The sequence below is a fragment of the Homo sapiens genome, chromosome X (assembly GCF_000001405.40).
Source record: "Homo sapiens chromosome X, GRCh38.p14 Primary Assembly".
NCBI lineage: Eukaryota > Metazoa > Chordata > Mammalia > Primates > Hominidae > Homo > Homo sapiens.
This window is the reverse complement of record NC_000023.11, coordinates 48,742,960-48,879,096: the sequence shown is the minus strand read 5'-3', so window position 1 is coordinate 48,879,096 and position 136,137 is coordinate 48,742,960. Positions and strand designations below refer to the sequence as shown.

The following is a 136,137-nucleotide window of genomic DNA, read 5'->3' as shown; positions in this document are numbered from 1 at the left end:
AACTCCTGACCTCAAGTGATCTGCCCGCCTCGGCCTCCCAAAGTGCTGGGATTACAGATGTGAGCCACCACACCCAGCCTCTTCATCTTTTTATTTGAGATGGAATCTTGCTCTGTCACCCAGGCTGGAGTGCAGTGACGCAATCTTGGCTCACTGCAACCTCTGCCTCCCGGGTTCGAGCAATTCTCCTGCCTCAGCCTCTTGAGTAGCTGGGATTACAGGAGTGTGCCACCACGCCTAGCTAATTTTTCTATTTTTAGTCGAGATGGGGTTTCACCATGTTGGCCAGGCTGGTCTCTAACTCCTGACCTCGTGATCTCCCCACCTCAGTCTCCCAAAGTGCTGGGATTACAGGTGTAAGCCACAGCGCCTGGCCCTCATTGTGGTTTAAATTAGTATATTTTACTATTGTTTTCTGTTTGTTCCCTCTGATTCTCATTCCTTTGTTTCTCTCCCTTTGCCTTCCTTGGGGTGGGTACATGACCATTGTTTTTAGAATTCCATTTTGACTTATTTATATAATTTTTGAGCATATCACCGTTATGATTTGAATGTTTTTGTCCCTTCCAAAAATTCATGTCTAAACTTGATCCCCAATGCAGCAGTGTTGGGAGGTGGGGTCTTTTGGGATGTGTTTAGGTCAAGAGGACTCTGCCCTTATGAACAGATTAATGCTGTTAGAATAGGGCTTGAAGGAGGGAATGCCTCCCTTTTTGCCCTTTCACCTTTTTTGCCACGTGAGGACACAGTGTTCCCCCGCTCCAGAGGATGCAGCATTCAAGGCACTGTCTTAGAAGCAGAGAGCAGCCCTTCCCAGATGCCAAACCTGTTGGTGACTTGATCTTGGACTTCCCAGCCTCCAGAACTGTGTGAAATAAATGTGTTTTATAAATTATCCAGTCTCAGGTATTCTGTTACAGCAGCACAGAATGTACTACGACAATCACTTTGTATGGTCTTCTTAGTGATTGCTCTAGGTATTACAACCTGCACGTGTAACTTATCACAGTCCACCAATGTCAATGTTTTACTACTGTAATTGACGTGGAGGAATTTACTTCCCTTTAGATCCCTTTACCTATCCTATTTTCAAAATGTAATTGTCCTAAGTGTTCTCTCTATATACATTGAAAACCGTATCAAATGTTGTTACAATGTTTTGCTTCAACCATCAAATATGGTTTAAAAACCTCATGAGAAAATGAAAAAGCTCATGAGGAGAAGAGTATTTACTCCTATTTTAACCCATTTTGTTGTTCTCTTTTCCTTTCTGAAGTTCCACACCTTCGTCTGTTATTTCACTTCTGTTTGAAGAGCTTCCTTTCACCTTTCTTTAACAGCAGATGTCCTGGAAACAAATTTGCTATGGACTGAATTTTGTCTCCCCCAAAATTCATGTGTTGAAGCCTTCACCCCCCATGTGACAGTATTTGGATGTGGGATTTTGGGGAAGTAATTGGGTTTAGATGAGGTCATCAGGGGCCCTTGTGATGGGACAAGTGCCCTTATAAGAGACACCAGAGAGCTTGTTTCCCCTACCCTTCTCTCTCCTCCCACCATGGAAGGACACAGCCAGGAGGCAGCCCTCTGCAAGCTGCTAAGAGAGCCCTTTCCGGAAACCAGATCAGCCAGCATCTTGACTGAGGACTTCCCAGCCTCCCGAACTGTGAGAAATGAATTCATGTTGTTCAAGCCACCCAGTCTATGGTATTTCATCATGGTAGCCTGAACTGATTAACACAGACTTGTTTTAGTTTTCCTTCGCCTGAGAATGTCTTTATTTCCCTCTCATTCCTGAAAGAGACTTTCCCCAATGTAGGACTCTCAGTTGACAGTTCTTTCAGTACTTGAAGAATATCATGCCACTTCCTTTTAGTTTCCCTAGTTTCAGATGAAAACACCACTGTCATTCTAATCAGTGTCCCCTATGCCTCATGTGTCATTTCTCTCTAGCTGCTTTCAAGGGTTTTCCTTTGTTTTTAGTGTTTAGAGGTTAAATGATGACATATGGGCGTGGGTTTCGTTTGGTTTATCCTACTGGGGTTTGCACAACTTCAATCCGTAGGTTTATGTCCTTTGCCCAATTTGGGAAGCTTTCAGCCATTATTTCTTTAAATATGTTTTCTTCACTACTATTTCTCCTCTTCTTGCAGAAGTCCAGTGACATAAATCTTAGATCTTTGTTGTTGCCCTATAGGTCTCTGAGACTCTGTCCATCTTTTTTTCAGTGTATTTTCTCTCTGTTGTTGAGATTGGACACTTTCTACTGTTCTGTCTGCCAGATCACTTCTCTGTCATATTCATTCTGCCATTGAACCTTTTGCATTAGCTTTAATTTTCTGTTTTCTTTTTCTTTTTTTCTTTTTTTTGGATGGAGTTTTGCTCTTTTGCCCAGGCTGGAGTGAAGTGCAGTGGCTCACTGCAGCCTCCGCCTCCTTGGTTCAAGCCATTCTCCTGCCTCAGCCTCCCCAGTAGATGGGATTACAGGTGCCCGCCACCACGCCCGGCTAATTTTTGTATATTTAGTAGAGACAGGGTTTCACCATGTTGGCCAGGCTGGTCTCAAACCCCTGACCTCAGGTGATCCACCCACCTTGGCCTCCCAAAGTGCTGGGATTACAGGCATGAGCCACCGCGCCAGGCCAGTTTTAATTTTCATTTATAATTTTTAGTTCTATCATTTCTATTTGGTTCTTTTTCTATATCATCTATATGTTGATAATTTTTTTTTGAGATGGGGTCTCACTCTGTTGCCCAGGCTGGAGTGCAGTGGTGCAATCACAGCTCACTGCAGCCTCAACCTCCTAGGCTGAATCGATCCTCCTAAGCTCAGCCTCCCAAGTAGCTGGAACCACAAGTGCACACCACCATAACTGGCTACTTTTTGTATTTTCTGTAGAGGTGGGGCTTCACCATATTGCCCAGGCTGGTCTTGAGCTCCTGGACTCAAACGTCCTAACCGCCTTGGCCTCCCAAAGTACTGGGATTACAGTTGTGAGCCATCGCACCTGGCCAAAGAATTTCTATTTCTTCTTTTGTTTCCAGTTTATTTGTAATTCCTTATTGACTCATTTTTATGGTGACTACTCTAAAATCCTTGTCAGATAATTCCAGCATGTGATTCATCTTGCTATTGGCTTCTGTTTTTTGTTTTGTTTTGTTTTGTTTTGAGACAGACTCTTACTCTGTCACCCAGGCTGGAGTACAGTGGCATGATCATGGCTCACTGCAGCCTCAACTTACCCTGGCTCAGGTGATTCTCCCAGCTCAGCCTCCCGAGTAGTAGCTGGGACTACAGGCACGTGCCACCACGCCTGGCTAATTTTTCCATTTTTTTGTAGAGATGAGGTTTCGCCATGTTGCTCAGGCTGGTCTTAAACTCCTGGACTCAAGCGGTTGGCCTGCCTTGGCCTCCCAAAGTTCTGGGATTACAGGCATGAGCCGCCACACCTGGCCCATTCTTAAGCTGAGTTATCTATTTGTAAACTGCTGATTTATTTGGGGGCATTGTCCCCATAAACTTTTCAGAAAGCATCAATGATTTTTCACCATTCTTCCACCCAACCATCACCATAAATTTGATTTTGTTCTTGCTTCAGTATTAGCAGAATTCATGTGGCTCTGGTAGAGGCTCTTTTCAAATTGATGTCTTATCCTTCTTAACCCCTCAAACCAGATCCTGTTCAGACATGTTATAACAAGTTAGTACAGATTTATTTTGGTGTAAAAAAAAATTGAAATTCAAAAAAGAAAAAACAAAAATAAATAAATAAAAGCAAAACAAAAATAGGAAGGAAAAAAGCAAAACAGAAAAACAACAAAAAACTATAAAACATTTGAAATCCATGCATATAGTTTTTTTCACCAAATGCATTTTCCGTGTACTTTTAGATGACCCCTCATATAAAAAGAACTCCTAAAAAATTTTAAGGGAAAGACAAGACGCCCAATCAAAAAGTATGCAAAGGTTATGAACAAACATTTTGCATAAGAGGAAACCCAAATGGCCAATAAATATATAGAAATATGCTCACACTAAATCAGAGAGCTGTATATTAAAGGAACAAAATGTTATTTCCTGTCTATCAGATAGGCAAAAAGATTTTTTTTTTTGAGATGGAGTCTTGCTCTGTTGCCCAGGCTGGAGTGCAGTGGCACTATCTCGGCTCACTGCAATCTCTGCCTCCGGGGTTCAAGCAATTCTCCTGCCTCAGCCTCCTGAGTACCTGGGACTACAGGCATGTGCCACCATGTCCGGCTAATTTTTGTACTTTTTAAGTAGAGACGAGGTTTCACTATGTTGGCCAGGCTGGTCTCGAACTCCTGACCTCAGGTGATCTGCCTGCCTTCGCCTCCCTAAGTGCTGGGATTATAGGTGTGAGCCACCGCTACCCAGCCCCAGATAGAGAAAAAATTTAAAATCTGATAATACCAACTGTTGGTAAGCATTTCCAGAGACAGAATGTCTCATTCACAGCTGATGGGAGCATAATGGATACAACAATTATTTTGGAAAACCGTTTTATAGTTCCTTTTTTCTTTCTTTCTTTTTTTTTTTTTTGAGACAGAGTTTCACTCTTGTCACCCAGGCTGGAGTGCAGTGGCAAGATCTTGGCTCACTGAAACCTCTGTCTCCTGGGTTCAAGTGATTCTCCTGCCTCAGGCTCCCAAGTAGCTGGAATTACAGGCGCTCGCCACAACGCCCAGCTAATGTTTGTATTTTTAGTACAGATGGGATTTTACCATGTTGGCCAGGCTGGTCTCGAACTCCTGACCTCAGGTGATCCACCCGCCTTCGCCTCCCAAAGTGCTGGGATTACAGGCATAAGTCTCCATGCCCAGCCGGCAGTTTCTACTAGAGCTGTATATGTGCACACCCATCACTCAGTGATGCCACTTCTGGGTATATACTAAACAGAATGTGTATAAATGTTTTTTTGTTTTGTTTTGTTTTATCCTTTTTTTTATTATTATACTTTAAGTTTTAGGGTACATGTGCACAACGTGCAGGTTAGTTACATATGTATACATGTGCCATGTTGGTGTGCTGCACCCAGTAACTCGTCATTTAACATTAGGTATATCTCCAAAGGCTATTCCTCCCCCGCCCCCCATCCCACAACAGTCCCTGGTGTGTGATGTTCCCCTTCCTGTGTCCATGTGTTCTCACTGTTCAATTCCCACCTATGAGTGAGAACATGTGGTGTTTGGTTTTTTGTCCTTGCAATAGTTTGCTGAGAATGATGGTTTCCAGCTTCATCCATGTCCCTACAAAGGACATGAACTCATCATTTTTTATGGCTGCATAGTATTCTATGGTGTATATGTGCCACATTTTCTTAATCCAGTCTATCATTTTTGGACATTTGGGTTGGTTCCAATTCTTTGCTATTGTGAATAGTGTCACAATAAACATACATGTGCATGTGTCTTTATAGCAACATGATTTATAATCCTTTGGGTATATACCCAGTAATGGGATGGCTGGGTCAAATGGTATTTCTAGTTCTAGATCCCTGAGGAAGCGCCACACTGACTTCCACAAGGGTTGAACTAGTTTACAGTCCCACCAACAGTGTAAAAGTGTTCCTATTTCTCCACATCCTCTCCAGCACCTGTTGTTTCCTGACTTTTTAATGATCACCATTCTGACTGGTGTGAGATGGTATTTCATTGTGGTTTTGATTTGCATTTCTCTGATGGCCAGTGATGATGAGCATTTTTTCATGTGTCTTTTGGCTACATAAATGTCTTCTTTTGAGAAGTGTCTGTTCATATCCTTTGCCCACTTTTTGTGATGGGGTTTTTTGTTTTTTTCTTGTAAATTTGTTAGAGTTCATTGTAGATTCTGGGTATTAGCCCTTTGTCAGATGAGTAGATTGCAAAAATTTTCTCCCATTCTGTAGGTTGCCTGTTCACTCTGATGGTAGTTTCTTTTGCTGTGCAGAAGCTCTTTAGTTTAATTAGATCCCATTTGTCAATTTTGGCTTTTGTTGCCATTACTTTTGGTGTTTTAGACATGAAGTCCTTGCCCATGCCTATGTCCTGAATGGTATTGCCTAGGTTTTCTTCTAGGGTTTTTATGGTTTTAGGTCTAACATTTAAGTCTTTAATCCATCTTGAATTAATTTTTGTATAAGGTATAAGGAAGGGATCCAGTTTCAGCTTTCTACATATGGCTAGTCAGTTTTCCCAGCACCATTTATTAAATAGGGAATCATTTCCCCATTGCTTGTTTTTCTCAGGTTTGTGAAAGATCAGATGGTTGTAGATATGCGGCATTATTTCTGAGGGCTCTGTTCTGTTCCATTGGTCTGTATCTCTGTTTTGGTACCAGTACCATGCTGTTTTGGTTACTGTAGCCTTATGGTATAGTTTGAAGTCAGGTAGCGTGATGCCTCCAGCTTTGTTCTTTTGTCTTAGGATTGACTTGGCCATGCGGGCTCTTTTTTGGTTCCATATGAACTTTAAAGAAGTTTTTTCCAATTCTGTGAAGAAAGTCATTGGTAGCTTGATGGGGATGGCATTGAATCTATAAATTACCTTGAGCAGTATGGCCATTTTCATGATATTGATTCTTCCTACCCATGAGCATGGAATGTTCTTCCATTTGTTTGTATCCTCTTTTGTTTCATTGAGCAGTGGTTTGTAGTTCTCCTTGAAGAGGTCCTTCACGTCCCTTGTAAATTGGATTCCTAGGTATTTTATTCTCTTTGAAGCAATTGTGAATGGGAGTTCACTCATGATTTGGCTGTTTGTCTGTTATTGGTGTTTAAGAATGCTTGGATTTTTGCACATTGATTTTGTATCCTGAGACTTTGCTGAAGTTGCCTATCAGCTTAAGGAGATTTTGGGCTGAGATGATGGGGTTTTCTAGATATATAAATCATGTCATCTGCAAACAGGGACAATTCGACTTCCTCTTTTCTTAATTGAATACCCTTTATTTCCTTCTCCTGCCTGATTGCCCTGGCCAGAACTTCCAACACTATGTTGAATAGGAGTGGTGAGAGAGGGCATCCCTGTCTTGTGCCGGTTTTCAAAGGGAATGCTTCCAGTTTTTGTCCATTCAGTATGATATTGGCTGTGGGTTTGTCATAGATAGCTCTTATTATTTTGAGATACGTCCCATCAATACCTAATTTATTGAGAGTTTTAGTTGTTGAATTTTGTCAAAGGCCTTTTCTGCGTCTATTGAGATAATCATATGGTTTTTGTCGTTGGTTCTGTTTATGTGCTGGATTATGTTTATTGATTTGTGTATGTTGAACCAGCCTTGCATCCCAGGGATGAAGCCCTCTTGATCATGGTGGATAAGCTTTTTGATGTGCTACTGGATTCGGTTTGCCAGTATTTTATTGAGGATTTTTGCATCGATGTTCATCAGGGATATTGGTCTAAAATTCTCTTTTTTTGTTGTGTCTCTGCCAGGCTTTGGTATCAGGATGATGCTGGCCTGATAAAATGAGTTAGGGAGGATTCCCTCTTTTTCTATTGATTGGAATAGTTTCAGAAGGAATGGTACCAGCTCTTCCTTGTACCTCTGGTAGAATTTGGCTGTGAATCCATCTGGTCCTGGACTTTTTTTGGTTGGTAAGCTATTAATTATTGCCTCAATTTCAGAGCCTATTATTGGTCTATTCAGAGATTCAACTTCTTCCTGGTTTAGTCTTGGGAGGGTATATGTGTCGAGGAATTTATCCATTTCCTCTAGATTTTCTAGTTTATTTGCGTAGAGGTGTTTATAGTATTCTCTGATGGTAGTTTGTATTTCTGTGGGATCGGTGGTGATATCCCCTTTATCATTTTTTATTGCTTCTATTTGATCCTTCTCTCTTTTCTTCTTTATTAGTCTTGCTAGCGGTCTATCAATTTTGTTGATCTTTTCAAAAAACAAGCTCCTGGATTCATTGATGTTTTGAAGGGTTTTTTGTGTCTCTATCTCCTTCAGTTCTGCTCTGATCTTAGTTATTTCTTGCCTTCTGCTAGCTTTTGAATGTGTTTGCTCTTGCTTCTCTAGTTCTTTTAATTGTGATGTTAGGGTGTCAATTTTAGATCTTTCCTGCTTTCTCTTGTGGGCATTTAGTGCTGTAAATTTCCCTCTACACACTGCTTTGAATGTGTCCCAGAGATTCTGGTATGTTGTGTCTTTGTTCTCGTTGGTTTCAAAGAATATCTTTATTTCTGCCTTCATTTCGTTATGTACCCAGTAGTCATTCAGGAGCAGGTTGTTCAGTTTCCATGTAGTTGAGCAGTTTTGAGTGAGTTTCTTAATCCTGAGTTCTAGTTTGATTGCACTGTGGTCTGAGAGACAGTTTGTCATAATTTCCATTCTTTTACATTTGCTGAGAAGTGCTTTACTTCCAACTATGTGGTCAGTTTCGGAATAAGTGCGGTGTGGTGCTGAGAAGAACATATATTCTGTTGATTTGGGGTGGAGAGTTCTGTAAATGTCTATTAGATCCACTTAGTGCAGAGCTGAGTTCAGTTCCTGGATATCCTTGTTAACTTTCTGTCTCGTTGATCTATCTAATGTTGACGGTGGGGTGTTAAAGTCTCCCATTATTATTGTGTGGGAGTCTAAGTCTCTTTGTAGGTCACTAAGGACTTGCTTTATGAATCTGGGTGCTCCTGTATTGGGTGCATATATGTTTAGGATAGTTAGCTCTTCTTGTTGAATTGATCCCTTTACCATTATGTAATGGCCTTCTTTGTCTCTTTTGATCTTTGTTGGTTTAAAGTCTGTTTTATGAGAGACTAGGATTGCAACCCCTGCCTTTTTTTGTTTTCCATTTGCTTGGTAGATCTTCCTCCATCCCTTTATTTTGAGCCTATGTGTGTCTCTGCACGTGAGATGGGTCTCCTGAATATAGCACACTGATGGGTCTTGACTCTTTATCCAATTTGCCAGTCTGTGTCTTTTAATTGGAGCATTTAGTCCATTTACATTTAAGGTTAATAGTTATGTGTGAATTTGATCCTGTGATTATGATGTTAGCTGGTTATTTTGCTCGTTAGTTGATGCAGTTTCTTCCTAGCTTCAATGGTCTTTAAAATTTGGCATGTTTTTGCAGTGGCTGGTACCGGTTGTTCCTTTCCATGTTTAGTGCTTCCTTCAGGAGCTCTTTTAGGGCAGGCCTGGTGATGACAAAATCTCTCAGCATTTGCTTGTCTGTAAAGTATTTTATTTCTCCTTCACTTATGAAGCTTAGTTTGGCTGGATATGAAATTCTGGGTTGAAAATTCTTTTCTTTTTCTTTTCTTTTTTTTTTTTGAGACAGAGTTTCGCTCTTATTGCCCAGGCTGGAGTGCAGTGGTGTGATCTGGGCTCACTGCAACCTCCGCCTTCTGGTTTCAAGCGATTCTCCTGCCTCAGCCTCCTGAGTAGCTGGGATTACAGGTGTCTGCCACTACGCCCGGGTAATTTTTTTTTTTGTATTTTTAGTAGAGACAGGGTTTCAACATGTTGGCCAAGCTGGTCTCAAACTCCAGACCTCATGATTCTCCCGCCTTGGCCTCCCAAAGTGCTGGGATTACAGGTGTGAGCCACCGCACCCGGCAGAAAATTCTTTTCTTTAAGAATGTTGAATATTGGCCCCCCCACTCTTCTGGCTTGTAGGGTTTCCGCCGAGAGATCAGCTGTTAGTCTGATGGGCTTCCCTTTGTGGGTAACTCGACCTTTCTCTCTGGCTGCCCTTAACATTTTTTCCTTCATTTCAACTTTGGTGAATCTGACAATTATGTGTCTTGGAGTTGCTCTTCTCGAGGAGTATCTTTGTGGTGTTCTCTGTATTTCCTGAATTTGAATGTTGGCCTGCCTTGCTAGATTGAGGAAGTTCTCCTGTATAATATCCTGCAGAGTGTTTTCCAACTCGGTTCCATTCTCCCCGTCACTTTCAGGTACACCAATCAGACGTAGATTTGGTCTTTTCACATAGTCCCATATTTCTTGGAGGCTTTGTTCGTTTCTTTTTATTCTTTTTTCTCAGACTGACACCTCACACGGGCCGTTACTCCTCTGAGACAAAACTTCCAGAGGAACGATCAGGCAGCGACATTTGCTGTTCACCAATATCCGCTGTTCTGCACCCTCCGCTGCTGATACCCAGGCAAACAGGGTCTGGAGTGGACCTCCAGCAAACTCCAACAGACCTGCAGCTGAGGGTCCTGACTGTTAGAAGGAAAACTAACAAACAGAAAGGCCATCCACACCAAAAACCCATCTGTACGTCACCATCATCAAAGACCAAAGGTAGATAAAACCACAAAGATGGGGAAAAAACAGAGTAGAAAAACTGGAAACTCTAAAAATCAGAGTGCCTCTCCTCCTCCAGAGGAACACAGCTCCTCACCAGCAATGGAACAAAGCTGGACGGAGAATGACTTTGATGAGTTGAGAGAAGAAGGCTTCAGACGATCAAACTACTCCGAGCTAAAGGAGGAAGTTCGAACCCATGGCAAAGAAGTTAAAAACCTTGAAAAAAAATTAGACGAATGGCTAGCTAGAATAACCAATGCAGAGAAGTCCTTAAAGGACCTGGTGGAGCTGAAAACCAAGGCACGAGAACTATGTGACGAATGCACAAGCCTCAGTAGCCGATTCAATCAACTGGAAGAAATGGTATCAGTGATGGAAGATCAAACGAATGAAATGAAGCGAGAACAGAATGTGTATAAATGTTAACCAAAGACATAAAATAATGTTTATAGCAACTTTTTTCATAATAGCCCCAAACTAAAAACTACCCAAATGCACATCAGCCAAAGAATGGATACAAAAATGATGGTATATTCACGCAAGGAAATACTATATAGCAATGTGTTGGGAGGCAGATCTGCACAGATCACTCATGTTCCTGCATGGGCTAGGCCTTCTGAACAATGTTTGAACAGCAGCCTTGGATATTGAGATAGTGCATCCCTCTGGAGAGATTTAGAGACAGTTCAGCGTAAGAAACATAGAAATGCCCCACCCCTCCCCACAACCAGGAGATTGCTGACATTCCAGGGTAATGAATAATCTCTGGCTATGGAGGGGAGGACAGGCAGGTGTGTCAGCAAGTTCACAACAGCTTAGTCTCCTAATTTTAGTTTCTTCCCGCATGATGCAACCCACTGAACGCACAGGAAATATCTGGCTTCGTGTGAGCTGGGGCATGAGGAATTGATGCAAGGTATAGCTCTGGCTGCTGATTTTGTGGTAATCAATGATCCATTTTTCTGATTCATGATCGTGTGTGTGTGTGTGTGTGTGTGTGTGTGTGTGTGTGTGTGTGTTTTGAGACAAAATTTCACTCTGTCACCCAGGCTGGAGTGCAGTGTCGTGTTCATAGCTGACTGCAGCCTCGACCTCCAGGACTCAAGCAATCCTCCCACCTCAGCCTCCCAAGTAGCTGAGACTACAAGCATGTGCCATCAAGCCCCTAATTTTTTTTAATTTGTTTGTAGCAACAGAGTCTAGCTATGTTGCCCAGGCTGGGGTCTTGTGTTTTATATATCTGTGTGTATGCACATGTGCATGTATGTGTGTCTGTGCAAAATTTGGCAGGCTAACTTTTTAGCTTGCAAGTAGGGTAAACTCAAACCCTTCACAGTTCTGACTTACAATGAAAATGAAGAAAGGATAATTCCATGTGCATAACAGGGATGGACCTCACAAACAATGTTGGGCAAAAGAAGCTGCAGGACACAGAAGGATAATACTATATGATTCCCTTTATACAAAGTTCAAAAACCTGGCTTCATGGCCAGGCATGGTGGCTCATACCTGTAATCCCAGCACTTTGGGAGGCCGAGGTGGGTGGATCACTTGAGATCAGAAGTTCAAGACCAGCCTGACCAACATGGTGAAACCCCATCTCTACTAAAAAAAAGTACAAAATTAGCCGGGTATGATGGTGCACATCTGCAATCCCAGCTACCTGGGAGGCTGAGGCAGGAGAATCTCTTGAATCCTGGAGGTGGAGGTCACAGTGAGCCGAGATCACACCATTGCACTCCAGCCTGGGCAACAAGAGCAAAAGTCTGCCTCAAGAAAAAAAAAAGCCAAAAAACAAAAAACCTGGCAACATGAAATCATGCTGTTCAAGTCACAGGGAGGTGCCTGAGGTACTACGGGACATGGCTTTTTTGTTTCTTTCTTTCTTTTATTTTTATTTATTTATTTTGAGATAGACTCTCACTGTCACCCAGGCTGGAGTGCAGTGGTGCCATCTTAGCTCACTGAAACCTCGACCTCCTGGGCTCAAGCAATCCCCCTGCCTTAGCCTCCCAGGTAGCTGAGACTACAGGCGCACTCGGCCTCCAGTGTTGATTCTTTTTGCCTGAAATACGGATATACCTTTCCATTTATTCTGGTCATTTTTTTCTTCTGTCAAAATGTATAGAGCTCATATTTTCTTTTCTTTTTTTTTTTGAAACGGAGTCTCGCTGTGTCACCAGGCTGGAGTGCAGTGGCGCGATCTCGGCTCACTGCAATCTCCGCCTCCCAGGTTCAAGCGATTCCCCTGCTGCAGCCTCCCAAGTAGCTGGGACTACAGGCGTGCACCACCACACCCAGCTAATTTTTTGTATTTTAGTATGAACGAGGTTTCACCATGTTGGCCAGGATGGTCTCGATCTCCTGACCTCATAATCTGCCCACCTCAGCCTCCCAAAGTGCTGGGATTACAGGCATGAGCCACCATGCCTGGCCGAGCTCACACTTTTCTTGCTTACAAGAGGTTGATAAATTTTGTTACTGTGATCAACGGTACCCTGCCCTCTTACATTTTCTGATTTCAGGTGTCTGTCAAGGAAGGCTATACCCATCTTTGTTTTTTTTTTTTCTTGTTTTTTTTTTTTTTTTTGAGACGGAGTCTCGCTCTGTCGCCCAGGCTGAAGTGCAGTGGTGCTATCTCGGCTCACTGCAAGCTCCGCCTCCCGGGTTCACACCATTCTCCTGCCTCAGCCTCCCGAGTAGCTGGGACTACAGGCGCCGACCACCACGCCCGGCTAATTTTTTGTACTTTTTTAGTAGAGACGGGGTTTCACCATGTTAGCCAGGATGTTCTCAATCTCCTGACCTCGTGATCCACCCGCCTCGGCCTCCCAAAGTGCTGGGATTACAGGCATTAGCCACCGCGCCCGGCCCCATCTTTGTATTTTGTATTCATTTTTGGTTTTGGTCACCTTGCTGACTTCTCTTATTAAGTCTAAGAGTTTTTTTTTTTTTTTTTTTATGATTCTCTTGGATTTTCTAAGTGAATAACACCAATGCCCTCCAGCCAAAGACCACCAGGAGCATAGTGGTAGTTTACCAAAATTAGATTTTTTTTTTTTTTTTTTTGAGACGGAGTCTCGCTCTGTCGCCCAGGCTGGAGTGCAGTGCTGCGATCTTGGCTCACTGCAACCTCCACCTCCCAGGTTTAAGCGATTCTCCTGCCTCAGCCTCCTGAGTAGCTGGGACTACAGGCATGGGCCACCATGCCCGGCTAATTTTTTTTTTGTTTTGTTTTGAGGTGGAGTATCGCTCTTGTTGCCTAGGCTGGAGTGCAGCTGTGCAATCTTGGCTCACTGTGACCGCCACCTCCCAGGTTCAAGCAATTCTCCTGCCTCAGCCTCCCAAGTAGCTGGGATTACAAGCATGCACCACCACACCTGGCTAATTTTTTGTATTTTTAGTAGAGACGGGGGTTTTGCCATGTTGGCCAGTCTGGTCTCGAACTCCTGACCTCAGGTGATCCACCCACCTTGGCCTCCCCAAGTGCTGGGATTACAGGCGTGAGCCACTGTGCCTGGCCCGGAAGTTGGATTTATTAACTCATTGCAATGATGAAGCATCCACATCGTGGGAAACCATGGAGCATCTCATTAAAAGGGTGTTAGAAAAGGGAGCCGGACACGGTGGCTCACACCTGTAATCACAGCGTTTTGGAAGGCTGAGGTGGGAGATTCACTTGAGCCCAGGAGTTCGAGACCAACCTGGGCAACCTAGTGAGACCCTCATCTCTAAAAAAAATTTGAAAAGTAGATAGGCATGGTGGCATGCACCTGTAGACTCAGCTATTCAGGAGACTGAGGAGGGAGGGTCGCTTGACCCCAAGAGTTCGAGGCTGCAGTGAGCTGTGATCGTCTCAAAAAAAACAACAAAAAAAAAAAAAAAAAAAGAAAAAGAAAAAAAGAGGCTGGGCACAGTGGCTATGCCTGTAATCCTAGCACTTTGGGAGGCCAGTGCAGGCGGATCACGAGGTCAGGAGTTTGAGACCAGCCTGGCCAACATGGTGAAACCCTGTCTCTACTAAAAATACAAAAAAATTAGCCAGGCATGGTGGGGTGCACCTGTAATCCCAGCTACTCAGGAGGCTGAGGCAGGAGAATTGTTTGAACCTGGGAGGCGGAGGTTGCAGTGAGCTGAGATCACACCATTGCACTCCAGTTCTAGGCAACAGAGCAAGACTCCGTCTCGGGAAAAAAAAAAAGAAGAAGAAGAAAAGACAAGACAAGAAAAGAAAAGGTATTACTGGGTTGGAGTTTGTGTTAGGTGATTTCAGAGAGGGTTAAAGAAGCAGGACTTTGCTCTGGATTGCCTCCTGTCAGAAAGTAGGAGTAATTCTAGGATGTAATATCTTGATTTATATCTACAAGGCAAAAGGAATGAAGTGGATGAAAGCTATAACTGATAAGGAAGCAGGAACCACTCACATCAGCCAGGATGGACGGATGTTTGGCCATTTTGTGGTTTGGACAACGTCCATGTTTTTTTCTGTGTCTCAGACTTGATTCCAGACTGGTCTTGTTTTTGTCTTGATCTACCATGACCGCAGAGCAGCTTCATCTGATGTTAATATTTTGTGGAATTGTTCATGATCAACAGGAGACACCGATGGGAGTGTCAGGTCAGCTGCTCACAACACCAAGGCTTAGGTGATGAACCAGGCCAGTTCTTGGATGTCAGGGACTGCATTTCTTTTTGTCAGTACCCCTTTTGTCAAGGTCATTACTGTATCACCCTGCAGAGGTGAGGTGGATCCATGAATACACACACACAGCAAATTTGGTTCAAATGTCAAGCCTGCTGATGCCACGCATACACCAAGAAGGTATGAAAAATTTATTACTCACACAATGAGGCTTTTGAGAGAGAGTAGGGCTGGCTCCCAAGCTGGTCTGAAAATGATGTTTGTTTTGTTTTGTTTTGAGACGGAGTGTCGCTCTGTCACCCACTGGAGTGCAGTTGTTTAATCACAGCTCAGCAACCTTGACTTCCTGGGATTGAGTGATCCTCCCGCCTCACCCTTCCAAGTAGCTGGGACTACAGGCATGCACCACCACACCTGGCTAATTTTTGTATGTGTTTGTAGAGACGGGGTTTCACCATGTTGCCCAGGCTGGTCTCGAACTCCTAGCCTCATGCAATCTTCCTGCCTTGGCCTCTCAAAGTGATAGGATTACAGATGTGAGCCACCGCACCCTGCCCCTGGTGGCATTTGTATGTCTTCTTTGGAGAAGTCTTTTGTCCACTTTTTAATCAAATTATTATTTTTTTGGTCAGGCACGGTGGTTCACACCTGTAATCCCAGCACTTTGGGAGGCCGAGGCGGGCAGATCACTTGAGGTCAGGAGTTTGAGACCAGCTTGGCCAACATGTCGAAACTCCATCTCTACTAAAAATACAAAAAATTAGCCAGGTATGGTGGCAGGTGCCTGTAATCCCAGTTACTTGCGGGGCTGAGGAAGGAGAATCGCTTGAACCCAGGAGGCAGAGGTTGCAGTGAGCCGAGATTGTGCCACTTCACTCCAGCCTGGGAAACAGAGCAAGACTCTGTTTCAAAAAAAAAAAAATTGTTGTTCTTTTTGTTATTTGCTATTGAGCTGTTGGAGTTTCTTCTGTACTTTGGATATCAACCCCTTAAGCGAGAAATGGTTTGCAAATCTTTTGTTCCATTCTGTATGATCCCTTTTCACTCTGTGTTGTTTCCTTTGCTGTGCAGAATATTTCGGATTGATGTAGTCCCACTTGTCTATTTTAGCTTTTGTTGCCTGTGCTTTTTGTGTCATATCCAATAAATCACTGCCAACACCAATGTCAAGAAGATTTCCTCCTGTGTTTTCTTCTAGGAGTTTTACAGTTTCCGGTATTACATTTAAGTCTTTAATCCATTTTGAGTTGATTTTTTTGAGACGGAGTCTTTCTCTGTTCCCCAGGCTGGAGTGCAGTGGCACGATCTCAGCTCACTGCAACCTTTGCCTCCCAGGTTCAAGCAATCCTCCTGCCTCAGCCTCCCGAGTACCTGGGACTACAGGCGTGCACCACCATGCCTGGCTAATTTTTGAATTTTTAGTAGAGATGGAGTTTCAGCATGTTGGCCAAACTGTCTCTAACTCTTGACCTGAGGCAATCTGCCCGCCTCAGCCTCCCAAAGTGCTGGGATTACAGGCGTGAGTCACCACGCCCAGCTAATTTGAGTTGATTTTTGTGTATGGTGTAAGATAGGGGTCCAATTTCATTCTTCTGCATGTGGATATCTGGTTTTTCCAACAATGTTTGTTGAAGATACTATCATTTTTCCATTGTATATTCTTGACACTCTACTCAAAGATCAGTCAATCTACTGATTGACAATCTACTCAAAGATCAGACTAAGACCATATGTCTTAGTCTGTTTTGTGCTGCTGTAACAGAATACTACAGACTGGGTAATTTTTTTTTTTTTTTTTTGAGACAGAGTCTTGCTCTGTTGCATGGGCTGGAGTACAGTGGCGCAATCTTGGCTCACTGCAACCTCTGCCTTCTGGGTTCAAGCAATTCTCTTGCCTCAGCCTCCAGAGTAGCTGGGATTACAGGCACATGCCACCATGCCTGGCTAATTTTTGTATTTTTAGTAGAGACGAGGTTTTGCCATGTTGACCAGGCTGGTCTTGAACTCCTGACCTCGTGACCCGCCTGCCTTGGCTTCCCAAAGTTCTGGGATTACAGGCGTGAACCACCACACCTGGCCAGACTGGGTAGTTTATAATGAACAGAATTTCATTGGCTCAAGGTTCTGGAGGCTGGAAAGTCCAAGATCAAGGGACCAGCAACTAGGCAAAGCTTGCTGCATCATTCCATGGCAGAAGGGCAAAGCAAGGGTGACAGAGAGAGAGAGAGAATGGGGGTGATATGATTTGGCCATGTCCCCACTCAAATCTCATCTTGAATTCCCACATGTTTTGGGAGGGACCTGGTGGGAGGTAATTGAATCATGAGGGCAGGTGTTTCCAGTGCTGTTCTCATGATAGTGAATAAGTCCCATGAGATCTAATGGTTTTATAAAGGGACTTGGAGCAGGACAAGCCACAGACAAAATCCCTCAGGCACCGAGTTAAAGAAGGAAGGGCTTTATTCAGCCGGGAGCTTCGGCAAGACTCATGTCTCCAAAGACCGAGCTCCCTGAGTGAGCAATTCCTGTCCCTTTTAGGGGCTTACAACTCTAAGGGGGTCCACATGAGAGGGTCATGATCAATTGAGCAAGCAGGGGTAGGTGACTGGGGGCTGCATGCACCAGTAATCAGAATGGAACAGAACAGGACAGGGATTTTCACAGTGCTTTTCCATACAATGTCTGGAATTTATAGATAACATAACCCGTTAGGTTGGGGTCGATCTTTAACCAGGCCCAGGGTGCAGCGCTGGGTTGTCTGCCTGTGGATTTCATTTCTGCCTTTTAGTTTTTACTTCTTCTTTCTTTGGAGGCAGAAATTGGGAATAAGACAAAATGAGGGGTAGTCTCCTCCCTTATTTCCCCGCTTTGAGAATCTCACTCAATAGTGGGAGTTCTCACTTTCATTCTCACTACCCATGCCTTCTTGCAAGATAGATCGATAGTGATTCATATAGCATACCTGTGCTGAAGCATTTTGGTGAACTAAGGTAGCGATGAAGCTCCTTATCGTTTGAAGAAGTACAGATAGTAAACAAGGGAGCAGTAAGCAGGTTTCTATTACTATTATAACTCCCATTATAAGAGTTTTAAATCTTTCCAGTGCTGGGAACCATTTTCCAAACATGGCCCCAGGATCAAATCCATGCCACATTTGCACGGGCACATGTGCCAATTTTGTCATATTTCTAACTATGTCTTCAACTACTCGCCCTTGATCATCTATGTGTAGACAGCAATTAGTAAGGTTAAATTTCCCACAGACCCCTCCTTCAGCTGCTAGCAAGTAGTCGAGAACCAATCTATTTTGATAAATAGCATTTCTCATTTGGGTTTCTTGCCGGGCCAGAATAGTCAAGGCTCTGCTGGTCTTATTAGTGATTATTTCTAAGACAGCTTGTAACCATATGATTCGGTTGAGCATGTAAATGGGGATCTGGTATCCCCACAAGCCGTCTTGTGCCCAAGTAGCAGGCTCATAATATTGTATGATTCTCTCAGGGGGCCATTCATTATCTTTCCAATTTCCAATAGCTATGCTTCTCTTTGCGTGGGAAGCATAGACAGGGAAGCCCAGGAGTTCGCCTGTCTTTATGGGCAGTAGGAAGAAAGATGGTTTAATAGTGCCAATAATACAACTACCTGCCCACTGGTTGGGTAATTTGACATAAGGTCTATGCCCACATATCCGGTATAATCTAGTGGGGGCTGTCCAGTCCCGGTGGGACTCTGGGTGGGTCCACACGTTTTGCAACTTTGGGAATTTACTAAATGGATTTTTCTTAGTGTGGTTTGAACTCCACTAGGTGGCTGTTTTTGTAGTACTATTATACAGTTTTTGCCCAAGGCAGCTGAGTCTTCCCACAGGAAGGGTGAAGTCCTTCCCCACTCTTGCTATATAGTATTATCTAATGATTGAGGCTTTTAGGACCCAGAAATTATCAGGGTAATTTTTTTGAGCCAGGAATTCATCAGGAACTGGGTCTGTAGGTACTAATTTTTGGGCTTCCCATGGCCATTGGTCTCCCATTACCGTTCCTCCACATACATAACATGAAGTGACATTGAGAGACTGGGCTACATGCTCGGCTAATTGAAAAAACAAATTTCTTGTTTTTCCTGGAATTTCTGGTACTGGCACATTCAGTTCATCATAGAAGGTTTGAAATACTGGCTCAGGAGAGTGTTTATAAACTTCTACTCAAACCACAATATTTACTCGAGGATCCAGTCCAGCCCCATCAGTTCCTAAGGTTACATGCTCCCCTTTTTTCCAGCAAGGATCAAGGGATTTGGTTATTACCAGTTCTAAGGGGTTACACTGACCACTGGTACAGGAAGGGCCACTTTTCCCTTTCTGAAGATGGACAGGATTTTTTTTATTTTTTATCCAAGTAGCCTAAATGACACAAGACCACTATCCACATTTATTTCCACACAGTCTTAATTCATGACAAGTGTACTTACGTTCTGCCATATAGCCTCTTTCTTAATTAAGGGAACCACATCATATTCCTAACTTATTACTATTAATGACAGCACAGGCATCAGATTTCAAGGTGACTTGTTTGGGCACCCCTTTTTCTTCTGTTTTGGCTAACACTTTACTCGTATTGTTTATGAGCCCCCATCAGTCCTCAGTTCTTAATCTTATTTCAAAAACTGTGGTCATGGGAGGCTCAGATGGGTCATAACACACATTAGGTTGGTCATTTCCTGGGCTATGTACCTTGTATAGAATAACATTATACAAGCAAGTTCTTTTTAGAGTTCTAGTACACTTATAATAACCATAAAATAATAGGACCGTAGCAACCTTTTGTCCTACCTCAGTGACTTGATGTATACACTAGGAACAGTCCTCAGTCCAAGGAAGGTCAGTTGAAGTCCTTACTGTACAAGTCCAAATGTTAAGGAAAATGAGTCCCGCGATGAGTTTTCTCATGCTTCAGCCGTGCGTGGACCAGTCAGCTTCCGGGTGTGACTGGAGCAGGGCTTGTCGACTTCTTCAGAGTTACTTTGCAGGGGTTGGCGAAGCTGCTCCCGTCCACATACCGCTCACAGTCTACTGATGTTCAAGGATGGTCTCAAAGGTTGGGCCCACTAGAATAAACTGAGTCCAATACCTCTACACAGTTGTGTTCAACTGGGCTCTCTGATACTGGGAGCAAGGTAGCTGGGTTTAGGGTGTTGCAAACTTCAGTGGTTATGTGGGGATTTTCACATAGCAAGCTTTGGTACTTGGTTAATCTAGCATTTGTTATCCAGTGATGTCCTTTGGTATTCATCAAAGTTACCACAGCATGGGGGGCCTTTATATTCAGGTTTTGCCCAAGGGTTAGTTTATCTGCTTCTTGTGCTAACAGGGCCATTGCTGCCAGGGCCCTTAGACATGGGGGCCAGCCTTTGGAAACCCCGTCTAGTTGTTTTGAGAGAGGGCCCCACAGTCTGGGTTAAAACTCCAAAACTGCCATTTTTTCTCTTTCTGACACATAGAGTGTAAAGGGTTTTGTCAGGTCAGGTAGCCCCAGGGCTGGGGCCGACATGAGTTTTTCTTTTAACTCATGAAAAGCTCATTGCTGTTGGTTGTAATAGATGTAGTTTATCCAATCTAAATTTTTATTAACTGTCACCGACCAAAATATTGACTCAAATCCTGCAGCTATTTGATTTCAAGCTTTAAATTGATCTGGTATTCCCCATGGGACTCCAATTGCGTCTAAATAGACATGAGAGTCGAAAGACCTATAAGGGGCTTCTCTCGCTTTACAATGTCTTATTTTTCCTCCCTCTGGTTGATGAAATGCCAGGGTGAAAGGGATAGCCAATTGGACTAAAGTACAAGTGCCACTCCAGTTATTCGGCAGAGTGCCCAATAAAGGTCCACCCCAATACCACCACACATCCACTCAGGGATGAACAAGCGCTGACTGATTGATAAGCTCTTGAAAATTATTAAGCTCACTGCATCCCTTCAGGTCTCCAAGGAATGCTAAGTTTCCTCCCTGTCGTGAGAGACAAGAAGTGAAGTTAGTGTTGGGAGACGGAAGCTGGATGGCCCTTGGGGGCTGACCCACAGGGTGCCGTACTTTGGGATATAGCAGAGAGAGCTTGGCACGACTTATCACTCCAGGCTGTAGAATCCTGGAAAAGAGCTACCATGCAGCGCATGCCTGGTCCACTGGAGGACCACCTTAGTGGAAAGGGGACAATCTGGGACTCTGGCCTGCCATATGCACAAGCATAAGAATTGCTTTTGTTTAAGGTGCAGACGGAATATTTGATCCATTCCAACCAGGCATTTGCATCTTGGTATCCTGTCTTAATTGCCAAAGTTTGTTTTAAGTCTTTAACTTCTATGATCCTCTAGTAAAATGAATGTATGATTTTAGGAAATTACAAAAACCAGTTGGGGCAGTCCATCCTTGCACTTTAGTGGTCCACAGAATGTTGGACCAAGTACAGCATAAAAGCTCTACATTGGGGAGCAAGACTCCTGGTTGACACTGGAGTCTTTATTGAAATTTCCCCTGATTAAATGGTCCTAATTTACCAATGCCCAGTCTGAGGAGAGTCAGGAGGGACAGATGTATTTTTCTCAAGTACAGAACTGTCTTTGACTTGGCAGGTCCCCACAGGGTATAACAAGACAAGCATTAAATGCAATAGTCTGAGGTAAAATTGACTTGGTTATGTTAATAACTAGATGGTCAGCAATAGAGCGAGGAAAGAAGAAAGAGTAATAGAATAGATGAAAGAGTTAAATTTTTCTTAGCTTTAGTTTGGTAGGGTTTTCCCCTGGGACTATGGCCCATGATTCTGGAGGGGGTGGCGCTTTCTTGACTCAGGTGTGATGAGTCCATCCTTTTTTCGCTGTACGAACAGCAGTCTCGGTGGTTAGCAGCACAAGATAGGGTCCTTCCTAGGCTGGCTCGAGTTTCCTTTTTTTTCATCCTTTGATGAGAACGTGATCTTCAGGCTGGTGCTGGTGCTGGTTTACTGGAAATTCTAGGGGTGGTACATGTGCTAAAAGACTTTTAGTTTTGAGGGAAAGGGAAGTGGAGGATTAACCAAGTATATAATTTTTAAGAAACTGACCTTTTGTTTTAAATGTGGGGACATCAGCAGTGGACATTATAGTCCTTGGTGACTTTCTACTGAGAAATTTCCTTTAGCACCTATTTTTATTAGTTTTTGGACCAAAGAAGTCAAACACCATTTTATATTTGATAATGCTTCCTGTATGATTTTTATACCAGATAAGCTAAATTTCACCTTTATATTAGTGTGTTATTAATGTTAAACTTAGTTTTTTTTTTTTTTTTTGAGATGGAGTCTCACTCTGTCACCCAGGCTGGAGTGTGGTGGCTCCATCTCGGCTCACTGCAAGCTCTGCCTCCCTCCTGCCTCAGCCTCCCGAGTAGCTGGGACTACAGGCGCCTGCCACCACGCCCGGCTAATTTTTTGTATTTTTAGTAGAGACGGGGTTTCACCGTGTTAGCCAGGATGGTCTCGATCTCCTGACCTTGGGATCTGCCCGCCTCGGCCTCCCAAAGTGCTGGGACTACAGGCGTGAGCCACTGCGCCCGGCCAATGTTAAACTTAGTTTTAATAAAACTTTGCAGACATATTTATTCAGTTTTTAATGTCAGACCATAAGGTAAGATTTTTATAGACTCTTTTTAACCTTTTATAATCTGTGTTAAAGAGCAGGTTAGTGCTTTAAGAGAAACACGTTGTGTTTTTATTTTAATGTTCACTTCACAGAAAAACTGGATGATACCCCTTTAACTTTAGCTAATATGTTTACACGCAGAATTTTTTTTACAATTAACATTTTAAAACTTGCTTAAACCTTCAAAACAAATTTGTTTTAACCTTTTAATGTAGGTAAAAATTTACATTCTTATGCCACCTTATAATCCTTTTACCAAAGGTATATTTTACTTTCCTTATACACCTTGCACATAAACTATTTTTTCAATAGTTTTACATTCAGGAGGCTTAGTTACTTTTAAATTATACAACATTTCTTGCATAAATTCTTTTTTTATAATATATATTTTTTCTCTTTCATGACTTTCACAGACAATTCTTTGACCTGCCTCAACTTTCAGACTTATTACAAACATTTCTTTCTTTAAACAACCAGTTAATTTATTTCAGGACAAGAATTTACCATATAATATTCTTTTTACATAAACTCTGCCCCCATCTTTTCCCCCCTTTTTTTTTTCTTCTAAGATAACCATTCTTTTCCAAAGTGAACTTCCTTTATGTCTGTGGGCTAGATTGTCTAAGGCCACAAGATTAGAAGTTATTATAATACATGTTACATTGTTAACTTTTAGCAAACTTTACTTTTGTTGAAAATCTTGTAAGTTTGGGATTTCAATTATCCTTTGCTATTAATAAGACCTTGTTTAGTCCAAATTAACTTAGAATTGGTATAGATGGCTTTTTTTTCTTCAATTACCTGGGAGGAAGCATCTATCATCCTGTCCTGAAGGGAGTTCCTCCTAGGTCTGATCAGACCTTTGTATGGTAATTAAGATTTAGATCCCCTGTTAGGAAACCTGCTGGGTTAAGGGAATTTTCAGTGGTTAATGTTAAATCATCTTTTTTTTTCCCCCGCTTAGGATACTTCTGAACTAGTGAGGTGTGCTCATAATGAGATTTCCTCTAAAAGTTATTTTTCTACTTTATTCTGTTAGCAAAGCAGTTGCCACTACAGATTGAATGCATTTGGGCCATCCACAGGTTACTGGGTTAAGGATTTTTGATAGGAAGGCTACAGGTAGTCAGTGGCCTCAATGCTTTCAGGCTACGCCCTTGTTTACACTTACAACAAGGTTGTATTGGAGTGTTGTAGGGTCACGGAGAAGACCTTCAATTATCAATTATAGGTATTAAATTTACCCGGGCTTTTAAAGGAATAGATAGGGTACGCTGTTTTTTTTTTTTTTAACTACTTGTATATTTCTCTCTTTCTTTTTTTGACTTTCTGTCTCTCTTTTTGACTTTCCTTTTGCCTCTGTCTCTTCCTCTCTTTTTCTCCTCGACTCCCTCTTTGTCTCTCTGTCTCTTCCTCTCTCTCTTTGCCTCTTTCCTCTCTGTCTCTTTCCTCTCTCTCCCTCTGCTGGTCTTTCCTTGCCTCTGCCAGCCGCTTATGCTGCTGTTCTCTCAACCACTGTGTGTGTGGGGGGGTCTAAAACCACCTGTAACCAAGTGTCTAGCTACGGGAACTGGTCTGGGTTCCCTGGCTTACAGGTTACCTTGTGCCATACCTTTAAAACAAGGGACCTGTCCAAGCTTCCTTCTGATGGCCAACCCACCTCTAATGCTGGCCAGTCTATTTCACACAAAGTTCTAAGTTTTCCTGGTGTCATAGTAACACTGTAATCTCCCGTAAATCCTTTCTTGAAAATTTTCAACATAGTTCCTAGTGGGGTGGGCTTACCTTGTGCCCGACCCATGCTTCCTCAAGACAAAACACCACTCTCACACCACACACACACCACAAAACAAAGAACGGGTAAAAAGGGCACACACACACTTTTACAGTTTACACCAAACCAGAATCAAAACCAAAATCAGAGTATCCAGAAATCTAAGCCAGGTCAAAACCAAAACCAAAGTATCAAGCAACCCAAGTCAAGTCAAAAACAAAAACCAAAGTGCCGGTACAGGCACATCGTGGGTGATCAGGCCACGCTTCCATTGAAATGGAGTGGGCAAGTTCCAAAGACCAGTCTTACCAAGTTTCAGATGTCCAGACTCCAAGTGCCAGTTCCTTCCCGGTGTTCAGCCACTGAGTTGATCTTCCACAGGGGCCTGCCACATGCTGCTCTGGTGAGGCGTTCCACTGGGGTAATTGCCTACCCCGGGGCACTCTCAGGATCCGCGTCACTCAAGCTGGCTGGAGTCCCCTGCAGGGATGCTCCACAGGGCAGGCCTAAGCTGCCTAAGGGGCTGCCTCCACCATCCATTAATCACCTTTCTAACTGGTCAGGGAACCAAGTAATGTAGCAGGACAAGCCTCAGACAAAATCCCTCAGACACCGAGTTAAAGAAGGAAGGGCTTTATTCAGCTGGGAGCTTCAGCAAGACTCACATCTCCAAAAACTGAGCTCCCCGAGTGAGCAATTCCCATCCCTTTTAAGGGCTTACAACTCTAAGGGGGTCCACGTGAGAGAGTCATGATCAATTGAGCAAGCAGGGGGTACGTGACTGGGGGCTGCATGCACTGGTAATCGGAACGGGACAGAATAGGACAGGGATTTTCACAATGCTTTTCCATACAATGTCTGGAATCTATAGATAACATAACTGGTTAGGTCAGGGGTCAATCTTTAACCAGGCCCAGGGTGTGGCAGCCTATGGATTTCATTTCTGCCTTTTAGTTTTTACTTCTTCTTTCTTTGGAGGCAGAAATTGAGCATAAGACAATATGAGGGGTGGTCTCCTCCCTTAGACTAATGGTTTTATAAAGGGGCTAATACAATAAATTGGTACCAGGAGTTGGGTGCTGCTATAAGGATACCCAAAAATGTGGAAGCAACTTTGGAACTGGGTAACAGGCAGAGGTTGGAACAGTTTGGAGGGCTCTAAAGGAGACAGGAAGATGTGGGGAAGTTTGGAACTTCCTAGACATTTGTTGAATGGCTTTGACCAAAATGCTGGTAGTGATATGAAAAATAAATTCCAGGCTGATATGGCCTCAGATGGAGATGAGGAACCTGTTGGGAACTGGAGCAAAGGTATGCTTTAGCAGAGACTGGTGGCTTTTTGCCCCTGCCTTGGAGATCTGTGGAACTTTGAACTTGAGAGAGATTATTTAGGATACCTGGCGGAAGAAATTTCTAAGCAGCTAAGTGTTCAAGAGGAAACAAACAGAGCATAAAAGTTTGAAAAATTTGCAGCCTGAATATGTGATAGAAAAGAAACCCCCATTTTCTGGGGAGAAATTCAAGCCACTTCAGAAATTTGCATAAGTAACGAGGAACCGAATGTTAATCACCAAGACAATGGGGAAAATGTCTCCAGGGCATGTCAGAGACGTTCGGGGCAGGCCCGCCCATCACAGGCCTGGATGCCTAAAAGGGAAAAATGGTTTCCTGGGCTGGGTCCAGGGCACCCCCTCCTGTGTGCAGCCTAGGGACTCCCAGCCTTTCCAGCCGTGGCTAAAAGGAGCCAAGGTACAGCTCAGGCCGTTGCTTCAAAGGGTGCAAACCCCAAGCCTTGGCAGCTTCCATGTGGTGTTGGTCCTGCAGGTGCACAGAAAACAAGAACTGAGGTTTGGGAACCTCTGCCTAGCTTTCAGAGGATGTATGGAAATGCCTGGCTGTCCAGGCAGAAGTTTGCTGCAGGGGCAAAGTCCTCATGGAGAACCTCTGCTAGGGCAGTGCAGAAGGGAAATGTGGGGTCGGAGCCCCCACACAGAGTCCCCACTGGAGCACTGCCTAGTGGAGCTGTGAGAAGAGGGCCACTATCCTCCAGACCCCAGAATAGTCGATCCACCAACAGCTTGCACCATGAGCCTGGAAAAGCCACAGACACTCAACACAAGCCCATGAAAGCTGCTGGGAAGGAGTCTGTACCCTGCAAAGCCACAGGGGTGGAACTGCCCAAGACCATGGGAGCCTACCTCTTGCATCAGTGTGACCTGGATGTGAGACATAGAGTCAAAGAAGATCATTTTGGAGCTTTAATATTTGACTGCCCCACTAGATTTCTGACTTCCATGGGGTCTGTAGCCCCCTTGTTTTGGCCAATGTCTCCCACTTGGAACAGTTGTATTTAGCCAATGCCTGTACCCCCATCATATCTAGGAAGTAACTAACTTGCTTTTGATTTTACAGGCTCATAGGCGGAAGGGACTTGCCTTGTCTCAGATCAGACTTTGGACTGTGGACTTCTGAGTTAATGCTGGAATGAGTTAAGACTTTGGGGGACTGTTGGGAAGGTATGATTGGTTTTGAAATGTGAAGACATGAAATTTTGGAGGGGCCAGGGGCAGAATGATATAGTTTGGCTGTGTCGCCACCCAAATCTTATCTTGAATTCCCACCTGTTGTGGGAGAGACCTGGTGGGAGGTAATTGAATCATGGGGGCAGGTCTTTCCCATGCTGTTCTCACGATAGTGAATAAGTCTCATGAGATCTGATGGTTTTATAAAGGGGAGTTTTCCTGCACAAGCTCTCCTCTCTTGTCTGCCGCCATGTGAGATGTGCCCTTCATCTTCCACCATGATTGTGAGGCCTCCTCAGCCACGTGTAACTGTGAGTCCATTCAACCTCTTTCTTTTGTAAATTGCCCAGTCTCGGGTATGTCCTTATCAACAGCATGAAAACAGACTAATACAGGGGGTTAAACTCCCCCTTTTATAGTGAACCCACTCTTGTGATAATAGCATTAATTCCTTCACTCTGCCCTATGGCCTAATCACCTCTCATTAGGCCTCACCTCCCAACACTGTTGCATTGGGAATTAAGTTTTTAACACATGCTTTTTGGGGACACATTCAAACCACAGCCTTCTGCCTCTGGTCCACCAAATTCATACCCTTCTCACATGTAAAATACATTCATTCCATCTCAATAGACCCATAGTCTTAATTTGTTCCAGTACCAACTCAAAAGTTCAAAGCCCAGAGTCTCGTCTAAACCAGATATGGGTGATACTGTAAGCACAGTTCATTCTAAAGCAAATTCCTCCAGCTGTGAACCTGTGAAATCAAAACAAATTATCTCGGCTGGATGCGGTGGCTCACGCCTGCAACCCCAGCACTTTGGGAGGCCAAGGTGGGTGGATCGCTTGAGGTCAGGAGTTCAAAACCAGCCTGGCCAACATGGTGAAACCCCGTCTCTACTAAAAATTCAAAAATTAGCCAGGAGTGGTGGCACGCACCTGTAGTCCCAGCTACTCAGGAGGGTGAGGCACAAGAATCGCTTGAACCCAGGAAGTGGAGGTTGCAGTGAGCCGCGATTGCACCATTGCACTCCAGCCTGAGTGACAGAGTGAGACTCCATCTCAAAAACAAACACAAGTTATCTACTTCCAAAATACAACAGTGGGACAGGCAGAAGATGAATGTTCCCATTCCTAAAGGGAGCAACAGGAAAGAAAAAAGGAATAGCAGTTCCCAGCAAATCCAAAAGCCCACAGGGCAAACAACATTGTCTTAAACCTCCACAATTATCTTTGACGGTATGCACCACCTTTGGGCACACTGGGGTAGGGATTGGGCCCCCAAGGCTTCAGGTAGCCCCGCCCCCACAAGCTTGCTGGGCTCAGCCCACACAGCAATCTCTCAGGGGTTGCAGGCACCCAAGCTGCTGTTGCTTGCTGGTAGCTCTACAGTTCTGGGTTCTTGGGGAGTGGGGGGGGCCCACCTCCAAAGCTCCACTAGACCTATTCTCTGTGGTGGCTCTGACCTCACAGCTTTGTTCTTTTTTCTCAAGATTGCTTTGGCTATTCTGGGTCTTTTGTGGCTACATATGAATTTTAGAATTGTTTTCTCTATTGCTGTAAAAAATGTCACTGGGATTTTGATGGGTCTAGGATTGAGGCTGCAGATTACTTTGTTGTTGTTGCTGTTGTTTTTGAGACAGAATGTTGCTCTGTTGCCCAGACTGGAGGGCAGTGGCACAATCTCGGCTCACTGCAGCCCTGCAACCTTCATTTCCCAGGCCCAAACAATCCTCCCACCTCAGCCTCCCGAGTAGCTGGAACTACAGGTGAGTGCCGCCACACCCGACAACTTTTTTGTATTTTTAGTAGAGACAGGGTTTCACCATGTTGCCCATGCTGGTCTTCAACTCTTGGCCTCAAGTAATCTGCCTTCCTCAGCGTCCCAAAGTGCTGGGATTACAGGTGTACACCAATATGCCTGGCTAATTTTGTATTTTTAGTTGAGATGGGGTTTCACCATGTTGCCCAGGCTGGTCTCTAACTCCTGGTTTCAAGTGATCCACACACGTCGGCCTCCCAAAGTGCTGAGATTACAAGTGTGAGCTACTGCGCCAGCCTTGTAGACTTCTTTGAATGGTATGGATATTTTAACACTATTAAGTCTTCCAATTCATGAGAACAGGATGTCTTTCCATTTATTTGTGTCTTCATTACTTTCTTTCACTAATGTTTTCTAGTTTTTGGTGTACAGATATTTCATTTACTTGGTTAAGTTTCTTCCTAAGTATTTAATTATTTGTGATGCTATTGCAAATGTGATTGTTTTCTTAATTTCCTTTTCAGATAGTTGTTAGTGTATAGAAACACAATTAATTTTTGTATGTTGATTTTACAGGAATCTCAAAGAGCTATCCACACTTCCATGTTCATCATAGCATTATTTACCATAGCCAAGGTATGGAAACAACCTGAAAGTCCATTGACACATGAAAGGATATCAAAAATGTGGTATATACATACAGTGGGATATTATTCAACCACAAAAAGAAGGAAATCTTATGGCCGGGTACAGTGGTTCACACCTGTAATCCCAGCACTTTGGGAGGCTGAGGCAGGCAGATCACTTGAGGTCAGGAGTTAGAGACCAGCCTGGCCAACATGGTGAAACCCCGTCTCCACTAAAAATACAAAAAACCAGCTGGGTGTGGTGGCTCATGCCTGTAGTCCAGCTACTGCTTGGGAGGCTGAGGTATGAAAATCACTTGAACCCGGGAGGCAGAGGTTGCAGTGAGCCGAGATTGTGCCACTGCACTCCAGCCTAGACAACAGAGTGAGACTCTGTCTCCATAAAATTAAAAAAAAGAAAAAGAAATCTTACCATTTGCAACAACATGGATGTTATGCTAAGTGAAATGAGCTAGTCACAAAAAAAGACAAATACTGCAGGATTCCACTAATATGAGGTATCTAAAGTAGTCAAACTCATAGAGGCAGAGAATAGAATGGTGGTTGCCAGGGTCTCCGGGGAGAGGAAAGGGAGACTTGTTTCTCAATGGGTATAAAGTTTCAGTTATGCATGAAGAATCAGTTCTAGAGATCTGCTGTACAACATAGTAATTATAGCTTACAATATGGCATTGTGCACTTTAAAATTTGTTAAGAGGGTAGATCTCATGTTAAGGGTTATGCCACACACAAAAAAACCAAAGCTAAAACAAACCACTACAAAGGGACACAAGGAAACGCTGGAGGTGATGGATATGATTATTATCTTGATTGTGGTGATAGTATCATGAGCATATACATAAGTCAAACTCACAGATTGTATACACTAGATATGTGTAGTTTTTGTTGTAAGTGTACAACATTAGTTATATCTCAATACAAGTATACCTCAATAAAGTTGTTTTAAGAAAAGACATTTTTTGGCCAGCCATGGTGGCTCACACCTGTAATCCCAACAGTTTGGGAGGCCGAGGCAAGTGGGTCACTTGAGCCCAGAAGTTTGAGACCAGCCTGGGCAACATAGTGAAACCCTATCCCTAATAAAAATACAAAAAATTAGCCAGGCATGGTGGTCCATGCCTGTAATCTCAGCTACTCGGGAGGCTGAGGCACGAGAATTGCTTGAACCTGGGAGGCAGAGATTGCAGTGAACTGTGATCATACCACTGCACTCCAGCCTGGGCGGTAGAGCGAGACTGTCTGTCAAAAACAAACAAACAAACAAAACAAAATAAACAAAACAACAACAACAAAAACCATATATTTATTTATTTAAAGATGAGCTCTTGGCCGGGCACAGTGGCTCACGCCTGTAATCCCAGCACTTTGGGAGGCCAAGGAGGGTGGATCACCTGAGGTCAGGAGTTCAAAACCAGCCTGACCACCATGGTGAAACCCTGTCTCTACTAAAAATACAAAAATTAGCCGGGCATGGTGGCACATGACTGTAATCCCAGCTACTTGGGAGGCTGAGGCTTCTCTTGGGAGGAGAATTGCTTGAACCCGGGAGGTGGAGTTTGCAGTGAACTGAGATCGCGCCATTGCACTCCAGCGTGGGCAACAAGAGCAAAACTCTGTCTCAAAAAAATAAAATAAAATAAAGATGGGGTCTGGCTATGTTGCCCAGGATGAAGTACAGTGGCTATTTACAGACGTAATAATAGTGCAATATAGCTTCAAACTGCTGTGCTCAAGCTATCCTCCTGCCTCAGCCTCCTGAGTAGCTGGAAATACAGGTACAGACCACCATGCCTGGCTAATTTTTATATTTTTAGTAGAGACAGGGTTTCACCATGTTGGCCAGGCTGGTCTTGAACTCCTGACCTCAGGTGATCCACCCACCTTGGCCTCCCAAAGTGCTGGGATTACAGGCATGAGCCACCATGCCCAGCCACTCCCTTCTGCATTTTTGATGCTCTGGAGAGCGTCGGCTTCATACTCACCATTATGGCTGCTGGGTTGCCTCAGTCTCCCAAGCTCCCAGCACTGCTGCAGCAACGGGGAGCTGCATGGCCCACCTGGCCACCATCCGCGATGCTTCCCGCCGCCCTGGCGGAGGTGCGGCCTCAGCCCTAAGAAAAGGTCCAGATGTTATAGGCCCAGCCGGGGCTACTGCTACCGCCTCTCTCGAGGTCGCAAGTTCTGGCTCCTCCCAGCGCTGCAGCCTACACCACATGGACTGGGGTCCCCACAATGCAGAATGTGAGGCACTCGCACAAGGCTCTCCTCTATGCCTGGCCAGGCCCCTGCAAGGCCAGGATCCACGACCCAGGAGGGACCTAGCTTCCCTACAGGACACCAAAGCCCAGCCTTGGATTGCTGGATGGCTATGACAGCCAACGGATGAACTTGGAACCCTTAGAAAGTGCTACTCCCCAGGAAGACATTTAAAAACTAACAGAAGAACTCAGCTCTAACTACAAATAAATACTATCTTAAAAACTTTTTTTTTTTTGAGACAGAGTCTCACTCTGTTGCCCAGGTTGGAGTGCAGTGGCGAGATCTTGGCTCACAACAACCCCCACCTCCTGGGCTCAAGTGATTCTCCTGCCTCAGCCTCCTGAGTAGCTGGCATTATAGATGCCCGCAACCATGCCTGGATAATTTTTTTTTTCTTTTTAGTAGAGACCGGGTTTCGCCATGTTGGTGAGGCTGGCCTCGAACTCCTGACCTTGGGTGATCCGCCTTCCTTGGCCTCCCAAAGTGCTGGGATTACAGGTGTGAGCCACTGTGCCCGGCCAAAACTTTTTCTTTTTTTGAGACAGGGTCTCTCTCTGTTGCCCAGGCTGGAGTGCAGTGATCACAGCTTACTGCAGCCTCAACCTCCCAGGCTCAAGTGATCCTTCCACCTCAGCCTCCCTAGTAGCTGGGATTACAGACGTGAACCACGACACTGGACTTTGAAAACCTTTTTAAAAAAAAGACTCTGGACAGGATACATTGGCCAAATGCAACACAGGCAATCACAGAAACAAGCTGAGGTTTAGTCTTTATAATAGACACTGAAGGCTGGGAGCTGTGGCTCACACCTGTAATCCCAGCACTTTCAGATGCTGAGGCGGGAGGATCGGTTCAGCCCAGGAGTTTGAGACCAGCCTGGGCAACATGGCAAGATCCCCGTCTCTACAAAAATACAAACAATTAGCCAGGCATGATGGCTTTCACCTGTCGTCCCAGCTAGTCAGGAGGCTGAGGTGGGAGGATTGCCTGAGCTGGGGAGGTCGAAGGTGCAGTGAACTGTGATCACACCACTGCACTCCAGCTTGGGTGACTGAGTGAGAGCCTGTCTCAAAAAAACTTCAACCAAACAAACTAGACTCCGAAGACAGGAGCCTAGACGGCCAAACCAGACCAGGGAAATATGTCCCAAAGCCTAGTTGGTCTCCTGTAGAGAACCAGGTAACTTTTTCTTTTCTTTTTTTTTTGAGACATTCTCGCTATGTTGCCCAGGCTGGTCTCAAACTTTTGAGCTCAATTGATCCTCCTGCCTCAGCCTCCCAAAGTGCTAGGATTACAGGCATGAGCCACTGCACCTGGCCAACTTTTTCTTTTAACCTCATCAGAAACTGTTCTACTTGACTTGCAGAGTTGATATAGGTGCATCAAAAAGTATTTGCTTTATGTTGAGTCTTGACAATGAGGAAAAAAAAAAAGAAGTGTTTACTAAAGCATACACTCCCCCTTGACTAGCCAAAGGAAATCAAGGGTTATGTTCATGACAATTCTGGCTAATGAATATTTTTGTGGGGGTTATCCTGCATCTCTTTTTTATTTTTTATTTTTATTTATTTATTTTTTTTTTTTTGAGACAGAGTTTTGCTCTTGTTGCCCAGGCTGGAGTGCAATGGCGCGATCCCGGCTCACCTCAACCTCCGCCTCCCGGGTTCAAGTGATTCTCCTGCCTCAGCCTCCTGAATAGTTGGGATTACAGGCATGCGCCACCACGCCCAGTTAATTTTGTATTTTTAGTAGACACAGGGTTTCTCCATGCTGGTCAGGCTGGTCTCGAACTCCCGACCTCAGGTGATTCGCCCGCATCGGCCTCCCAAAGTGCTGGGATTACAGGTGTGAGCCACAGTGCCTGGCCTTATCTCGCATCTCGTTACGTCGAGATGGCAAATGAATTTAAATTTAAACTGGTTTGTTGGGTTTCTAGAGTAGAAGTTGTGTCATCTGCTAAGGTCAGAGACAAGTTTGGGACCACCTTTTCCAATTGTGTGACTGCCACTGTGGGAACTGCAGCTCATATGAAGAGACTCAGCAGTCCCTACTGAGAGTTCTTCTGCGTAGCCCATGCTTGCCTCCCTTTGGGAGATTTTTGAATACCCGAGGGAAACAGGGTCCCCAGGAGGTGACAGTTCTCCTGCTCTGTCACCCCGGCTGGAGTGAAGTGGTGTGGTCACCACTCACCACAGCCTCGACCTCCCAGGCTCAATTGATCCTCCCGCCTCAGCCCCCAAGAGTAGCTGGGACCACAGGTCCTTGCCACCACGCCCAGCTAATTTTTTTATTGTTGAATTTTTAGTAGAGACGGGGTTTCACCATGTTGCCTAGGCTGGTCTCTCGACCTTCTGGGCTCAAGTGATCCACCCACCTCAGCTGCCCAGTGTTGGGATTACAGGCATGAGCCATCGCGCCTAGCCTACCAATGATTTTATTTAAAAATTTATTTTATTATGGTACAATACAACATGAGATCTACCCTCTTAACAAAATGTTAGGTGCACAGTACAGTATTGTTGACTCTAGATGCAATGTTGCACAACAAATCTCTAGAGCTTATTCATCTTGTTTTTTTCTTTTTCTTCTTCTTTTTTTTTGTTTTTTTGAGACAGAGTCTTGCTCTGTTGCCAGGCTGGAGTGCAGTGGCACAATCTCGGTTCACTGTAACCTCCGCCTCCTGGGTTCAAGCAGTTCTCCTGCCTTGGCCTCCCAAGTAGCTGGAACTACAGGCGCATGCCGTCACGCCCGGCTAATTTTTTTTTTTTTTTCGTATTTTAGTAGAGACAGGGTTTCATCATGTTGCCCAGGCTGGTCTTGAACTCCTGAGCTCAGGCAATCTGCCCACCTCAGCCTCCCAAAGTGCTAGGATTACAGGTGTGAGCCACCGCACCCGGCTGAGCTTATTCATCTTGCCCGAGACTAACCTTTATGCCTGTTCATTAATAACTCCCCATTTTGGCCAGGTGCAATGGCTCACTCCTGTAATCCCAGCACTTTGGGAGACCGAGGTGAGTGGATCACCTGAGGTCAGGAGTTTGAGACCAGCCTGGCTAACATGGCGAAACCCCGTCTCTACTAAAAATACAAAATTAGCTGGGTGTGGTGGCGGGCGCCTGTAATCCCGACTACTCGGGAGGTTGAGGCAGGAGAATTGCTTGAACCTGGGAGGCAGAGGTTGCAGTGAGCCAAAATTGCGCCATTGCACTCCATCCTGGGAGATAGATCAAGACTCTTGTCTTAAAAAAAAAAAATTAGCCAGGCATGGTGGCACATGCCTGTAATCCCAGCTACTTGGGAGGCTGAGGCAGAAGAATTGCTTGAACACGGGAGGCGGAGGTTGCGGTGAGCCAAGATTGTACCATTGCACTCCAGCCTGGGCAACAAGAGCGAAACTCCATCTCAAAAAAAAAAAAAAAAGCCCTCCCCATTTCCTCTTCCTCCTGGCCCCTGGCAACGACTCCATGACACTCTTTGGGTCTATGAATTTGACTATTTTAGATACCTCAGATACGTGGAATCATGTAGTGTTTGTGTTTCTGTGACTGGTTTATTTCACTTAGCATGATGTCCTCAATACCAGTTTAATTGGTGTCCCTTTTATTGGAGAATAAATTGGGATTCCCTAAGTCGGAATACAGTTTCCCCCTGTATTGCAATGGCTCTCCAGCAAAGAAAAGCTCAATTCACCCTGAAAATAACCAAGGACCAGAACTTACTCATAGCCCACTTGGAAGTGTTCAAAAGGGCCTCAGGTCTTTGGTTCCTATCCATGTTCTACCTTTATAGTCATTGCCATGACTGTGTCACTGGAGGAAGTAGGACATGGAAGAACCATCCTGGCAATACCCTTAAAGTGACCCCATCAATGTTGGTTCAGTATCAGGGCCCATTTAGCTCTCAGATCATGGCTCCTTCCTTTCTTTCTTCTTCTTCTTCTTTTTTTTTTTTTTTTTTTTTTTGAGACAGGGTCTCACACTGTTGCCTAGGCTGGAGTGCAGTGGCACAATCTTGGCTCACTGCAACCTCTGCCTCTGGGTTCAAGTGATTCTTCTGCCTCAGCCTCCCTGGTAGCTGGGACTACAGGTGCCCCCCACCACGCCCGGTTAATTTTTGTATTTTTAGTAGAGACGGGGCTTCACCATGTTGGCCAGGCTGGTCTCCAACTCCTGTCCTCAGATGATCTGCCCACCTAGGCCTCCCAAAGTGCTGGGATTACAGGCATAGCTACTGCTGCCAGCCTAATTTTTTTTTCTAAAGTAGATATGGGGTTTCACCATGTTGGCCAGGCTGGTCTCGAACTCCTGACCTCAGGTGATCTGCCCACCTGGGCCAGTGCTGGGATTACAGTTGTGAGCCACCGCACCTGGCCTTGGCTCATTTCATTAGTAGCTATCTCAGTAATAATAAGGCATACAAATTTTTCTTAATTTGTTGTCCATTCTTATAAGGGTTCCTGTAGTGCTCTGGGAATCCTTTTGTTGATAAAACATTTCAAAGTCATGGACTGACCCGAAATCATATATGTTTATATCAGTATTAATATATGCACCTCCTAGGCCGGGCGCGGTGGCTCACGCCTGTAATCCCAGCACTTTGGGAGGCCAAGGTGGGCGGATCACGAGGTCAGGAGATCGAGACCATCCTGGCTAACACAGTAAAACCCTGTCTCTACTAAAAATACAAAACATTAGCTGGGTGTGGTGGCGGGTGCCTGTAGTCCCAGCTACTCGGGAGGCTGAGGCAGGAGAATGACGTGAACCTGGGAGGCGGAGCTTGCAGTGAGCTGAGATCGCACCACTGCACTCCAGCCTGGGAGACAGAGCGAGACTCCGTCTCAAAAAAAAAAAAAAAAATGCACCTTCTATTTTCTGTCAGCTGGCAGATCTAGGCAAGGGCAATTAATTTAGCCATATGAACTAATTTATATATAACTCTCTCTCTCTCTCTCTCTCGCTCTCTTTCTATATATGTGTGTGTGTGTGTGTGTGTGTGTGTGTGTGTATGTATTTTTTTTTTTTGAGACAGAGTCTCGTTCTGTTGCCAGTCTGGAGTGCAGTGGCACGATCTCAGCTTACTGCAAGCTCTGCCTCCCGGGTTCAAGCGATTCTCCTGCCTCAGCCTTCCGAGTAGCTGGGAGTACAGGTGTGTGCCATCAGGCCTGGCTAATTTTTTTCTATGTTTAGTAGAGACGGAGTTTCACTGTGTTAGCCAGGATGGTCTCTATCTCCTGACCTCGTGATTCGCCTGCCTCGGCCTCCCAAAGTGCTAGGATTATAGGTGTGAGCCACCACACCTGGCCGTAAATATGTATTTTTTGAGACAGAGTCTCACTCGGCTTACTGCAACCTCTGTCTCCCGGGTTCAAGTGATTCTCCTGCCTCAGTCTCCCGAGTAGCTGGGATTACAGGCATGCGCCACCATGCCCAGCTATTTTTTGTATTTTTAGTGGAGATGGGGTTTCACCATGTTGGCCAGGCTGGTCTCGAACTCCTGAACTCAAGAGATCTCCCGGCCTCAGCCTCCCAAAGTGCTGGGATTACAGGCATGAGCCACCGCGCCCGGCATATTTGCATTGTTGTGTAAGTACAGTCATCATCCATCTGCAGAACTCTTCTCATTTCCACAACTGAAACTCTACACCCATTAAGTGATAAACTCCGTTCCCTCCTCCCCCGAGACCCTAGAAACCACCATTCTACTCTGTCTCTGAATTTGACTGCTCTAAGTACCTCATATAAGTTGGACCATACAGCATTTGTCTTGTGACTGGCTTATTTCACTTAGCATAATGTCCTCGAGCTTCATTCATGTTGTCAGGTGTCAGAATGTCCTTCTTTTCAAGGCTGAATAACATTTTATTGTATGTATATATCGCATTTGCTTATCCATTCATTCATCAAGGAACATGAGTTGCTTCTACATTTTGGCCATTGTGAATAATGCTGCTCTGAACATGGGTGTATAAATATCTCTTTGTGTTCCTGCTTTCAATTCTTTTTGCTGTATACTCAGAAGTGAAATTCTACCTACTCCTAGGGTATATAAAAGTAAAAAAAAAAAAAAAAAGGGCTGTGTGTGGTGGCTCACTCCTGTAATCCCAGCACTTTGGGAGGCCAAGGCAGGTGGATTGCTCGAGCTTAGGAATTCGAGACCAGTCTGGGCAACATGGTGAAACCCCATCTCTACTAAAAATACAAAAATTAGCTGGGCATGGTGGCGTGAGCCTGTGGTCCCAGCTTCTTGGGAGGCTTAGTCACAAGAATCACTTGAACCCTGGAGGCGGAGGTTGTAGTGAGCAGAGATCACTGCCACTGCACTCCAGCCTGGGTGACACAGCCAGACATTATCTCAATAATAATAATAATAATAATAAAAGTTTTTAAAAAGTGGAATTCCTTTAGTTCGTATTAGTTTTCACTTTTATTTTTTGTGGAGATGGAGTCTCACCATGTTGCCCAGGCTGGTCTTGAACTGCTGGCCTCAAGCGATCCTCTGGCTTTAGCCTCCCAAAACGCTGAGATTACAGACATGAGCCACCGAGTCCCAACTAGTGTTTCTTTTTGAGTATGAACTGCCAACAACACAATTAAATCAGGAGAGCTGAGGGGGTCTCTAGCAAGTGTGCGCAGGGTGCGGCTGGTTTCCCAGCAGAGGTAAGCAACAAGGGGCTTTCATCGCCCAGGTCATTCAGGAGGGGCAGAGTGTTGCAGCAATGGCTAGTGATGTGTGAAGGGGAAGCAATAATGTTTCATAGGCTACGCCTTGGCTCCTGGATCTAATCGAAAACTAAAGTAAATAACAGGCCTCCAAAGAGTCCCAGGTAATTGAGGCAATAGTCCTGATACTTGTTTAGACATATCATCAACAAAAAGGGAAGCGGGCATCTAGAATCCTGGAAACACATCTTTTTGTAGACAGTTCTTATACCAGGATTTGTGCTTGATTGTGTCATAATTATGGTTCTTTTAAACACAAAAAGTCTATAATCATTAAAATACACTTATGAGAACATATTTTACTTTTGCAGAATTAGCATAGAAAGATAAGTTTTCTTTTTGATTTGTCAGTTTTTTAAAAATCTGTTTAATAAGCCAAAGAGCACTTATAAGAATTTTGAATTAATTCACATGTGAAGCATTCTAGATAAACCTAATTACTTCTCTTGCCCTTCCTTTTATAAGGTGAAGGAGAAATCTTTAGATTACCTAATAACCATTTAATTTAATTTAATTTAATTTGTTTTTGAGACAGTCTTGCTCTGTCTCCCAGGCTGGGGTGCAGTGGCGTAATTATGGCTCACTGCAGCCTTGACCTCTGGGGCCCAAACAATGCTCCCACCTTAGTCTCCCAGAGTGCTGAGATTACAGGCGTGAGCCACCATGCCCAGCCCTAATAATCATTTTAATAAGCCCCAAAATAGTTTATATAGAAAAGACATCTAACCAATTTTATTCTGAATTTGGGAAAATCAGAATTACAAAGAGTTGTTAGAGGAGTCAAAATATTTCATAAATACCTAAGCACAAGAAATATTTATAATTACTGCAGAATCATAAAGCAATAAACAACGTTTATTAGAAACTTTTTTCAAAAATAAGTACTTACTGGGCGTAGTGGCCCACGCCTGTAATCTTAGCACTTTAGGAGGCTGAGGCCAGCAGATAGATGACTTGAGCCCAGGAGTTGGAGACCAGCCTGGCCAACATGACGAAACCTCATCTCTACTAAAAGTACCAAAATTAGCTGGGCGTGGTGGCACGTGCCTGTAGTCCCAGCTACTGGGGAGGCTGGGGCAGGAGACTTTCTTGAACCCAGGAGGCGTAGGTTGCATTGAGCCCAGATCGCGCCACTGCACTCCAGCCCGGGTGACGGAGTGAGACCGTCTCAAAAAAAAAAAAAGGTAAAGAAGGACTCTTTTAAAAAATGGTTTAAGTGGCCGGGCGCGGTGGCTCACGCTTATGATCCCAGCACTTTGGGAGGCTGAGGCGGGCGGATCGCTTGAGGTCAGGAGTTGGAGACCAGCCTGGCCAACATAGCAAAACCCCATCTCTACTAAAAATACAGACATTAGCTGGTCATGGTGGCACACGCCTGTAATCCCAGCTACTCGGGAGGCTGAGGCAGGAGAATCGCTTGAACCCGGGAGGCAGAGTTTGCATTGAGCCGAGATCATGCCACTGCACTCCATACTGGGCAACAGAGTGAAACTCTGTCTCAAACAACAACAACAACAACAACAAAAAAAGATTTAAGAATATGTCGAAAAGCACAGAGAGATAGATTATTTTTGATGACAAAAGAAACCTCCACTGAACTAGGAAAACAATAATTTAGTTATTTCATAGTAAAAGGACACAAATTCTAATTTTACATCTTTTGTACATTATTCATGTAATAATTTCCAGTAGAGAATTTATTAATATAAGTATATGTATGTAGTTAGTTATACATGGAAATATAAATCTACAGATACAGGCCTGGCATGGTGACTCACACCTGTAATCCCAGCATTTTGGGAGGCTGAGGCAGGCAGATCACTTGAGGTCAGGAGTTTCAGACCAGCCTGGGCAACATGGCAAAAACCCCATCTCTACAAAAAATACAAAAATTAGCCAGATGTGGTGGCGTGCACCTGTAGTCCCAGCTGCTCGGGAGGCTGAGGCATGAAAATCACTTGAACACAAGGGGAGTAGGTTGCAGTGAGCTGAGATGGCACCACAGCACTCCAGCCTTGGTGACAAAGCGAGACTCTGTCTCGAAGTCAGTCAATCTACACATAGTCAATAAATTAAAAAATTTTCCACAGTTTCAAAATACAATTAACTTAGTATGATAAATAAAATTATGTATGTATTAATTATAATATTACCATTAATAAGCTGTAATAACTTTTTATTTTTATTTCTTAATTTTTGTAGTCTTTTGTCCTCGCCCCTATAACTTTTCAATAAACAAATAAAACTCATATCCATTTTCATGTATACATATTTGTATTTATCTGTAATTCTTTTTACCTAGGATAATCAACCATGCATATCAAATGTTTTTAATCTTTAATTCCTTTTTTTGAGACAGAGTCTTGCTCTGTCGCCCGGCTGGAGTGCAGTGGCGCGATCTCGGCTAACTACAACCTCCGCCTCCCGGGCTCAAGCGATTCTCCTGCTTCAGCCTCCCGAGTAGCTGGGATTACAGGCGCCTGCTGCCATGCCAGCTAATTTTTGTATTTTTAGTAGAGACGAGGTTTCACCATGTTGGCCAGGATAGTCTGGATCTCTTGACCTCGTGATCCACCTGCCTCAGCCTCCCAAAGTGGTGGGATTACAGGCGTGAGCCACCATGCCCGGCCCCTTAATCTTTAATTTTTATAAGTACATGGTGTGTATATTTATGGGATACATGAGATTTTTTTTTTTTGAGACGGAGTCTCTCCCTGTTGCTCAGGAGTGCAGTGGTGCGATCTCTGCTCACTGCAACCCATACCTCCCAGGTTCCAGCGATTCTCCTGAGTAGCTGAGATTACAGGCATGCACCACCACGCCCTGCTAATTTTTATATTTTTAGTAGAGATGGAGTTTCGCCATGTTGGCTAGGCTGGTCTCGAACTTCTGGCCTCAAGTAATCCGCCTGCCTCGGCCTCCCAAAGTGCTGGGATTACAGCACCACACCCGGCCTCACTTCATTCCTTTTTATGGCTGAATAATATTCAATGATATGGAGAAACCTCATTTTACTTATCTGTTCATCTATTGATGAACATTTGGGTTGTTTCCACTTTTTGCTATTATAAATAATGCTGCTTTGAACATTTGTGTACAAATTTTTGCATGGACTCTTATATACATTTAAAAATATGGCCAGGTGTGGTGGCTCATGCCTGTAATCCCAGCACTTTGGGAGGCCAAGGTGGGTGGATCACTTGAACCCAGGAGTTCAAGAGCAGCCTGGGCAACATGGTGAAACCCATCTCTACAGAAAAATGCAAAAATTAGCTGGGCATGGTGGGGAACACCTGTAGTCCCAGCAAGTCGGAAGGCTGAGGTGGGAGGATTGCTTGAGCCTGGGAAGTGGAGGTTGCAGTGAGCCGTGATTTCACCACTGCATTCCAGCCTGGGTGACAGAGTGAGACCCTGTCTCAAAACACAAATAAACAAACCAAAACAAATTTTATTACACATTTTATTACAGAAGGAGTAGGATTAAAAATAAAACAAAATAAAAAGTACATTTAATTGATTTTCTTTAAAATATTCAGCTGGGGTTTAAATTGAAATTACATAGAAATTATATATTAGTTTGGATAGACTTGACATCTTTATAAAATGAAATTGCCTCATCCAGGAACATGTATTGTGTCTTCATTTATTCAGATGATCTTTTTTTGTTTTTGAGACGGAGTCTTGCTCTGTCGCCCAGGCTGGAATGCAGTGGCACCATCTCAGCTCACTGCAACCTCTGCCTCTCAGGTTCAAGCAGTTCTCCTCCTCCTCAGCCTCCTGAGTAGCTGAGATTACAGGCGCGTGTCACCATGCCTGGCTAATTTTTGTATTTTCAGTAGAGATGGGGTTTCACCATGTTGGCCAGGCTGGTCTCAAACTCCTGACCTCAGGTGATACACCCACTTCGGCCTCCCAAAGTGCTGGGATTACGAGCATGAGCCACCGCGCCTGGCCTATTGTAATTTTTTTTTTTCAGACAACAGAAAAGTATAAAGGAGAAAGTAACAAACCATTAGTTACCTCCCCAGAGATAACCATTGATGACATTTCCTCCCCAACATTTTTCCCCCTATGGATACACATACATTTTTTCAAGATCTTGTTTCCTTTGATATGTCATTTTAGTGGCTTGAACTTATTTCTGGAACAATATATGGGTAAAGTCTATGCATATATGTATCTATGTATATATCTATCTATGGAAAACAAGTAGATATAGACAGTAAAATAAAGACAGAGACAAGACAGCGGTTGGAGAGATGAAAGGAGAGAAAGTCATAGACAAGGAGAGACATATGGGGAGAGGAAGACACAGAGAGAGCTGTGGGCACATAAGGGCAGAAAGATAAACACAGAGAGCCATGGAGAGATGAAAGTATTGGGCTGGGGCCAGGCATGGTGGCTCAACGCCTGTAATCCCAGCACTTTGGGAGGCCGAGGAGGGCCGATTGCTTGAGCTCAGAAGTTGGAGACCAACCTGGCAACATGACGAAACCCCATCTCTACAAAAATACAAAAATTAGCCAGGCGTGGTGGTGGGCACCTGTAGTCCCAGCTACTTGGCAGGCTGAGGCATGAGAATTGGTTGAACCCTGGAGGTGGAGATTGCAGTGAGCTGAGATCCGGCCACTGTCCTCCAGCCTGGAGGACACAGCGAGACACTGTCAGAAAAAAAAAAACACAAAGAGACAAGGAGAGGATGGAAAGGAGCATTTATGGAGCTCCTACTGAATGTCATTCTAAACCTCCAAGGTCACTTTGAGGGAGGCTGTCAGTAGTAACCCCTTTACGCCGCTGAGAGCCTGAGCCTTAGAATGGCCAACTGAGCTGTCCATGGTCACATCACCTAGATTGAACCCATCTCCCTGGCGCGGGCCGGGCCCACTGCGGGTGATCCATTAACTATTTATCTAATGAACAAACTAAAGTCCATCTCCTCCCCCAGGAAGAGAGATGAGGACCAGACCCCCATTCCACTCCACTGAGTCAATTTTTCTTGCCTGTTTTCCTGTCTACTAAGGTAACAGTAAGGTCGGTTGCCCCAGCAACTGCCCTCCGACTGCCATGGCAACCGCCAGCTCTCCACCTTGCCCTTTGGGCATCTCCATGGCGACGGGAGGTCTGGTGGGGCTGCCAGCTCCCCAGGCTGCGCCTGCGTCGGTCGGGTGGGTGGGGTGGGGGCGGGGGGGGGGGGGCCTGGTTCCGGGCGTGCGCAGCCGCAGAGCGCCGCAGCCTCGCCAGCTCGCCCCGGCACTGCGCACTTGCCAGCCAGTCCGCCCGTCCGGAGCCCGGCTCGCTGGGGCAGCATGGCGGGGTCGCCGCTGCTCTGGGGGCCGCGGGCCGGGGGCGTCGGCCTTTTGGTGCTGCTGCTGCTCGGCCTGTTTCGGCCGCCCCCCGCGCTCTGCGCGCGGCCGGTAAAGGTGCGACCCCAGTCCGGCGAGGGGTGGGGGTTGGGGGAGGATGCCACCGGCGAGGGTTGGGGTTGGGGCTGCGCCGCCTCACCCCCGCCCGAGCCGGCTCCCGGGACGTGCGGAGAGATCGACGAGGGTGGCCCGGGCTCCGGCCGCCGGTCCGCGCCCAGGCCACGCCGGCACACCTGAGACCTGACTTGGTCTCTGCCTGTGCGGGTGGCGTTGTCCGGGGCGCCGCCGGTAACCGTGCCCTGCCCACCTCTCCGTGCCCGGTGCCTGTGACGCTGTCCACGGCACTAAGGCGCTTTAAGAAAGGGCGCGCGCGCATCAGTGTGTGTGCGTGTGATGTGAGGAGAGCGGTGTGGAGGTGTCGTGTCCTTGAAAGTGTGTGTTCTTTGGTTTGAGCGCTTCCAAGTGTCCTAGAAAGGTGCCGTGGTGCGTCTGGGTGTGTAGTGTGTGTGATACCGGGATACTTCTGTGCGCGATTCTTTTGTGCGTCCGATTGTTTTCTCAGTGACACCGTGTGGATATTTGTGAATCCTTATTATGTGTGTTGGCTTGGCCTATGGGCGTGTCTCTCTCTCTCTCTCTCTGTCTCTCTCTCTCTGTGTGTGTGTGTGTGTGTGTGTGTGTGTGTGTGTGTGTGTGATTTCGTTTGTGTTTGAGAGGGAATGGTCTTCGCATCTCCGTGTGCACATTCCATAGTGGTTCTGTTGGACCAAGTGCCTGGGATTTCGTTTGCGTGTTCCTGAGACTGTTTCTCTCCGTTTCTTTGTGGAGCTGTGTCATCCTGAGGAGAGGAGCCATGATGTCTCTCTGCTGCATTGTGTCTTTAAGGATGGTGCATGTCCTTGCACCTGGGTGGCTTGGCGATTGTAACTGCAGGAGCAGCTGCGGATGTGAACGTGTGCAGGTCCTTGCATGTGGCTGTGGCAGTGTTGGGCTGTATATGTGACATCTCCAGGCCTGTCAGTCCTCATGAGTGTGTGTGAGGCTGTGATTGCTGGTGAGTGTGATACCCCGGGGTGACTGAGGAGTGGTGGGCGCCAGCAAGGGCACTTGGAGAGGCATCCTCCTCTAGCTCTTCAATACTGTCTGCATCAAAGATGGGAATTAAAAAAAACTGTTACCTTATATCCGTGTAACAATGTGTTTAATATATATGTACAATGTAAAGAATGATGACAAAATAACTCTCTCGTGTAGCAGTCACTCAGCTTAATAAATAGAGCCTGACCAAGAGTTAGAAGCCCCTGCGTGCCCCTCGCCATGGCAGCCCCTGTCCCCACACAGTCCTTATTCTGTATTTTCTGTCCATTGATCCCTTACTTTTGTTTGTAGCTTATCACATATGTGTAGCTCTCAAAAAAAATCCATTGTTTAGTTTTTCCTGCTTTTGAACATCATTGAAACGGAATCATACTGGGTGACTGGTTCCTCGTAGTCACTAGGGGTCACTAGGAAGTCCTCAGGGTGTCTAGTAGTCTCAGGCAGTCTGCAGTGAAATTCTGGAACTTGACGTTTTTTTTTCCCTTGGCTCTATTCTGGTCACGAGATTCATCCAAGTTGATGCATGTGGCTGTAATTCATTTATTTTTATTGCTGCATAATATTACATCCTATGAGGACATCATGATTTATATATGTATTCTCAATTTGTCAGTGGACATTGGACTGTTTCCAGGCTTTTCTTTCTCCCCCGCCCTTTTATGCTATTACGAACAGTGCTGCTGTCATCTTTCACGAACTTGTGACCAGTAGCGTATGTGCCAAAGCTGCTCTGGGGAGTGACATCCCAGGAGTGGGTCATAGGATATGTGCATCTTTTTAGATATTGTCAAACCGCTCTGCAAAATTACTTTGCCAGTTTAATTCTCACCAGCATAGTATGAGAGTTCCCATTTTTCTGCATTCATATCAACACTTCATATTATCAGACTTTTTGATTTGGGTCAATCTTTTGGTTATATTATGCATAGTATCTCCCTGGCATTTTAATTTGCTTTCCCCTGATTACTAATGAGGTTTTTAATTTTATTTTATGTTTGTTAGAGACAGGGTCTTCCTCTGTCATGCACGCTGGAGTGCAGTGGTGCGATCTGGGCTCACTGCAACCTTGAGCTTCTGGACTCAGGTGATCCTCCCACCTCATCTTCCCAAGTAGCTGGGACTATGGGCTTGTGCCCCGCTCATTTTTTTTGGTTTTATTTTTTGTAGAGACAGGGTCTCGCCATTTTGACCAGGCTGGTCTCAAACTCCTGGCCTCAAGCGATCTTCCTGCCTTGGCCTCCCAAAGTGCTGGGATTACAGGCATGAACCACTACACGTGGCCCAATTTTTCATATGTTTAGTAATCATTTTTGTGAAATAGGCGATCATGTATTTTTTCTATTTCTGTATGAGTTTGTTTTTCTCTTACTACTTTTTAGGAATTCTCTGTATCTTCTGTGTACTACTCTTTCATTGACTATTTGTGTTGCAGGCATCACTCCTTTTAAACATATTTATATGTGGCCTGTATGTTTCTTTTCCAAACCTTCACAGTCATTTTTATGATCTTTTATTCCTTGCTCAGATTATTGGTACCCTCTTTTATTTCTTTAAACTTGTGGAAATTGTTTGAAAACTGCTTGAACTGAAAATTTGTCATTGGGTAATTTATTCTACAGATGAACTTGTACACATGCCAAATGATATATGAACAAGTTTATTCATATAGTTCCTATTGTCCACAATATTAAATATGGAAAAATCTATAACTGTCATATCTACCATCACTACTCTTATGAAGAAACTCGGTCTCCAGGAGTGGGGGTGGGGAGGGAGGAATTATGAGAGTCACCAAGGGATCACTGGCGCGCTGTGGGGTGGGGGTGGGGGGTGTCTGGGGATCTTTGGTGGTCTTAAGTGCGTCTGGAGATATTTGGTGGTTTCCAGTGGCCTTAGGGGTGTCCGGGTATATTTGGATGGTCACGGTGCTTTTGGTGGCATCTGGGATGTTTGAGGCCTACGAAGCTTCCCGGGCTGGGGGTCCCTGTCTCGACGGACGCTGACAAACTCTTTTCCCCCACCTCATTTTCCCGCAGGAGCCCCGCGGCCTAAGCGCAGCGTCTCCGCCCTTGGCTGAGACTGGCGCTCCTCGCCGCTTCCGGCGGTCAGTGCCCCGAGGTGAGGCGGCGGGGGCGGTGCAGGAGCTGGCGCGGGCGCTGGCGCATCTGCTGGAGGCCGAACGTCAGGAGCGGGCGCGGGCCGAGGCGCAGGAGGCTGAGGATCAGCAGGCGCGCGTCCTGGCGCAGCTGCTGCGCGTCTGGGGCGCCCCCCGCAACTCTGATCCGGCTCTGGGCCTGGACGACGACCCCGACGCGCCTGCAGCGCAGCTCGCTCGCGCTCTGCTCCGCGCCCGCCTTGACCCTGCCGCCCTAGCAGCCCAGCTTGTCCCCGCGCCCGTCCCCGCCGCGGCGCTCCGACCCCGGCCCCCGGTCTACGACGACGGCCCCGCGGGCCCGGATGCTGAGGAGGCAGGCGACGAGACACCCGACGTGGACCCCGAGCTGTTGAGGTGCCCGGCAGGGGGTGGGGAGGGGTCGGGCGCCTGCGTCCGGAGAGGACGAGGGCGAGGAACTGGGAAGCCTGCTTACCCCGTGGAGTGCGAACCCCTAAGTCCTGGGGCCTAAGAGGGAGTGAGGTCCTGGATCCAGGGAGTCCAGGCAAGGATGCCTGGCTGACTCAGTGGGGGAAGTGGACCCCAGGTCCTGGGAAGGGGAGAGGGAGGCGGGGAAGCCACAGTTTTCTGGGATGAAAGGCGATGACGGCTGTCTACTGAAAGCAGTGGGCTGAGGACGCCTTCTTGGGGAGGGAACCGTGTCCCCAGGCAGTATGTGGTTGTGGATCCTGCGTTCTGGGCCCCGAGCGTGGGGCGGGGGAACGCCCCACCGCGGACACCGCCTCACTGCTTTGCGCTCGGCCCTGCAGGTACTTGCTGGGACGGATTCTTGCGGGAAGCGCGGACTCCGAGGGGGTGGCAGCCCCGCGCCGCCTCCGCCGTGCCGCCGACCACGATGTGGGCTCTGAGCTGCCCCCTGAGGGCGTGCTGGGGGCGCTGCTGCGTGTGAAACGCCTAGAGACCCCGGCGCCCCAGGTGCCTGCACGCCGCCTCTTGCCACCCTGAGCACTGCCCGGATCCCGTGCACCCTGGGACCCAGAAGTGCCCCCGCCATCCCGCCACCAGGACTGCTCCCCGCCAGCACGTCCAGAGCAACTTACCCCGGCCAGCCAGCCCTCTCACCCGAGGATCCCTACCCCCTGGCCCCACAATAAACATGATCTGAAGCAGCTCTGTGCTTGTCTGTGTGAGTGGCAGTTTCTAGGGGCTGGTGGTTCCCCGCGGTGGTGGTTGCCCTTAGACCAGGAGAGAGGAGACTCTACCCTGGGTCCTGCACTTTAGAGCAATCACCTGCTCAGTCTATGTCTCTCCTAGGGGTGGAGGGGAAGACATCCACATGGACAATCGCGGATCTTGTGTCCCCCTTTTAGGCCTCACTTGGGTATGGGGATCCCAGGCTTTGAGGCCACTTTCAGGGCCTGCACCATCATCTTCCAAGGGACCATCCTCCTGAGGGCCAAGGGGTGGCTTTGTGGGGCACGTGAGTAGAGCTTGAGGTGCTGGCTGGGATGTCGCAGGCACACATGAACACCTCCTGATGTGGGGAAGAGAAAAGGAGAGAGCGGAGAGAAAGGGAGAGGGCACTGAGGGTCGGGAGGCCCCAGTACAGGCACACTCTTTGGCAGACAGGCACATTCTGGCAGGGAACTCTGAGAAGGCTGAGAAATTGGAGCCTGGGTATCCAGGTCACTAATAAAGTGTATTTGCCAAAGTAGGATAGGGTGTATTTCATTTACTTTGTAAAGCTTGATTCGTAATGTCTGAACGTTTACATATTTAGTTATGTAGTGTAGAGGCCTACCTGTACTCTTGCTCCAGGCCCTGGATATACTGAGGGTTGCTGTGGTGGCAGCTGATTTGTGGCCATGGTCTTTGCACTGGCTAGTCCCTCTGCCTCTGGATATCTTCAGGTTTTTGTCCAGATGTCACCTACTCTCAAGAAGGCTTTCCTGGACCTGTCACCCTATTCCTTCACCTGCCTTTAACACGTAGCCTTTATCACTATCTAGCCTGATGCCATATCTATAAGGGCAAGGATTTTTAAGTGTCTTGTTTGCCTCTACCTCCCTTATATATAAAGCGGAGCCTAGCACACAGTGGGCTCCCCCTGAATTTCTTGAATGAAAGAATTCTCACAACTCAAGTAACATTCTACCCAGTCTCACTCCCACCCACACAACACTCGGCATGGAGGCAGCTTTGAAACCCAAAACACCATTTATTTAATTTTGCACAAAATCTTTCAACTTGACATAACAAAAGCAACATTAGGCACTCCCATGTTACCAAAAAGCCCCTCACCAAGTGAAAACAAGAGAGATGTCCATCTTTCCCTAGTATACCTGATGTGTCCCTCAAAGCTAGTTGCCTCAGGGGTCTCATGTCAAATGAACAATCACCCTGGCCTGGGGAAAGGTCTACATTTCTTGGCCAAGACCTTCAGGCCACAGAGCAGCCACAGTGGCAGGTGGCCTTCTGGTGCCGGGTCTTCTCCCTACAGGACCTTGCCATGGGCTCCTTCGCCATGGCCTCCTGGACCCTCTGGATCTCATGGACCAGCAGGGAAAAGGCCTCCTCCACGCCTTGCCGTGTTTTGGCCGAGGTCTCCACGAAGTGGGCCCCCCAGCTGTGTGCGAGGGCTGCAGCAGCGGCATGAGCATCTCCAGCAGTGGTCACAAGGTCACACTTGTTGCCCACGAGGACAAGGGGCTGGGCGGGGTGAGGGCCCCAGGTGGCCCATATCTGCTGCAGCTGGATCAGAGACGAGGGGTCATCGAGAGCGAAGACGCCCAGCACACCATCACAGACAGCCAGGCACTGGTCACGCAGGGCCCTATGGATGGCCTGCCCTGCTGTGTCCAGCACATTCAGAATGCAGTCCCCACTGTCCAGGGTCAACTCCTTCCAGTAGGAATCCTGGATGGTGGGGTCGTGGTCCTCCACGAAGCACTGGTGGTTCAGCTGGATGGTCAGCGCACTCTTGCCCACGCCACTGGCGCCCACCACCACAGCCTTGTACTCAGGCAGCTGCCTGCCAACATCCCTGCGGCGTGCCTGAGCCCGGTGGGTTTCCCCCTGGAAGGAAGGGCTCCATGTGGCCAGGCCCAGGTCGAAGGTGCCAGGCTTTGTTGGCAGCTCCATGACCCCAGCAGGCAGCTCAGGGAAGAGACGTGGGCAGCAGGCTCTGCAAGTGGGAAGAGAAGAAGCAAGACAACAGGGGATACGTTAGGGGAGACCATTTGAGGGCAAGGAGACAGTGGGGTGTCATTATTTCAACATTTATTGAATGCCTATTGTGTGCTGATCACCTTCCAATTTGCATGCTATATATATATGATTTATGTTGTTTTCTCCCTGTCCCACGTCCCCCCATCTCTCCTTCCCTCCTCACGCGAATCAACAACTGTGAAGGCTGGATTTCCCAAACAGCTTTATTGAGATGTAATTTACATCCCATCAAGTTCAGCCAGCTAGTGTCCAATTTAACGGGTTTTAGCATATTCACGAAGTTGTGCAACTATCACCATAAGTAAATTTTAGAACATTTTCCTCACCCAGAAAAGAATCCCCATGCCCATTAGCAGTTCCTCCCCATGACAGAGGGAGGGCAGGATTTTGCCGGTTTTGGTCACCATTGAACCCTAGCCCAGCACAGTGCCTGCCAGACAGTAGGGACCCAACATTCCCACCCCCAGAAGGTTTATGTTCTAAAAGGCAGAGGCAGATAATATAATAAACCAAATAAATATGTAAATCACGTGGTCTGTTAGCCATTATCATTAGAATGTAGTCTTTATTAATTATTCAACATACATTTATTGGGAACCTACTGTGTGGCAAGGACATGGAGTTGGGCAATAAATAGACAACAAACTGTAGCCCTCATGAAGGTTATATTCTGGTCGGGGTGAGAGACAACAAACTAGGTTAAAAAGGGGGCGGGGCACAATGGCTCACGCCTGTAATCCCAGCACTTTGGAGGCCGAGTCGGGTGGATCACCTGAGGTCAGGAGTTCGAGACCAGCCTGCCCAACATTGCGAAACCCTGTCTCTAATAAAAACACAAAAAAATTAGCCAGGAGTGGTGGTGGACGCCTGTAATCCCAGCTACTCGGGAGGCTGAGGCAGAAGAATCGCTTGAACCCGGGAGGCGGAGGTTGCAGTGAGCTGAGATCACACCACTTGCACTCCAGCCTGGGAGATAAGAGCAAAACTCCGTCTCAAAAAAAAAAAAAAAAAAAAAGTGAACTATATGTCAGTAGCGGGTGATAAGCATGCAGAAGGTGCTCAGTTCATGCCAGGCTTTTAAATTATAATTTAATCTCCATTCATTAATTCAAGAATCTTCCTTCGTGCCAGGCATTGTGATATGGCAGTTAACAAAACAGACCCCAGTCCCTGCCCTTGTGAGGATTGGATTCTGGCAGAGAGAAAGAGACAGTAACAAGATAAGGAACAAGGAAGTTGCATGTTCGAAGAGGATGGGCACACGGCAGGTGGTCAATTAGTGTTAGTTATTAGCAGCACATCCCCATTCACTCAGTGAATGCCCCTCGGTGTCCTTGGGCTCAGGAAGTGCCCTGCTTAGTGCATCCTAATGGCTGTTGCCACGACTCCCCTCCGAAAGCCTGGCGCAGCGGCAGTTTGGGGGCGGATGGTGGCTTCGAGGTTTGGTGGAGCTGGAGATCCGGAGGTCGGAGTCGGGGCAAGGTCCCAAATGGGGATGCGGCCGCGGCGTCCTCAGCTCTGAGGGATCCCTGGGAATAGTCACTGGCGGCGTTGGCCCAGAAGGAGCGGGGGCGGGATAAAGAGAGCAGGAAGCGGAGGACGGAGCTTGGGGGTCCCCGACGGTTGGGGACAGGAAGAAGACCTGGAGGACTGCGGGGAGGGGCGAGGCGGCGGCGCACGTGGAGGGAGAGGTCGGCTTCTGGGGGTCCTGTAGGGGTGCCCGGCCATCTTTAGGGATGGGTCAGAAGGCAGAGGCGGGGTCGAGGCTGCCTCTTAAGTCGGGGTCTGAGCGGCTGGAGTCTGGGGGCGCCGACGGTGAGGAAGGAAAAGCCCGGGGCCTGGCCGAGTGGCGGAGCGCAGCTTCCACCCCAGGTGCCTGGCGGGACGGGGCCACACTCGCCCAGTCCCCGCGACGCGCAGGGAGGCCGCGGCCCTGGTCCCCAAGGCTCCGCTCCCGGGAGGAGCCCGAGGCGCAGAGGCACGTGCCGAGGGCACTGGCCCGGGGCCTCAGCCCGCGGGAGGCGCCGGAGATTGGGGGCTCGGTCCTCTCAAGTGGCGCGGAGCCCCCGGCGGGTCCCCGTGGCCGCGCGCTCAGAGCCGCTGGGACCAGGTTGGGGGGCTTCGCCCAGCTCACCAAGGCTGGCGCGCTAAGGGGCCGGGACCTGGGGTTAGGGCGGCCTCGCCAGGTCGTGCTTTCCCGGACGAGGCCGGGTGAGGTGCAAAGCTCGGAGTGCGGAAGGGTCCCCGAAACCAGGACTCCACTTCGGGCTCGGTGTGAGCAGCGTCGCCCGGGCATCCTGTCAAGACCCATCCCGACTCCGGGTGAGGCGGCCCCGCTTCCAGCCAAGCGCCGACACCCCTCCCGGCCGGCCGAGTGAGGGGCCGCTCGCCCGGGAGAAGGCTTGGCGCTTGGGGGACGATCCCCCAAAGCCGGCGCGGGGATACCCCCAGGCCTGGCAGGGCCAGGGGCACCGGCGCCTCGCTCACCTGTGTCCGTGGGGAGGCGGGCGCGCTGGGACGCTCTGACAGGCCTGGCGGGGGGCGACGCTGCTCCCCGGGGCACCCCGGCGGCGGTTGGGGGAGTGGACATGCGCAGCCGCCCTCCCTCGGCTCCTCAGGCCGCCCACCCCCCTGCGCCGCGCCCCTGCCCCTGCCACTGCCCCGCCCCTGCCCGTGCCATTGCCCCGGGGGAGCAAGGGGTCGTGCCCCCCCAGGCGGCTTGCGCACAGGCACGTGGGTGCCACAGCGGCCTCTAGGGGTGCACGGACGGCGGCCAAACCTCCCCGTGTGTCCCCTGTGGCGCCTCTCCCTTGCTTTCCTGTTGGTGGTGTGTGTGTGTGGGAGAGTTGGGTGTTAGATTTTGACCAGGATGGCCTGACTTTGGGAACGGTTTTGTGGGAAGCTCTTTCAGGCCACAGAGCCTGTGCTGCCTCAACTCGGTTTTTTGGTAGCTCTGGAGAAAAGACAGTGACAGAGGAGGGGTCATTCTGTCAGGGAAGAAAGACCCTGATTGGAGGCGGCTGCCTGTCAAACTACACATTTCCCAGGCTCCCTTGCAGCTATGGCAACCACATGCACAGTCCTGATCAATGAGAGGGCAGCAGAGGTGGGGCATCCAGAGGGCTCTTAAAACAGGGCAGCCCCTGGCCCGGGAGTGGTGGCTCACACCCATAATCCCAGCACTTTGGGAGACCAAGGCCAGCGGATCACCAGGTCAGGAGTTTGAGACCAGCCTGCCCAATATGGCAAAACCCCGTCTCTACTAAAAATACAAAAATTAGCCAGGTGTGGTGGTAGGCACCTGTAATCCCAGCTACTCAGGAGGTTGAGGAAGGAGAATCACTTGAACCTGGGAGGCAGAGGCTGCAATGAGCCGAGATCGTGCCACTGCACTCCAGCCTGGGTGACAAGAGCAAGACTCCATCTCAAAAAACAAAACAAAACAAGAACGGGGCAGCCCCGGCCCTTCCCCATCCCTCCTCTTCTTGACTCAGTAAGGCTGTGGTGGTCAGCTTGGGATCATAAGGTGGCCATGAAGAAAAGTCCTGGAAACCTCAGATCCAACTCCCTTGAGCTGCCAAAGCAATTCTCACCACGTGGGAGAAATTCAGCTCTCAGACTGTCCTCCAATTTCCCACCTGTGGTCAATGGCAGGCACCCCTTCTGCCAAGAAGCTACCATGACCACCACATTCAAGTTAAACCTGGACCTCCCACCATCCCCAGTCAGGCCAATGAGACAGTGGGGAAACAGGCCTGGTAAGGATACTTCCTGCTAGTTTTCTTGCCTTCTCAGCCTAGGGTGTGGGTGTGGCTGGGACTGGCTGTGAGGCTCCTATTTATAAGGCAAGCACCCATTTTCTCATGGATTCTACCATTTTATATCCCGTGGAGCCAGTCAAGATGGCTGCTCTATTTTCAGTTAGTTTTTTGGGGGCAATGGATGGGCAGGGGATTGACCTGACAGAGACCCACTCCCTCATTCCTTCATTACTCATCGGCTCTGCTGGCCAGGGATGTGGGGTTCTCCACCTGCTCAAAGTCAAAAAGCTTTCTCCAGGTTTTTTAACAGCTTGTACTTTATTACATATGCAACCTTGCCATGCCTGCCAGTTAACTCCCCTCCCGCCAATGTTATCCTCATGATATCAGCTCCCTCTTGGGGCCACTGAGCTGCCCCCCTTTCCTTCTGGGCTGGAGTAGTGGTGCCCCTCAAGCAGGCAATGGGCAGGGGGAGATCCACAATTAATCGTCGCAGTTCTCTTAAAAGTATTAACACTTAAATAAGCACTCTTGGGGAGTTGCAAAGGATATTCAGGATGGGATGCAGTGGGAGGCTACCCCTCATCCAAGGTACAGGCTGGAATGAGCTACAGCTGGTCTATCGTGGGCCTCAGAAGGTGAAGAGGGACCGTATTCTGGGGCTTAGTGTGGGTGGGGCATATCCTCCCCAAACTTGTTCTGGTGGGCGATGTTCTTCACATCTAGGAGAGCCTGAGGAGGAGGCAAGAATAGGGCAGGTGAGAGAGAGTGAGGACCCCTCTACCTCGGCTGCAGGGCTGCCCCCACTCCAGCCCTCAACCACTCTGTCTTCTGGACTATCCCACAGCCCCCGCCCCATGCAAAATAATCACATGAGGCAGCCATGCAGAGGGGCCTGTGGTCTCCCTTTACCCAATCACAGAAGGGGTGTGTGTGTGGGGGGTGAGTGTGCACGTGTCGAAGGGTCTACCCAGGGCCCACCTGGTGGTGGACATAGGCCTGACAGTAGTAACACCAGGCTGACAGGTCGATGTAGCTGAGGACCAGCGGGTGTCCAGAATTTCCATGGTGTTGGAGCATGTGGCCATTGATGTAACGACCACAGTAGACCTGAGGTTGGGGGTGTGAGTGTCAGGTGGGGGTCAGCATCCCCCTGCAGTTTGCTCCCGGGCCAACCTCCGCCCCATCCCCTTCCTCTGCTCCATACCTGATAGCAAGAGAGACACACCCAATTCTCTTGGATTGTTCCACAGTCCCCACAAGGTTGGGTCACGTCTAGGCCTGCTGCAGGTATGGGGCATACTGCCACCAAATGGGGACACCAGGGCAGTGGTGTCACAGCATAAAATATGGCCTGGAGTGGGTGGGTGAAACTAGGTAAGCTGAAGACCCCATCTCCCCATTATATGTTTATTCATCACATGCTCCTACCTGGAGACACAAATTGGCAAGAGAAGGAAGCCACAGTCCCAGCCTCTCCCTGAGCTCACCTGATCAGTGAGGCCCCTAGATCCCTGCATCAGCATCGAATCAGCCATGTCCTGACCTCCAGCTGCCTCTCCTAGTAGGTTCTCCTCTCCTGGGGCCTGAGATTCTGAGGCCCCCTGGACACGCAGAAGTAAGAGATGTATCAGAGAAGCCCGATTCTTGCCCCTTCTTGCCCCTACCTGGGTGTGGTGAGCCTTACCTGAGATTCGCTGCCTAGCTCCAAGGTCCTGAGACTCCCAATCAGTGTACTGGGAGATATCTGGGGTGTAGTTCCCTGCACAGGTGAGGTTGGGGGGGTCTGGTGGTCTGTGCTCGAGGCTAGAGGAGTTTGGATCAGCTCGGTGCCCCCTGGAGCCTCCTCTGACGTAGTCTGGTCCAGTGTGGCTCCCTCCATGGCTGCCTCCGAGGTGGTCTGGGCCAGTGTAGCTCCTCCTACAGCCTCCTCTGAGGTAGTCTGGCCCAGCGTGGCTCCCCCAACAGCATCCTCTGAGGTGGTCTGGTCCAGAATGGCTCCTCCCACAGTCTCCTCTGAGGTGGTCTGGTCCGGAGTGGCTCCCCCGACAGCCTCCTCTGAGGTGGTCTGGCCCAGCATGGCTCCCCCAATGGCTGCCTCAGAAATGGTCTGGGCCAGAGTGGCTCCCCCTGTGGCTGCCTCTGAGGGCTGGTCCTGAGTGAGGGCCACCACAGCTGTCTCTGAGTTAGTCTGGCCTGGAGTGGACTCTTCCCCAAATGATGCCGAGGTGACTTTCCCCATGCCTGCTTCCAGAACCTTCTTTTCTCGTGTGGTCATCCGCTCAGCTAACCTAGGTTTGGCTGGTTGGGGTGCCTTCTTGGTGACCAACTTAGAACTGGAGGGTCCTTCTCTGTCTTCTACCTCTGGAACCAGGGAGGGAGATCCTTGAGTGTGGGTACTGTCACCCTTCCTGCCTCTGATCTCTGCCCCTCAGCCCCCTCCTTCCCTGGGTTCCCCCCATCACCCCCAAATCCACTCACTCATGACCCGTAAGCTGCGCCAGTATCTGCGATGGACTTGGATGGTCTCAGTGATTGAGGCCAGGGCCCCTGATAGTGGGGGCCGTGGCAGGGTCAGCAGGGGTGGTGGGTCTCCAAGGAGGGAGCGAGTGCAGGCAGCCATGGACTCTGAGATGGATGTCAGGTTATAGCCACCCTTTGTTAAGGAAAAGGGGAGGGAAAGGTATGGTGGGGGTTCATTGGGGAATTTGGAGGACAACATGTCCTGCCTCCCCAATCCTCCCTACTGAGCCCTGCAAGTCTGGAGAGGGAGGGGGAGTACTGAGAACAAGTGAACAGAACCCACACCTTTAAGATAGGCAGCACCCACTGTGTAAGGTGGTTGTTGTGGGGAGTAAATTGTGATGTAAAGTGCAAGATAACAATACTGATAAAAGCATTAGTAACAGCTGACATTTATTGTTTGCTGTGTGCCAGACCCGATTTTAAGTACTTCATGCATATTAACTCAATCCTCACAACCACAGGCGCTCAATCTATACAGGAACTTGCCTTCATGCCATACAGAAATCCGTCTTCACACTGTCCAGGAACCCCTGGCCTCACATCATACAGTAACCACTGACCTGACCTGCACAAGACGACTGCTGTGAACCCATACAAAAGCCCCTGCCCTGACCTAGTACAGGAACAACTGGACTCTTTCTCCACATGGACTCCTGTATTGACTTTTTTTACACTCTACAGGAATCCCAGTTGCTATTCTTTTTACAGATAAAGAAACTGAGGCTCAGAGTGGTTAGATGACTTGTCCGAGGTCATAACAGCTGAAGAGGCAGCACTGGGGTTTGAACTTGGGCTCTCTGATGGAGTCATCTGTGTTCTTAACTCCCACCGTGTCCTGTCACAAGCAGTACTGGGCACATAGTAAGTGCGACTTTTTGCAAGCCAATTAATTTCTCAGTGACTTATTTTCCTCATCTGTAAAGTGGTGAAAATAACAGCACAGGCTGGGCGCGGTGGCTCACCCCTATAATCCCAGCACTTTGGGAGGCCGAGGCGGGAAGGTTACCTGAGGTCAGGAGTTTGAGGCCAGCCTGGCCAACATGGTGAAACCCCCGTCTCTACTAAAAATACAAAAATTAGCCAGGCGTGGTGGCATGCGCCTGTAGTCCCAGCTACTCGGGAGGCTGAGGCATGAGAATTGCTTGCTCGAGCCTGGGAGATAGAGGCTGCAGTGAGCCGAGATAGCGCCATTGCACTCCAGCCTGGGTGACACGGCGAGACTCTGTCTCAAAAGGAAAAAAAAAAAAAAAAAAAAAAAGAGGCAGGTATGGTAGCTCATGCCTGTAATCCCAACACTTTGGGAGGCTGAGGCAGGTGGATCACGAGGTCAGGAGTTCAACACCAGCCTGGCCAACATGGTGAAACCCCGTCTCTACTAAAAATACAAAAAAATTAGCTGGGTGTGGTGGCAGGCACCTGTAATCCTAGCTACTCAGGAGGCTGAGGCAGAGAACTGCTTGAACCCAGTGAGCCACAATCGCACCACTGCACTCTAGCCTGGGCGACAGAGCAAGACAACGTCTCAAAAAAAAAAAGAAAAAGAAAAAGAAAATAAGAGCACAGAAGGTTGCTGAGTGGGTTAATATCTGAACAACGCATAACAGTAACCAGGGGCCAGGTGCGGTGGCTCATGCCTGTAATTCCAGCACTCTGGGAGGCTAAGGTGGGTGGATTTCTTGAGGCCAGGAGCTCAAGACCAGCCTGACCAACATGGTGAAACCCCATCTCTACTAAAAATACAAAAATTAGCTGGGCGTGGTGGCGGGTGCCTGTAATCCCAGCGACTCAGGAGGCTGAGGTGGGAGGATCACTTGAAGCCGGGAGGTGGAGGCTGCAGTGAGCTGAGATCATGCCACTGCAGACTAGCCTGGGTGACAGAGCGAGACTCTTGTCTCACAAACAACAACAACAACAACAACAACAAAAAACCAGATCCAAAAGATCCAGCATTTACCATATGCCAGGCATTCCTCCATGATTAGCCTGCCTCATAAAGATGAGGAAACTGAGGCACAGGGCGTGGGGATACTGAGTCATTTACAAAGGTCAGTGAATTTCCTTTGTCCCAGGAACTTGTTAGAGGCAGTTCAGGTAGAGTAAAAAGCACAAACCCTGGAGCCAGGCTGCATGGGTTCAAGTCCTGGTTCTGCCATCAGTAAATGTGCCATCTCAGGCTAGTCATCACACCTCTTTGTGCCTCAGTTTCCCTGATCTTCAGAGAGGAAAATGAGGTAAGCTTACCCTACCTCATAAGGCTGCTTTGCCAAGTAACTGAATGAATAAGACACATGAGGTGCTCAGAAGAGTGCTCTGCACATAGTGAGCACTCAATTAAGGCTGTTAATGTTGCTGTTATTCTTATTACTACCCAGTATGTGCCAACAATCCCAGGCAGGGACACTCAAAGGAGATTTCAGGAAACTGTCCTGAGTGATGGTGCCAACATTTCCAAACTACCCTCCCACTGTGGGAAGAGGGACCAAGAGAAAGTTACCTCTAGGATAAGGATAATGCGGCCACTGGCAAGGCCCATCAGCAGGTGGGTGAGGTGGGCATAACCCTCAGGTGACACCTGGCAGCCCCCCAGCGGATCCCCCCGTGCAGCATCAAAGCCAGCTGAGACCAGCACCAGTTCTGGGTTAAACTGAGGCAGGGAGAGAAGAGATGTATAAGCATGAGGGTAGGGGCTTTTGGTAGGCAGTAAGTGATGGCGACCCAGAGACATGGAGAAAAGGACAAATGAAGACATGGAGATGCAAGTCAGAGAGATGGAGACACAGAACCTGGAGACTAGGAGACACAAAAGCAGAGACTGAAAATGAAGAAGGGAAGAAAAGAAATACAGACTCAGAGGTAGAAGAAATAGATGCAGACTTAGAGACATGGAGATGGCAGAAAGGGACAGATGGGGGCCGGGCATGGTGGCTCAGGCCTGTAATCCCAGCACTTTGGGAGGCCGAGGCGGGCAGATCATGAGGTCAGATTGAGACCATCCTGGCTAACACAGTGAAACCCTGTCTCTACTAAAAATACAAAAAATTAGCCAGACGTGGTGGCGGGAGCCTGTAGTCCCAGCTACGCAGGAGGCTGAGGCAGGAGAATGGCATGAACCCAGGAGGCGGAGCTGGCAGTGAGCCGAGATTGCACCACTGCACTCTAGCCTGGGTGACAGAGCAAGACTCCATTTCAAAAAAAAAAAAAAAGGGACAGATGGGGACATGAGACAGACTGACACGTCAAGAGAGTGACATGAAAAACAGAGAGACAGAGACATGTCCTCACACACACATACCCCAGGGTCAAACGTGGGACACACATACACAAGATACAGGGTTTTATATACATAGTGCCAAAGAGAGGTGCTTGCACACTTCCAAAACAGAAGATGGCAACGCAAGAACCACATACAGAGAAGATGGTCACACAGAGCCACACGTACTGCCACACAGACAGTACCATATAGATCAGTACTATATATCTGCACTAGTCATGTACACACACACAGTTTCTCAAAGAGGACAATAACCCACAGCCATCCTGCACAGTCACATACACATGCCATCACCACACAGCCACAATGGCGACATGCACTCTGGTATGTCCACAAGAGCTGGTTATTTGCACATACAGTTGTACACACACAGAAGGCTGTCCTGGCTACCCATGCACAGTCAGATGCACATGCAGATCCAAAGATGCACACCGGCGCCCAGGGTGACAGAGCGGTGCTCACACCCTTTCCCTCCCTCCCAGAGTCAGCCATACACAAGCCACCAGCCTCCTAGCTCACACAGAGGGAAGGCAGCTACCTCCCAGTCAGAGACATACACACAAACAGCCAGGGCAGACAGCCAGACAGTGACTGCTGTCACACACAGCCTTCCACATCCAGAAGGTCCCACACAGGCTGTCACAGAGATGGTTGCATTTAGTGACATACAGTATCACACCCATCACACAGAGAAAAGGTGAGAAATACCTGCCTGCACAGAGTCGCACACGCACATACTCAAGCACTTGTGATGGCACGCACATACAACACAGATCCAGCCAGGACACGGGCCATTGGTGCATAGTCAGAAGGCCCTCACACACACAGCCAAGACAGTCACTCACACAGTGTCACACAGAGAAGGCAGTCATGTACAGCCATCTGTGCACAAATACACAAGGTGATCACAGCCACCAACTGCCCTGGTAGCCTCATTAAACACCCATGCGCTGTCTCATATCATCAGCCACATGGTAGTCACACACACACATGCCAAGGAGGCAGGTCCAGGCTGCCACCTGCACAGGCGTGTCACATACGTCCTGCGATCTATCCTGAGCTGTACCTCGTAGGCAATGGGAAGCACCAGGCGATGCCAGGCAGCTAGGTAGTCAGCATCACCCATGCGGGGCCCGTTCCATGCCACGTTGACGGTGAAGCCTGTGCCCGCAGCCCGGCCGATCTGGCTGCTGGCACCCTCATCCCCCATGGGGAAGAAGGTGCCATGATCATAGCGGTGCAGGGACACATATAGCACACTGCCAGGGAGGGGGTGGGAAGCGGACCATGGCTGGTTAGGGGCTCCAGTACCCCTGAGGTGCTCACCCGCCTCCCTGATCACACTGCGGCCCCTGACTGCAGCCCTTACCTGGGGTCATCCTCAAACATGTGCTGAGTTCCATTACCGTGGTGGACATCCCAATCCACAATCAGGATCCTGGGGAGGAGACAGCACCTCAGTAACCGACGATACTCACGCCCTGGAAGAGGGCTGGGCTAGACCCCTGGGGTCTGCAGGGGCATTTAGTGCTGAGTGGCAGGACCCTGGGTCCTATCAGTTAAGGAGAAAAGTCTGATCCTGGTTCCCAAGGGCTGCCCGGTAGGCCTGAGCAAGTGCTCGGGGCTGGGCCCTGGGCTCTTCTGGGTCATTGCTAGGGAACTGGACCCTGGGCCTTGGGCAGCTAATGCTGGGGGCTGGTTCGTGGGTCTTCTGGAGTATGCATCAGGAGCCTAGACCTGGGTTCTGTCGAGGCAGCTGCTATAGGCCAGAAATGCTGGGGTGGGACCCTGGATCCTGTTTTGTAAGTGCCCAGGTAACATGATCTGGGGGTCCTATCTAAATAAGCACTGAGAGGCTCCATCCTCGGTCCTTCTCTGGGTAAGGACTGCACCCTTACTTCTTTCTGGGGAAGGAAGTCCTGGGAGCTGGACCATGGGGCATGAGTAAACAATGGGCTGGGGGGAGCATCCAGGTCCCCACAAGGATCAGGATTTGGGGGGTCCCCAGGGAGTCCTTACCGTAGGGCATGCCCACTGATAGTCTGGGCATGGCGAGCAGCCACAGCCACAGAGTTGAAAAAGCAAAAACCGCAAGCTGCATCCTGCTCTGCGTGGTGTCCTGGGGGACGCACCACAGCAGCACCATTCAGAACCTGGGAAGCAGCAGGGTGCTAAGATCGGACAGCCTGCCCTCACCTTCCTTTCTTCCTTTTTTTTTTTTTTTTTTGAGACGGAGTCTCGCTCTGTCGCCCAGGCTGGAATGCAGTGGCGCCATCTCGGCTCACTGCAAGCGCCGCCTGCCAGGTTCCCGCCATTCTCCTGCCTCAGCCTCCTGAGTAGCTAGGACTACAGGCGCTTGCTGCCACGCCCGGCTAATTTTTTGTATGTTTCTTAGTAGAGACGGGGTTTCACCATGTTATCCAGGATGGTCTCGATCTCCTGACCTCGTGATCTGCCCACCTCGGCCTCCCAAAGTGCTGGGATTACAGGTGTGAGCCATCACGCCCGGACCTTTTTTTTTTTTTGACACAGGGTCTCACTCTGTTGCCCAGGCTAGAGTGCAGTGGTGCAATCATGGCTTACTGCAGCCTTGACCTCCTGAGCTCACCTCAGCTTCTCAAAGCGCTAGGATTACAGACGTGAGCCACTGCACTTGGCCACCCTTCCCTTTCTCCAGTTCCTTCCATTATTCCCCCAGCCTCTAGGCCCACCCCCTCCCGTGCCCCTCCCCATGGCCCCTTTCCTCAGGCCCTGCTTGACTCTCTCAGAGCCTCCAGAAACAGCAGATGGCTCTCTTTTTCCATTCCCCCCAGGTCCTCCTCTCCCCAGCCCACAGAGGACACACCTCTCCTGAGAGCACAGCCTCCACCAGGCGGCAGGCAGCGCCAGTGGCAAGCTGTGCACAGGCGAAGGTACTGGGGCAGATATAGATGGAGTCAAAGTTGGAACTCTCACGGTGCAGCTCCCGGGTTTTCATTTTCTCTGTGGCCCGGAGATGACCCACGTACTCAGCACTGGAAGCACAGAGAGGAGCACCCGCAGGACAGTGAGGAGGGTCTGTCCCCTCCCTGGTCCCCACCCCTAAGACAGGGACTTCAGCCCCTCTCAAGTCCTGCAGCAGCTCCCCAGGAGGGGAAACCCAAGTTCCAGCCCCTGAGACCTCATCCACAGTCCTGGGAATCCACCCACCCCAGGCACCGGGGTCTGACCTGTGACAGGTGAGCAGCTCAGCCTCTGTGGCAGGGCGCGGTGTCAGGGTGAGGCAGCGCCCGGCAAGGCCCAGCTCCTCCAGACGGCACATGATCCGCAAGATGCGCTGGGGTACCTCAGGGTGGTGGCTAGCAGTGGGGAAACGAGAGGTAGAGGCTTAGTGCCTGAGGGGGAGGGACCCCCAACACCTACTCATCCAGCCCTCCAAATGCCTACCTGTCCCACAAGTTGCAGTGATTCATCATATTTTGGTCATAGACCAGCCCTGTGCGAGACTGTAGCACTGGCCATGTCAGGATTGGGAGCACAGGGGGCTCCCAGGGTCCTTCCTCCTCGCTCTCCTCTACATTGTCCTCCTCCATGTTGTCCCTCTCCACGGTCTCAGCTAAAAGGGGGAGGCCACGTTTGTCCTACCCTCTCAATCTGAATCCCCGTCATACTCTGGAACTCAGGTGACCCAAACAGAAAAAGGGGTGGGAGGCCTGAAACCAGGGCCCAGGGAGAGAGAGAGGGCCTGACCCTCTCCCACCAAGGCAGCCCAGTAAAGTCAGAGGAAGTCTGAAGACAGTCTCCCCCAGGGCTCATCCCACGTCCACCCCACACCAGGCCCACACCCCACTTCCTACTTGATCTCACAAGAACCTCCCAGAAGGGCTCAAGGGCTTCCAGAGCACAGGAAACTGAAGCCTGGGCACTGCAGGGCAGGGAGAAAATATGATGTCAAGGAATGTGGGCGGGCAGTGAGGCTCCCGCTTTCCCCTCCTCCACCGGGGCTCACCTCCGGCAGGGGGCACCAGGTGACTCCAGCATGGGGCAAGGGTCTCCCAGAAGGGTGTGGAGCGAAGCACTGACGCCTTCAGCCAGGGCGCGGAGGTTGTAGCCACCCTGGGGCAAGGAGTTGTGAAGGGGGATCAGGAAAGGACCAGACATGACCAGGGAATAATAATAATGATGATAATAAGAGAGTGCATACCACATGTCAAGCAACAAGGAACTTAGAAGGGTGCCTCACTGAATTCACTGGACAATGATATGAGGTGATTACATTATGCTCGTTTTATAGAAGGAAAGCGGAGGCACAAAGAAGTGAAGTGACTTATGCAAGGTTGTCCAGCTAGTAAGTGAATTCCTGGGCCAGGAACTCCTGTTGGACTTGAAAGCTTCGTTCTTAAGCCCTCCAGGATCCACAGGCTGAGGGACGAAGGTGAGTCACTCACCTCCAGAGACAGGATCAGCTTGCCTCCTGCCAGACCCATGAGCAGGTGGGTTAGCTGGGCGAACCCTGCCGGAGTGGCGGCCATCTCACCCTGGGGGGACATGGAGGGTCAGCCTGGCTCCATGCAACCCACCTGCCGCCCCAGGGAGCCTGCCTTACCTTGGGGTCCCCTTGCAGGGCATCAAATCCAGCAGCCACCAGGACCAGCTGAGGCTGGAACTGAAGGGGGAACAGACTCCATGAGGCTACCTACCCTCACAGCCTAACCTTCAAGGCCACTCCTCCTCCCAACACACCCCAGATCCCCAGGACCTCGAGGGCGACTGGCAGCAGGACGTGCAGGAAAGCAGCAATGTAGTCAGCATCCCGCATCCCCACCTGCAGACACAGGAGTGTGATGGGGGATGTTCAGCCACCTGTCCCGAGCCGCTGACAGAAGGGCGGGGCTGGGCCTCACTTTGGGGGCAGAGGTGGGTAGATGCTGACCTGGTTCCAAGGCACATTGATGGTATATCCTTGGCCTTGGCCGAAACCTGTGGTGGACCAGTTAGAGGCCTTCAGGTGGGGCCAGAACCTACCCTGCTCGTAGCGGTGGATGGAGAAATAGAGGACACTGGGGGCAGAAGAAAAAGAGGTAAGAGAGTTGGAGAAGTCAATCCCCATAGACACCCCCAACCCAACAGTTGCCAGTTTCCTCTACCACTCATTTCCCCATTCAACCACTCGTTCATTCTCTCATTCATTAATTTCCCCATTAATTATTTAATCCATGAATCCATTCTTCCATTAATTTACCCTTACATTCAGTCACCAATTTAATCATCTTACCATTTTTTCATTCTTATCTTTATTTATCCATTACCTCACTCGCTCATTCATTTAGTCTCTCACCAGAACCTCTCCCTCAGCAAACATCGCTGCCCCCTCAGTGCCCACCCAATTTCAGGCTCAGCTCTAGGGTCTATCTCAGATCATGGGGGCTCCTGACTCTGTGGGGTACTCTAGATCATGTCCGCCCACTACCTGCCCCTATGACAAAGGTAGTAGTAACAGCAGGTCAAACCCTGTGACACTGGAGGCCCAAATGGAGCATGGGGCTCTTAGCTGCGGGGAGCCAGCTAAGGCTGAAAAGAGCCTCAAGCCAGGCTGGGGAGCTGGGTGATTCTCTAGCAGGAAGTGGAGAGACCTGGGGGGTAGGGGTGAGACTTGCTTCTGTGGGTGGAACTAGAGCGGGGGTGCTGGCTGGGGCTGTCATGAGGCCAGTGAAAGGGCAGTTCCTCCTCCCCAATGCCTTACAGGCCACCTCTACTACTTCTTCTATTTTATAGGCGAGAGAATGAGCACTCAGAGGGGTGAGTATGACCGACACGCAAAACAGATACTGAAAAGATGCGATGCACGTGTTTTGACAGAAAGCCCAGCAAGGGGCCATGGGAGGGCTTAATTCTGACTGGGGAAAGCAAAATGAATAATCTATCATCCATCCATCCTTCTATCTGGTCATTTACCCCCTGCTTTGTTCCAGAGAGGATCTAAGGCAGCTTTTTTAGGGAAATGCAAGAAATAGTGGTATGCATTGAATCTAGACAAACTTAAGAGTCACATTTTAATGGGTTGATAATGTAGTTGTGAAATTTAATGCAAGTGATATAGAAAGATTCTTAAAATTGAGGGAAAAGAGCTTGGAATTGGGGAATAAAAACAAGCAAAAGCTCTGGTGTTGAGTAGGTGGAGGATGATTGTTTTATTTTTGACATTGATAGATAAATCTTGGTTCTAAACTTTTAGTAAGTTAATCATTAGAGGAAGAGAAACACAGTAGGACATAAAAATTATCACCAGAGGGCTGGGCGCAGTGGTTCACACCTGTAATCCCAGCACTTTGGGAGGCCAAGGTGGGCGGATCACTAGAGGCCAGAAGTTCGAGACCAGCATGGCCAACATGGCGAAACCCTGTCTCTACTAAAAATACAAAAAATTTGCTGGGCGTGGTGGCGCGTGCCTGTAATCCTAGCTACTTGGGAGGTGGAGGTAGGAGAATTGCTTGAACCCAGGAGGCGGAGGTTGCAGTGAGCCGAGATCGGGCCACTGCACTCCAGCCTGGGCGACAGAGCATGACTCTGTCTCAAAAAAAAAGAAAGGAAAAGAAAAAAATATCATTGGGGAAGACAGGAAGAAAGAAAAGATCTGAAGAAAGCTGACTCTAAAAGAGAGCCATCAAAGTCAATAAACAGCAGAACTAGCACTCAAGCTAAGTTTAAAAAGAAAACAGAAGGGAAATTCAAAATAAGTTCAACCACCTTCAAGTTAAATGGTGGATTGATAGCACAGGTTTACTTCCTCAACCTCCTACTACCCCATTCAAAATACAGTAAAGAAATTGTAAACAAACAGCAACCCAGAAAGAGAGAGTGGAAAGGATGTCAGAGAATAAGAGACTTCAATGAATTTCTAGAAAGTAGACTTTGAGATTCCAGGGGCCCCAGGGTGCTCTGTCTCATGCTGAGCAGGATAAGGGGGCACCCAAGATAAGCTGAAGTTTCCTTTCTGGAGAAATCCAGTACAGATCCAGGTCAATGCACACAAAATCCCTTCTGAAGAGCCAACTCACTGAATCACCAATACAACAAAGTTACTTGTTTCTTTTAACTACTTAGTTTTAGATCATCTGCTTTCCTTGTCTTCACAACAGTATTTTAAGGATTATCCAGTTTGTCTCCCTGCTGCTGGAGTTCAGAGACTGAGAGATGGGGAGCTGGGAGATCCAAGGGCATGGACATGTTCTTTTTGTTTGTTTGTTTACACACGTTTGTTAATAAGGAAGAATGCACTGAATATATTCACAGTGTTTCACATCTGTGTGTGTAATCAATAGTGTACCCATGAAAGAACACACAGCTATAGCCTCCTATGCATTTATTCAAACAAAAAGAATGATTAATGATATTAAAGAATTCTTTGAATGACAGACCCTTGGCAGATTAAAAAAATAATTATTGTTAATTTTCAGGTATTGATACTAAGGTAATGCTTTTCTAAAAAAGTGTACTTATGTTTTAGAGATGCATTCTGAAATATTTACAGGAGAAATTATATGGTATCTGGGATTAGCTTTGAAGGAAAACAGGAAGAGGGCAGTGGGTACAGGTATAGATGAAATGAGATCGGCCAATGAGTTGATAAATGTTGAAGCATTAAATTCCAGAAGCCAGAAATGAACAAAATAAAGAACGTCGGAGGAAAACATTAATAAAGATAAAACCAGAAAAATTAATGAAGTATTAAAAACCCACCATAATAAAACAGTAGAGATGACCAACAAAGCCCAAAGCTACACTGGAAAAGATAAGTACAACAGATACACTTTGGAAAGGCTGAGGGAAAAAAGAGATGTTACCCCAAAGAAGAGGCCTCCTTTGTTCTGACATCTGGCAGGATCCCATCTAATGCCCGGGTCCTTGCCCACACTCGCTAAAGTTGCAACCTGTCAGTGGACATTCCCTGTCCCCATTCTGGGGAAATGCCTTTCAGGAAAACAGACCTACAAACACTGCAGCAGAGTAGTCCTCTGACAGCCCCCTACAATGGGCCTTCATTCTTGGGTATAAATAGCCAAATAAGGATTGCTAGACATTTGAGGAAAACCATCAGCATAAAAGAGAAGGACCAAGAAAAAAATAATTCAACCAGCCTCAGAATAAAGAGACATAACTCAGACAACAGAAGAAACTTAAGGCACTTCCTTTTTTGAGACAGGGTCTCCCTCTATCGCCCAGGCTGGAGTGCAGTGGCATGATCTTGTCTCACTGCAACCTCCGCCTCCTGGGTTCAAGCGATTCTCCTGCCTCAGCCTCCTGAGTAGCTGGGATTACAGGTGCGCACCATCACGTCTGGGTAATTTTTGTATTTTTAGTAGAGATGGGGTTTCACCATGTTGGCCAGACTGGTCTCGAACTCCTGGCCTCAAGTGATCCACTCACCTCGGCCTCCCAAAGTGCTGGGATTACAGGCATGAGCCACCGCACCCAGCCGGCACTTCTAATCCATACTCTATAAAAACAAGATCAGGTATGAGAGGACATAGAAACAGAGAGGAAGAAAGAGCTTTTGGAGTTTAACAGGATATCTAAATACATAATTCAACAGAAGGGCTTGAAGATAAAGTTGACAAAATCTCCCAGGTCACAGCAAAAGAAAAAAGAGACAGAAAACATAAGATAAAAAATAAGAAGCCTGGGCAACATGGTGAGACCCCATCTCTACAAAAGATTAAAAAATTAGCTGGGTATGCTGGTGTGCACCTGTGGTCCCAGCTACTCAGGAGGCTGAGGCATGAGGATTGCTTGAGCCCGGGAGGTCGAGGCTGCAGTGAGTCGTATTTGTGCCACTGTACTCCAGTCTGGGCAACAGAGCAAGACCTTGTCTCAAAAAAAATAAATAAATAAATAAATAAATAAATAATAAAAAAGAGAGAGACATAGAGGATCAACCCAGGAAGTCTAACATCTGACTAACAGAAGTCCTAGAAAGAGAACAGAGAAAACAAAGAAGAAATTATCAAAGATCTAATAGAAAATAATTTCCAAGAGTTTAAGAAAAGCATGAATCTTCAGATGTAAAATGTCTACCTACTATTAAACAGAGTGAAAAGGCCAGGGTAAAAGTTTAGAACATCAAGGCTAGGTACAGTGGCTCATGCCTGTAATCTCAGTGCTTTGAGAGGCTGCAGTGGGAGGACACTTGAGGTCAGGAGTTCGAGACCAGTCTGGGCAATATAGTGAGACCCTGTCTCTACAAATAATTTAAAAAATTAGCTGGGTGTGGTGGCACATGCCTGCAGTCCTAGCTACTTGGGAGGCTGAGGCAGGAGGATTGCTTGAGCCCAGGAGTTTGAGGTTACAGTGGGCTATGATCATGCTACTATACTCCAGCCTGGGTGACAGAGTGATACCCTGTCTAATAATTTAAAAAAAAAAAAAAAAGAACACCAAGATAACCTTGCAGAGAGGAAAGTAGATTACTTGGAAAGGAATGAAAAGCAGACACCTGTCAGGAACACTGAATGCTGCAAAATAATAAAGCAATGTCTAGAGAACAACCAACCTAAATTGGATTCTTCAGATCTTGGATAAGTGGATTCTCTGTAGTCAGCTAGGAAGAAGGCTAGATAAAACTACTACAGGTTGAGCATCCCTAATCTAGAAATCTGAAATCTGAAATGCTGTAAAATCCTAAACTTTTTTTTTTTTTTTAGATGGGGTCTCAGTCTATCACCCAGGCTGGAGTGCAGTGGTGCGATCTCAGCTCACTGCAACCTCTGCCTCCTGGGTTCAAGTGATTCTCCTGCCTCAGCCTCCTGAGTAGCTGGAAATACAGGTGTGTGCCACCACGCCTGGCTAATTTTTCTGTATTTTTGTAGAGACGGGGTTTCACCATGTTGGCCAAGCTGATCTTGAACTCCTGACCTCAGGTGATCCGCCTCGGCCTCCCAAAGTACTGGGATTACAGGAGTGAGCTACTTCACCCGGCCCTAAAATCCTAAACTTTTTGAAGGCCAACATGATGCTCAAAGGAAATGCTCATTGGGGTATTTCGGATTTTGGGTTTTCAGATTAAGGATGCTCAACCACTAAGTATAATATAAATATTTCAAAATCTGAAAAAATCTGAAATGTGAAATACTTCTGGTTCCAAGCACTTCATATAAGGGATACTCGACATGTACTTAGTAATGTCTCCTACTGACAAGGACTTGCTCAATCACTTTCTGCAGGAAGGGTAAGCTGGTCCCCTCCTGGAGGGAAGTCTGGCAGTGTATACCAGACTTTAAAGTATGCTGACTCTCTGGCCCAAGCAACCCACTGTTAGAAATTCATCCTACAGATAGACTCAGAGAAGTGCAGAATTACATATTTACTAGACTATTCACAGTAGAAGTGCCTGTAATAGCAAAAACTGGCAGGCATCTTAAAAGTCCTGGGGTTAAATAACCAGAGGTACAGTCATAAAATTGAATACTACAAAGAACGAGATACTTTAAGAGGTACTAACATGGAGAAATGTCCCAGATATGCTGTTAAATGAATAAAGCAAGTTGTCGAAGAACATGTGGAGAATTATTCCATTAGGCAGTGTGTTATTAATAATTATAACAATAATAATAAAAATTCAGACATCTATAGAGAAAATCTGTAAGGATATAACCTAAACTGTCAACACTTATTTTTGAGGTAATGGAAATTAGAGGAGACTCACTGCTTCAGACACTTCTGTATTATTTAATTTCTTTAAACAAATAGTTTGTTATTTATTTATTTATATTTGTTTTTTACTATCTACTGAAAGGATAAACAAACACTTTGAAGCATTATCCTAATCAGAAAAAATAAAGCAGTAATTTGAGGTTCACTCTAACCCAACGGTTAATCAGTGAATAAGATCTTCAAATATTTGTGGGTCAAATCCCGTCTCTCCCAGTTCTTCTCTGTGTGACCTCTTAACGTATAAGCCTCAGTCCCCCTATCTGTAAAATAGGGAACCCAACAGTCCCTGCCTCAGAGTGAAATTAGGAGAGATGGCAGACACACAAAAGTAGCACAGATCCTGATCCCAGGATAGGCCCCATGAATGTGAATGCCTTTTCCTCCTTCTGGACCCCTTCTGGCTGGGCCTGTAAGGGTGGGAGGTGGCTGGGAGTCTAGCACCTAGGTGGGAGTCGGGGTATACCTGGGGTCCTGGTCGAAGGTGAACTGTGTTCCTTGACCGTGGTGCACATCCCAATCTACGATAAGGACCCTAGGAGCAGCAGAGAGAGGGGACTCTGTGCAAGGAGATCAAGGTGAATCTGGGGGAAGAGCCCAGACCAGGACACCCCACCCCATGCCACCCCCATCACATCTGCCCTCTGTTGCTGACCTCCGGATGCGGTGTTTCTGTTGAGCATAGCGGGCTGCCACAGCCACGTGGTTGAACATGCAATAGCCATCCATAAGACTGTGCTGGGCGTGATGTCCAGGAGGCCTGGGCAAGACAAGGAAATAACAGCTTGGAGTATGTGAGGGGTCCTCCTCTGCAGAGACAGACTGTCCCCTGCTCTCTAATCCTGGACCACCAATTCCTTTAATGCTGATGCCTAAAAATCTGCCGGGAACTGAGTAATGGAGGCCCTCAAACTCTCACCCCCTGCCAATCTACCCCTCTGTCTCCAAAGGAGATTTGAAAATGTTCACTAAAATGATAAAGGCCGGGTGCGGTGGCTCAGGCCTGTAATCCCAGCACTTTGGGAGGCCGAGGTGGGTGGACCACGAGGTCAAGAGATCAAGACCATCCTGGCCAACACGGTGAAACCCCGTCTCTACTAAAAATACAAAAAATTAGCTGGGTGTGGTGGCGGGCGACTGTAGTCCCAGCTACTTGGGAGGCTGAGGCAGGAGAATCACTTGAACCTGGGAGGCAGAGGTTGCAGTGAGCCAAGATTGCATCACTGCACTCCAGCCTGGTGACAGAGCGAGACTCCGTCTCAAAATAAATAAATAAATAAAAATAAAAATAAAATGATCAACGCATTCATTCTCATACCCAGTCATTCTGCTGCAGGAACTTAGCCCACAACCTGTGTTTTAAAAAGGGTGAAGTAACATTTTTATTTTATGTTAGTGTAAAATAAAATTTTATTTTTATAAAGGTACTAGCATATTTGCTGTAGCATTTTTTTAAAACAGCAAATGACTGGGGAGAACCAAAATGCCCATTAGTCGGGGACTGATTAACATAGAGTGCATTTACACAATGGTGTTCTACCGGGCTCCAAGATACATACTGTTAGAGAAAGGTTTCCAAGATGTGTAAGTGAAAAGATGGTACGAAGGGAGTATGTCATGTTACTACCATTTGTGGTTAAAAACAGGGGAGGGAGGAGAAAGCTTTTGCATTTCATCAGTTCTGGGATGCCAATGATGATAAGATGTACCATGATTTTACATGCCAAAAACGAAGCAGAAAATACTGCCAATGGAATTCTGAGATGTCACTGTTTGTAAGATGCATCTGGATTTCAAGATGTTACAAATATGAAAAAATGTACACCTTAGAATCAATGAAATATGGTATTTATTTCTTGAATAAGACTTTGTGGGAGGACACATGAGTCAGTGGTTCCAATGACTACCTCCCATGAGAGGAGGCAGGTGTCTGGGTGACAAGGATGGGAGACAGATTTTTAATTATATTCTCTTTTTTACCTTTGGATTCTTGAATCACATGAATATATTACCCATATCAATACATTTTACACTTGAAGGAAGGACTTTAAAACAATGTAAAAAGTCAAATGCTGTAGAGTCCTACCTAATGATGGCCATGCCATTCCGGATCTCAGCCCCCAGGACCGCATCCACCAGCCTGAGGACAGAGCCTGAGGCCAGGCAGGCACAGGAGTATGAGTTCTGGAGAGACAGTGGGGAGCCAGAAAGGGAGTAAGGGAGAGAACAGCCCTATCCACTCAGCTGCTTCCCCCAGGGTGGGGTGGGCATAGGGATGGGGACCCCAAGATTGCCACCATTCCCTGCCCGCAGAGTTCTCATCCATACCGGATGCAGATAAACTGAGTCGTAGGTGTCTGCTAGGACACGGAGTTCTCCCTCATTCATGTACTGGGTTGTTTCCATCAGATCAATATATTCTAGGCTAGACACAGATGGGAGATGAGATTCAGGGCCCTGTCTCTTCCCCAACTGAGCTGTCCATACACCAACCCCCTGGTCAAATTAGGGCTTGGCTCCCCCAACTGTCAACCTGAAGGAATAGCCAGGATATAAGACACATTCTGTTTCTTCCCTAGCCCGCCTCAGTTCAGGTAATGTTCTCTGCTCCCCTGCAGTAGCCACACCAAATCCTACTTTCAGGCCTTTGGCCACACTGGTTCAGCTGTCTGTTCTTCCCTTCCCTCAGTCACCCTCTTCATCTGACTCACTCTTTTTCTCCTCTTAAAGTTCAGCTCAGATACCTGCTCTGGAAGCTAGCTTTCCTCAAGCCACATAGCACTAGGCCTCTAAATCTGGAAGCCCCTGGGGGAACCCCGATCACTCTGTCCACACATCCACCATCTATTCACACAATCAGATCATGATAACAGTAATAGCTCATCATGGGCTGATTATATATCAGGCCCTGTTCTAAGCACCTGACACACATCAAACTCTCCTGAGGAACTTATGTTTACTGGTCCCCTTGTTACAGGCGATGACACAGATTCAGAAAGGCTCAGCGACTTGCCCAAGGCTGGCTGCAGAGACCATGACATTGCTTCCCAAAGCGTTTAGCTTGCCCTGGTTTGTCCAGGGCAGGCTCCTCCCCATCCCTACAAGGCTCCCAAGCCTTCACCTGTGAACCAACATCAGCTCTTCCTTTTCAGCAAACCGGGCCTGGGGAGAGATGAGGAATAAAGTGGGGTAAAGGGTTAAGGCATGGGCTGCACCCAGGTCAGGTCAGCTCCCTGCCCTTCACCCAGAGTGTTGGCTTGGGGGCCTTACCTGAAAGGACACGCAGCGATCTAGGAGGCCCTCCTGGATCAGTTGCTCCTTGATGGCATGGAGCCGCTCAGGGCCTTCCGGGAAGCTGGGGAGATGGAGTCACAGTCACAGATGCATGAGGACACTGGGGAGCTCCACATCTGTTCTCTCCACATCTCCCCATCCACCCTTCCACAGCTGCTTACCCCAAAACTGTGGTGTCAGTCCTGCCTCCCATCAGCTCTGGTGTGTGACCCTCTCCTCACCACTGCCACTGCTATTACCATACCCTCCCGCCTGGGCTGTGGCGGCATCTCCTCGGCCTCCCTGCTTCGACCCTCGCCACCTCAACGGTCCTTTCTGTGCATAGCAGCTAGACACTGGTTAAAACCCTAATCAGTTCATGTCCCTTCGAGGCTCCCATCCCATTCTGAGTAAAAGCCAAAGTATTACCCATGCCCAGAAGGCCCTAAACAATCTGTCCTCCATCACCTCTCTGACCCCATCTCCTACCCCTCCCTCTTTCCTTTGCTTCGCTTCACCTACACTGGTCTCTTCCCTGGTTCTCAGTTGAACCAAATACTCTTCAGCCAGCCCTAGAACTTTACTCTAGCTGGCCCCCCCACCCCCGCCTAGAATACTCTTCCTCCAACTGTCTCCATGACTTACTCCTTCACCTCTTCAGATCCCTGCTCAAATAGTGAGGCCTTCCCTGACCAGCCTATTTAAAATTGAAGTCTCCTCCACTGTACTTTCTCCTACTATCCTCCCTTTACTGCTTCTTCATAACACTGCTCTTTCTACCACAGTGCATCATTTACTTTTTGTTTATTTATTGTCTGTCTTCCCCCTTTACCCTGAAGACACAGGCTTTTGTTTGTTTTGTTTACTGCTGTATCCCTAGCTCCTCAATAGATGGTAAATAGGTATTCCATAAAAGAAGTCTTTTTCCCATAGTAAGTTAGTCTTAGGTTGGGATAAGGGATATAGATATTAATTGGTAAACACACAAGTATGATAATTAGCAAACAATGTCATGGGCTAGGAAAATAAGATCAGGTATTGGGGTAGGGTTTGGCCAGGCAAAACCTTCTCTGAGAAAGTCTCATTGGGATGTGAAAGGCAGCTGGAAGAGTAGAAGACCGAAAAGAATCTCTGGGAAAGGGGTTGGTCAGGGTACAGACCAGAGGCAAGAGGGTGCCTGGCATGTTGGAAGAACAAGGGGAGTAGTGTGGGCGAGAAGGATTGGCTGATGAGGTCACAAAGTGATGTGGAGCCAGATCATGTGGAACCTTTGAGGCCAGGATGAAAAATTTGGACTTTACCTTGAGGGCAACAGTTTGCCCTTAAAGTACTTTTTTTTTTTTTATTTTTACTTTTTGAGACAGAGTTTTGCTCTTGTTGCCCAGGCTGGGGTGCAATGGCACAATCTCGGCTCACTGCAACCTCCGCCTCCCAGATCAAGCGATTCTCCTGCCTCAGCCTCCCAAGTAGCTAGGATTACAGGTGTGTGCCACCACGCCCAACTAATTTTTGTATTTTTAGTAGAGACAGTGTTTCATCGCGTTGGTCAGACCGGTCTCGAACTCCTGACCTCAAGTGATCCACCTGCCTTGGCCCCCCCAAAGTGCTGGGATTATAGGCGTGAGCCACCATGCCTGGCCTCCTTAAAGTATTTTAACAAAGACATCAACTCATACATATTTTTTTAGGTTGCTGCATGAACAGATAATAGAGGTGAGGTTGGAAGTAGGGGACCAGGGAGGAGGCCTCTGCAAGTCTAGGTGAGTGATGATGATGGTGGCAGTGGAGGTGGTGAGGAGAGGTCAGATGGTGAATATATTTTGAACATATAGCCAAAAGGATTTGCTGATTCTTTTTGAAAAGTAAAGCAAACGGGAGGTTTCATCCTTCTGTTTCAGTACAAACGTCTCTTCCTCTATAAAGGCTTCTGGGAAGCCCGGATACTAGTTTAGGATCCTCTATTATACACCCTTGAATCCCCTGGTCTTAAGTCTGTCTTCATTAAACACCTCATACTGCTGTTGGCTGTTTAATGATCTGCCCTCCTACTCATCAATCCGCTCCTAGAGAAGGACCCCTGTCTGTTGTTTGGTACATTTGTATCACCAACTCTTGGCACACAATAGGCACTCAATAAATGTTTGTTAGCTACATAAAAGAACCCTTTCAAGTGTGAGCCCTACCTCCCCAAATCATCTGCTTCCAGTATCCAGGCTGGGGTAAGAAAAGATTTATTCTTGCTAATGGGCTCTAAGTGTGTGTATTTTTGTGGTTTGGAGACAGCCTGGAGGACCCAGCCTCACCTGTCATCCCAGAGGCAATGGAATTCATTTAACTGCTCATCCAACACCAAGCCAGTGCCAGCCAGTGCTTCAGCCTCAAGGTTCAGATCCTGCAGAGGAAAAAAAAAAGGAGACACAGATCCATTTTAGGCCCTGAGTCAGAGGGAACTGTCCAGGGTGGGGAACCTTTGGGTTTTGATTGTCATACGAGGCTAAACTGCAGCCAGGCCCTGCTCACCATCCCTTGCAGTCCCACGATTAGGTCTTCTTCCATTGCTTGGCCGAGCTTCTTCATTTTGCCTTTCTTCTTTACCTCCGCTAGATTGGGGATAGAGCGGGGAACGGCTCCCTTTTTAATATTTCGCTTCTGTGAATCAGAGAGAAGGGTCAGAGTCCAGGGCATGACCAACTTGCTCCCTCTCCCCCTCATCAGGGCGGGTCTAGGGCCTCACCGAAGTGACACTGGAGTCCTGAGGGGGCGACTGGGGGTTCTGCCTACTTCTTCGCTGCCTGGTTGTGGTGGAATCCTGGCCGGTTGAGGTCATAGTTGAGGAGGCTTGGCCCCTGCCGCGGTTCTGGGGGTGGGGGGAGGAGCGTGGGTATGTGAGGGGGCTAGTGTGCCCTGAGGACCCCACCTCTCTGCCCTTTTCCAGGCTCCGCCCCCTCTATTAGATTCCATTCCTTACGCGATCTGATTCTCCACAGCCTTCCAAACTCCGCCTCTCTCAGGCCTTCTCCCTCCACTCAGGTGGCCATTCTACCCGGCCCCGCCCGGCCCGCTAGACTCCACCCCTTTTACACGATTCTCTTTCCCTGGTCTTGCCCTTTCACGGAGCAATGAGCCCCCGGGCTCACACAGTCCGTCTTAGGGCCTGCCCTTTCCAACCAATCACCGCCCCTTCTACTCTCCTAAGCCCCATTCCCAGACCCTCTAAGCCCAGCCCAGACCCCATTCCTTCACGAACCTGCCCTTTCGGCCTATCTCCCGGGATAATCACCCACCCTTTCACTCAGCCGGCCCCGGCCCCGACCCCGGTTTCGACTCCACCCTTAACGATTCACTTAACTCCACCCCTTATCGGGCCGGACCGGTACCTTCCACTCCGCCAGATCCCGCCCCTAGCGTTTCAACCAGCCCCGCTCCTCAGGGGACTGCCCCGTTCCTTCAACCAGCTCCACCCCCTGCCCAGACCCGACCGCTAACGTTTCGCTAACCCTCTTCAGCCAGTCCCTAGCCGCCTTCGGTCGGCCTCCGCCCCCTTCCCGCCTCCGCCGTCGACGCGCTGTACTCACCGCTCCACTCATTGGACGCAGCCCCTTTCTCAAACTCCGCCCTTGGCTCGCTCCACCAAGTTTCTGGCGACCTGTGGGGACGCGAGCGCTCAGGCTTTTCTTTTCCATTGGGCCTCGTCTCTCGACTGCCCGCCCAGATCCCGCCTCCAGAGGGGACCGTGCCTCAAGGCCGCGCCCCTCGCGCGAGCCACACCTCTCGCGAGCTCACAAGCGGCGGGGCGGTGCGTCGGCGTGCTACGCCAGCTGGGCTGAGCCACACCGCGAGCTCACAGGCGACGGGGCGGTGCGTCGGCGTGCTACGCCAGCTGTGCTGCGCCTACGTAAAAGGCAGGCGCCGGCGGTTCCCGACAGGGCTGCGGTGCAAGCTTTTTCTTGCCTCGGCTATCGTCGCTGTCGTCCCGGATGCCATAGCCGCCGCCCCTCCGTCCCTGTCCAGTCACTTAGGAGCCCTTCGGGTCGGCGGTGTCTGGAGAGCAAGCAAGGAAGCGAGGGAATTAGGAAGGGGCATCTTACCTTTTCCCCGCGACTTCCCGCGCGACGCGCCGTGATGACGTAGCGCGGGCGGGCTGGTTGTGGCTGGGCCGAGAGCGAGGTTGCCACTGGACGTTGGTGGTGGCGGCCAAAATAGGCGTGGTGACGATGCTAAATGTGAGGATTTTCCGAGTTAATATTCACTATGGTGGTACACAGGAAACACTGGCCGAATATTAGCTATTAATATTCTGCCGCAATATTCTGAGTGGAAGGAGTCTTAGTGGGGGCAGGGAATGGTAATGATAGCAAGTATTATGTGACAGGCATCGTTGTAAACCACAATTCTATGAGGTAGTTCCCATTATTAAGGCTGCTTTGCAGATAAGGAAACTGAGGTTACGGGACTTAACCATGTGACTTTGGGCAAGTTGCTGAACAGTTCTGTGCTCCGTTTCCTCATCTGGAAAGTTGTGATAATAATAGTGCCCAGGGCCAGAATGGCCTTGAGGATGGGAGTTCTCATGGGCAGCAGCTCTCCCTATCTGCCCCCTCCAACGGGTAACCACTGCTCCCAAGCAGTAATAGAAAGTGTGTGTGCGTCTGGGGAGCTGTCCCTAGGCACCCCCTCTCCCCCGCAACTCCCACTCCATGTCTAAATGTCAGCTCTGCAGGAGGCCGGTTTGTCCTCCTAATCTCCCTGTCTCATTCTCCACCATTTCCTACCGGGCTATAAGCTGGGACCGGAGAGATAAGCAGTCCGGGGGTTCTGCATCAGACTGACAGATTGACGGTCTCACCGCCCAGTAGCTTTGCCCTCTGATCCTCTTGAAGATGTCCTGCCGCCTCTTCCCTCTCACCCCTCCTACGTGAACCTATCTTTTGTCTCAGCGCAAAAGAGTTGCAGACCTAAGACCTTTAAACCCCTACACTCACCAAAGAAAACACATACAATGATAACACACTACAAAAAAATTCTAGAGTTCTGATACCTGCAGCCTGATAGAGTAGGGAGTCTTGCAAAGGGTCAAGGCCCATTTTTCTGTTGGATCAGAAGAGAGGTTTCTGAAGAGCAGGGGTCAGCAAACTTTATAAAGGGACAGAGAGTAAACATCTTAGGCTTTGCAGGCCACATACGGTCTCAGTGGCATTTTTCTTTTTTTCTCTTTTTAAAAAACAACCCTTTAAAAATGTAAAACAGCCCACAGTCTGGCTTTGGCTTGAATGCCATAGTTTGCCGATCTGTGCTGTAGTGTCAGGCCTTGGTCTCTATCTGGCTGGTATTCTTTTGCAGGATTGAGGGTAGGGGCCTTTTTTCCTAAGGAGAGGTATTCCTTTTGTGTGAGGTGTGTGAGGACAGGGATTCATGGGCAGGGTCAGGTCACTTCTAGTGTACCTCTGGTGGGTCATTCCAAATGTTCCTGGACAGAATGAGGACAGGGATTCCTATGGTTTCTATATTGTACCTTTACTGAATCAAGCAGGGGTTTCTAGAGAGCTCCAGACTATGGGTTCCTGTTCCTGTGCAAGTTAAGGATTAAGGTTTTGTTTTTTTGTTTTTTTGTTTTTGTTTTTTGATACAGGGGACAGGGTCTCACTCTGTTGCCTAGGCTGGAGTGCAGTGGTGTGAACACGGCTCACTGCTGCTTCAACCTCTTGGGCTCAAGCTGTCTTCCTACCTCAGCCTCCCAAGTAGCTGGGACTACAAGTGCATGCCACCATGCCTGCCTAATTTTTTTTTCTTTATAGAGATGGGGTCTCGCCATGTTGCCCAAGCTGGTCTCAAACTCCTGGACTCAAGCAATCTGCCTGCTTCAGCTTCCCAAAGTGCTGGGATTACAGGTGTGAGCCACCATTCGTGGCCAGGATGGGGCTTCTTAGACCTATGTTATGACAGCTTCCTACAAAGAGATCAGGTGGGCCAGTACTGGGTCACAGGTGTTTCTGTATAGGTTCAGAGCTTGTGTTCATATAGACAGTGAGATCAGGTGTCTAGATTTCGGTCAAGAGATTATTATTGGCCAGGCAGAATGGCTCACACTTGTAATCCCAGCACTTTGGGAGGCAGAGGAGGGCAGATTGCTTGAGCTCAGGAGTTTGAGACCAGCTGGGCAACATTACAAAACCCCATCTCAATAAAAAACACAAAAATTAGCTGGGTGTGGTGGTGTGCATCTGTAGTCCCAGCTACTCGGGAGGCTGAGGTGTGAGGATCGCTTGAGCCTGGGAGGGGAGGCAGAGGTTGCAGTGAGCCGAGATTGTGCCACTGTACTCCATCCTGGGTAATAGAGTGAGATCCTGTCTCAAAAAAAAAAAAAAAAAATTACTGGCCAGGCGTGGTGGCTCACGCCTGTAATCTCAGCACTTTGGGAGGCCTAGGTGGGCAGATAATTTGAGGTCAGGAATTTGAGACCAGCTTGGCCAACATGGTGAAATCCCATCTTTACCAAAACTACAAAAATTAGCCGGGCTAATACACCTGTAATCCCAGCTACTCAGGAGGCTGAGGCAGGAGAATCTGGGAGGCGGAGGTTGCAGTGAACCAAGATTGCACCACTGCACTCCAGCCTGGGCGACTCCATCTCAAAAAAAAAAAAAAAAAAAAAAAAGGAGAGAGAGAGAGGGGGAGAGATTATTATTAATTAGGCTAAATTATCCTAGCTGCTGTAACCCAGAATTTCAGGGGCTTAACGAATAAATGTTTATTTCTTGCTCATTCAAAAGCCAATCTGAATATTTACTACTGTTCATTCATGGACCCAGGCAAACTCTATTTTGTGACTCTGTCCTCCTCTAGGTCCTTGGAGTTAGTTGGTTTTCAGTTGGTAGACAGGGAAAGAGAGGAAATGGAGGATTGCATGAGAGATTTTTATGGGTCAGGCCTGGAACTGGTATATGTCACTTTTGCCCATACTCCATTGGTCAGAACTCTGTCATGTGCCCACATCTATCTGCAGAGGAGGCTGGAATAGGTAGAGTGAGCTCAGGAAGAACAGGAACAGGTCTCAATGAGCTTATAGCAGTGTCTGCTATAGGGTTCCGTAGACTCCACAGACCTATGCTGTCCTATATGGTAGCTACCAGCCACGTGTGGCTACTGCTCTTGAAATGTGGCCAGTCTAACTTGAGATGATGTGCTATAAATGTGAAATGTACACCAGATCACAAAACTCAGTATAAAAAGTTTAAAATAGCTCAGTAATTTTTATATTGATTACATGTTAAAATAATATTTGAATATATTGGGTAAAGTTAAGTATATTGATGTTATTGAAAATAATTTTATCTTTTTTTTCTCTTTTTAATGTGGCTACATTGAAAATATAAAATTACCCGTGTGACTCACATATTTCTATTGGACAGCACTGCTATAGAAATTTCTCTTTAAAGCATTGAGACAGGGACTCTTACTGTGTAGGGGTAGGAGCATCTCTGGGTCAGGTTAGTGTTTCCTGTCTGGGGTCAGGAGAATGATTCTGTTACCTGGTAAGGCAGGTTTGCAGGGAAATACAAAGGTTGGAGACATTGTAAAGTGAGAGGGAAAACTGTGAAGGCATTTTTTCCCATACAGATTAAGGTTAGGTGTTCCTTTTGAGGCCAGGAGAGTGGTTTTCTGTAGACGGCCAGGCCAGAGGATCACAGCGTACTCAGGCCAGGTATTTCTGTCCAGGATCAGAGCTGTGTTACTAGAGACAGACAGATCAGGTGATTCCATTGGGGGTTAGGTCAGGGGTTCCTGTACAGTCTCCAGGCAGGTATTCATGGTGATTCTGATTATGGGTTGTTTAACAAGTACAGAACAGAGGTTCTTGTACAGTGTAGAGGTTTTTTATACTGGTTCATTCTTTGGATTACTCTAAAGAGGCAAATCAAAGGTTCCTGTTGAGTGTAAGGGCAGGATTTTCTGTGCTAGCTCAGGGCACAGGTTCCTGCTGGGGGTAATAGAGGTTCCTGTGCGGGTTCAGGACAAAGATCCTCTGTGTAGTTAGGACACTGCCCCTTCAGAGATTCAGGTCGGTGTTTCTTTGTTGGGTCAGGGCAGTGGTTCCTGTACAGGGTGCAGGTGGGGCTTCTGGGACAAGGCCAGGGAAAAGGCTGTTATAGAGAATCACATTAAGCTTCCTGTTCAGGGTAAGCAGTGTATTTCCAGAGAGTAAAGCTAGGAGTTCCTATAAAGATCAGAGATTCCTGTAAATTACAGAGATTCCTGTAAATAAATTACTGTAAAAGTAAAGGATTTCTGTTGAGGTTCAGGACAAAGGCTTTCTGCAGAGACCAGTCAGAAGTCCTGGAACAGTTTTAGGGTCAGGCTTCCTGTAGAGCAGCGGTCCCCAACCTTTTTGGCACCAGGGACCGGTTTCGTGGAAGACAGTCTTTCCACGGATGGTGGGGGATGGTTTGGGGATGAAACTGTTCCACCTCAGCTCATCAGGCAGTAGTTAGATTCTCATAAGGAGCACGCAACCTAGATTCCTTGCATGCACAGTTCACAATAAGGTTCGTGCTCCTATGAGAATCTAATGCCACTGCTGATCTGACAGGAGGCGGAGCTTAGGTGGTAATGCTTGCTTGCCTGCTGCCCACCTCCTGCTGTGTGGACCAATTCCTAATAGGCCATGGACCAGTACCAGTCCGTGTCCTGGGGGTTGGGAACCCCTGCTGTAGAGGGTCAGGGTAGTGGAGCTAATACAAGGTAAGGCCCAGGAGCCTCGTGCAGCATCAATAAATGCGACCTATATAGTGAGAAGGGGGGGTCCTGTATCAGGTGAGGCCATAGGTGCCTGTATAGGCTGAGGTCAGGGCTTAAAGTAAATGGTCAAGACAGGCATTCCTGCCATAAGGTCAGGAAGTGGTTTTCTATACAAGTTAAAGACTGAGGTTCATGTTGAGAGTTGGATCATGGGTTCCTGTGGACTCTATGGGATAGGGTGTGAGGTCATGGATTGTTGTGCAGGGCAACATCAGGGATCATTGTCAACAATGAAGGCAAGAGGTTCCACACACAGTCAGGGTCCTTGAAGAGGTTGAGGACAGGGATTTCTGTAAAGACAGAGCTGGGTCCATGGTTTACTACTCAGATTATTGTGAGTGAGGTGTTTTTAAAATGCTACCTGGAGGACAGGACTGCAGCAGTGTGAGTACAAAGGTGTTCCTGTCTGAGGTCAAGACAGGATTCGTATAGGGAGACTGAGGCTTGTGTGGATGGTCAGGACAAGGGTTCCTGTCCAGGGTGTGCAGGGGCTTCCTTACAGCTTAGTCCAGATGTCCCTAGCTGGGGTTAGGCAGAGGTTCCTCCTATTCAGGGTAAGCGCTGGCATTCCTGTACAGGATCAGGATGGGTTTCCTGTCGATAATTAGATGAAGGGCTCCCCTAGAGCTTCAGAGCTAGTCTTCTGTACCAGGCTGGGGGAGCTATACTTATGGGGGTGAGGCCCGGGGCTCCTGAACAAGGTGGGGCCAGACATGTGTCCAGCACAGGTTCTGAAGGGGGTTTTTAGAGGATGGGGCCTCCTGCAGGGTGTGAGGGCTGGGCTTCTGAGGGGAGGCCAGACACGTGTCTTTTATGGGATCAGGGCTGTTGTGGACAATGCCCACAGTGAGCATAATAGACTCCTGTGATTCTGCAGCAGGCTACTTAGTGGAGCTGGAATGCCCGCTAGCTGATGGGCTGGTGTTCTGTGGAGGACAGCTGCTTACCTATAATATGGTCAGGACCTGTGGGTCCCTGCAACCCCCATATCCGGGGCTCTAGGGAAGAAGCCATAAAGAGCGGTTAAGTGTGAGCAGCACTTATTTGCTGGGCTGGGTGTGTCACCCCATCCAAAATCCACTCCTTAAACTTGGTGGTCAGGGTAAGTTACTCATCAGTTCTGGGCCTCACTCTTCCATTAGTGAAATGAGTATGGGTATATTTTCCTCAGAATATTTATTTCAGGCACTAATGAACTAAAGCAACTGGAGCCTCCCAGCCTGCCGCCTGACCCACAGTGAGCCCTTAGGAAAGGGTGCTGCTGGCTGTGGGGTGTGGCTGAGCACATGGACACCAGGCCAGACTGCCCCGCTGGGCCCCTTGCCACTGGCTGTGTGGCCTCCATTGAGCCACTTAAGCAGTCTGCCTTAGGATGCTTAAGGCATGACTCAGATTATGCTCCTGTGTGTTTGTGAAATTGAGGAACAGACTCCGCTGTGGGGGGAGCAGTTCACCCAGGTGAGTGGGAATGTTGGGGAAGGGGTTGGCACTGTGTGGAGCGCCCCACCTACTGAGGTTGAAACCACCTCCAGGGGCTGCTTTGTCCCCCTAATCTCCCCCTCTCATTCTCTACCATTTCCCACAGGGCTGCAGGCTGAGCTGGGCTGAGCAAGATAAGACCAGTCCGACAGGAAGACCCACGGACAACCCTGCGCCCCAGCACTGGCCTCTGACCTTGCCAGCTACCATTCCAGCTCCACCCTTCTCCGTGTTCCTTTCCTGAATGTGTCTTTTGTCCCTTGGAAGAGAGTCCCTAACTTATACCCTCTGAAACTCTGCTGTTGAGACCTCCACAAACAAATGTACACAGAGCTGCTCATGTTGTCAGCCACTCAGAGACACTGTGACATGGCACATGCCACACGTAATGCACACACACGCACACCCATGCCCATGCACAGGGACTTGCACTGAAATATTGCCATCGCCAGACCCACAAACACATCCTGACACACACTTCTTGTTCAACATTCCAAGAATCTTTACCAGATTCTGTGCCCACCACGTATGCTGTCATGCTGTCTAAAAGGTCCCCCAGCGTCATGCCGTCTCAAAGGTCCCCCAGCGTCATGCCCAGCCACAAGACCACAGCCCCGCACACCTCCTTATCACCTGCTCCAGCACACACACTTCCAGTGTGCTTATAGTCACCCGGCACCACCCCCACCGTCAGCAAGCCCTGCGTGGCCTCTTACCATGACATATGGAACCACCTGGACACTTCACAAGAAGTTTCACATAGATTGTTCCAATCACACAACATAACCCTTGGTCACAAAGTGTCACATGTGCCGCCTCAGCCAGCCTCACATGGTCACACATTGCAGCCATGCACTGTCATCAGAGAGCCACAGGCATTGTTACACACTCCACTCAGCTCTGCTGTTCAGCCACACATAGACACACCCACAATTTCAGGACTTTGGTGGTTTTATTTTACAAAAGCTTTGAAGGTTCAAGCCAGGGGGTGCCTGGGGCCCAGAGACTTGGGTTGTCCAGAATTCTGGCTACAAGAGGAGAAGGACACCACCCCTCCTCTGGAGGCCATGCTCTGTGCCCTCATGAGCTGAGCGGAGCCACCACAGTAGTGCTGGTGGTGGGGGGCATGGGGCCTGTGGGGAAGGAGCCCGTGGGTGAGCCCAGTAGGGGTCCAGGGAAAGGCATGAGGTGGCTAACAGGCCCTGACAGCACCACAGGGCCCAGGCCTTGGTAGAGATGGGCAGTACCTGGGGGGCCCAGTGTCAGGCCTGAAGCCACCTCCCCACAATTCCCGCTACCGCTGCCCCCAGCCACCACCATAAAGCCACCAGCTGGTCCTTCGGCTGCTCCTGTGCCTCCCAGACTGGAGCCCCGTTTCTTTTTCCCTTTTCCAGATGCCTTGCGGTTTCGAGTCTGAATACCATCCTTCCGCATGGTCAGTGGCCGGTTCACCTGCCAAAAAGGAGGCTGCGGGTGTCCCCAACTCCAGACCTTTGCCTCTCTGTGTCAACCAGGGACACCCTCTCTACCCCACTTCTTTCAGGGTAAGATAATTTTTGGGTGCTGAGATTGTCCAAGGAATCCTGAGGCTGTGAGGCCCTGAGCTTAGGAAAGCCTCCAAGGCTGATAGGAGCTGCCCAAGGTCTAGGGCAGGGGGTTGGACATTAGCTGATGCCTGGAGGTGGGGGAGAGGAGAGGAAGGAGGAGGGCGGAGGAGGAGGGAATGGAGAAGGAAGGAGGGAGGGTAATAACAGAGAAGGGGGAAAGTAGAAGAGATGGAGGAAGGGGGAAAGTAGAAGAGATGGGGGAAGGGGGAGGAAGGAGGGAAAGGGGAAAGAGGAAAGAGGGTTGTGGGGGAAGAGAGAGGTAGAACAGGAACAGAGTGGGGGGCAGTGTGGCATGAAGACAGGGAAAGCAGAGGGGTGGCTCCAAGGGGCAGGGCGTCACCTGGTGTAGCTTGTAGTAGAGGCCGCAGGCATTGCACACGGGATCCCCACTGGCATTTCTCCGCCACAGTGTCGTGGTGGTCGTCTGGCAGTTGGTGCACTGAGTACCTGCCCGTTTACTGACAATCTAGGGGACGACAGGATGTGAGATCAGTGCCCTGGGGATGTGGAAGTGGGGGTAAGGGGCTCACAGGGGATGTCAGGAGGACCCAAGAAGTGAGGGTCAGGTTGAAGGCAGGGCTTTGTTTACAGGGTGATGCCTGAGGATTCTGTATGGGGCCAGTACAGGGGTTCCTATCTGGTATAAGTTTCTTTTGTTCTGTATTCTATGGGGGACTACATTGGTGGTTCTCAGCTTTGGCTGCGTATCGGAATCACTTGGGGAGCTAAAATATCCTGATGCCCAAGCAGCATCCCAGTCCAATTCCATCAGCACATCTGGGAGAAGGGACCTGGGGTGATTCCAGTGTGAAGCCAAGGACGAAAACACTGGTGTGCAGGGTGAGGACAAAGGTTTCTGTTTGAAGCTTATAAGGGTAGGTTGAGGATAGGAGCTTCTATAGATCTGGGTTCCTGTACAAGGAAAGGGCAGGAGTTCTCATGCAGGGTGAGGGCAAGGATTTCCATATGGGATGAGGAGATTTTCCTGTGTAGGATGAAGGCAAGGGTTTCCATGTGATATTGGGACAGGGGTTCCCATACAGGGTGGCCTGCAGTAGCTTCCTGTAATCATGAGAACAGCGTTCCTATATAATGGGAAGATGTGGCTTCTTGTACAGGGTGAGGACAGGGGTTCCTGTGTATAAGGTGAAGCAGGTCTGTGGTCTTACCAGGCGCTTCTTGGGCCGGATGAGGGGCCTGTTCTGCCCATTCATCTTGTGATAGAGGCCGCAGGCGTTGCATAGGTAGTGGCCTGTCCTGTCCCTCCGCCACAGTGGAGTGGCTGTTGCTCCGCAGTTCACACACTCCCTGGCCTCTGGTGGGGTGGAGAGGAGAAGAGGGAGCTAGGCTCAGCTCAGCTTTACTTTGGGCCACCCCTCCCACCTCAACTTCCCTGTCCTTTTTTGAATTTCTCACCACAGGGAGGCAGGGGGAGAGTTCCACGAAGCTTGGGAGAGGAATAGGCTGCTGAATTGAGGGGGCTCCCGGTGGGAGAAAAGAAGGTACTGGAAAAGTCAGGGCCCCCATAAGCACTATTGGGGACAGGGAGTGATGAAGGCAGTGCAGGTCCCAGGGTCAGGAGGTCTGGGCTCAGCCGCTCTGTCTTCAAAGTCTCCAGGAAGCTGGTGCTGCCTTTTCCATCCAGATCTTCCACGGCCTGGGGAGGAGAGTCCTCGCGGGTGGGACACACAGTTGAGGCAGGGTAGAGCCCCGTCTTGCCGTAGGCCCAGCCGGCATATGGTGAGCCCCCTGGGATCCCCTCCATACAGTTGAGCAATGGGTACACCTGAAAGACTGTTGGGGGCAGGTAGGGATGGAGGAAAGAAGAGGCAAAATCAGTCTAGGGTCAGCGCACGTCAGGGTGCAGTGGTTCCCAGCACCCCCAACATGGTGGCCAAGTTCCCAGCTTTTCCACAGGCTACCAGAACAGCTGCTGGCCATTGGATGCTTCCTGGATCCTGACCCCCACTGGTCAGTGTGGCCTCTGCAATAACCTCTGACCATTTCCAAGTGGGTTTTTGAGGATGACTGTTGGGATTTGGAGCTCCACGGATCACTCGACAACTAGGGCAACCACCACATACTTCCAGTATTGCCTCTCAGTGTGGCCGCCCCAATATGGCAGGTTGAGGAGCATTGGAATTCCCAGGTCTGCACTTAACTAGGGAAAGTGGTCGGCACATCCATTTGAGAAGCTTCCAGCCATTTCTGAGATATCCTCACAGTGGTATTCTGACCTAGCCAAGGATCTCCATGGCAACCCCAACAGCACTCAGCCAATGCCAAGACAGCCACTCAATGGAGTTACCTGGGGAGTGTCTGTAGGCCTCAGCGTCCCTGTAGTAGGCCAGTGCCGCAGCTGCAGCGGTGGCTGTGCTCGGGGCAGTGGAGGAAGCTGCTGCATCCAAGCCCTCAGGCCCAGAGGGGAAGAAAACCCCTGATTCTGGTGTGGAGGACACCAGAGCAGGATCCACAAACTGGGGGAGGGGCTCTGAGGTCCCCAGGGACCCCAGGCCAGGGAACTCCATGGAGCCTCTGGGGATTAACCTGCGAGGACAGAAGGGGTCCTCAGACACAGAAATCCTTCCCCCCCACCTCCTTTCACCTGCTCCTCTTCCCTCCTTTCCCCCTCCTCCCACTCCATCACCTCAGTCTCCATATTTCTCCTTCCCACCTCCCCATTCCCCCCTCCTCCTCACCTTAGTCTCCCCTCTCCTTCCCCTCCTTCTCTTCCTCCCTCTCCTCTCTTTTCCCTCCTGCATCTCCCCGTTCCACTCCTGTGTGCCCCTCCTTTCATCTTCCTCCTCGTTCTCCCCCTCTTGCCGTTTGTCTTTCCTCTCCTCCCTCCTCTCGCTCTTCCTCCACTCTCATCTGCTTCTACCTCTCCCTTCTTCCTTCCATTCTCTCTCTTCTTCCCCCCTTCCCTTTTCCTCCTGTCTTTCTCCCGTCTCTCTTCTTCCCATCTCTTCTTTGCCCCCCTCTTCCCCATTTCCTTCTCTTTCCACTCTTTTCTCATTCTCTCCTGCTTCCTTTTTCTCCTCCACCTTCTTCTTTTCCTCCTTGACCTCCTCCTTCTCCTTTCCTGTTTCCCCTCTTCCTTGTCCTCCTTCTCTTTTTGTCTTCATTCTCCTTTTCTACCTTTCTCACACACCTTATCTCCCTCTCCCCCATCCACACACACTTTTTTTTGAGGCAGGGTCTCCTCTGTTGCCAGGCTGGAGTGCAGTGGCACGATCTCGGCTCACTGCAACCACTGCCTCCCGGCAGTGATCCTCCTGCCTCAGCCTCCTGAGTAGCTGGGACTACAGGTGTGTGCCACCAGGCCTGGCTAGTTTTTGTTTTTTTTTTGTAGAAATGGGGTATGACTCTGTTGCCCAGGCTGGTCTTGAACTCCTGGCCTCAAGTGATCCTCCCACCTCAGCCTCCCAAAGTACTGGGATTACAGGTGTGAGCCACCACTTCCGGCCTCTCTTCCCCTGTCTACATCTACTCTCCACTCCTTTCTCCTACTACTCATTTTCTCCTCCCCTCCAATTTCTTCATCCTTCTCCTCCCTTTTCTGTTCATCCTTTTCTCCCTTTCCCCATCTCCTCTCCTCCCCTCCTCCACTTCCTCTTATTCTCCCCGTCCCCCCGTCCTTTCTTCCCTCCCCCTCTAGAAGAGTCTGGGTGAGGGTGGGATGGCATGCAGGACCAGAGTCCCTTGCCTCTTGGTCACTTCACCCAGGACTTTGGGGTTCACCATCCTCTGCTCCCCAACTTCATCCCTATCTGTTGTATCTTGCCCTCTAACTTTCTCAGAAACCCCATGGTTTCCGGGCTTGACTCCCTCCTCCCTCCACCTCTGTTGCGTCTACAGACAGAAGGCCCCCTTAGTTCCTCCCTACTTCTTGGTTGGGGGGGGGTCAGTACCCCCCACTGCTTATCTCTGCCTTCCCCGCCCAACTTTTGAAATCACCCCAAGGCCACTGACTTCCTCTGAAGAGGGTGGCAGGTGGGAGGTACCTCTACCGGTACCCTCTCCCCTGGAGAGGCCCACCAGAGTTCTGCTTTCAGGCTCTTTCAGTTCCCAGGCCTCAGTTTCCCCATCTGCTGTATTGGGGGTGGTGATGGGCTGGGGCTGAGCTGAGACCTGTGGGATGGCCCTTTGCCTGTTTTGCCTTGTGTGTGTCTGTCATCTAGCTCTCCACTTCTCTATCCCCTGGGGCTCTTTCCCCTGACTCTCTGTTCCCTCTCAAGTCTGACTCTGTAGCTTCCCCAGCTTTCTGTGTTTCTATGATATAGCTTGTCTTCTCCTTCTGTGCTTTTTCTTTTTCTTTTTTTTTTTTTTTTGAGACGGAGTCTCACTCTGTCACCCAGGCTGGTGTGCAGTGGTGCGATCTCAGCTCACTGCAACCCCAGCCTCCCAGGTTCAAGTGATTCTCGTGCCTCAGCCTCCCTAGTAGCTGGGATTACAGGCACATGCCACCACACCCAGCTAATTTTTGTATTTTTAGTAAAGACGAGGTTTTGCCATGTTGGCCAGGCTGGTCTTGAACTCCTGACCTCAAGTGATCGGCCCACCTCGGCCTCCCACAGTGCTGAGGTTATAGGCGTGAGCCACTGCGCCCGACCTCTTTCTGTGCTTTTGTAATGTTTGATGATTTTCTGTCTTCTTTTCTGTCTTCCCATGTTTCTCTCTCTGGCTCTCTCTTTCTGTTACTCTTGCTTTCTCCCTCTCCTCTCCTATCTCTCTGAACATCTCTGCATCTCTCCCACTCTTCCTGCTTGTTTGTCTGTTCCCTCTGTTTCCCTCTCTTTGGGCCCTCTGACCTTATGTCCACGTGCCTCTTACTAGTCCCATACCCCTGACCGTACCCAGCCACATGCAGCTCAGGATAAGGAGCCTGGAATGCTGGCCCTGGCCCTATTGTGCTGGCCTGCTCTGTTTCTGTGTCTGTAGGGTGGAGTGACAGGGCTAGACTAGAAGGCTGTCTTCAAACTGCCCCTCACTCCTGCTTACATGACCCATGGTATAGACAGGCTAAGGGGCAGGCCCAGGCTTGGGAGTTATGCTAGGAAAGAGATGGGCCACAAGTGTGCCCACCGCCAACACCTTCTCAGCCCCAGGGTGCCTGCTGTTGCTCTCTGAAGAGAGTGTTTTGCTTCCCCATCTTGGTCTCCATCTCTTTCCTCTCTGTCTCTAATTCTGTGTTAGTCTCTGCCTCTTCACAGTGCTACCTGCGTGTATCTCTGCATTTCTATCTCCTTTTCTGCTCCCGGGTCTTTCCTTCTTTTTCTCCGGCCATCTGTCTGTCTCTGTCTCTTACTCGTTGAGTTTCTCTCTCTCTGTTTTTCCTTTCTCTTCATGTCTCTTTTGTCTCTTGCTCTTTGTCTCTGTGTCTCTGTCTCTCTCTTCCCATCTCTCCCTGTTTCTCCCTCTCTTCCCTGTCTCATTGTGTGTCTTCTGCTCACTCTTTCACCACTATTCCCTCATCCCCTCAACTCCACCTTACCCACCATGATCTCCCTCCAGCCCCACTGCCCCCAACCCCTGCACCTCACACGTTGGTGAGTCCAGGGCTGCCCACCCCTCCCATGGCAGGGGCCCAGCCTCCTCACCCCCAGTTATCACTCTCCGGACAGAGATAAAGTTTATCTCGAGGCTGGGGGATATGAAAGCTCCTTATCAGCTGCCCCACTAGAGTAAGTGTTGCCCCAACGGCGGCAGCAGGCAGCAGCTGGCACCCTCCACTCTCCCTCGGCCCCAGCCCCTCACCCCAGGTAACGTTCCAATCCCAGCCCTCAAGGGAGGGTCTCACCGGGCTGAAGGGAGCAGATATAAGGTCTAGGGGGCAGATATGGGGCTTAGGGGGAGATAGAGGTGGAATTTGAAGGTCAGATATGGGGTTAAGTCAGAGAGGTTTGGGGTGTAGCCATGGAGTTTGTGGGGAGGCAGATATGGGCGGGGTTGTGGAGCAGAGACGAGCTTGGAAGTTCAGAGACACATTTTGGGCTCAGGAATAGGTTGTGAAAACAGACGAGGTTGGGGGATCGGGGCGAAGTTTGAGAGTCAGAAATAAAGTTGAGAAGTAGTGTGGGAGTCAGATTCTGAGGGTCATAGAAAAGTCTGGGGAGTTCAAGGGTTTTTCTGGAGGAGAGATGGAGTTTAGGAGTCAAAGATCTGTTTGGGCAGACAGAATGTGGCTAGTAAAGGGGAGTTTGAGAAGCCAAGATAGAATTGGAGTAGAGAAAGGCTTGGAGCTGGAGAGATTCAGGGAGACAATGAGATGTGTTTTAGGGCTGAGATACGGTTTGGGGAAGGCAGACATGAGGGTTCATGCGGCAGAACAGATTTTGGGGAGTTGACTTGGTGTTTGAAGTGACAAAGATATTTTACTGAGCAGGCAGGGAGTTGGGAGAGATAAATGGTTTGCGGAGATCAGAGAGAAGTCATTGGGAACAAAGAGTGGGTTTGAAAGGCAGAGATGGTGGTAAGAGGATGGAGCTAGGGTTTGGCAGATCAGAGACAGGTTTGGGGGCTCAGAGAGAGTGGGGCAAAGACAAGGCGTTGTAGAGCAGATAAGGGGTTTGGGAGCAGAAAAGTGAGGTTTGGAGGAGAAGTCAGGGAGACAGAGACAAGTTTGGGTGAGTGGAAATCAGATATGGGACAGGGAAAGGATTTGGGGAGATAAAGTCATGTTTTGGGAGACAGAGTTAGTGTTTAGGGGAGACAGACCTAGGGGTATAGCGAGCAAAGTGAAGGGATCCAGAGGATATAGATATCTTGGACGGAGTGGATGAGAGGGCAGAAAGAGGTGGGGTTTAGGGGGTAGATTTGGGGTAGAAATGGGAGTTGGAAAGACAGGTGGGTTGGAGGAGCTGTAAAGGGATTCAGGGCTGGCTGACACTTTGGGGACCAGCTGTGGGTTGGGGAGCCTGGAGCAAGCATAAGGGTAGGGGCAGCAGGCCCAGGGTTGCCTTGGTGGGGGCTCTCTGGGGGCTGAGACTGACCTGGGCTGGTGGTTGCGGAGGGTTCGGCCGCCTTGGGGATGTGGCAAGCTCAGTGTGATCCCAGGGGGTGTCCTGGCTGGCCTTGGCCTTTGAGGCTCCCTTCCTCCCTCCCTCCCTCCCTCCCTTCTCCCTCCTCCCTCCTCCCCAGGGAGTGGCTGGTGCCCCAGTGGGTGGGGCAGTCCAGGGGAGGGGGCGGGTCCCATGCTTGTGGGGCACCTCTTGGGCACTGGAGGCCCTCTTCCACCCTCCCTGCCCACCCTGGGGATTCTTGGACCTCGCTCGACCTAGGCTCCCGTGGACTGTAGTGTCCAGACAAGCAAAATAGGCTGAAACCAAGATAAATGAAAATAGCAGATATGGTTTCATGACTTCACTGGGCTTTTCAGAGAGTAAAGCCCTTAATTTGTGCGGGGCCGGTGTGGGCTAGACTCCTGTGTATGTGCGTCTTCCTGGCTGCAGGGAGAGAAGGGATGTGGCTGTACCCATTTTGCAGGTGAGAAGAGTGAGGCTCAGAGAGGTTCTGCTGGATTTGAACTAGAGCCTGTGGGATACCTTGATGACCCAGGCTAAGCCTGCAGGCCAGGCCAGTGCTGGCGGGAGGCAGGGGCACACTCACTTAGCGCCCCACTGGGGCTTACGCCAGCTCCGGCCTGCCCTGGGGCAGCAGATAAGTCTTATCAGATGTAGGCGACCGTGGCTGTTGGCGCCGCAGTAACAGGCTGTCTTGGGGTGAGGGTGTGGGGGTAGGAACACCCAGGGACAGTGGCCTCAACTTCTTGCCCGCCATGCTGCCTTGGAGGCGGGAAACTGAGGTGGGAGCCAGGGATGATTCCTCGAGGAGTGGTATAGGGTAGGAAAGGAAAGGGGTGGAGTGGGAGAGACAGAGGCAGAGAGACAAACAAAAACAGAGATAGGCGGAGAGAGATGGAAATGGGGAGAAAGAGAGTGACAGAGATGAATAGAGAAGGAGACAGACGTGGAAAGAGGCAGAGAGAGGGCACAAAAGAAAAGGAGAGACAAAGAGGGCGAGACACCCGGGGAGAACCAGAGACCATTAAAGACATATAGAGAGAGGCAAAGAGAGAATGAGAGACAGAGATGGACAGAAGTGACAGATAAAACCTGAAAGGGAAAGAGGCCAAAGACAGAAGTGGAGAACTGAGAAGGGAGACAGAGACAGAGGGATATTCAGAGACAGACTCAGAAGAAGGTCCAGGCAGACTGGATCACACCCTGGGCATGTGGTGCCCATGCAGGTAGGATGGGAGGATGTGGATTGATGTAGCCTGTGGCTCTGCCCTCAGCCCTCAGCAGGGGACAACCAGAATGTGGCTAGGCCTCCGCACCCCAGTCCCCACACTCTTGCCCTGCCCCACCTCCTCCAAATATTAATGACAACAACCACAGTGTCTCATAGACCTCACATAGACTTGTACCTAACCTGAGCACTTTTTCTATATGAAAGCATCTGACACACATGCACACGTGGGACAAGGAGCTGTCCTGCCCACCTAGTCTACAGATGGGGAGACTGAGACCTACAAAGGGCAGAGGCCAAGGGTGGAGCCCCAGGTCAGTGGGGTCAGCTTGCCCACTGGCCCACCCTGGAGGGATCTTACCATTCTTATCTCACTCCTCTGAGCCTCAGTGTCCTCATATGCAATGGGAGATTTGAGGAGGAAAGAGAGCAAGCCCATGAATTCCTATTTATTGAGCTCCTGCTGGTGTGCCACGCCCCATGCTGAACCCTCATCAGTAATAAGGAGAACGAATACAAAGACACCTCTGACTTAAGTGGCAGTGGTTTCAGGAGATGGTCTCTAGAGCCAGCTCATCCTCGTTCATAGACTGCCCTAACCACTAATGGATCAGGTGACCTTGGGAGAGTTACCATCCCCTCTGGAATTTAGCTCCTCATCTGTAAAAATGGGGTAATAATATACCCCAATAAGCCACTCCATGCAGTGACTGGGGAGACTAAATGAGTTTTAACCCATGTTACATGATCTTAACTTACTTGAATCTGAAATCTCAATAAATATTAAGTACCCCTATTTATTTATTGAGTACCTACTGCATACAAGGGAGAGTACATAGCCCTTTCTAACCCTACTACTACTTATAGTACTAATGCTAATAATATGCTGACACTAAGAGTAATACCAATATTGTAATATTGATACTGACACTAAAACTAATTTTATTTCTTTAAATTTATGATTGACACATAATAGTTGTACATATATATGGGGTAAAACATGATGTTTTGTTACATGTATACATTGTGTAGTGATCAAATCAAGGTAATTAGCATATTCATCACCTTAAACATTTATCTTTTCTTTGTGATGAGAACATTCGAGAACGCCTCTTTCAGCTATTTTGAAATATACATTTATTGTTGACTCTAGTCATTGTACTATGCATTAGAACACCAGAACTTATGCCTCCTATCTAACTGTAGCTTTGTACCCATTGACAGCCTCTCCCCATCCCTCCCTGCCTCCTACCCTCCCATCTGCTGGTAACCACTATTCTACTCTCTACTTCTATGAGGACATACTAATTTTCATAGTAATACTCATCTAATGCTAATACTAATTTTAATCTAACACTAATACTATTATTAATACTAACACTAATTCTAAAACTATTCTAATTCTAACAACAATAGTGATAATGATACGTACTAAATATTTTTTGGGGACAGTGTCTCACTATGTCACTCAGGCTGGAGTGCAGTGACAATCTTGGCTCACTGCAGCCTCCACCTCCTGGGCTCAAGTGATCCTCCCACCTCAACCTCCTGAGGAGCTGGGACTTCAGGTGCATGCCACCACACCCAGCAAAAAATTTTTTTTCAATAGAGATGAAGTCTCGCTATGTTGCCGAGGCTTGTTTAATTCTGATATTAATAATAGCATTAATAGACTAATAATAACAGCAGCGGCATTATTTGCTGAGTGACCCCAGGCACTGTGCTAAGCGCTCTCCACCCATAATTCTATCGCATTCTCACCAGCTCCTTGTGGTGCAAGTGTGTATAATTGCCCTCACCTCCAGACTGGTTCTACATAGGTGTGTGGAAATGAAGATGTTCCTCCAGGGCCCTGGGTTCTTGTCTCAACTCTGATTTGCTGTGTGATTTGCTGTGTGATTCCTGGGCCAGACGCCCTCTGAGCCTCAGTTTCTTCATCTGGAAAACGGGTAAAGTCCTAGCCCCCCACGTGGGTAGGAACCACTCAGCACAGGGCCTGCTGGCACACCATAAATGGTGTGCTCTGTAAATGGGAATTATCATCATCATTATTATTATTAGAAGCAGCGGTCGCAACATAGGGAAATCTGTCCTCACAGGGAATGGCAGGCTCGAGGCATGTCTAAGAGCTAAGACAAGGGTTTGGCCGCTGGACTCACCCCATTTCTTCATTTCTGGAGAGCACAGAGCGCTCAGGAAGAGAAGCCAAGGGTGAGGAGTAGGGCGCCCCAGAGCCCTGCCTCCAGCAAGAGCTGGAAACCCCGAGGCTGTGAGGCCAGGCCTCACCCCATTCCCTCCCCCATCCCCGTGGAGGGGGCGCAGGCTCAGAAGTCTGCGGCGACAGTTCAGCCAGCAAGGAGGCAGCTGGGAGTGGGCAGATAAGGGAATCAGTGGGGCCAGATCAGGCTTTGGGGGAGACGAGGGCGGGGGTGGGGTGTCCTGGCCGCGCGTCTTCTCCGTCAGGCCTAAGTTTGAGACTCTTCTTCAATGTCCTCTCTTCTCGGAAGCCTTCCCTGACTGGCTCACTCCCTCCTGGCATCTTCTGGGGTTCTAGAGCCCCTGCTTGGTCCAGGCCCCATGGCATTTGTACTGTTTGTGCCTCTTCTGTACTGTGGAGCCCATCAGGGTGGGGACAGAGCCTGACAGACTGTGGTGTCAAAAGCACCAAGGCAAATGTCAACCAAAGCCTGGTTAAGGAGTCAAGCGTTTGCCCTCAGAAACAAACTGTTGGTTGACTGTTTTAAAAAATGGAAAGTATAAAGGGTGCTGTAACAAGCATCTACTTTTGTCAAACATTAATATTTTGCCTTATTGACTTCAGATTGTTTTTAAAGGATATGCGATATTACAGATGCTCTTGTACTGATTCCATTTCCCTCTCTCCTTCTACTGCCTTGAGCTTGGTGTTTATCTTCCTCATGAGTATTTTTACTCCATCACTCCATATGTTGGTACCCATAAACACCATATGATACCTGGGGTTTTTTTGGCCTGTTTTTGCACTTCATGGAAATGGAAGCACATCATACAGTATGTGCTGCTTTTGCTCAGCATAATGTCTGTGACATTCTTCCACATTGTCGTGTGTATCAATAGTTCATTCTTTTTTTTCTTTTTCTGTTTATTGAGACATAATTCACATACCATAAAATTTGCTCTTAACCATAAAATTCACTCTTAAAATGTATAGCAAAGCGATTAGTATATCACGAGGTTGTGTAACTATCCACTACCTAATTCCAGAACATTTTCATCACCCCCAAAAGGAACCCTATATCTATTAACATACACCCTCCCATTCCATTTCCCTCTCCTCCCATCCCCGGGCCATCACAAATCTCTTTGTCTCTATGAATTTGTCTGTTTTGGACATTTCATATAAATGCAGTCATATAATATGTGGCCTTTTGTAACTGCCTTCTTTTACTTCACATAAGTTTTTTAAGGTTCATTCATATTGTAGCATGTATCAGTACTTCATTCATTTTCATGACTGAATAATATTCCTTTGTATGAAAATACCTACTACATTATAGCTAGGATGCGGTGGCTCACACCTGTAATCTCAGCACTTTGGGAGGTTGAGGTGGGTGGATTGCTTGAGCCCAGGAGTTCGAGACCAGCCTGGGCAGCGTAGCAAGAACACGTGTCTACAAAAAAGAAAAATTAGCCGGGTGTGGTGGTGCATGCCTGTGGTCCCAGCTACTTGGGGGGCTCAGGTGGGAGGATCAGCAAGTTGAGGCTGCAGTGAGCCATGATTGCACCACTGCACTCCAGCCTGGGCAACAGAGTGAGACCCTGTCTCAAAAGATAAAAGGAAAAAGAAATGCCACATTATGCTTATCCATTCACCCATTGATGGACTCTTGGCTATCACAAATAATGCTGCTATGAACATTCATGTGAAAGTTTTTATGTGGACATATGTTTTTCGTTTTCTTGGGTATATAACTAGGAATGGAATTGCGGGGTGATATGGTAATTCTATGTTTAACTTTCTGAGGAACTGCAAGTGTTCTCCACAGCTGCCATATGGGGATTCAAATTTAAATTTAACCACATTCTCTCCAACACTCCTTTCTTTCTTTCTTTCTTTCTTTCTTTTCTTTTCTTTTCTTTTCTTTCTTCTTTCTTTCTTTCTTTCTTTCTTTCTTTCTTTCTTTCTTTCTTTCTTTCTCTCTCTCTCTCTCTCTCTCTTTCTTTCTTTCTTTCTTTTTTCTTTTTTTTCTTTTTTCTTTTGTTTGGCAGGGTCTCACTCTGTTCCCCAGGCTGGAGTACAGTGACATGATCTCTGCTCACTGCAGCCTCAACCTCCTGGGTTCAAGTGATCCTCCCACCTCAACCTCCTGAGTAGCCAGGACTACAGGTGCATGCCATCACACCCAGCTAAATTTTTGTTAATTTTTCGTAGAGATGGGATTTTCGCCACGTTGCCTACGCTAGTCTCAAACTACTGGGCTCAAGCAATCTGCCTGCCTTGGCCTTGCAAAGTGCTGGAATTACAGGCTACCATGCCTGGCCTCCAACACTTTTTATTGTCCCTCTTTTTGATTCTAGCCATCCTACTGGGTGTGGGTGTGAAGTGGTGTCTTGTTATGGTTTTGATTTGCATTTCCCTGTGACCACTGATGTTGAGCATATTTTCATAAACTTGTTGGTCATCTATCTTCTTTTTTTTTTTTTTTTTTTTTTTGAGATGTAGTCTTGCTCTGTCACCCAGGCTGGAGTGCAGTGGCACGATCTTGGCTCACTGCAGCCTCCACCTGCTGGGTTCAAGTGATTATCCTGCCTCAGTCTCCTGAGTAGCTGGGATTACAGGCACCCGCCACCATGCCTGGCTAATTTTTGTATTATTAGGAGAGATGGGGTTTCACTATGTTGGCCAGGCCAGTCTCGAACTCCTGACCACAAGTGATCCATCCGCCTCAGTCTCCCAAAATGCTGGGATTACAGGCATGAGCCACCGTGCCCAGCCCATTTATCTTCTTTGGAGAAGTGTTTATTTAAATCCTTTGCCCATTTTGAATTGGGTTATTTGTCCTTTTATTGTTGAGTAGTAAGAGTTCTTTATGTATTCTGGATACTAGACTCTTTTTAGATATGTGATTTTCAAATATTGTCTTCTGTAGGTTGTCTTTTCACTTTTTTTTTTTTTGAGACAGGTTCTCACTTTGTCACCCAGGCTGCAGTGCAGTGGGGGTGAACGTGGCTCACCGAGGCCTTGACCCCCCAGGCTCAAGTGATCCTCCTGCCTCAGTCCCCCAAGTAGCTGGGACTACAGTTGCATGCCACCGTTCCTGGCTAATTTTTGTATTTTTTGCAGAGATGGGGTTTCACCATGTTGCCTAGGCTGGTCTTGAGCTCCTGGGCTCAAGCAATCCACTCACCTCAGCCTCACAAAGTGGTGAGATTACAGGCGTGAGCCACTGCGTCCAGCCAGAAAGCTTATAGTTTTGATGAACTCCAGTGTGTCTATTTTTCTTTGGCTGCTTATGCTTTAGATGTCACGTCTAAGAAACCATTGCCTAATCCAAGGTCACAAAGACTTAAGCCTGTTTTCTTCTAAAGCAGCGGTCCCCAACTTTTTGGCACCAGGGACCAGTTTCATGGAAGACAATTTTTTTCCACAGAAGTGGGGATGTTTTCAGGATGATTCAAGCGCGTTACATTAGAGTCTCATAAGGAGTGCACAACCTAAATCCCTCGCATGCACAGTTCACAATAGGGTTTGAGCTCCTAAGAGAATCTAATGCTGCAGCTGATTTGACAGGAGGCGGGCTCAGCTTCATGAATGGCAGCAAGCCGCAGCTCACCTCCTGCTGTGTGGCCCAGTTTCTAAGAGACCACAGATGGGTTTGTGGCCTGGAGGTTGGGGACCCCCGTTCTAAAAGTTTTATCGTTTTAGCTCTTACATTTAGGTCTTTGATCTGTTTTGAGTTGTTTTTTGTATATGGTATGAGGAAGGGGTCCCACTTTATTCTTTTGCATGTGGATACTCAGCTGTCTCAGCACCATTTGTTGAAAGGAGCATTCTTTCCCCATTGAATGGTCTTGGTACACTTGTCAAAAATCAATTGCTAGCTGGACACAGTGGCTCACACCTGTAATCCCAGCATTTTGGGAGGCCAACGTGGGAGGATCACTTGAACCCAGGAGTTCAGCCTGTCCAACACATTGAGACCCTGTCTCTACAAAAAGTTTTTTAAAAATTAGCTGAGCACAGTGGTGCATGCCTGTAGTCCCAGCTACTTGGGAGGCTGATGTGGGAGTATCGCTTAGCCCAGGAGTTTGAGGCTGCAGTGAGCTATGTTTGTGACTGGGCAACAGAGCAAGTCCCTGTCTCAAAAAAATCAGTTGCCTATAATGTATGAATTTATTTCTGGACTTTCAATTCTATTTCGTTAATTTATATGTATGTTTTTATGCCAGTAGCACATGGTCTTGATTACTGTAGCTGTATAGTAAGTTTTTAAACTGGAAGGTGTGAGTCCTCTAACTTTGTTTTTCTTTTTCAAGATTGTTGTATTTTGGGCCCCTAGCACTCCCATGTGAATCAGCTTGTCAGTTCTGCAAAGAAGCAAGCTGGGATTCTGATAGGGATTGCATCAAGTCTGTAGATCAATTTGGGGAGTATTGCCATCTTAACACTATAAAGTCTTCCAATCCATGAACATGTGATGTCTTTCCATTTATTTAGGTCTTCTTTAAGTTCTTTCAATAATATTTTATGGTTTTCAGTGTATAAGTCTTACCCTTCTTTCATTCATTTTATTACTAAGTATTTTATTCATTTTGAAGCTATTGTAAATGGAATAGTTTTCTTAATTTCACTTTTGGATTGTTAATTGCTAGCATATATGATACAAAATCTTATATCCTGCAACCTTGCTCTAATGGTTATGCACTAATGGGGCTCTAATGGTTTCGTGGTGGATTCCTTAACATTTTCTATGTATAAGATCATGTCATCTGCATATAGGGATAGTTTTACTTCTTCCTTTCCAATATGGATACGTTTTATTTCTTTTTGTTGCCTAATGCCCCAGGTAGAGCATCCAATACAGTGTTGAAAAGACATGGTAAGAAGGGGCATCCTTGTGTTGTTCCTTTCCAACTTTCACCATTAAGTATGATCTTAGCTGTGGGTTTTTTGTGGATGTCCTTTATCAGGTTGAGGAAGTTCTCTTCTATTCCTAGTTTGTTGAGTGTTTTTATCATGAAGGAATGTTGAATTTTGTCAAATGTTTTTTCTGCATCTCCTGAAAAGATCATGTGGTGTTTGTTCTTTATTATGTTAATATGATGCATTATATTGATTGATTTTCATTAGTTGACCAAACCTTGCATTCTTGGGATAAATCCCACTTGGCCGTGGTGTATAATCCTTTTATATGTTGCTGGATTCTACTTACTTGTATTTTTTTGAGGATTTTTGCATCTATACTTAGATATTGGTCTGTAGTTTTTCTTGTGATATCTTTGTCTAGTTTTCTCATCAGAGTAATGCTGGCCTCATAAGTTCGTTCCCTTTTATTGAAAGTAATATTCCATGGAATGGATATACCACATTTTGTTTAACCACTAATCTGTTGATGAACATTTGCATTGTTTCTAGTTTCTTTCCCTATTATAGCAAATCTGCAATTCATAAACTCATATTCCTCTCTCTGTGCACACCTGTGAAGGAGTTTCTCGGGGGAGGAGGGAGGAAATATCAGAGCATCTACCCATTCATTCATCTACCTACCCACTCACCCATCCACCCATCTGTTCCTTCCTTCCTTCTTCTATTCCTTCATTTTCTCTTTCCTTTCATCCATAAATCATCCATCTTCAGGCATATAATGTCTGGGTCCATGGCAAATTGTCTTTTAGAATGAGGCAGAAAACCCCTTTCCTCTTTTTTTCCACTGCCAGAAAATGCTACAGGTTTTAGGAAAGCCTTTTACTTGCTAAAACTCATATCCTCACACTCCCTCTCTTCGCAGCACTCTTGGGGCTCCTTGGCGGTTCAGTCACAGGGTCTGGCTGAACTACCGTCTGAAGACTATTTAGCGACCAGAGTCCAGAAGACCAGGGGCTCCTTTACTTCAGGAGACTCTCACGCATGCTCCTCCATCCATCACTCCTTCACTCAGGAATCCACACACTTCCCTTCCCACTTGCCTGACTCATCTGTCTGTCCCTTCTCTTGTTTTAGAACCCAAAATGTCCTCAGGCCTCTTCTCTAGCTGACATCCTCTTTTTTGTTGAACTCATCCAGTCCCTATCTTCAAAATATCTCCAGAATCTAACCATTTTAAAAAAATCATCTCCATGCTTGCTTCGGCAGCACATATACTAAAATTGGAACGATACAGAGAAGATTAGCATGGCCCCTGCGCAAGGATGACATGCAAATTCGTGAAGCGTTCCATATTTTTTTGGCAAGGCATGTTGGTTTGCGTGTGGGAATCCCAAAGGAGACCCCAGCTCTCACGATTAATAGGCTCTGTGGTTCTGGTTTTCAGTCCACTGTGAATAGGTGTTAGGAAATTTGTGTTAAAGAAGCTGAAGTTGTTTTATGCGGAGGAACCAAAAGCATGAGCCAAGCTCCCTACTGTGTCAGAAATGTGTGTTTTGGAACCAAGCTTGGATCAGATATCAAGCTGGAAGATTCTTTATGGATAGGATTAACAGATCAGCATGTCCAGCTCCCCATGGCAATGACTGCAGAGAATCTTGCTGTAAAACATAAAATAAGCAGAGAAGAATGTGACAAATACGGCCTGCAGTCACAGCAGAGATGGAAAGCTGCTAATGATGCTGGCTACTTTAATGATGAAATGGCACCAATTGAAGTGAAGACAAAGAAAGGAAAACAGACAATGCAGGTAGATGAGCATGCTGGGCCCCAAACAACCCTGGAATAGTTACAGAAACTTCCTCCAGTATTCAAGAAAGATGGTACTGTCACTGCAGGGAATGCATCGGGGATAGCTGATGGTGCTGGAGCTGTTATCATAGCTAGTGAAGATGCTGTTAAGAACCATAATTTCACACCACTGGCAAGAATTGTGGGCTACTTTGTATCTGTATGTGATCCCTCTATCATGGGTATTGGTCCTGTCCTTGCTATCAGTGGGGCACTGAAGAAAGCAGGACTGAGTCTTAAGGACATGGATTTGGTAGAGGTGAATGAAGCTTTTGCTCCCCAGTACTTGGCTGTTGAGAAGAGTTTGGATCTTGACATAAGTAAAACCAATGTGAATGGAGGAGCCATTGCTTTGGGTCACCCACTGGGAGGATCTGGATTGGTTGATGAATTAAGGCGTCGAGGTGGAAAATATGCCGTTGGATCAGCTTGCATTGGAGGTGGCCAAGGTATTGCTGTCATCATTCAGAGCACAGCCTGAAGAGACCAGTGAGCTCACTGTGACCCACTCTTATTCTACTTGGCCAGGCCACAGTAAAACAAGTGACCTTCAGAGCAGCTGCCACAACTGGCCATGTCCTGCCATTGAAACAGTGATTGAGTTTGTTCAAGCCATGGTGATACAAAAATGCATTGATCATGAATAGGAGCCCATGCTAGAAGTACGGTCTCTCAGATTTGTACCAGTGAAATATGTATTTCTGAACTAAAACTCAACTATAGAAGACATTAAAAGAAATTGTATTCTTGCCAAGTAACCACCACTTCTGCCTTAGATAATATGGTTATAAGGAAATCAAATAAATGTTGCCTTAACTTCAAAAAAAAAATCATCTCCTGGCTGAGTGCGGTGGCTCACGCCTATAGTCCCAGCAGTTTGGGAGGTTGAGGCAGGAGGATTTTTTTTTTTTTTTTTTTGAGACAGAGTCTCCCTCTGTCACCCAGGCTGGAGTGCAGGGAAACGATCTCAGCTCACTGCAAGCTCCGCCTCCCGGGTTCACACCGTTCTCCTGCCTCAGCCTCCCAAGTAGCTGGGACTACAGGCGCCCGCCCCATGCCTGGCTAATTTTTTGTATTTTTAGTAGAGATGGGGTTTCACCGTGTTAGCCAGGATGGTGTTGATTTCCTGACCTCGTTATCTGCCCGTCTCAGCCTCCCAAAGTGCTGGGATTACAGGTGTGAGCCACCGCGCCTGGCAGGAGGATCTCTTGAGGCCAGGAGTTCGACACCAGCCTGAGCAACATAGCGAGACCCCGACTCTACCAAAAAAAACAAAAAACCCAAACAAATAAAAATCACTTCCCCTGTCCCTGCCATCACACTTGCGTGGACCACTGCAGGGGCCTCCCCCTCACTGGTCGCCTGTTTCCACCCTCGCCCTGACAGTCTATTTTCCGCAGTGGCCAGAGGGAGCCTGTTAAATCCTAAATCAGATCACATCCCTCCTCTGCCCACAACCCTCCTTCAGCTGCCTGTCGCTCATAGTAAAAGACAAAGTCCTCGCCCTGGCCTGCCAGACCGCACCCATCTGTACCCCTTGCTTCCCCAACTGGCGTCCTTGCTGTTCCTCACACACAGCAGGCACATTCATGCATCAGGGCCTTTGCACTGGCCGATGCCTCTGCCTGGTGTGCCCTTCCTCCACTGGCCATCTGTGTGGCTCATCCCTCATCTCTTCAGATCTGTGCTCAAGACACTTCTCAGTCACACTTTCCGGGACCGCCTCATTAGACATCAGAAGCTGTCCTAGCAATTTTTTTTTTCAAGTCAGAGTCTCGCTCTGTCACCCAGGAAGGAGTGCAGTGGTGCAATCTCAGCTCACTGCAACCTCTGCCTCCAGGTTCAAGCAATTCTGGTGCCTCAGCCTCCCAAGTAGCTGGGACTACAGGCATGCGCCACCACAGCCAGCTAATTTTTGTATTTTTAGTAGACACGGGGTTTTGCCATGTTGGCCAGGCTGGTCTCAAACTCCTGACCTCAGTGATCCACCTACCTCGGCCTCCCAAAGTGCTGGGATTACAGGCGTGAGCCACTGTGTCCAACCTGCCCCAACAGTTTTTATCTGCATTCCCTCTTTTCCGTGTTTTCTTTTTCTCCAAACCATTTACCAACCTGTAACATACTTAATATTTTACCTACTTAGTTTTATTTATTTTCTTTCTCTCCCACTAGAATGGCAACTCCACCAACAGGGGTATGCTTATCTCCTTTGCTCAATGCTGTCTCTCCAGTGCCTGGAACAGGGCCTGGCACACAGGTGGTTAACATATGTATTTTAGTTGACTGAATGGTGGAGGGGGGGCAGAAACAGGAAATCTGACCTTGTCCCACCTAACCTGCCACAAGCTATGCTTCAATTGAGATGATTTGGCTTATTTCTTTATTTATTTTGTGGAGGTGGGTGGTCTCACTATGTTGCCCAGGCTGGTCTCGAATTCTTTGATCTACTAGATCCAAAGGTAGAAAGTGCTAAATACCCTGAGAGTGAGACTAGAGAAGGCTCTCCTGAAAGAGGTAGTATCACCTGGTGCTGGTCCTGGAAGGTCTGATGGGAATAAGAGATCCTGGGATTCTGCGAGGCCCAGGAATGGAGAAAACAGCAGGCAGCAGCTGGAGGAGTGAGAAAAGTTAGGAAAGGATGAAGACAATGGCATCACTGACAAGGAGAAATCTGTCAGGGGCCTTGAATCCCGAGGTGATGACCCTAGATTCGGTGCTCAGAGGCGTCATACCCTGGTCATAGGCCTCCGACCGAACAGCTCAGAGATCTCACACCCTACATAAACACCCATGCATGGCGCCAATACAGTAACGAAGACCCCGTATTCATTGAGAGGTTATGCATTTATTAGGCCAACTTTGATGACATACAGACATGTAGGTTTGGTCCCAAACCTGTCTTGGGTCCCCCCTCAGCAGGATGTGTGAAGTGCCTAAGTCCTCAGTCTTTGGAGATCTCTGGGCCTGGGTGGGGGTTTGCAGGAAGGAAAGGAGAGGGCGACATCAAGGGGGACAGAATGGAGGAGGTCCAGCCTCCATCACGAGGAGATGTAGTTGGACACCTCAATCAGATTTCTGTCGGGGTCTCGGAAGTAGATGGACATGATAGGCCCTTTTGCCCCTGTTCTGGGGACTGGCCCCTCCTCAATAGGGACATCACAAGCCTGAAGTGGGAAGAAAAGACAAAAGTCGTTCGTCAAAATGTGTGTGTGAGACCAAAATTTAATGCCTTTTTTTTTTTTTTGTGACAGAGTCTCGCTCCGTCACCCAGGCTGGAGTGCAGTGGTGAGATCTCAGCTCACTGCAACCTCCGCTGCCTCCTAGGCTCAAGCAATTCTCCCACCTCAGCCTCCTGAGTAGCTGGGATTACAGGCGCATGCCACCATGCCCAGCTATTTTTCATAGAGACGAGGTCTTGCTGTGCTGCCCAGGCTGGTCTCGAACTCCTGACCTCAAGTGATCCGCCCGCCTCAGCCTCCTAAAGTGCTGGAATTATAGGCATGAACCACTGCGCCTGGCCTGTAAAATTTAATTCCTTATAGTGGCCTAGAAGACCTTAGAACACCGCTGTATCTTTCTGACCTCATCTCCTACCATCCTCCCCTCCATCACTCCGTTCCAGCCACTTATCAGCTAGATGGCCTTGGGCACAGTACCTAACTACCCTGTACCTCGATCTCCTCATCTGTAAAATGGGAAGGATAATAGTACCTAGTATTATCTAGTAAATGGCAGAACCAGAATTCGAACCTAGGCAGTCTGGGTCAACGACCATACTCTTAACCCCTATGCTTCACCCATTTTACTTCCAAACCAGTCTTTTTCACTGACACTTCCCAAAGAAGGAGTCTAGGTTATTTGCACAGAATATATATAAGACCTCAATCCGTGTTCTGCAAAAGGGAAACTAAAACCCCTTTTATTTATTTATTGTAGAGATGGGGCCTTGCTCTGTCACACTGACTAGAATGGAGTGGTGCGATCACAGCTCACTACAGCCTCAACCTGGGCTCAAACGATCCTCCCACCTCTTAGCCTCCCAAGTAGCTGAGACTACAGGCACACACCGCCACGTCTGGCTAATTTTTTTTTGTATTTTATGTAGACACAGGGTCTCGCCATGTTACCCAGGCTGGTCTCAAATTCCTGGGTTCAAGTGATCCTCCCTCCTTGGCCTCCTAAAGCACTGGGATTACAGGCATGAGCCACTGTGCCCCAGCCTTATTTTAATTTTTTAGAGACAGGGTCTTGCTGTATCACCCAGGCTGGAGTGCAGTGGCGTGATCATAGCTCACTGTAGCCTCCACCTCCTGGGCTCAAGTGATCCTCCCACTTCACCCTCTTGAATAGCTAGGATTACGGGCATGCACTACCATGCCTGGCTACTCTGTTTATTTTTTTTAAGAGATGGGATCTCACTATGTTGCCCAGGCTGGTCTGGAACTCCTGGCCCAAATGATCCTGCCACCTCAGCCTCCCAAAGTGCTGGGATTACAGGCGTGAGTGACCGTGCCCAACCAATGCCTCTTCTAGATGACATCATTTTAAGTATTACAGAGACACTGGATTAAATAACAACAAATCAGAAATTATTCCCTCTCCAATCTTCTTTCAGTCCTTCTTTTTACACATAGAAGGTGGATGCTAACAAGTTCTTAGTATCTCTTTAACCACCTGCCATATCTCCCTTTGTAATGTCAGGGCCAGGGAGTACAGGGAACGGAAGTGGCTAGAATCTAATGACATTGTTATGCTTTCATAGCTGTTGGTTTTTACAGTTACTTTTCCTTTATGCCAAGATATAATGGGTTTTTCATGTACTTGGATGAACGTTTTCTTTTTATATAAATGTATTTAGGGCTGGGCACGTGGCTCATGCCTGTAATGGCCAGCACTTTGGGAGGCCGAGGTGGGCGGAGCACTTGAGGTCAGGAGTTTGAGACCAGCCTGGCCAACGTGGTGAAACCCTGTCTCTACTAAAACTACAAAAATTAGCCAGGTGTGGTGGCACGCACCTGTAGTACCAGCAACTTGGGAGGCTGAGGCAGGAGAATCGCTTGAACCCAGGAGGTGGAGGTTGCAGTGAGCCGAGATCAAGCCACTATACTACAGCCTGGGTAACAGAGCAAGACTCTGTCTCAAAAAAAAAAAAAAAAAGTATTTCAGTGCATAAATGTAGGTTTGTTTGTTTGTTTGTTTGTTTTACAATGGGAACGCACAGTTTCCTTTTTAAACACATTTATTTACATGAAAGAATTGTCAGTCAAAATAGTACATAACTGTGTGCAGACATTATCTGGTTGTGGTAAAACTTGTTACCTCTCTGGGTCATTCTTCTGTTTTCACTGCGTTTGCAGCAGCTTTTGCAAAAAGAAGAGAAGTCCCACTCACCTTGAGGTGCTGGATCATTTCCTCCAAAGGCACCTCTGTGATCAGACATATGTCCAGGGAGCCAGGAACTGGGTGAGCGGCTTTGGGTTCAAATTCCTTTCCCACCTCGTGGAGGTTAAATTTCTGGTCTCCAAAACACAGTGCTTTCCGGTCTTCCTACTTGGTGGGGAGGGGCAGAGAAAACAGCCTAGAATTAAACCTCCAAGATGAGTGTGAGATGAAGCCTTTCCACCTATCCCAACAAGGTTTAAAAAAAATAAAAACTAGAATGGGGCTACTACACAACAGCCCTTTGCCCCACCCAAGGCTCATTCCCTAGAGGCAAGTGTACGAGTTTATTTCTCCTTGAAATTATTTCCATATCTCCAAATAGTGTTTATACCACTCAAGGCAGAGATAGCAATTTGCCTACCCAGTATACATTTCCCCTTTATTTCTTATAAACACAACAGAAATTTCAGTGGGGTCAACCGTGTACCCAACTTTAAAAACCTACATTTCCCAGCACGTCCGGAGGCCACGTTAGCTGGACCAGGCAATGAGATGGGGGCAGAGGTGTGGATGGGGCTTCTGGGAACCTCCCAACCCTACTGCGCTGGCCCTTATTGCTCATTCACTTCCTCTTGCTTCCCAGCCACTGCCCATGACCTGACTAACTACCTCTGGACTGGTTGTTCAGTGAAACGAAAAGAAAACTCTTGTCTTGTTTAACCCACAGTTAGTTGAGTTTTCTCCTACATGCCTCCAAAGTCCCTAACTGATGCACCACTGTTTGTTTGTTTATTTATTTATTTATTTATTATTATTTGAGACAGAGTCTTGCTCTGTTGCCCAGGCTGGAGTGCAGTGGCACCATTTTGGCTTACCGCAACCTCCACATCCCTGGTTCAGGTGATTCTCGTGCCTCAGCCTCTGGAGTAGCTGGGACTACAGGCACACGCCACCATGCCCAGCTAATTTTTATATTTTTAGTAGAGATGGGGTTTTGCTATGTTGGCCAGGCTGGTCTCAAACTCCTGACCTAAGGTGATCTGCCCACCTCAGCCTCCCAAAGTGCTGAGATTACAGGTGTGAGTCACTGTGCCTGGCGTCTTTTTTTTTTTTTTTTTGAGACAGAGTCTTGCTCTGTCGCCCAGCCTTCAGTGCAGTGATCACGGCTCACTGCAGCCTCAACCTCCCAGACTCAAGTGATCCTGCAACCTCAGCCTCTGAGTAGCAGGGACCACAGGCACACCCCACCACGCCTGGCTAATTTTTTTTTATTTTTTGTAGAGACCGGGTCTCCCCGTGTTGCCCAGGCTGGTCTTGAACTCCTGGCTCAAGTGTTCCCCGCCTCGGCCTCCCAAAGTGCTGGGATTACAGATGTGAGCCAGTGTGCCCGGCTGCACCACTATTTCTTGATTTAGCAACTCCCTGCTATGACAAATGAAAATTTAGCTCATTCACATTACTATCTCTTCCAATACAATTTGATTATCGTTTTTAGTTTCTCTTTTAGCTCCTTAACAATTTTTAACTAACCCATTTGCATGTTTATTTTGTTTATTTATTTATTTTTTTAAGAGACAGAGTCTCATTCTATCACCCAGGCTGGAATGCAGTGGTGCAATCACGGCTCACTGCAGCCTTGACCTCCTGGCCTCAAACAATCCTCCTGTCTCAGCCTCCTGAGTAGCTGGGATTCCATTATAGGTGCGCACCACCACGCCTGGCTAATTATAAAACTTTTTTTTTTTTTTTTGTAGAGACAGTAGTCTCAGTATGTTGCCCAGGCTGGACTCCAACTCCTGAGCTCAAGCGATCCTCCTGCCTCATCCTCTCAAAGTGTTGGGATTGCAGGCGTGAGCCACCACGCTTGGCTGCAAGTTTATTTTTGTAGATCAACTACAGATTAACTCACAGCCCTGCCATGTTCTTCATGAATCCTCCCTCTCCTGGACCTCTCAACATGTGCCATTTCTTTTTTTCTTTTTCTATCTCTTTTATATCACTATGAATGATACCACATCCATTCAATCAGAAAATGACTTTATTTCACTTTTTTTTTTTTTTTGAGACAGAGTCTCGCTCTGTCACCCAGGCTGGAGTGCAGTGGCGAGATCTCAGCTCACTGCAACCTCCGCCTCCTGAGTTCAAGCAATTCTCCTGCCTCAGCCTCCCGAGTAGCTGGGACTACAGGCGCGAGCCACCATGCTTGGCTAATTTTTGTAGTTTTAGTAGAGATGGGGTTTCAGCATGTTGTCCAGGCTGGTCTCGAACTCCTGACCTCAAGTGATCCACCCATCTCAGCCTCCCAAAGTGTTGGGATTACAGGCGTGAGCCACCACGTCTGGCCAACTTTATTTCACTTTTGGACTTGAGGATAGTTTGGCTCAGTGTGCAGTTGTAGGTTGCAGCTTATTTTCCCATAGCCTTTTAAATATGTTGCTTCATTGTCTTCCCCAAATGTGGTGTTGCTGTTAAGAAGTCTGATGTTCATCTGCGTTTTATTCTTTGGTTGGTGATACATCCATCTTCCACTACTGCAGCTTTAGGATTTTTCTTAATCCTAATGTTCTGAAATTTCACTCCATTGTGTCCAAGTACAGAGGTTGAGGCATCATACACCTCGTTATCACCATTGGCCCACGCAAGGACTATCTCTTGTTTTATTTATCTTTTTCTGTTCATTATCCATTCCCATCTCCACCTTAGGCAACCATTATAGTGCGTTTGATGTGTATCCTTTGGTTTTCATAAATTGCTGTAAAAAGTGTGTTACTGTTTTATGTGTGTGTATTGTAATGGGTAGCATGCTGTAGACCTGATTGTTTCTTCATTTTTCACTCAGCACGTTCTTTTCAAGACCCGTCCGTGTTGCTGTGTACACATCCAGTCTGATGTTGCATAATACTACATTTCTGCATAAGGTTCCATGTTAGATTTAACATTTTTAGCCAAATAGAAAAAATTGGCCAGGTGTGGTGGCACGTGCCTACAGTCTCAACTACTCAGGAGGGTGAGGCAAGAGAAGCACCTGAGTCTGGGAGGTTGAGGCTGTGGTGAACTGTGATCGCACCAGTATACTCCAGCCTAGGCAACAGAGTGAGACACTGTCTAAAAAAATTTTTCTTCTCCTGTTTGCGATTCCTCAAGCCCTTTCTATTTAAGTTATATGTGTGTGTGGGAGGGGTGTTCATGTGTACTTAATTGTTTTAGAGCGGTTTTAGGTCCACAGCAAAATTGAACAGGAGGTATAGGGATATATACACCTTGCCCCCACATATGCACAGCCTCCCCCACTTCTTTTACTTAGTAATATGCATTTAAGTTTCCTCCATGTCTTTTCATGGATTGATAGTCCATTTATTTTATTTAATTAATTTATCTATTTGAGATGGAGTCTTGCTCTGTCGCCCAGGCTGGAGTGCAATGGTGCAATCTTGGCTCACTGCAACCTCCGCCTCCTGGGTTCATGTGATTCTCCTGCCTCAGCCTCCCGAGTAGCTGGGATTACAGGCGCCCGCCACCATGCCTGTGTGGGATTATAGGCTGGCCTCAAACTCCTGACCTCAGGTGATCCACGTAATCAGGGATTACAGGCGTGCACCACCATGCACAGCTAATTTTTGTACTTTTAGTAGAGACGGGGTTTCACCATGTTGGCCAGGCTGGCCTCAAACTCCTGACCTCAGGTGATCCACCCGCCTCGGCCTCCCAAAGTGTTGGGATTATAGGCATGAGCCACTGCACCTGGCAGATAATCCATTTGTTTTTATCACTGAATAATATTTCATTGTCTGGATGTGCCACAGTTGATACATCCATTCACTTACTGAAGCACATCTTAGTAAGGCATTTTTTGCTTTCTCTGCATTTACCTTTTTTGAAGTTATTCCAAATTCTCAAGGGTAGTTCAATCTCTGGAAACCTCTTTTTTTTCCCCTTGGATCTGTCTTTCCTGGGGTCTTTCTTACACCTGTTCCAAACTGGACTGATGGTTCTCTAAGTACCTTTCTGGGATCTTCCTCTTGGGATCCATTGTGGCCTGACTTCCATGTCTTCCATATTCCCAGATTCATAGTCATCCAATGTTGGTTTTTTTTTTTTTTTTTTTTGAGATGGAATCTTGCTCTGTCACCCAGGCTGGAGTGCAGTGATGCGATCTCGGCTCACTGCAACCTCTGCCTCCCAAAGTGCTGGGATTACAGGTGTGAGCCACTGTGCCCGGCCACTCCCCCATTTTGATATAGCATAGCCTCAGGTAATTTTCAAAGCAAGTGGGAAATTTTGTAAGACTTCGTATGACTAAGAATGCTTTTATTCTACATTTACATTTTTGTTTGATTTTTTTTGATACAGTCTTGCTCTGTCACTCAGACTAGAGTGCTGTAGTGCAATCTCAGCTCACTGCAACCTCTGCCTCCCAGGCTCAAGCAATTCTCATGCCTCAGCCTCCCAAGTAGCTGGGATTACAGGCGTGCACCACCATGCACAGCTAATTTTTGTACTTTTAGTAGAGATGGGGTTTTGCCATGTTGGCCAGGCTGGTCTCAAACTCCTGACCTGAAGTGATCCGCCCACCTCGGCCTCCCAAAGTGCTGGGATTACAGGCATGAGCCACCGCACCTGGCCCCTACATTTACCTTTGGTTAATAGTTTGGTTGGACATAGAATTCTAGGTGGAAAATTTTCCCCTCAGAATCTTGAAGGTGTCCTTTTATCTTTTGGTCTCTGGTCTCTTGGAAAATCTGATATTTGTTTTTTTTTCCTTTGTAGATAATCTACTTTTTAATCTCTATGAAAGCTCTTAGGATCTACTTTTTCAGTTTGATGTTCTATAATTTTAGAAGGATCCATGTTAAGTGTCAACATGCTGGATACTTGGTTAACCTTTTCCATGTAGAGACTGCAAAGTTATCTTGCATTGTTTCTATGATAATTTCCTCCTCTCTTTTTTCTCCATTCTCTCTCTGGAAGTCCAAATATTCAGTTTGGAATCTCCTCTATTGATCTCTTTATATTTTCTCTCAGATTTCCTGTGGTTTTCCTTTTAGAGTTAAGTTATATGTTAAAGTGTTATCAACAAATTTTAGCCCACCTGAATTTTGGCATTTGGGGAAGTGCTTACCTTAAAAGTCATGACCTCCATGCCCAGGATCTTGGAATAAAACATGGTGGTGTCTTTGATGCTCTTCACCGTCATCACGATGTGGTCAAGTCTACGGATAAGACATGGGGGAGGGGTCTGACTGCTGTCCCTCCATGACTAAAAAAAGAAAAAAAAGTCAGAAGAGACCACATTGCCACTTGTCAACGCCTGTGTTTTCTTCTCCTCACCTCCCCCTACCTCCCCAATTACACTACTTCCTCCTCACCCCCCTTCAAGGGGAAAGGCCTGAGAGAATACTTACTGGTAGAGTCTTACTGCCCATGTGTGGATTCATGAGAGCCCACATGTCTACCATGACCACTTTCCACTGTTTCCTTGTTTCCTTTTCTTTTTTTTTTTTTTTTTTTTTTTTTGAGACAGAGTCTCACTCTGTTGCCCAGGCTGGAGTGCAGTGGCACAATCTCACCTCACTGCAACCTCCGCCTCCCAGCTTCAAGCGATTCTCCTGCTTCAGCCCCCTGAGTAGCTGGTACTACAGGTGTGTGTCACCACGCCCAGCTAATTTTTGTATTTTTAGTAGAGACGGGGTTTCACTATGTTGGTCAGGCTGGTCTTAAACTCAAACTCCTGACCTCAAGTGATCTGCCTACCTCGGCCTCCCAGAGTGCTGGGATTACAGGGGTGAGCCACTGCACCCAGCCTTCTTGTTCCCTTTCTCCTCTTCCAGAAGTGAAGATTAGGGGAGTGGAGACCAAGACAATGCCCTCCCCTGTTTTTCCCTAAATAGAATTCATCTCTTTTCCAAGAAGTGACAAGACACAGAGGAGGCCCAGTCCTGTGAATTGGCCAATTTTACCCAGCCCCCTCCTTTCCCATTCTGCAGCTTCAGTCACAGAGAACAAGACAAGAAGGGGGCATCTCAGAAGAAATGAAGGTTTCTGGGCGTGCGTGTTTACAGATCCACCTTGACACCCAGAGGGAGGACCACTCCCCAACCTTCCACTTTCCCGCCCTCAGCACACTTCCCATCAGATCTTTCTCTTGACTTGAATTATTTAGTAATTTGAATATTTATAGTATCTATGCTACAGGATTATAAAGCACCTGTGGTCTGGCACTATAGGCAATGGAGTATAATGCTTAAAAGAATAGATTCTAGTGGTGGCACCTGTAATCTCAGCACTTTGGAAGGCTGAGGCAGACAGATCCCTTGAACCTAGGAGTTTGAGATCAGCCTAGGCAACACAGTGAGACCCTGTATCTACAAAAAAATATGAAAATTAGGTTGTGGGGCGCTCACGTGTAGTTCTGGTTACTTGGGGGCCTGGGGTGGGAGGATCACTTGAGCCTGGGAGGCGGAGGTTGCAATGAGCTATGATCACTCAACCGGACTCCTGGGTGACAGAGCAAGACTGTATCTAAAAAAAAAAAAAAAAAAGAAGATTCTGGAACCAGATTGACGTTTAAATAATTTATCTAATTTATCTGTGCCTTGGTTTCCCCTTCTATAAAATGAGCATGATTTTATACATGTAGGATTATTGTGAGAGTTTTAAAAAAGTACTGTTTTTAAGGGCATAGAACAATGCCTAATACATATCAAGTGCTATAAAACGATTGATGATGATGATGATGTGTGGTCATCTTGTTAAAATCTAGACTCCAGTTACAATGACACCCTATCTCTACAGCCTCATCCATTGCTCTTGAACTCCAATCTACACTGTCCTTTAGCCTGTTCCTCATAAGGACCACCCTTGTACCTTTCATTTATGGGCCTTTGCAGATGGTAATGCCTGTCTCCCTGACTAGAATGTAAGCTTCATAAGAGCAGGGACTTCTGTCTGTTTTGTTCCCCACTCTTTCCCAAACAACTAGTTCAATCATATTTGTTCAATAAATAAATATCTACTGCAACAACTAGGGACAGTGCTTGGCACAAAGTCTGACTAGTTTCTATTCTGTTCGATTCGATTCCATTGGATTCCATTCTATTCTGTTCTACCCTTTGCTATTTTATTATTTTCTATTCCACTGCGTTTAGTTCCATTGAAACCAGCCCATTTTAAACAATTGATTTCACTGAGCTCCAGCTAAAAAAAATCCTGTACCATTCTATTTTCCTGAGTGGAGGAGGCATTAGCAAAGTTGCTGAGTTTTGCTCTCCCGGTGGATACAAAAGATCCACATGGACATAGGAACTGCAGAAAGAGAAAATGACCGACATTTTGGCTCCATTGAAAATAAAGTCATATGTTGAAATAAATTTTATTAACTTTCTTTTTTAATTCCCTTTTTGAGACAGGGTCTTGCTTTGTTGCCCAGCCTGGAGCATGGTGGCATGATCACAGCTCACTGCAGCCTCAACCTCCTGGACTCAAGCAATCCTCCTACTTCAGCCTCCCTAGTAGCTGGGATTACAGGTGTGTGCCACCATGCCCAACTATTTTTTGTTTTCTTTTTTCTTTTTTTTTGTAGAGGTGAGGGCTCACTATGTTTCCCAGGCTGGTCTTGAATTCCTGGGCTCAAGCAATCCTCCCTCCTCAGCCTCCCAGAGTGTTGGGGTTACAGGCATGAGCCACTGCACCCAGCCCTTATTAACCTTCTAACATCTGTAGAATCTGTCACAATACCCTGTTTATATTCCTGATATTGGCAATCCATATATTTTCTTAATTTCTCGAGAGAAAATAGACATTGCTAGTATTTTATTAATCTGTTCAAAGAATCAACTTTTAACATTGTTGGCTTTATTGTATCTTTGCTTTCTATTTCACCAGTTTCTGCTGTTATAATTTCCTTCCTTCTACTTTCTTAGGTTCCACTTGCCATTCTTTTCCCAGTTTCTTGATAGGGAAGCTCAGGTCATTGATTTTCAACTTTTCTACTTTTCTGATCTGTGCATTTAGAACTATAGATTTCCTCTAAGCACTGCTTTGGCCACATCTGCATCATTTTGATAGTCTGTTAGAAATAAACTCCACCTATTCCTCCCATTATTCTATTCTTCCCTGCCAGCTTAGATTCACTCCCCAGATCCTGCTTTGCAGACTCGGAGCTCCATCCTTGCAAATTCAAGGACGAGCAGGGATGGCTGTCTTCAATAACAGGAAGGCCAGCGTAGCTCAGAACCCAAGAGTGAGTGAGAGATAAGTGGGAGGGCAAGGCAGGGTCTGGATCCTGCAGACTCTTGGAGGTGAAGTTACAAAGCCTGCTTTATAAAATGATGATCAAGACATAGTCATCACACAAAGGACTGGGTGCAGTGGCTCACGTCTGTAATCCTAGCACTTTGGGAGGCCAAGGTGGGTGGATTACATGAGGTCAGGAGTTTGAGACCAGCCTGGCCTACATGGTGAAATCCTGTCTCTATTAAAAATACAAAAATTAGCTGGGCATGGTGACGTGCACCTGTAATCCCCTACTCGGGAGGCTGAGGCAGGAGAATCGCTTGAACCTGGGAGGCAGAGGTTGCAGTGACCTGAGATTGCACCACTGCACTCCACCCTGGGCGACAAGAGCAAACCTCGGTCTCAAAAAAAAAAAAAAAAAAAGACATAGTAATCACACAAGGCTTACTGTGTGCCAAGCCCCGTTTTACACACTCTACAAAAATATAATCCATTTTATTTCTCACCACAGCATATAAAATCCCTATAGTCAGAGTGCCCGGAACACCATGTCCTTCCTCCTTTGGCCTCCTCTACAGGGAAGTGTTCTGTCTTCCTACAGGGTCCTCTTCAAGGTCCCCTTCAGGTTGCCAGGGGCCTCTGAATTCCTCTCCTAAAGCTCAAGGTCAGCGCTGTGTTTCCTAGCCTCTCTCCACATGGCCTTAATCATGACAGCTTTGGGGGCACCCTGCGTGAGCCACCTTTGTATCTCTCCACCTGTCCCTGGCTAAACTGGGGGAGGAGCCAGCCCTCAGCCCCGGCCCAGCCCTGCACACCTGAGCACAGGGCCCTCCATGGCTTAGAGCCGGGCCTTTCCATGGGCCTCTGCTGCCCTCTGCTTGTCTCTGAAAGAGAAAGGGAGAGAGGAGGACAGGAAATGGGAGCCCGCAGAGAAGGGAAACAGGTTACTAGACCAGTTTCAGTGCCAACACCCTTGCCCCAGATCCCCAGGGGCCATCTTGTTCACCTGTTTCTCCAAAGTCCTGCCCCACATCTTGACTGGCAGCCTGGAGGGCAGATGGCGCAGCATGGCAGGGTAGGCGTCTTTGCCCAGGGTCCTCCCGACAATCCTCTGGCTCAGCGCCTGGAGATCAAGGGGCAGGAATGGGAGGGCACAGGCTGAGGACTGTGGGAGGTGACACAGGTAGGTAGTGCAAATGGAAGGACTTTAACATTAAATTCAGGGCCTCAAAATTGAAAGCTTAAAGTGGATGTGTGTAAGGGATTACTTCTTGTTAACACTGAAGGCTGGGTGCGGTGGTTCATGCCTGTAATCCCAGCACTTTGGGAGGACAAGGCACGTGGATCACCTGAGATCAGGATTTCGAGACCAGCCTGGACAACATGGCAAAACCCTATCTTTACTAAAAATACAAAACATTAGCCAGGCATGGTGGCGGGCGCCTGTAATCCCAGCTACTTGGGAGGCTGAGGCAGGAGAATCGCGTGAATCCGGGAGGCGGAGGTTGCAGTGAGCCGAGATGGCGCCATTGCATTTCAGCCTGGGTGACAGAGCAAGACTCCATCTCAATAATAATAATACTGAAAAACCACCAAGTATTAAGGGGATCTTTATTCTAGCGTGTGATGCCTCTGGTCTACTTAGGGGTATGTCTCCAAAGTGTGAGATCTGTGAGCTGTTTGAGAGTGTGTGTCAGGGGTATGAAGTTGTGAGCTATCTGAGTTAGAGTATGACTGCTCTGACCCATTAGGTGTCTGTTTCCAAGCCAAGATCCCTGAACTCTTAAGAGTTCTGAGCCCCTTGGTCAAGCACGGTGGCTCACGCCTGTAATCCCAGCACTTTGGGAGGCCAAGGTGGACGGATTACTTGAGGCTGGGAGTTCGAGACCAGCCTGGCCAACATGGTAAAGCTCCATCTCTACTAAAAATACAAAAATTACCCAGGCATGGTGGTGTGCACCTGTAGTCCCAGCTATTCAGGAGCCTGAGGCAGGAGAATAGTTTGAACCCGGGAGGCGGAGGTTGCAGTGAGCCGAGATCGCGCCATTGCACTCCAGCCTGGGTGACAGAGTGAGACTCTGTTTAAAAAAAAAAAAGTTCTGAGCCCCAGGGTGTGATGTTCCTGAATTATTTTGGGGGATGAGTTTTGGGGGATGAGATTTGCAGTCTTCCTCCTCCTCCCCACTCACCCTTCACTCACCCTCACCTTCCGCTGCTGAGAGTCAGAGAACATTCATCAGCCCAGTTGCTGTTCACTTTACCCTGAGCAGAACTCCCCCATCTCCCTTACAGGTTACTTGTCTGGCCCCTGGAGCATGTGAGTTTGAGATTTTTGTTTCTAGTTACCCCCAACACAAACACTTTGTGTTGTGGATATTGTTTTGTTTTTGTTTTTTTTTGAGACAGTGTCTCACTTTGTCACCCATGCTGGAGCCCACTGGCGCCATGATGGCTCAGTGCAGCCTCAAACTCCTGGGCTCAAGGGATCCTCCTGCCTCAGCCTCCTGGGTAGCTGGGACTACAGGTGTGTGTCACCACGCCTGGCTAATTTTTGTATTTTTAGTAGGGATGAGGTCTTGCTATGTTGCCTACAATTGGCCTGCTTTGGCCTCCTGAAGTGTTGGGATTACAGGCGTGAGCCACCGTGCCCGGCCAGATATTGTTTTTAAGCATATGATTTTCCTTTAAAAAGAGTTACACAAATAATATGTGAATACAGGTTTGTATAAAAGATTTGAAAAACAGGCTGAGGGTGGTGGCTCACACCTGTAATTCCAGCACTTTGGGAGGCTAAGGCGGGTGGATCAATTGAGATCAGGAGTTCAAGACCAGCCTGGCCAATATGGTGAAACCCCCATCTCTACTAAAAATACAAAAATTAGCCGGGCATGGTGGCACGCAGCTGTAATCCCAGCTACTCGGGAGGCTGAGGCACAAGAATCACTTGAATTGGTGGCAGAGGTTGCAGTGGGCTGAGATCGTGCCACTGTACTCCAGCCTGGATGACAGAAGGAGACTCTTTCTCTCGAAAAAAAAAAAAAAAAAAAAGATTTGAACAACACATCAGTACATGGACTCTAGCAATCATCTCTATCCCCATTCCCCCAGAATGACCACTGGGGTCAGATTCTGGTGTTTCCTTCCAGATACAGTTCCCTGTGTTTCCATAGTGTGTGTGTGCGCACACTACACACATGCACTAGGTCACTGTAACTGACTCCCCCTTGCTTTTCCCTGCCTATAGCACATCCTGTAGAAGATAACCCCCACCCTTGCAGGTACACACAAGTCCCATCCATTCTGTGTCACGTCCAGTGGGCACTCTGTGCTGTAACATGAACCCTCATTATTCGTTTCACTCTGCAATAGTCCTTGGGTATCAGTGAACATTTACAAGATTTTCCTGGTTGTTTGTTCCTACCAGCCTTGTTCCCACAGCTCTGTGCACATGTCTGAGTACTAGAATTAGAAGTGGAATTGCTGGGTGTATTAGAGTTCTCCAGAGAAACAGAACCAGTAGGAGAAACAGAACCAATATGTAATATATTACAAGGATTGGCTCCTGTGATTTTGGAAGCTGAGAAGTTCCACAATATGCCATCAGCAAGCTGGAGACCCAGGAGAGCCAGTGGTGTTGTTCTGAGAACCAAAGGGCTGATGGTGTTGGCTGGGCATGGTGTCTCACGCCTGTAATCCCAGCGTTTTGGGAGGCCAAGGTGGTTGGATCACTTGAGGTCAGGAATTCAAGACCAGCCTGGCTAACATGGCAAAACCCCATCCCTACTAAAAATACAAAAATTATCTGGGCGTGGTGGCGCACACCTGTAATCTCAGCTACTCAGGAGGCTGAGGCAGGAGAATCGCTTGAACCTGGGAGGTGGAGGTTGCAGTGAGCCGAGATTGTGCCACTGCACTTCAGCCTGGGTGACAGAGCAAGACTCTGTCTCTAAAAAACAAAACAAAACAAAACAAAAAAAGGGCTGATGGTGTAAGTACCAGCCAAGGGCAAAGGACTGGTGTTCTACCTCAAGCAGTCACGCAGAGAGCAAATTCCACCTTCCTCCGTCTTTTTTGTTCTATTCCAACCTTCAGTGGATTGGGTGATGCCCATTTACAATGGGCAGAGCCATCTGCCTTACTCAGTCCAACAATTCATATGCTAACCTCATCTGGAAACACCCTCACAGATCCACCCAGAAATAATATTCAACAGGGCACCCTGGGTCCCTATCAAGTTGACACAAAATTTACCATCACAAGTCCACCCCTTATTAACTGTCCTTTTCCACTGTCCTTCAGAGGTGTCTCAGAAAGGGGCCATAGTGCTTCAGCTGTCCACTTTCAGAGTGTGCCTGCATAACATGCAGAATCATCTGTAAACCAGGCCCAAGTCTTCTCTTCCTCTGTCAACTAATTGTAGGGAACTCCCCATGAGGCCACAGTTGCAGGCTGGGAGAAAGGAGGCAAGGTAGAAGGAGTGGGGACCATGGGCATTTAGGCCTCTTCCTCATGTAACTTACTTGTGTCTTCAGGGCCTGCTTAGGCCCCATCACATATTTCCCATTTCCATTCGACGATGGAGCACTGCTGGGCACACCGACTCTTGGTTAGTCAGGTAACACCCAGTTCATGATGGGCAGGAATGATGTAACTTGGTGGCCCATGGTCAAGTATTTAGTTTCTACTAAGACCCAGTAGCAGACCAAGAGCTGTTTCTCTCTCTCTCTCTTTTTTTTTTTTTTTTTTGAGACAGGGTCTCACTTTGTCACCCAGGCTGCACTGCAGTGGCACAATTACAGCTCACTACAGCCTCGACCTCCTGGGCTCAAGCGATCTTCCCACCTCAGCTTCCTGAGTAGGTGGGACTACAGGCATGCACCACCCCACCCAGCTATTAATAATTTTTGTATTTTTTTGTAGAGATGGATTTTTGCCATGTTGCCCAGGGTGGTCTCGAACTCCTGTGCTCAAGAGAGAGATGTGTTGGCCTCAACCTCCCAAAGTGCTGGGATTAAAGGAGTGATCCACCACACCCAGCCAAGAGCTGTTTCTCAAAAGGAGGGTAGTTATCTGCAGAGAATAGCAGGGCTTTGCTCCAAAATCCTAAAGGAGGCTCACCAAATTTCATTTGGGGGGCTGAGACGTGTGGATTGCCTGAGCCCAAGAGTTCGAGACCAGCCTCGGGAACATTGGGAAACCCTATCTCTACAAAAAATACAAAAGTTAGCCAGATGTGGTGGTGCACACCTGCAGTCAGTCCCAGCTACTAGGGAGGCTGAAGTGGGAGGATCACCTGAGCCTGAAAGGTCAAGGCTGCAGTGAGCTGTGTTGTGCCACTGCACTCCAGCCTGGGTGACAGAGCAAGACCCTGTCTCAAAAAATAAAATAAAACAAAATCCTAGAGGGCTAGGCTATGACTAACTTATAGCGGCCTGCCAAGAGCTCCAAACAGTATCCCTATCTGCCACTGTCACTTCAAGCACCACTGGATCTCCTGGGTCCTATGGCCCAAGTGGCAAAGTAGCTTGCACAGCAGCCTGGACATGTTGCAGAGCCTTCTCCTGTTCTGGGCCCCACACAAAACTTGCAGCTTTTCAGGTCATTTGGTAAACGGGCATGTGTAACATACCCAAATGAGGAATGTGTTGCTTCCAAAATCCAAATAGGTGTGCCAGGCATTGTGCCTCTTTTTTGATTGTAGGAGGGGCCAGATGCAACTACTTATCCTTCATCTTAGAAGGAATATATTGGCTGGGTGCAGTGGCTCACGCCTGTAATCCCAGCACTTTGGGAGGCTGAGGCGGACGGATCATGAGGTCAGGAGTTTGAGACCAACCTGACCAACGTGGTGAAACCCCATCTCTACTAAAAATACAAAAATTAGCTGGGCATGGTGGCGTGTGCCTGTAATCCCAGCTACTCAGGAGGCTGAGGCAGGAGAATCGCTTGAACAGGGAGGTGGAGTTTGCAGTGAGCCGAGATTGCATCATTGCACTCCAGCCTGGGTGACAGAGCGAGACTCCATCTCAAAAAAAAAAAAAAAAAAAAAAAGAATATGTTGACAGACCTCACACCACTGGACTCCTAGAAATTTCACTGAGGTAGAAGATCCCTGAATTTTTGTTGAATTTATTTCCTACCCTCTGACACAGAAATTTCTCACCAATAAGTCTAGAGTAGTTGCTACTTCTTGCTCACTATGTCTACTCAGCATAATATCATCAATGTCATGGGCCACTGTGATACCTGTGGAAGGGAAAGGCAATCAAAGTCCTTGTGGACTAAATTGTGACATAGGGCTGGAGAGTTGATTGATATACCACTGAGGCAGGATGGTGACAGAGTACAGCTGGCCTTGCCAGTTCAAAGTGCTTCTGGTAGCCTTATGGACAGGGATGGAGAAAAAAGGCCTTTGCCAGATCAAATAACTGCACACCAGGTACCAAGGGATGTGTTAATTTGCTCAAGCAATGCAACCACCTCTGGTACAGCCGCTGCAGTTGGAATTACCACCTAGTTAAGCTTACGTTAAGCTTAAGTCATCACCTGGCTAATCCACTGTCATTCTGCAAGATCCATCTGTCTTCTGCATAGGCCAAATAGGAGAGTTGAATGGGGATGTGGTAGGAATCACCATCCCTGCTTCCTTGAAGTCCTCTGCAATCCCTCCAGAAATGCAGCAGGTCCCCTTCATTCTGTATCATGTCCAGCAAGTGCTCTGTGGAGCGACATGAACCTCCATCATTCATTTCACTCTGCAACAGTCATTCTTTATAAATGGACATTTACAAGGTTTTTCTGATCTGCTCCCACCAGCCTTGTGCACACAGCTTTGTGCACATGTGTGAGTGTTAGAGTTAGAAGTGGAATTGCTCAGGTCAGGCGCAGTGGCTCATGCCTGTGATTCCAGCACTTTGGGAGGCTGAGGCAGGCGTATCACCTGAGGTCAAGAGTTCAAGACCAGCCTGGCCAACATGGTGAAACCTCGTCTCTACTGAAAATACAAAAATAAGCCGGGTGTGGTGGCAGGCACCTGTAATCCCAGCTACTCAGGAGGCTGAGGCAAGAGAATTGCTTGAACCTAGGAGGTGGTGGTTGCAGCGAGCTGAGATCGCACCATTGTACTCCAGCCTGGACAACAGGGCAAAAACTAAAAAAAACTAAAAAAAACTAAAAAAAAAAAAAAGAAGTGGAATTGCTGGATCAAGTTTCATTCATTCAACAAACACCTAATGTGTGTGTACTGTGTGCCCAGCACTGTTCTAAGTGCTGGCCAGACAACAGAAAATAAGGCAGACAAATGTCCCTGCCCACATGGAGCTGGGGGTAGTGGGGAGAGTGTCCAATATTGATTTCTGTAGATGCTTCACAAGGTCCTAGAAGGTTTTACTCTCATCAGGAATGCATTTCCTGATTTCCTCCCCACTACTCTCTATGGGGTGGGGCCTGCAGCAGGGGGTTGGCTTCCTTGATCTTTGCTCCCTACAAGCTGTGCAGGGTCTGATGCTGGGATGGTCTATTTGGGGATGTGCATGCACATATATGTGTATGCAGGTGGGCACCTGTGTGTGTACATGTGGTTGGGAAGTGGGGGATGGAAATTGAATGGTCCACTGGAGAGACAGAGGGGCAATAGGAATAGAAGAGACCACTTAATGGTGTTGGAGGGAGCTTGGGACAAAATGATCCATTGAATTGAGGCATGAACAGCCCCTCACAGGTCGCACCACAGAGGGTGTGCAGGAGTGGCGGTGGTGAGGAACTTAGTACTGTCTTGGAACCTGCTGTTGTGCAATTGTTGTGTGTATACTCCTGGGATCGATCACACGACTGTTGTGTAGACAACCTTGCAGTCATAAAGACAGGGGTGTGGATAATCCTGGAGTCACAGAGTGGGGTGTGAGCACTCCTGGGGTCACACAGATAGAAGTGTGAATGCCACCTGAGGCAGCACACACTGGCATGTGGACAGCTGTGGGTTACTCAGATGGGGTTCCAGACATTCCAGGAGTCTCACACACACTGCAGAGCGGACACTCCAGGAATCACACACACTGGAGAATGCACACTTTCGGGGTCACACAGAGGGGGATGCAGGCACTTCTGGGGTCAGATTGACTAGGGTGTCAACACTCTTGTTGTCAAACAAACTGAGGGGTGGGCAGTCTTGGGGTCCCAATGATTGGAGTGTGGACATTCCCAGGGTCACATAGATTTGTATGTGGACATTTCCCACGTAGACCGGGAAGCAGACACTCCTGAGTCATCCAGACTGGCTAGTGGACATTCTTAGGGTCACATACACGAGGATGTGGACATCCTAAAGGTCAGATAGTCTGGGGTGTGCACGTCCCTGGGTTCACACAGATTGGAATGTAGAGCCTCTTGGGGCCTCTCGGACTGGAATGTGGCCACTCCTGGGCTCATACAGCCTGAGGTGTGGGCAATTGTGAGGTCACCTAGAGTGCTGGCCGGTCACAAAGATGGGGGTTTCGACATCGCTAGAGTCACTCAGACTGGACTGTGGACAGACTTGGGGTCATATAGACAGAGGTGTGAACACTCCAAGGGCCACCCATACTGGAGAGTGGACACTTCCAGGGTCACACAGGGGGTTTGGGACACTCCTAATATTAAACACACTGGGCGGCAGGCACCCCTGAAATCACACATTGTGGACCAGGTACTCCTAGTGTTACACAGACTGGGGTGTGGACACTCCTGGGGCCACAGTGACTAAGGGGGGGACAGTCCTGTGGTCACGTAGGCTGTGTTAGGAACATTCCTGCAATCTCAGTTTTAGGGAAGTGGATATTCCTGTGGTCCAAAAAAAAATGATGAATTGGCACCCCTGGGGTCACAGACTGAGTTGTGGATGCTGCCGTGGTCACCCAGGATAGTCATGGACACTCCTCGGTATGCAGATTTGGGAGTAGATACTGCTGAGGTCACAGCAGCTGCAGTGTGGGGCGGCCCTCGGGTTACACAGACTGGAATGTGAATTATCCTGGGCTCACACAGATCAGGTGTGAACATCGCTGGGGTCTTGTAAATGGAGTAACACACCCTGGGCAGTGTGCTTCCTGGGATCACATAGGAAGGGCAGCAGACTGTCATGGGGTACTACACATGGGGGGTCAGCACTCCCGTGGGTCACTCACATGGGGGTTTGAACACTCACACACACTGAGTTGTAGACCTTCCTGGGGTCACACAGACTGGCTGTATACTGCTGGTGTCACACAACTTTGGAGGTAGGCACTCCTGGGGCCACACATACTGGCATGTGGACACAACTGTAGTCACACAGATAGGGGTTTGGACACTCCTAGAGTCACACACCCTGCGGTGGGGACACCTCTGTCATCACAAGAGTGTGAACACTCATGTCATACAGACTGGTAAGTGGACACTCCTGGGGTCAGACAGACTATGGGGTGGACAGCTGTGCTGTCACACAGAATGAGGAGAGGGTGCCCCTGGGGTCACACACATTGGGGAAGGAATGATGCTGGAGGTGCACATTCAGGAGTCACTGACGAAAGGGGGGAAAGTTTGAATATCACCTAAGCAGTGCACATGACACATGGGTTCTAGAATGTGGGCTTCACTTTTCATCAATGTGGAAGACCCACAGCCTGCCTCTTTTCATGGACATTGAGGATACCGGAGGAAGAGAAACATCTGGAATCTATTGCTGGGAAGGTCTGCAGTGCCTGGGACCTTGGGCTTTTCACTGCTCTTCAGAACTGATTGTACTCAGTTGCTTTTTTTTTTTTTTTAATCTGTTAAATGGGGATCACTGGCTTCCTGCTTCCCTCACCAGGACATTTTGAGGATGAGGTGAAGTTCTCAGGTTAAAACTGCTTTATAAAGTAAAGCACCCTCTGGATGAGGAGGCCTGAGACTCTTCCTAAAATTCAAAGCAGTGAGCTGGCTGATCAAGGTGGCATCAGGCCAGGAGCTGGAAGAGGGGACACCTAGTTTGTGATCATGATAACGAATCTAGCTAAGTGACCTGGAGTGAGTCCGTTGCCTGCATTGACCGTCAGATTCCTGATCAGTAATACGGGGATGATACCCATCTGACAGGGTGTCACAGTGATGTTTAGCTGCTCCCAAAAGTCACGCACGTTGAGCTGTTGCAAAATAGCTGTCCAGCCAGAAGTTCCACTTCCCACTGTCCCTTGCCCCTGGGTGGGGCCATGCGACCAGTTCTCCCAAATGGAACTTGAGCTAAAATGGTTTGTGTCCTTAAGAAGCAGTAGTGCTTTCCCCATTGCTCTTTGTCTATGTTTTGGAGTTCTTGAGCCCTAGTGGAGGGTGGTGAGGCCACAGTGTCCAAGGAGGCTGGAGTCCTTAGCCCCCACATGGAAGTCCGCTCATCAACCAGGAACACCCACAGCAGTCTGTGATGAGAGCAAGAAATAAACTTTTATTAGCGTGTGAAGCCATGGCATTGTCGGGTTGGTTTGTTACTGCAGGAGAAGGAATTCCTCAATACAGTGGATCAAATCCTGTGTGGAGAAGCTCTCTGCACACTGGGAAGCTCAGGGACAGGGAAGCATTCTTCCAGAAGGACCTCCTGGCTTCCAGGAGATGGCTCTTTCCTCTACTGCAGGAAGAGCTCTGTCCAGGGTGAAGGGAACCAGGCCAGAGCAGAGGTGGTAACCAGGAGAGCATCTGCACCTCCAACCTGGACACTGGCTCCATTGTGGGAGGCTCCTGGACGTGGGACCCTGTTCTTCAGAGATCCAGAGGTGAATGAGGTACTGCTTGGTGCTGACGCTTGGCTTGGCTTTGGTAACAGGCTTCAGGGTACATCTGGTAGAACTCAGCCACTCCTTTCCATAAACGGATCCAAGATAGCTTTGGTTTCACTAAATGTTTCCAGCAGACGATTTCTTGTCTCCTTAGAATGGAGGCACTTTCTGTTGAGTAACAGAGACCTACCGTGCTTCTTCCCCATCCACTGCTGGCCCCAGCACATCTCCCAGGACAAAGCCCAGAGAACCAGAGAGGCAGCAGCCAGGGCTTCCCAAACCATGGCCACCTTCAGGGCCAGTTGGTGTTCCTGCAAACACAGGCCCACCAATGCGCTGGGACAGCGCTTGTTTAGCAGATGCATTTCTTTCTCCTCCTCCCCATTTAAAAAATTGTGGTGAAATACATATGACAAACTTTATCACTATAATCATTTTAAGTGTACCATTCAGTGGTATTAAATACACTCATAGTATTGTGCAACCATCACCACCATCCATTTCCAGAACTCTTCTTCTCTTGTAAAATTGAAACTCTGTACCCAACAACTCCCCATTCTTTCCTCTCACAAGCCTCTGGCAACCACCCTTCTACTTTCTGTTTCTATGATTTTTTTTTTTTTTGAGACACGGTCTCACTCTGTCACCCAGCACAAAGCGCAGCGGTGCAATCACAGCTCACTGCAGCCTTGAACTCCTGGGCCCAAGCAATCCTCCTACCTCAGCCTCCTGAGCAGCCAGGCCCACAGGTGTATGCCACCATGCCTGGCTAATTTTTTTCTTTTTTTTTTTTTTTGAGATGGAGTCTCCCTCTGTTGCCTAGGCTGGAGTGCAGTGGCATGATCTTGGCTCACCGCAACCTCCGCCTCTCAGGTTCAAGCGATTCTCCTGCCTCAGCCTCCCGAGTAGCTGGGACTACAGGCACGCGCCACCATGCCGGGCTAATTTTTGTATTTTTAGTAGAGACAAAATTTCACTATGTTGGCCAGGCTGGTCTTGAACTCCTGACCTCGTGATCCACCCGCCTCGGCCTCCCACAGTGCCGGGATTGCAGGCATGAGCCACCACGCCCGGCCTAATTTTTTTTTGTGTGTGGGGGGGATGGAGTCTTGCTCTGTCACCCAGGCTGGAGTGCAGTGGCGCAATCTCGCCTCACTGCAAGCTCCGCCTCCCGGGTTCACGCCATTCTCCTGCCTCAGCCTCCTGAGTAGCTGGGACTAGAAGCGCTCGCCACCACACCCGGCTAATTTTTTGTATTTTTAGTAGATATGGGGTTTCAGCGTGTTAGCCAGGATGGTCTCGATCTCCTGACCTCGTGATCCTCCCGCCTCGGCCTGCCAAAGTGCTGGGATTACAGGCATGAGCCACCACGCCCAGCCTACCCGGCTTAATTTTTAACTTTTTTTGTAGAGACAGGGTCTCGCTATGTTGCATAGGCTGGTCTTGAACTCCTAGGCTCAAGTGATCCTCCTGCCTCAGCCTTCCAAAGTGCTGGGATTACAGGCGTAAGCCACTACGCCTGGCCCATCTCTGTGACTTTGACTACACTATGTTTCTCATATAAGTGGAATCATACAGTATTTGTCTTTTTGTGACTGGTTTATTTCACCTAGCATAGTTGTCCTCAACGTTCATCCATGTCGTAGGATGTGTCAGAAGCCGGAATTTCCTTCCTTTTTGAGGCTGAATAGTATTCCATTGTATGGATAAACCACATTTGCTTAGCCATTCGCCTGTCTGTGGACACTTGGGTTGCTTCCATGGTTTAGCTATTGTGAATAATGCTGCTATGGGCATGGTTGTACAAATATCTCTTCAAAACCCTGCTTTCAATTCTTTTGGATACATACCCAGAAGTGGAATTGCTGAATCATATGGTCATTTTATTTTTTTTTTTTTTTTGAGACAGGGTCTCGCTCTGTCACCCAGGCTGGAGGGCAGTGGTATAATCTCAGCTCACTGCAACCTCTGCCTCCCAGGTTCAAGTGATCCTTCTGCCTCAGCTTCCCAAGTGGCTGGGACCACAGGTGCACGTCACCATACCTGGCTAATTTTTACATTTTTGGTAGAGACGGGGTTTTGCCATGTTGGCCAGGCTGGTCTTGAACTCCTGAGCTCAAGCAATCCTCCCACCTTGGCCTCCCAAAGTGCTGGGATTACAGGCGTGAGCCACTGCGCTCAGCCTATTTTTAACTTTTTAAGAAACTGTCATTTTGTTTTCCACTGTGGCAGTTCCATTTTATGTTCCCAATAACAGTACATAAGGGTTTCAGTTTCTCCACATCCTCGCCAACACTTGTTATTTCCTGTTTTTTTTTCAATAGTAGCCATCCTAATGGATGTGAGGTGGTATCTCATTCTAGTTTTGATTCGAATTTCCCTAATAATTAGTGATGTTGAACATCTTTTCATGTTCTTATTAGCTATTTGTATGTCTTCTTTGGAGAAATGTCTATTCAAGTCCTTTATCCATTTTTGAATTGGGTTGTTTGTCTTTTCATTGTTGAGTTTTGGGGGTTCTCTATACATTCTGGATCTTAATCGCTTGTTAGGTACATGATTTACAAATATTTTCTCCTATTCTGTGGGTTGCCTTTTTATTAGAGAGTGTATTTCTACTCCAAAGAAAATGCCTGCCTTTCTCTCAAATCTGGAGTTTCTGAGGACTTGAGGACAAACACTGAAATCACATAGGCTCGGTAGCTCAGTTTCCCTGTCCATAAAATGGGCATGCTAGAACCTAGCCTGGCCATCCTAAGGGTAGTTAAGAGATTATGTGTAAAGAGACTTTGGCAGTTAGGCATTCTTCCCCTTTAAGTAACAGAAAGCCCTATTAGAGGCCAGACGAGGTGGCTCACGCCTATAATCCCAGCACCTTGGGAGGCCGAGGCAGGTGGATCACCTGAGGTCAGGAGTTCAAGACCAGCCTGGCCAACATGATGAAACCCCATCTCTACTAATAATAATAAAAAAAAAATTAGTCAGGAATGGTGGTGTGCGCCTGTAATCTCAGCTACTCAGGAGGCTGAAGCAAGAGAATCGTTTGAACCCAGGAGGCGGAGGCTGCAGTGAGCCAAGATCGCGACACTGCACCCCAGCCTGGGCGACAGAGAGTGAGACTCTGTCTCAAAAAAAAAAAAAAAAAGTTGTTGGGGGGATGTATCTCTGCCCTCCATCTGAAGAGAATAGGGATCGGGTAGTGCAAAAGAAGGGGATAGAGTTGAAGATTGTAGGGAAAGCAGTGGAAAGCATATTTCATAGAACCACAGACTTGGAAGCAAGGTGAGCTGAGTTCTAGGCCTAGTTCTCCATTGGCACTGCTGTGTGGCTTGGTTTCTGTCCCTTGCACTCTCTGCATCTTGTTTTCCTTTTCTGTATCAGGAGGAGGTGAGCTTAGTGATCTCAAAGGACACTCCATGCATTGGTGACCCTGTGGCTTTGACTTGGCCCTGGGGGCTGGGCTGTAAAGTCTACCTCAGAGAAGGCCCACTGAGTCTTTAAGATACAGGGTCTCACTCTGTCACCCAGGCTGGAGTGCAGTGCCACAGTCATAGCTCACCGCAGTCTCCGACTCCTTGGGCTCAAGCAATCCTCTCACCTGGGCCTCCCAAAGTTCTGGGATTACAGGCATCAGCCACTGTGCCTGGCTGCCCACTGAGTATTTTTTTTTAAGACAGAGTTTCGCTCTTATTGTCCAGGCTGGAGTGCAGTGGTGTGAGGTTGGCTCACTGCAACCTCCACCTCTCAGGTTCAAGCGATTTTCCTGCCTCACCCTCCCGAGTAGCTGGGATTACAGGCATGCGCCACCACACTTGGCTAATTTTTGTATTTTTAGTAGAGACAGGTTTTCACCATGTTCGCCAGCCTGGTCTCAAACTCCTGACCTCAGGTTATCTGCTCGCTTCTGCCTCCCAAAGTGCTGGGATTACAGGTGTGAGCCACCACACCTGGCCCCTACTGAGTCTTGAATAGGGAAGGTGTAGAGACTGCCACCTAGTAGGGGCGAGGATTTCTCTTCCCCTGGGATTAAGGTCATTTTTGGTTGTCCTTGAAGAAGTCACTCTGAGTGTATATAAGGGATTCCTGGGACAGAGCCAGGGGCTCATTTCCCCGTTTGTTCAGTGAGGGGGTTAGACAAGATGGTTTCTGCTGGACTTTATAGCCCTAAACTGCTGAGGCTGACTGGGTTTAAGGGAGACAGAAGAGAAAGGTGAAGTCTGCATTCCTGGGAATGTGGGAGGCCCTTGGAGGCAGGAGGTAGGGCAGGGGCAGGGGGAGTGGCATGGAGTCAAGGGCTGCCAGAGAAAGACAGAGAGCTCCCCTGTCACAGGGGAGCTGGTGCTGCTTTCAGAGCTAACGACCTGCCTTCAGCTGAGGCCTTGACACTGCCTCCACTCAGAGCCCCTAACCCTGCATCGGAGTCCCTGGGGAAGAGTGGATATTCTGGTAGCCTTTCAGCTTCCATCTGTCGGCTGTTTCACTGCCACCTGCAAACGCAGCTCAGAGTCAACCCTGCTCTCCCAGTCTTGGGGCCCGTGGTGTTTCCACGCCTTCCCTCCAAGAAAAACCCAAACTTTTGTGGATGGCCACCTCCCTGTACGCTCCCTCCCTTCCTCCTGTGTAGGTAGAACAATGCCTGCACCCTGGAACCTGGGGATATTCTATGTTACATGGTAAAAAGGAACTAAGGCCAGGCATGGTGGCTCACACCTGTAATCCTAGCACTTTGGGAGGCCAAGGCGGGCAGATCACTTGAGGTCAGGAGTTTGAGACCAGCCTGGCCAACATAGCAAAATCCCATCTCTATTAAAAATACAAAAATTAGCCAGGCGTGGTAGCACGCGCCTGTGGTACCAGCTACTTGGGAGGCTGAGGCAGGAGAATCGCTTGAACTCAGGAGGTGGAGGTTGCAGTAAGCTGAGATCACGCCACTGCACTCCAGCCTGGGCGACAGAGAGAGACCCTGTCTCAAAAAAAAAAAAAAAAAAAAAAAAAAAGGAGCTAAGGTTGCAGATGGAATTAAGGTTTCCAACCAGTTGGTTTTAAGACAGAGAAATTATCCTGGATTATCCAGTAGACCCAAGGTCATCACAAAAGTCCTTAAAAGTAGAAGGAGGCAGAAGTGATGTGACTTGAGAAGACACAACCACAGTTGCTGGCTTTGAAGATGAAAGAAGAAGGTCATGAGTAAAGGAATGTGGGTGACCTCTGGAAGCTGGAAAAAACAGGAAAACAGTTTCTCCCCTAGAGCCTCTAAAAGACAACACAGCCCTGCTGACACCTTGCTTTTAGCTCACTGAGACCCATGGCAGACTTCGGACCTCCAGAACTGTATGATAGGGCATGGTGGCTCACACCTGTAATCCTGGTACTTTGGGAGACCAAGGCGGGAGCATCACTTGAGCCCAGGAGTTTGAGAAGAGCCTGGGCAACATGGCGAAGTCCCGTCTCTACAGAAAATGTAAAAATTAGCCGGGCATGGTGGTGGCGCGCCTGTGGCCCCAGCTATTCAGGTGGCTGAGGTGGGAGGATAGCTTCAGCCTGGGAGGCAGAGGTTCCAGTGAGCTGAGATCGCGCCACTGCACTCCAGCCTGGGTGACAGAGTGAGACCCTGTCTCTAGAAAGAAAAAAAAAAGGAACTGTGTGAGAGGAAATTCATGTTGATTTGACCCACTAAGTGTGTGGTAACTTGTTACAGCAGCATTAACAATGAAGAAACTAGCATAGCAACCATTTGGTTTTCTTCTGTTGATTCAATTGCAGAAAAGTATAACAACTTTTACTTTAACACTTATAGTACACACACATTTGTAAAAATTGCTTTTGTTTCTTTCTGTCTCTCAACCCAGTGTTCTTGCCTTCTTTTATTTTTGGCTCCAGTGTTGTTTTTTTGTTTTTTGCTCCAGTTTTTTTTTTTTTTGCTCCAGTGTTCTTGCCTTCTATCTGTGTATGTGGAGACAGCATAGTGTGAACGTTGGTTATTTGTTGGTAGTGGGATTTGGAGTGTTTTTTTTTTTAGTTTACATCTTTGTGGCTGGGCGCAGTGGCTCATGCCTGTAATCCCAGATCTTCGGGAGACCAAGGTGGGGCGGATAACCTGAGGTCAGGAGTTTGAGACCAGCCTGGCCAACATGGTGAAACCCCATCTCTACGAAAAATACAAAAATTAGGCTGGGCGCGGTGGCTCATGCCTGTAATCCAAGCACTCTGGGAGGCTGAGGCGGGTGGATCACCTGGGGTCAGGAGTTCAAGACCAGCGTGACCAATACGGTAAAACCCAGTCTCTACTAAAAAAATACAAAAAAACTAGCCAGGCATGGTGGCGTGCACCTCTAATCCCAGCTACTCAGGAGGCTGAGGCAGGAGAATTGCTTCAACCCGGGAGGCAGAGGTTGCGATGAGCCAAGGTCGCGCCACTGCACTCCAGCCTGGGTGACAGAGCGGGACTCTGTCTCAAAAAAAAAAAAAAAAAAAATTAGCCAAGCGTGGTGGCGGGCCCCTGTAATCCCAGCTACTAGGGAGGCTGAGGCAGGAGAATTTCTTGTGGGAGGCAGAGGTTGCAGTGAGCAGAGATCACACCACTTCACTCCAGCAGCCTAAATGACAGAGTGAGACTCCATCTCAACAACAACAACAACAAAAAATTGTTATTTTTTTACCAAAACGATGAGGTCATGATTATGTATTTTCATTGACAAAGCATGTGTTGCTACCCATGTCCACCACTGAGTGAGCAACCTGCCCATACCTGATGAGCTCTTCCCAAAGCAAACCAACACAGCCCAGATGCAGCCAGCTGCCTCCTACTCTTTCCTCATCTCACGCAAATAGATAACATTCATCTCTGGCTGTTATAGACTGAATTTTGTCCCCCTCCAATTCATATGTTAAAGCCCCTAGTACTTCAGAATGTGAGTGTATTTGGAGATAGGGCCTTTAAAGATGTGATTACGTTAAAATGAGGTTGGCAGGGTGGGCTGCAATTCAATCTGTCTTGTGGCCCTTATAAGGAGAGGAGATCAGGACACAAACATGGGTGCACAAGGAGGAAGGACCGTGTGGAGACACGGGGAAGAGGTGGCTGTCTACAAACCAAGGAGACGGGCTTCAGAAGAAACCAACCCTGCTGACACCTTGATCTTTGATTTCCAGCCTCCAGACTGTGAGAAAATAAACTCTGTTGTTTAAGCCACCCAGCCTGTGGTATTCTGTAATGGAAATCTTAGCAAGCGAATACGTTGGCATTATCACCTATTTTGCTCCAAAGAAACAACTTTTGGCGGGGCGCAATGGCTCATGCCAGTAACCCCAGTGCTTTGGGAGGATCTCTTGAGGCCAGGAGTTTGAGACCAGCCTGGCCAACATGGCAAAACCCTGTCTTTACCAAAAATACAAAAAAATTAGCCGGGCATGGTGGCACACGCTTGTAAAAAATAATAATAATAATAAATAAAAACATTAAAATGTGTTATATTCTGAGACAGATGATTTAATTAGTCAAAGATACTTCATTTTCACTGTCTTGTAATCTCCCAACAAACCTGAAACCCTGTGACAAGTCAGAATGGCGCTTATGATTCCCCACTGGGCAGAAGGAAAACTGAGTCCCACGGGGGACACATGACTTGGTCAAAGCTACATAGCTAGAATTCACATTTTCAGACTCCAATCCTGAAGCCTTGAGATCAGGAAGATGTGGAAAGGGAGCCAGGAATTCGGTCTTCTCATCTCTGACATAGTCCATCAAATTGCAGTCTTCTGGAAGAATCACATTGGTGTTTGGTCCAGATCTCTAAGATGGCCCCATCCTATCCTTCAGAGAGCCTTTTATAAGTAATGAAAAGCATACAAGACATTTGTTTAAAAGTTGCTAATGGCCAGGCGTGGTGGCTCATGCCTGTAATCCCAGCACTTTGGGAGGCCAAGGCGGGCGGATCATGAGGTCAGGAGTTCGTGACCAGTCTGGCCAACATGGTGAAACCCTGTCTCTATTAAAAATACAAAAAAAATTAGCCGGACATGATGGTGCACGCTTGTAATCCCAGCTACTTGGGAGGCTGAGGCAGGGGAATTGCTTGAACCAGGGAGGTGGAGGTTGCAGTGAGCCAATATCGTGCCACTGCCCTCCGGCCTGGGCGACAGAGCAAGACTCTGTCTAAAAAAAAAAAAATTTGCTAATATTAATTTTATATATTTTTGCCCTCCTCCCCTTCTTTTACAGACAAGGTCTTCTCTGTCACCCAGGCTGGAGTGCAGCAGTGAAATCATAGCTCACTACAGACTTGAACCCCTGGGCTCAAGTAACAAAAACCATAGAAGACATTTGTTTAACTGTTCCTAATTTTAATTTTACAGATACAAGACCAAACCGGACCCTTCCTGGCTCTTTCCATTAACTCAAGATTAACAGATGTGTTATTTAAACATCCCTACTAATGGGAATATGGATCAATTTTAATTTTTTAAATTTCTAATTTAAAAAAATTTTTGTGGAGACAGGGTCTTGCTATGTTGCCCAGGCCGGTCTCAAACTCCTGGGTTCAAGTGATCCTCCTGCTTCAGCCTCCCAAAGTACTGGGATTACAGGTGTGAGCCACTGTGACTGGCCTCAGTTTTTATTTATTTTTATTTTTATTTTTATTTTTTTGAGACAGAGTCTCACTCTGTCGCCCAGGCTGGAGTGCAGTGGTGCAATCACGGTTCACTGTAACCTCCGCCTCCCAGGTTCAAGCAATTCTCCTGCCTCAGCTTCCTGAATAGCTGGGACTACAGGCTCATCCCACCACGCCCGGCTAATTTTCGTGTTTTTAGTAGAGATGGGGTTTCAACATGTTGACCAGGCTGGTCTTGAACTCCTGGCCTCAGGAGATCCGCCTCTCGGCCTCCCAAAGTGCTGGGATTACAGGTGTGAGACCAGCCTGGCTAACATGGTGAAACCCCACCTCTACGAAAAATACAAAAATTAGCCTGGCGTGGTGACGAACGCCTGTAGTCCCAGCTACTTAGGAGGCTGAGGCAGGAGAATCGCTTGAACCTAGGAGGCAGAGGTTGCAGTGAGCTAAGATCTTATCACTGCACTCCAGCCTGGGCAAGTGAGACTCTGTCAAAAAAAAAAAAAAAAAACAAAAAAGAAAGAA

The 136,137-nt window shown here is 47.9% G+C and overlaps 5 protein-coding genes and 2 pseudogenes across 21 annotated transcripts, besides 24 other annotated features; 3 read left to right on the top strand and 4 right to left on the bottom strand.

Annotated features, from left to right (window-relative positions):
* Positions 9,583–10,782: an enhancer, noted in NCBI's record as "BRD4-independent group 4 enhancer chrX:48726714-48727913 (GRCh37/hg19 assembly coordinates)". NCBI's record gives its function as "activates an origin of replication core promoter dependent on BRD2, P300/CBP, MED14 and CDK7 cofactors, and independent of BRD4, by STARR-seq in HCT116 cells {active_cell/tissue: HCT116}" and the evidence as "EXISTENCE:reporter gene assay evidence [ECO:0000049][PMID:35650434]".
* PCSK1N (proprotein convertase subtilisin/kexin type 1 inhibitor) lies at positions 43,487–48,001 on the top strand. Its single transcript, NM_013271.5, has 3 exons — positions 43,487–43,678; positions 46,756–47,228; positions 47,642–48,001. The coding sequence occupies exons 1-3, from the start codon at positions 43,565–43,567 to the stop codon at positions 47,835–47,837; spliced, it is 783 nt and encodes a 260-aa protein (NP_037403.1). The 5' UTR covers positions 43,487–43,564; the 3' UTR covers positions 47,838–48,001.
* Positions 47,665–48,165: an enhancer, noted in NCBI's record as "H3K4me1 hESC enhancer chrX:48689342-48689842 (GRCh37/hg19 assembly coordinates)". NCBI's record gives its function as "activates a minimal SCP1, AML or CMV promoter by ChIP-STARR-seq in naive H9 embryonic stem cells {active_cell/tissue: H9 hESC(naive)}" and the evidence as "EXISTENCE:reporter gene assay evidence [ECO:0000049][PMID:30033119]".
* On the bottom strand, positions 49,228–52,584 carry ERAS (ES cell expressed Ras). The gene is made up of 2 exons (NM_181532.3): positions 52,548–52,584; positions 49,228–50,016 (listed from the first exon to the last, which is right to left on the bottom strand). The coding sequence occupies exon 2, from the start codon at positions 49,971–49,973 to the stop codon at positions 49,272–49,274; it is 702 nt and encodes a 233-aa protein (NP_853510.1). The 5' UTR covers positions 49,974–50,016; positions 52,548–52,584; the 3' UTR covers positions 49,228–49,271.
* Positions 52,717–52,766: a silencer, noted in NCBI's record as "silent region_20823". NCBI's record gives its function as "represses an Ori minimal core promoter by ATAC-STARR-seq in GM12878 lymphoblastoid cells {active_cell/tissue: GM12878}" and the evidence as "EXISTENCE:reporter gene assay evidence [ECO:0000049][PMID:35858748]".
* Positions 54,115–77,699, bottom strand: HDAC6 (histone deacetylase 6). 17 transcript variants are annotated; one of them, XM_047441704.1, is made up of 30 exons: positions 77,346–77,699; positions 77,153–77,223; positions 76,312–76,434; positions 76,098–76,226; positions 75,881–75,969; positions 73,575–73,659; positions 73,426–73,466; positions 72,633–72,729; positions 72,391–72,488; positions 70,960–71,064; positions 70,771–70,839; positions 64,531–64,657; positions 64,357–64,422; positions 64,204–64,263; positions 64,046–64,135; positions 63,607–63,713; positions 63,455–63,522; positions 63,045–63,213; positions 62,828–62,956; positions 62,464–62,632; positions 61,638–61,771; positions 60,988–61,056; positions 60,685–60,877; positions 58,842–58,991; positions 56,303–56,477; positions 55,509–56,185; positions 55,312–55,425; positions 55,029–55,175; positions 54,803–54,931; positions 54,115–54,553 (listed from the first exon to the last, which is right to left on the bottom strand). In XM_047441704.1, the coding sequence occupies exons 2-30, from the start codon at positions 77,162–77,164 to the stop codon at positions 54,485–54,487; spliced, it is 3,690 nt and encodes a 1,229-aa protein (XP_047297660.1). In that variant the 5' UTR covers positions 77,165–77,223; positions 77,346–77,699; the 3' UTR covers positions 54,115–54,484. The 17 variants fall into 17 exon arrangements, 13 of the variants coding, with proteins under 13 accessions (XP_047297660.1, XP_047297659.1, NP_001308158.1 ...); NM_001321225.2 differs by having other exon boundaries at positions 54,121–54,553; positions 77,666–77,699; XM_047441703.1 differs by having other exon boundaries at positions 77,153–77,699.
* Positions 76,379–76,458: an enhancer, noted in NCBI's record as "active region_29613". NCBI's record gives its function as "activates an Ori minimal core promoter by ATAC-STARR-seq in GM12878 lymphoblastoid cells {active_cell/tissue: GM12878}" and the evidence as "EXISTENCE:reporter gene assay evidence [ECO:0000049][PMID:35858748]".
* Positions 77,089–77,602: an enhancer, noted in NCBI's record as "H3K27ac hESC enhancer chrX:48659902-48660415 (GRCh37/hg19 assembly coordinates)". NCBI's record gives its function as "activates a minimal SCP1, AML or CMV promoter by ChIP-STARR-seq in primed H9 embryonic stem cells {active_cell/tissue: H9 hESC(primed)}" and the evidence as "EXISTENCE:reporter gene assay evidence [ECO:0000049][PMID:30033119]".
* Positions 77,089–77,718: a biological region, named in NCBI's record as "H3K27ac hESC enhancer GRCh37_chrX:48659902-48660415".
* Positions 77,449–77,718: an enhancer, noted in NCBI's record as "active region_29612". NCBI's record gives its function as "activates an Ori minimal core promoter by ATAC-STARR-seq in GM12878 lymphoblastoid cells {active_cell/tissue: GM12878}" and the evidence as "EXISTENCE:reporter gene assay evidence [ECO:0000049][PMID:35858748]".
* Positions 77,840–78,671: an enhancer, noted in NCBI's record as "fragment used in the e-HDAC6 reporter construct". NCBI's record gives its function as "activates a MYC promoter by reporter assays in K562 erythroleukemia cells {active_cell/tissue: K562}" and the evidence as "EXISTENCE:reporter gene assay evidence [ECO:0000049][PMID:27708057]".
* Positions 77,840–78,679: a biological region, named in NCBI's record as "CRISPRi-validated e-HDAC6 enhancer". NCBI's record gives its function as "regulatory_interactions: GATA1 | HDAC6 | PLP2".
* Positions 78,179–78,679: a transcriptional cis regulatory region, noted in NCBI's record as "intergenic|chrX:48658825-48659325 region (GRCh37/hg19 assembly coordinates) targeted for CRISPR interference". NCBI's record gives its function as "positively regulates GATA1, HDAC6 and PLP2 gene expression in K562 cells {active_cell/tissue: K562}" and the evidence as "EXISTENCE:mutant phenotype evidence [ECO:0000015][PMID:31784727]".
* Positions 78,430–78,476: a transcriptional cis regulatory region, noted in NCBI's record as "e-HDAC6 or chrX:48659028-48659074 region (GRCh37/hg19 assembly coordinates) targeted for CRISPR interference". NCBI's record gives its function as "positively regulates GATA1 and HDAC6 gene expression in K562 erythroleukemia cells {active_cell/tissue: K562}" and the evidence as "EXISTENCE:manual assertion [ECO:0000218][PMID:33828297]" and "EXISTENCE:mutant phenotype evidence [ECO:0000015][PMID:27708057]".
* Positions 83,779–84,279: a transcriptional cis regulatory region, noted in NCBI's record as "intergenic|chrX:48653225-48653725 region (GRCh37/hg19 assembly coordinates) targeted for CRISPR interference". NCBI's record gives its function as "negatively regulates PLP2 gene expression in K562 cells {active_cell/tissue: K562}" and the evidence as "EXISTENCE:mutant phenotype evidence [ECO:0000015][PMID:31784727]".
* Positions 84,339–84,899: a transcriptional cis regulatory region, noted in NCBI's record as "genic|chrX:48652605-48653165 region (GRCh37/hg19 assembly coordinates) targeted for CRISPR interference". NCBI's record gives its function as "negatively regulates PQBP1 gene expression in K562 cells {active_cell/tissue: K562}" and the evidence as "EXISTENCE:mutant phenotype evidence [ECO:0000015][PMID:31784727]".
* GATA1 (GATA binding protein 1) lies at positions 84,786–92,507 on the bottom strand. Its single transcript, NM_002049.4, has 6 exons — positions 92,452–92,507; positions 87,768–88,006; positions 86,876–87,253; positions 86,629–86,774; positions 85,800–85,925; positions 84,786–85,304 (listed from the first exon to the last, which is right to left on the bottom strand). Exons 2-6 carry the CDS (start codon positions 87,985–87,987, stop codon positions 84,933–84,935), a joined length of 1,242 nt encoding a protein of 413 aa, NP_002040.1. The 5' UTR covers positions 87,988–88,006; positions 92,452–92,507; the 3' UTR covers positions 84,786–84,932.
* Positions 85,299–85,799: a transcriptional cis regulatory region, noted in NCBI's record as "genic|chrX:48651705-48652205 region (GRCh37/hg19 assembly coordinates) targeted for CRISPR interference". NCBI's record gives its function as "negatively regulates PLP2 gene expression in K562 cells {active_cell/tissue: K562}" and the evidence as "EXISTENCE:mutant phenotype evidence [ECO:0000015][PMID:31784727]".
* Positions 89,120–89,700: a transcriptional cis regulatory region, noted in NCBI's record as "genic|chrX:48647805-48648385 region (GRCh37/hg19 assembly coordinates) targeted for CRISPR interference". NCBI's record gives its function as "negatively regulates PLP2 gene expression in K562 cells {active_cell/tissue: K562}" and the evidence as "EXISTENCE:mutant phenotype evidence [ECO:0000015][PMID:31784727]".
* Positions 92,260–93,380: a transcriptional cis regulatory region, noted in NCBI's record as "promoter|chrX:48644125-48645245 region (GRCh37/hg19 assembly coordinates) targeted for CRISPR interference". NCBI's record gives its function as "negatively regulates HDAC6, PLP2 and PQBP1 gene expression in K562 cells {active_cell/tissue: K562}" and the evidence as "EXISTENCE:mutant phenotype evidence [ECO:0000015][PMID:31784727]".
* Positions 93,820–94,480: a transcriptional cis regulatory region, noted in NCBI's record as "intergenic|chrX:48643025-48643685 region (GRCh37/hg19 assembly coordinates) targeted for CRISPR interference". NCBI's record gives its function as "positively regulates expression of GATA1 and negatively regulates expression of HDAC6 and PLP2 in K562 cells {active_cell/tissue: K562}" and the evidence as "EXISTENCE:mutant phenotype evidence [ECO:0000015][PMID:31784727]".
* Positions 95,705–96,433: an enhancer, noted in NCBI's record as "fragment used in the e-GATA1 reporter construct". NCBI's record gives its function as "activates a MYC promoter by reporter assays in K562 erythroleukemia cells {active_cell/tissue: K562}" and the evidence as "EXISTENCE:reporter gene assay evidence [ECO:0000049][PMID:27708057]".
* Positions 95,780–96,360: a transcriptional cis regulatory region, noted in NCBI's record as "candidate enhancer chrX.952 targeted for multiplex CRISPR interference". NCBI's record gives its function as "positively regulates expression of the GATA1 gene with high confidence and the CCDC22 gene with lower confidence in K562 erythroleukemia cells {active_cell/tissue: K562}" and the evidence as "EXISTENCE:mutant phenotype evidence [ECO:0000015][PMID:30612741]".
* Positions 95,800–96,300: a transcriptional cis regulatory region, noted in NCBI's record as "intergenic|chrX:48641205-48641705 region (GRCh37/hg19 assembly coordinates) targeted for CRISPR interference". NCBI's record gives its function as "positively regulates expression of GATA1 and negatively regulates expression of PLP2 in K562 cells {active_cell/tissue: K562}" and the evidence as "EXISTENCE:mutant phenotype evidence [ECO:0000015][PMID:31784727]".
* Positions 96,012–96,133: a transcriptional cis regulatory region, noted in NCBI's record as "e-GATA1 or chrX:48641372-48641493 region (GRCh37/hg19 assembly coordinates) targeted for CRISPR interference". NCBI's record gives its function as "positively regulates GATA1 and HDAC6 gene expression in K562 erythroleukemia cells {active_cell/tissue: K562}" and the evidence as "EXISTENCE:manual assertion [ECO:0000218][PMID:33828297]" and "EXISTENCE:mutant phenotype evidence [ECO:0000015][PMID:27708057]".
* RNU6-29P (RNA, U6 small nuclear 29, pseudogene) lies at positions 102,027–102,131 on the top strand (annotated as a pseudogene).
* ACAA2P1 (ACAA2 pseudogene 1) lies at positions 102,105–103,300 on the top strand (annotated as a pseudogene).
* GLOD5 (glyoxalase domain containing 5) lies at positions 105,449–117,350 on the bottom strand. The gene is made up of 4 exons (NM_001080489.3): positions 117,244–117,350; positions 113,125–113,262; positions 108,015–108,170; positions 105,449–105,787 (listed from the first exon to the last, which is right to left on the bottom strand). The coding sequence occupies exons 1-4, from the start codon at positions 117,304–117,306 to the stop codon at positions 105,662–105,664; spliced, it is 483 nt and encodes a 160-aa protein (NP_001073958.2). The 5' UTR covers positions 117,307–117,350; the 3' UTR covers positions 105,449–105,661.
* Positions 113,778–114,072: an enhancer, noted in NCBI's record as "tiled region #5097; K562 Activating DNase matched - State 8:EnhW". NCBI's record gives its function as "activates a minimal TATA promoter and a strong SV40 promoter by Sharpr-MPRA in K562 cells {active_cell/tissue: K562}" and the evidence as "EXISTENCE:reporter gene assay evidence [ECO:0000049][PMID:27701403]".
* Positions 113,778–114,072: a silencer, noted in NCBI's record as "tiled region #5097; HepG2 Repressive non-DNase unmatched - State 24:Quies". NCBI's record gives its function as "represses a minimal TATA promoter and a strong SV40 promoter by Sharpr-MPRA in HepG2 cells {active_cell/tissue: HepG2}" and the evidence as "EXISTENCE:reporter gene assay evidence [ECO:0000049][PMID:27701403]".
* Positions 116,856–117,598: a transcriptional cis regulatory region, noted in NCBI's record as "promoter|chrX:48619903-48620645 region (GRCh37/hg19 assembly coordinates) targeted for CRISPR interference". NCBI's record gives its function as "positively regulates GATA1 gene expression in K562 cells {active_cell/tissue: K562}" and the evidence as "EXISTENCE:mutant phenotype evidence [ECO:0000015][PMID:31784727]".

What these genes read in the sequence shown, in the direction of transcription:
- ERAS (NM_181532.3), bottom strand. Translation starts at nt 49,973, where the DNA reads ATGGAGCTGCCAACAAAGCCTGGCACCTTCGACCTGGGCCTGGCCACA.
- PCSK1N (NM_013271.5), top strand. Translation starts at nt 43,565, where the DNA reads ATGGCGGGGTCGCCGCTGCTCTGGGGGCCGCGGGCCGGGGGCGTCGGC. An exon ending in TCTGCGCGCGGCCGGTAAAG is followed by an intron (nt 43,679 to 46,755) that starts GTGCGACCCCAG and finishes ATTTTCCCGCAG; the next exon opens with GAGCCCCGCGGCCTAAGCGC. An exon ending in GTGGACCCCGAGCTGTTGAG is followed by an intron (nt 47,229 to 47,641) that starts GTGCCCGGCAGG and finishes TCGGCCCTGCAG; the next exon opens with GTACTTGCTGGGACGGATTC.
- GLOD5 (NM_001080489.3), bottom strand. Translation starts at nt 117,306, where the DNA reads ATGCTGCGCCATCTGCCCTCCAGGCTGCCAGTCAAGATGTGGGGCAGG. An exon ending in GCAGGACTTTGGAGAAACAG is followed by an intron (nt 113,263 to 117,243) that starts GTGAACAAGATG and finishes TTCTTTTTTTAG; the next exon opens with TCATGGAGGGACAGCAGTCA. An exon ending in TGGAGGTCATGACTTTTAAG is followed by an intron (nt 108,171 to 113,124) that starts GTAAGCACTTCC and finishes CCCACCAAGTAG; the next exon opens with GAAGACCGGAAAGCACTGTG.
- HDAC6 (XM_047441703.1), bottom strand. Translation starts at nt 77,260, where the DNA reads ATGGAAAAGAAAAGCCTGAGCGCTCGCGTCCCCACAGGTCGCCAGAAA. An exon ending in ACTCAGTTTATCTGCATCCG is followed by an intron (nt 72,489 to 72,632) that starts GTATGGATGAGA and finishes CTGTCTCTCCAG; the next exon opens with AACTCATACTCCTGTGCCTG. An exon ending in AGGCCTATGTCCACCACCAG is followed by an intron (nt 54,554 to 54,802) that starts GTGGGCCCTGGG and finishes CCTCCTCCTCAG; the next exon opens with GCTCTCCTAGATGTGAAGAA.
- GATA1 (NM_002049.4), bottom strand. Translation starts at nt 87,987, where the DNA reads ATGGAGTTCCCTGGCCTGGGGTCCCTGGGGACCTCAGAGCCCCTCCCC. An exon ending in GGCCTACAGACACTCCCCAG is followed by an intron (nt 87,254 to 87,767) that starts GTAACTCCATTG and finishes TGCCCCCAACAG; the next exon opens with TCTTTCAGGTGTACCCATTG. An exon ending in TCCGGCCCAAGAAGCGCCTG is followed by an intron (nt 85,926 to 86,628) that starts GTAAGACCACAG and finishes GTCGTCCCCTAG; the next exon opens with ATTGTCAGTAAACGGGCAGG.